Below are 119,577 nucleotides of genomic sequence, written 5' to 3'. Positions count from 1 at the left end.
TGTTCAGACAGGTTAGCCACGGAAAACAGTGGGTCCCAGTATGCTGAATACACATTGTGTCAAATTAACAGACAGAAAGAGACCCGAAAGGCAGAGAGAGAGAGAAAATTTCCAGTTCTATTAAAAACAGATAACTTTGTTTTCCCCTTGCTGGTCGGGTCACGTGTAGCGTGACATGAACCCAAGATCCCGGTTGAGGCCGTCCTCATGGGTGCGGAACTTGGCTATCAATTTCTGCTCGACGATTTTGCGTTGTCGTGTGTCTCGAAGGCAGCCTTGGAGAACGCTTACCCGAAAATCGGTGGCTGAATGTCCTTGACTGCTGAAGTGTTCACCGACTGGGAGGAAACCCTCCTGTCTGGCGATTGTTGCGCGGTGTCCGTTCATCCGTTGTCGCAGTGTCTGCATGGTCTCGCCAATGTACCATGCTCTGGGGCATCCTTTCCTGCAATGTATGAGGTAGACAACGTTGGCCGAGTCACAGGAGTATGAACCATGTACCTGGTGGGTGGTGTCCTGTCGTGTGATGGTGGTATCTGTGGTGTCGTGGACGCTGTTCTCCTGAAAGCTGGGTAATTTGCTGCGAACGATGGTCTGTTTGAGGTTGGGTGGCTGTTTGAAGGCGAGTAGTGGAGGCGTGGGGATGGCCTTAGCGAGGTGTTCGTCGTCATCGATGACATGTTGAAGGCTGCGGAGAACATGGCGTAGTTTCTCCGCTCCGGGGAAGTACTGGACGACGAAGGGTACTCTGTTGGTTGCGTCCCGTGTTTGTCTTCTGAGGAGGTCTATGCGATTCTTCAGTGTGGCCCGTCGGAACTGTCGATCAACAAGTCGAGCGTCATATCCCGTTCTTACGAATTTGACACAATGTGTATTCAGCATACTGGGACCCACTGTTTTCCGTGGCTAACCTGTCTGAACACCAACCTTTGATTGGTGTGATGGTGTCCCATCCTAATATAAGATATGCGATTTGAGAACCTCTCATTCACTACTCACCTGACGAAGGACGAAAGCTCCGAAAGCTTGTGATTTTAAAATAAAATTGTTGGACTATAACCTGGTGTTGTAAGATTCCTTACATTTGTCCACCCCAGTCCATCACCGGCATCTCCACATCATCTGTGTGTGTGGAGCCGGCAGATGTAGGAGGGGTTCTAAATGAATTTTTTGCATCTGTTTTCACTATGGAGAAGGACGATGTAGACATAGAAATACGGCAGGGGGACTGTGATATACTCGAACATATTAACATCGAGCGGGAGGAGGTATTGGCGGTTTTAGCAGGCCTAAAAATGGATAAATCCCCAGGCCCGGACGAAATGTATCCCAGGCTACTGTGTGAGGCAAAGGAGGAGATTGCGGGGGCTCTAACACATATATTCAGAACCTCTCTGGCCACAGGGGATGTGCCAGAGGACTGGAGAACCGCTAATGTAATACCATTATTCAAGAAGGGGAGTAGGGAAAAACCGGGGAACGACAGGCCAGTGAGCCTAACATCAGTGGTAGGAAAATTATTGGAAAAAATTCTGAAGGACAAAATTAGTCTCCACTTGGAGAAGCAAGGATTAATCAGGGATAGTCAACATGGCTTTGTCAAGGGAAGATCATGTCTGACTAATTTGATTGAATTTTTTGAGGGGGTGACTCGGCGTGTGGATGAGGGTAACGCAGTGGATGTGGTATACATGGATTTCAGTAAGGCCTTCGATAAAGTCCCCCACAGGAGACTGGTCAAGAAGGTACGAGCCCATGGAATCCAGGGTGCCTTGGCACTTTGGATACAAAACTGGCTTAGTGGCAGAATGTAAGGAATCTTACAACACCAGGTTATAGTCCAACAAATTTATTTTAAAATCACAAGCTTTCGGAGATTATCTCCTTCGTCAGATGATTGAATGAAAAGGTTCTCAAATCGCATATCTTATACGATGTTGGGACAGCATCACACCAATCAAAAGGTGTCGTTGTTATTCAAACAGGCCAGTCACGGAGAACAGCACGTCCCAGTACACTCGATATACATTGTGTCTTTTACACAGGCAGGCAGAAAGAAACTCAAAATGGCAGAAAGAGAGAGAGAGAGAATTTTAAAAAACATATAAAAAAAAAAGGGGGAAAAAATTTATATGTTTGTTGGACTATAACCTGGTGTTGTAAGATTCCTTACATTTGTCCACCCCAGTCCATCACCGGCATCTCCACATTAGTGGCAGAAGGCAGAGGGTGATGGTCGAAGGTTGTTTTTGTGACTGGAAGCCTGTGGCCAGTGGGGTACCACAGGGATCGGTGCTGGGTCCCTTGCTGTTCGTGGTCTACATTAATGACTTGGATATGAATGTAAAAGGTATGATCAGTAAGTTCGCTGATGATACAAAGATTGGTAGGGTGGTAAATAGTGAGGAGGATAGCCTCAGTCTGCAGGATGATATAGATGGGTTGGTCAGATGGGCGGAACAGTGGCAAATGGAATTTAACCCAGAAAAGTGCGAGGTGATGCACTTTGGAGGGACTAACAAGGCAAGGGAATACACAATGAATGGGAGGACCCTAGGCAAGACAGAGGGTCAGAGGGATCTTGGTGTGCAAGTTCACAGATCCCTGAAGGCGGCGGAACAGGTAGATAAGGTGGTAAAGAAGGCATATGGGATACTTGCCTTTATTAGCCGAGGCATAGAATATAAGAGCAAGGAGGTTATGATGGAGCTGTATAAAACACTGGTTAGGCCACAGCTGGAGTACTGTGTGCAGTTCTGGTCGCCACACTACAGGAAGGATGTGATCGCTTTGGAGAGGGTGCAGAGGAGATTCACCAGGATGTTACCAGGGCTGGAGCGCTTCAGCTATGAAGAGAGACTGGGAAGATTGGGTTTGTTTTCCTTGGAGCAGAGGAGGCTGAGGGGGGACATGATTGAGGTGTACAAAATTATGAGGGGCACAGATAGGATGAATACTAAGGAGCTTTTTCCCTTCGTTGAGGGTTCTATAACAAGGGGACATAGATTCAAGGTAAAAGGCGGGAGGTTTAGAGGGGATTTGAGAAAGAACTTTTTCACCCAGAGGGTGGTTGGAGTCTGGAACTCACTGCCTGAAAGGGTTGTGGAGGCAGGAACCCTCACAACATTCAAGAAGCATTTGGATGAGCACTTGAAATGCCATAGCATACAAGGCTACGGACCAAATGCTGGAATATGGGATTAGAGTAGACAGGGCTGATGGCCGCGCGGACACGATGGGCCGAAGGGCCTCTATCCGTGCTGTATGACTCTCTCTATGACTCTATGACTCTCTATCTTTAAAAAGCCTGTGTTAATCTTACTGTCTCCTTAAAAAGCCTGTGCGAATATTACTGTCTGTTTAAAAGGCCCGTGTGAATCTTACTGTCTCTTTAAAAAGACCATGTGAATATTACTGTCTCTTTAAAAAAACAGTTTAAATGTTAATGTCTCTTTAAAAAGCCCGTGTCAATATTACAGTCTCTTTAAAAAGCCCGTGTGAATATTACAGTCTCTTAAAAAAGCCCGTGTCAATATTACAGTCTCTTTAAAAAGCCCATGTGAATATCACTGTCTCTTTAAAAAGCCTGTGTGAATATTACTGTCTCTATAAAAAGCCCATGTGAATATCACTGTCTCTTTAAAAAGCCCGTGTGAATATTACTGTCTCTTTAAAAAGCCTGTGTGAATATTACTGTCTCTTTAAAAAGCCCCTGTGAATATTACTGTCTCTTTAAAAAGCCTGTGTGAATATTACTGTCTCTTTAAGAAGCCCCTGTGAATATTACAGTCTCTTTAAAAAGACCGTGTGAATATTACAGTCTCTTAAAAAAGCCCGTGTCAATATTACAGTCTCTTTAAAAAGCCCATGTGAATATCACTGTCTCTTTAAAAAGCCTGTGTGAATATTACTGTCTCTATAAAAAGCCCATGTGAATATCACTGTCTCTTTAAAAAGCCCGTGTGAATATTACTGTCTCTTTAAAAAGCCTGTGTGAATATTACTGTCTCTTTAAAAAGCCCCTGTGAATATTACTGTCTCTTTAAAAAGCCTGTGTGAATATTACTGTCTCTTTAAGAAGCCCCTGTGAATATTACTGTCTCTTTAAAAAGCCCCTGTGAATATTACTGTCTCTTTAAAAAGCCTGTGTGAATATTACTGTCTCTTTAAAAAACCTGTTAAAATGTTAATGTCTCTTTAAAAAGCCCGTGTGAATATTACTGTCTCCTTAAAAAGCCCATGTGAATATTACTGTCTCCTTAAAAAGCCCGTGTGAATGTTACTGTCTCTTTAAAAAGCCCATGTGAATATTACTGTCTCTTTCAAAAGCCCATTTAAATGTCACTGTCTCTTTAAAAAGCCCGTTTGAATATTACTGTCTCTTTAAAAAGCCCATGTGACTATTACTGTCGCCTTAAAAAGCCTGTGTGAATGTCACTGTCTCTTCAAAAAGCCTGTGCGAATGTTACTGTCTCTTCAAAAAGCCTGTTTAAATGTCAATGTCTCTTTAAAAAGCCCGTGTGACTATTACAGTCTCTTTAAAAAGCCCGTGTTAAAGTTACTGTCTCTTTAAAAAGCCTGTTTAAATGTTAATGTCTCTTTAAAAAGCCCGTGTGAATATTATTGTCTCTTTAAAAAGCCCGTGTGAATGTCACTGTCTCTTTGAAAAGCCCATTTAAATGTCACTGTCTCTTTCAAAAGCCTGTGTGAATATTACTGTCTCTTTCAAAAGCCTGTGTGAATATTACTGTCTCTTTAAAAAGCCCGTGTGAATATTACTGTCTCCTTAAAAAGCCCGTGTGAATATTACTGTCTCTTTCAAAAGCCTGTGTGAATATTACTGTCTCTTTAAAAAGCCCCTGTGAATATTACTGTCTCTTTAAGAAGCCCCTGTGAATATTACTGTCTCTTTAAAAAGCCCCTGTGAATATTACTGTCTCTTTAAGAAGCCCCTGTGAATATTACTGTCTCTTTAAAAAGCCCATGTGAATATTACTGTCTCTTTAAAAAGCCTGTGTGAATATTACTGTCTCTTTAAAAAACCTGTTTAAATGTTAATGAATCTTTAAAAAGCTCGTGTGACTGTTACTGTATCTTTAAAAAGCCCGTGTGACTGTTACTGTCTCTTTAAAAAGCCTGTGTGAATGTTACTGTCTCTTTCAAAAGCCTGTGTGAATGTTACTGTCTCTTTAAAAAGCCCGTGTGACTGTTACTGTCTCGTTAAAAAGCCCATGTGACTGTTACTGTCTCTTTAAAAAGCCCATGTGAATGTTACTGTCTCTTTAAAAAGCCTGTGTGAATGTTACTGTCTCTTTAAAAAGCCTGTGTGAATGTTACTGTCTGTTTAAAAAGCCCGTGTGAATGTCACTGTCTGTTTAAAAAGCATATGTGACTATTACTGTCACTTTAAAAAGCCCATTTAAATGTCACTGTCTCTTTAAAAAGCCTGTGTGAATGTTACTGTCTCTTTAAAAAGTCCGTGTGAATATTACTGTCTCTTTAAAAAGCAAGGAATCTTACAACACCAGGTTATAGTCCAACAATTTTATTTTAAAATCACAAGCTTTCGGAGCTTTCGTCCTTCGTCAGGTGAGTAGTGAATGAGAGGTTCTCAAATCGCATATCTTATATTAGGCTGGGACACCATCACACCAATCAAAGGTGTCGTTGGTGTTCAGACAGGTTAGCCACGGAAAACAGTGGGTCCCAGTATGCTGAATACACATTGTGTCAAATTAACAGACAGAAAGAGACCCGAAAGGCAGAGAGAGAGAGAAAATTTCCAGTTCTATTAAAAACAGATAACTTTGTTTTCCCCTTGCTGGTCGGGTCACGTGTAGCGTGACATGAACCCAAGATCCCGGTTGAGGCCATCCTCATGGGTGCGGAACTTGGCTATCAATTTCTGCTCGACGATTTTGCGTTGTCGTGTGTCTCGAAGGCAGCCTTGGAGAACGCTTACCCGAAAATCGGTGGCTGAATGTCCTTGACTGCTGAAGTGTTCGCCAACTGGGAGGGAACCCTCCTGTCTGGCGATTGTTGCGCGGTGTCCGTTCATCCGTTGTCGCAGTGTCTGCATGGTCTCGCCAATGTACCATGCTCTGGGGCATCCTTTCCTGCAATGTATGAGGTAGACAACGTTGGCCGAGTCACAGGAGTATGAACCATGTACCTGGTGGGTGGTGTCCTGTCGTGTGATGGTGGTATCTGTGGTGTCGTGGACGCTGTTCTCCTGAAAGCTGGGTAATTTGCTGCGAACGATGGTCTGTTTGAGGTTGGGTGGCTGTTTGAAGGCGAGTAGTGGAGGCATGGGGATGGCCTTAGCGAGGTGTTCGTCGTCATCGATGACATGTTGAAGGCTGCGGAGAACATGGCGTAGTTTCTCCGCTCCGGGGAAGTACTGGACGACGAAGGGTACTCTGTTGGTTGCGTCCCGTGTTTGTCTTCTGAGGAGGTCTATGCGATTCTTCAGTGTGGCCCGTCGGAACTGTCGATCAACAAGTCGAGCGTCATATCCCGTTCTTACGAATTTGACACAATGTGTATTCAGCATACTGGGACCCACTGTTTTCCGTGGCTAACCTGTCTGAACACCAACGACACCTTTGATTGGTGTGATGGTGTCCCAGCCTAATATAAGATATGCGATTTGAGAACCTCTCATTCACTATTCACCTGACGAAGGACGAAAGCTCCGAAAGCTTGTGATTTTAAAATAAAATTGTTGGACTATAACCTGGTGTTGTAAGATTCCTTACATTTGTCCACCCCAGTCCATCACCGGCATCTCCACATCATCTGTGTGTGTGGAGCCGGCAGATGTAGGAGGGGTTCTAAATGAATTTTTTGCATCTGTTTTCACTATGGAGAAGGACGATGTCGACATAGAAATACGGCAGGGGGACTGTGATATACTCAAACATATTAACATCGAGCGGGAGGAGGTATTGGCGGTTTTAGCAGGCCTAAAAATGGATAAATCCCCAGGCCCGGACGAAATGTATCCCAGGCTACTGTGTGAGGCAAAGGAGGAGATTGCGGGGGCTCTGACACATATATTCAGAACCTCTCTGGCCACAGGGGATGTGCCAGAGGACTGGAGAACCGCTAATGTAATACCATTATTCAAGAAGGGGAGTAGGGAAAAACCGGGGAACGACAGGCCAGTGAGCCTAACATCAGTGGTAGGAAAATTATTGGAAAAAATTCTGAAGGACAAAATTAGTCTCCACTTGGAGAAGCAAGGATTAATCAGGGATAGTCAACATGGCTTTGTCAAGGGAAGATCATGTCTGACTAATTTGATTGAATTTTTTGAGGGGGTGACTCGGCGTGTGGATGAGGGTAACGCAGTGGATGTGGTATACATGGATTTCAGTAAGGCCTTCGATAAAGTCCCCCACAGGAGACTGGTCAAGAAGGTACGAGCCCATGGAATCCAGGGTGCCTTGGCACTTTGGATACAAAACTGGCTTAGTGGCAGAATGTAAGGAATCTTACAACACCAGGTTATAGTCCAACAAATTTATTTTAAAATCACAAGCTTTCGGAGATTATCTCCTTCGTCAGATGATTGAATGAAAAGGTTCTCAAATCGCATATCTTATACGATGTTGGGACAGCATCACACCAATCAAAAGGTGTCGTTGTTATTCAAACAGGCCAGTCACGGAGAACAGCACGTCCCAGTACACTCGATATACATTGTGTCTTTTACACAGGCAGGCAGAAAGAAACTCAAAATGGCAGAAAGAGAGAGAGAGAGAATTTTAAAAAACATATAAAAAAAAAAGGGGGAAAAAATTTATATGTTTGTTGGACTATAACCTGGTGTTGTAAGATTCCTTACATTTGTCCACCCCAGTCCATCACCGGCATCTCCACATTAGTGGCAGAAGGCAGAGGGTGATGGTCGAAGGTTGTTTTTGTGACTGGAAGCCTGTGGCCAGTGGGGTACCACAGGGATCGGTGCTGGGTCCCTTGCTGTTCGTGGTCTACATTAATGACTTGGATATGAATGTAAAAGGTATGATCAGTAAGTTCGCTGATGATACAAAGATTGGTAGGGTGGTAAATAGTGAGGAGGATAGCCTCAGTCTGCAGGATGATATAGATGGGTTGGTCAGATGGGCGGAACAGTGGCAAATGGAATTTAACCCAGAAAAGTGCGAGGTGATGCACTTTGGAGGGACTAACAAGGCAAGGGAATACACAATGAATGGGAGGACCCTAGGCAAGACAGAGGGTCAGAGGGATCTTGGTGTGCAAGTTCACAGATCCCTGAAGGCGGCGGAACAGGTAGATAAGGTGGTAAAGAAGGCATATGGGATACTTGCCTTTATTAGCCGAGGCATAGAATATAAGAGCAAGGAGGTTATGATGGAGCTGTATAAAACACTGGTTAGGCTGAGGGGGGACATGATTGAGGTGTACAAAATTATGAGGGGCACAGATAGGATGAATACTAAGGAGCTTTTTCCCTTCGTTGAGGGTTCTATAACAAGGGGACATAGATTCAAGGTAAAAGGCGGGAGGTTTAGAGGGGATTTGAGAAAGAACTTTTTCACCCAGAGGGTGGTTGGAGTCTGGAACTCACTGCCTGAAAGGGTTGTGGAGGCAGGAACCCTCACAACATTCAAGAAGCATTTGGATGAGCACTTGAAATGCCATAGCATACAAGGCTACGGACCAAATGCTGGAATATGGGATTAGAGTAGACAGGGCTGATGGCCGGCGCGGACACGATGGGCCGAAGGGCCTCTATCCGTGCTGTATGACTCTCTCTATGACTCTATGACTCTCTATCTTTAAAAAGCCTGTGTTAATCTTACTGTCTCCTTAAAAAGCCTGTGCGAATATTACTGTCTGTTTAAAAGGCCCGTGTGAATCTTACTGTCTCTTTAAAAAGACCATGTGAATATTACTGTCTCTTTAAAAAAACAGTTTAAATGTTAATGTCTCTTTAAAAAGCCCGTGTCAATATTACAGTCTCTTTAAAAAGCCCGTGTGAATATTACAGTCTCTTAAAAAAGCCCGTGTCAATATTACAGTCTCTTTAAAAAGCCCATGTGAATATCACTGTCTCTTTAAAAAGCCTGTGTGAATATTACTGTCTCTTTAAAAAGCCATGATGTGGAGATGCCGGTGATGGACTGCGGTGGACAAATGTAAGGACTTGCACAACACCATGTTATAGTCCAACAGTTTTATTTTAAATCACAAGCTTTCGGAGCTTTCTTCCTTCGTTAGGTGATTGAAGGGTTCTAAAAACGCATAGCATATATCGTCAGAGAACAATGCCTGGTGATTACAGATAATCTTTCCAACTGCCCCCTATCACATCTCGGCTGGGAGACGATCACAGCAATCAAACGTGTCGTTGGTGTTAAGACAGGTTCGCCACGGAAAACATTACATCCCAGTATACTGAATACACAATGGGTCAGATTACAAAGACAGAGAGAGAAAGAGACCCGAAAGGCAGAGAGAGAGAGAGAATGTCCAGTTGTATTAAAAACAGATAACTTTTTTTCGATGGTGGGGTTACATGTAGCGTGACATGAACCCAAGATCCCGGTTGAGGCCGTCCTCATGGGTGCGGAACTTGGCTATCAATTTCTGCTCGACGATTTTGCATTGTCGTGTGTCTCGAAGGCCGCCTTGGAGAATGCTTCCCGAAGATCGGTGGCTGAATGTCCTTGACTGCTGAAGTGTTCGCCAACTGGGAGGGAACCCTCCTGTCTGGCGATTTGTTGTGCGATGTCCGTTCATCCGTTGTCGCAGTGTCTGCATGGTCTCGCCAATGTACCATGCTCCGGGGCATCCTTTCCTGCAACGTATGAGGTAGACAATGTTGGCCGAATCACAGGAGTATGAACCATATACCTGGTGGGTGGTGTCCTGTCGTGAGATGGTGGTATCTGTGTCGATGATCTGGCATGTCTTGCAGAGTTTGTCGTGGCAGGGTTGTGTGGTGTCGTGGACGCTATTCTCCTGAAAGCTGGGTAATTTGCTGCGAACGATGGTCTGTTTGAGGTTAGGTGGCTGTTTGAAGGAGAGTAGTGGAGGCGTGGGGATGGCCTTAGCGAGGTGTTCGTCGTCATCGATGACATGTTGAAGGCTGCGAAGAACATGGCGTAGTTTCTCCGCTCCGGGGAAGTACTGGACGACGGGTAAGCGTTCTCCAAGGCGGCCTTCGAGACACACGACAGCCGGGATGTTGTCGGGGCCCATAGCCTTTGCTGTATCCAGTGCACTCAGCCATTTCTTGATATCACGTGGAGTGAATCGAATTGGCTGAAGACTGGCTTCTGTAATGGTGGGGATATTGGGAGGAGGCCGAGATGGATCATCCACTCGGCACTTCTGGCTGAAGATGGTTGCAAACGCTTCAGCCTTGTCTTTTGCACTCGTGCTGGACTCTGCCATCATTGAGGATGGGAATGTTTATAGAGCCTCCTCCTCCCGTTGTTAATTGTCCACCACCATTCACAACTGGATGTGGCAGGACTGCAGAGCTTTGATCTGATCTGTTGGTTGTGGAATCGCTTAGCTCTGTCTATAGCATGTTGCTTCCGCTGTTTAGCATGCACGTAGTCCTGTGTTATAGCTTCACCAGGTTGGCACCTCATTTTTCGGTACGCCTGGTACACTCATTGAACCAGGGTTGATCCCCTGGCTTGTTGGTAATGGTAGAGTGAGGAATATGCCGGGCCATGAGGTTATAGATTGTGCTGGAATACAAATCTGCTGCTGCTGATGGCCCACAGCGCCTCATGAATGCCCAGTTTTGAGCTGCTAGATCTGTTCTGAATCTATCCCATTTGGCACGGTGGTAGTGCCACACAATACGTTGGATGTTGTCCTCAGTGCGAAGATGGGACGTCGTCTCCACGAGGATTGTGCGGTGGTCACTCCCACCAATACTGTCATGGACAGATGCATTTGCGACAGGTAGATCGGTGAGGACGAGGTCAAGTCAGTTTTTCCCTTGTGTTGGTTCGCTCACCACCTGCCGCAGGCCCAGTCTTGCAGCTATGTCCTTCAGGACTTGGCCAGCTCGGTCAGTTGTGGTGCTACCGAGCCACTCTTGGTGATGGACATTGAAGTCCCCCACCCAGAGTACATTCTGTGCCCTTGCTACCCTCAGTGCTTCCTCCAAGTGGTGCTCAACATGGAGGAGGACTGATTCATCAGCTGAGGGAGGGCGGTAGGTGGTAATCAGCAGGAGGTTTCCTTGCCCATGTTTGACCTGATGCCATTAGATTTCATGAGGTCCGGAGTCCATGTTGAAGACTCCAAGGGCCACTCCCTCCTGACTGTATATCAAGGTACCGCCACCTCTCGGGGGTCTGTCCTGTCGATGGGACAGGACATACCCAGGGAATGGTGATGGAAGAGTCTGGGACATTGACTGAAAGGTATGATTCTGAGAGTATGTCTATGTCAGGCTGTTGCTGGACTAGTCTGTGGGACAGCTCTCCCAATTTTGGCACAAGACCCCAGATGTTAGTGAGGAGGGCTTTGCATGGTGGACTGCAAAGTCCTGCTAAAGGGATCAAGGGATATGGGGAAAAAGCGGGAACAGGGTACTGAGTTAGACGATCAGCCATGATCATTTTGAATGGCGGAACAGGCCCGAAGGGCCGAATGGCCTACTCTTGCTCCTATTTTCTATGTTTCTATGTTTATGTTTACTATCTCATTAAAAAGCATGCGTGAATGTTATTGTCTCTTTAAAAAGCCAGTGTGAATGTTACTGTCTCTTTAAAAAGCCCACGTCAATGTTACTGTCGCTTTAAAAAGCCAGTGTGAATGTTTTGATGCTGTGGCTCCGCCCCCTTTTTTAAGACTAAGAATGTTACAAAGATTTTGTTTAACTGTGAAGGCTGACTTTTCCTTCAGTTATATTCGGTGTTTTTACAGTCATTTGAAAGATTTACCGTAATTTACTTGGTATTTGCTGTTTAATTGTGATCAGAGAACGATGTTTTGTTATCTGAGACTAATTTAGTTCAAGACATCGTGGTTGTCCTGGAATGTGATCGCTGTTAGCAAATATATATCAATAAAGTCTGTTCCGTGTTCTCCACTATCGAGGGTCTCGTACTTACTCGAAGTGTGTTGTGGTGAACCTGAGAAGGAAGGAGGTCAACAAGGATGTCCTCATGGATGCCCAGTTTTGGGGTGTTCGCTCTGTCCTTAGTCTGTCCCATTTAGCACAGTGGTGATCCAAACTACACAATCGAGGATGTCCTCATGGATGCCCAGTTTTGGGGTGTTCGCTCTGTCCTTAGTCTGTCCCATTTAGCACAGTGGTGATCCAAACTACACAATCGAGGATGTCCTCATGGATGCCCAGTTTTGGGGTGTTCGCTCTGTCCTTAGTCTGTCCCATTTAGCACAGTGGTGGTCCAAACTACACAATCGAGGATGTCCTCATGGATGCCCAGTTTTGGGGTGTTCGCTCTGTCCTTAGTCTGTCCCATTTAGCACAGTGGTGGTCCAAACTACACAATCGAGGATGTCCTCATGGATGTCTCTTCACAAGGACTGGGAGTGGTCATTTTTTTGCCAATGGACAGGTTGGTGAGGATGAGATTAAGTCGGTTACTTGCTCGTTGGTTCCCTCACCACCTGACGCAGGCCCAATCTGGCAGCTGTGTCTTTTGGAGGTGGGCCAGCTCAGTTAGTGTTGGGATTACCGAGACACACTTTGGGGACACTGAAGTTCTCCACCCAGAGTCCATTCTGTGCCCTCGTTTCCCTCAGTGTTTCCTTCAAGTGATGTTCAACATGGAGGAATATTGATTGATCGGTTGAGGGGGACGGGGTTAATAGGTTGCGATCAGCAGGAGGTTCACTTCACATTGTTTGACCTGAAACTGTGAGACTACTTGGGGTCCGGAGTCGATGTCGAGGACCCCCAGAGACTCCCCCACCCAACTCTATCCCACTGTATCCCCATCTCTGGTGGGTCTGTCCTGCTGGAGGGATAGGACAAAATCATGATGGGTTTGGATAAAGTAATTAATGAGAGACTGTTCCCATTGGCGGAAGGGTCGAGAAGCAGAGGACACAGATTTAAGGTGATTGACAAAAGAACCAATGGCGACGTGAGGAAAAACATTTTTACTCAGCGAGTGGTCATGATCTGGAATGCATCACCTGAAAGGGCGGTGGAAGCAGATTCAAGTGTGGCTTTCAAAAAGGAATTGGATCAATATTTGAAGGGAAAAAATTTGCAGGGCTACAGGGAAAGAGCGGGGGAATGGGACTAACTGGATTGCTCTTACAAAGAGCTGGCACAGGCTCGATGGGCCGAATGGCCGCCTCCTGTGCTGTAACGATTCTGTGATTCTGTGACATATCCGGGGATGGTGATGAGGAGTGTCCAATCTCTTTGTATTCCATGGTCTCCATCGCTACGTACCATGGAACGTCAGGGGCCACTCAAATCACTGTTCCCAGTAATTTACATACGATGACAAAAAAGATGCATTTTGGTCTGAAAGCTTCTTTTGTTTTGGCTTCTGTCGAGGAAGACAAGAGTTTAAAAACCAGCTTCACTCAGGACAAGTCATGGCCCAGTTTAACTCGATGTATTGTTGCGACAATCTTTTGATTGGTTCACCAGATAGTTACTTGTGGGAGGAACCTGCCCCCTGAATTTTAAAAACAAATCTGCTGTTTGATTTGTTCAGATATGTGTTCGGCAGGTCTATCAATTCAGGGAGACAGTTATTTAAATCCTGCTTGATTCCGGAAATCGTTTCAAAGGAATTTATCAACTTGCACTTTTCAAATCAAGACGTCGATCTGGAACTTTCAAAGAAGCTTCTGGAAACTTTCAAGTGACTCCGTCTGAAACTTCCAAAGAATGTTGACCAGTCAGATCGTTCCATCATTGATCAGATGATAACAAGGACCTGTTAAAATTTAGCTTGGCATGAAAGCTGTGAACCATTGGTTTATTGTCTGTTACAAGAAGGAATGAACTAAGGGTTATTACTGTAAGAGTTATGTTAATGGTATTGTTCACTTGTGTGGCTATTTGTTTAATAAATTTGTTGGGCAGTTAAGATTTAGTGTAGCATTATATATTGGCACCTTTCAGAGACGAGGAGGATCATGTTAAACACAGGATTGAAGCAGTGACTGAAGTAATGTGAAGAGTTTCCGTTTATTAATCACGAGCATGCTCCGGAACTTGCCCTAAATGTCGGGACAAGTGAAAACATTGTTGAGGATGTGGGGCCCACGGGCTCACCCACGGGAACAGTCTGAAACAAACAAGGAAAAGGGTCTCCAATAAAAGAGCCCAGAAACCTAACCCAGCCATCTCAAGTTGCTGTTCTGATGAAGAATTATCCTCCAGTGAGGCAACTGCACTGAGAACAGCCCTCTGCAAACCTCCAGGCCCACAACAGGCAAATTGGACAAAGCAGCAAATAAGGAATCGGCTTGGGCTTTGTGGGTTGGATTATACAGGGCTCGGGGCTGCAGTTTAGAGACGCCCGCTCAATTGGAAAAGAGAATCTTGTAATAAACTCTGTTAACTATTAATGGCAGGACTTTGCACAGGAGCTTTTTAAATGCAGAAATCAGTGTTTAACATCAAATCAATTTCTGACGGTGTTGATTTAATTTGGTTTGAACAATGAGTGTCAATGACCTGATTAGAGGAACTGTCTTGGTGGGGTTACTGAACCTGACACAATCTGTGATGGAGCCAAATAAATACGGATAACATTCAGTGAGGCAAAAATGTGTTAGTGTGAATCTGTGTGAGTATTAATCCAGTTCTCTTGTGCTTTCCGGTTCAGTAACTCCTCAAAGGCAGTTCTGTCTCCAACAACCTGCTTCCAGACTCACTATTTAAGCAAGCTGGTTGTATTAAAAGTACTGGTGAGATTTCCTCCCATTTTAAGGCTCTTTTACCTTCAGTTTGGTTCCAGATTTCGGGAGGGTGCCCTCGGTGTGCCCCTCTGCTGAGTTTCCCTACTCGAGTGGAGCTGGTTTCCATGTCGGCCTCCTCCCAAACACAAACCCACTGTGGCCCACGTTCACCACTGGTCTGCAAGATCTGAAGCATGGTGCTCGCACCATTGGTTAACACGCTGACATGTGCTGAGCTGATACGGTGTCTCAGTATCTCTGTATCGGGAGGTGAGGACACTGACAGAGCTCAGCACGTCTACTGGGACAATCAGGCAGCTTCGAGAACCAGCGGCAAATCAGGAGACCCGGTCAAAACTCAGTCTGTACCGGTGTCGAGATTTGCCCGCACCAGTTAGGTTTACTCTTGGGAGTTGCTGTTGACTGAGCACAAGCCACGAGTTGGGAGTTGACGACATTGCTATAATGGAAAAGCAGGTCTTGTCCCACAATCTGGATCATCAGTTGCTGCAGGTTTGACCCTGCTGATTTATTGGTGACAGATGTCCATTACCCTCGCCGTTACCTGACAGTATAAAGGCCGACTTATACCAGGAAACCGATGTAACGGAGCAGGGGAGGAGGGTGTAGAATTGGAGCAGGAGTCCATTATACCGAGTCCCAACCCTTTTACACCAGTCAAACATTCTGGTTCAAGTGGGTGTGGGCACAGAAGATGCCCGCTGACATCTGGGCAATGGATTACTGGACCATGTAAATGGGGACACCCATCATAAGATGGATTTCATTTCCACCTTTGTCCCTGACATCCAGTATTTCTGAATCCCTTGTGGGGTGGGTTTAAATGCCATTCTCCGTAAAGCAGCTGATCACAGGTCTGGAAACTGGTCGATTGGAAATCAGGCCAGTTTTACAGAGAAAGAGGGAAAGAAAGAGTTTGTATTTATGGAGCTCCTTTTACCACCTCAGGATGTCCCAAAGCTTTTCACAGCCCATGAGGTGCTTTTGAAGTGTGGTCACTGTTGATAATGTGGGGAAACGCGGCAGCCAATTTGCACACAGCAAGATCCCACAAGAGTGATGAGGGATAAATGTTGGCTGTGTTTAGGGGCACCGTTAGTGACCATAGTGTTTCCACCGAGTGGCACTGGTAATGGCACTGGGACATTCCTGTAATGGCACCGAGAGGATATGGGAGGACACTCTCAACCAAGTTCTCTGGAATGTGTAATTTGATCCAGGCATTGTCAGGCAGGCGACAGAGTTCAGACAAGGTGCAGTGCGAACACAACTGATTTCAGAGAACAGACCGTGTTAACACAACCGAGTTCAGGGATCGCACAGCGCTGACACTCCCGAGCTCAGAGAACGCACAGCGCTGACACTCCCGAGTTCAGAGAACGCACAGCGCTGACACTCCCGAGTTCAGAGAACGCACAGCGCTGACACTCCCGAGCTCAGAGAACGCACAGCGCTGACACTCCCGAGTTCAGGGATCGCACAGCACTGACACTCCCGAGCTCAGAGAACGCACAGCGCTGACACTCCCGAGCTCAGAGAACGCACAGCGCTGACACTCCCGAGCTCAGAGAACGCACAGCGCTGACACTCCCGAGTTCAGAGAACGCACAGCGCTGACACTCCCGAGCTCAGAGAATGCACAGCGCTGACACGCTCGAGTTCAGAGAACGCACAGCGCTGACACTCCCGAGTTCAGAGAACGCACAGCGCTGACACTCCCGAGTTCAGAGAACGCACAGCACTGACACTCCCGAGTTCAGAGAACACACAGCGCTGACACGCTCGAGTTCAGAGAACGAACAGCGCTGACACTCCCGAGTTCAGAGAACGCACAGCGCTGACACTCCCGAGTTCAGGGATCGCACAGCGCTGACACTCCCGAGTTCAGAGCATGCACAGCGCTGACACTCCCGAGCTCAGAGAACGCACAGCGCTGACACTCCCGAGTTCAGGGATCGCACAGCGCTGACACTCCCGAGTTCAGAGCATGCACAGCGCTGACACTCCCGAGCTCAGAGAACGCACAGCGCTGACACTCCCGAGCTCAGAGAACGCACAGCGCTGACACTCCCGAGCTCAGAGAACGCACAGCGCTGACACTCCCGAGTTCAGAGAACGCACAGCGCTGACACTCCCGAGCTCAGAGAATGCACAGCGCTGACACGCTCGAGTTCAGAGAACGCACAGCGCTGACACTCCCGAGTTCAGAGAACGCACAGCGCTGACACTCCCGAGTTCAGAGAACGCACAGCACTGACACTCCCGAGTTCAGAGAACACACAGCGCTGACACGCTCGAGTTCAGAGAACACACAGCGCTGACACTCCCGAGTTCAGAGAACGCACAGCACTGACACTCCCGAGTTCAGAGAACGCACAGCGCTGACACTCCCAAGCTCAGAGAACGCACAGCGCTGACACGCTCGAGTTCAGAGAACGCACAGCGCTGACACTCCCGAGTTCAGAGAACGCACAGCGCTGACACTCCCGAGCTCAGAGAACGCACAGCGCTGACACGCTCGAGTTCAGAGAACGCACAGCGCTGACACTCCCGAGTTCAGAGAACGCACAGCGCTGACACTCCCAAGCTCAGAGAACGCACAGCGCTGACACTCCCAAGCTCAGAGAACGCACAGCACTGACACGCTCGAGTTCAGAGAACACACAGCGCTGACACTCCCGAGTTCAGAGCACGCACAGCGCTGACACTCCCGAGCTCAGAGAACGCACAGCGCTGACACTCCCGAGTTCAGAGAACGCACAGCGCTGACACTCCCGAGTTCAGAGAACGCACAGCGCTGACACTCCCGAGTTCAGAGAACGCACAGCGCTGACACTCCCGAGTTCAGAGAACGAACAGCGCTGACACTCCCGAGTTCAGAGAACGCACAACGCTGACACTCCCGAGTTCCGATTGGAAGGGGTGAGGCCGTGGAGGGATTTCAACATGAGGATGAGAATTTTAAATTCAAGGTGTTGCTGGACTGGGAGCCAATGTAGGTCAGTGAGCACAGGGGCGATGGGTGAACAAGACTTGCTGCGAGTTAGGATACGGGCAGCAGAGTTTTGGGTGAGCTCAAGTATATTGAGGGTTGAAGATGGGAGGCCAGCCAGGAGAGCATTGGAATAGTCAAGTCTCGAGGTAACAAAGGCATGGATGAGGGTTTCAGGAGCAGCAGATGAGCTGAGGCAGGGGCGGAGACGGGAGATGTTACGGAGGTGGAAGTAGGCGGTCTCAGTGATGGACCGGATTGAAGGGATTCGCAAAATTTCATATGTCCCCCCGCCCCCCCCCCCCGAAGATTTATTGGAGTTATTTAAGAAACCCTGGTGTGACTGTGTTTTAAAAAATCTAGGGTCTTTCAAAATGGCTGCGGTCAGACACATGGCCAAAGGCCGGCAGATTTGAAATTGGATTCTCTGACAGCTTGGCAGGCTCCGTGTTTCAGACAGGGCTCTTTGAACGATGCAGTTGCATTCACGCCCTGAGGCAAGCCATCAACGTTGCCGGCCGGCACATCAAAATTCAAGCAGGAGTGATCCCAGGACTAAGGTGACCCATTAAGGAACATTCGGAACAATGGAAAGCAGTTATGGAACAGATCAGTACAGGTACCAGTCATTAATGTAAATGGGCCAAGATCGGGACCCCTTTTGTCTTACGTTTTCAGCCCAAATCGGACAATGGAGCAAACTGATGAGGCGCGAAATTAACCCATTATAACTGGGTATAACTGGGGGCATCCCAGAACCTCTCTCTTCGCCTCGGCCCGACGTCCTGCTTGCCTGCTAGCAACCAAGAAGGAAGGCCGTCCAGTAAACATCGCAACCACATGTCGGCGGCAGCAGCAGGACACAGGGGCCAGGCCTTTTCATCTATTTCACGGTGAGCATTATTTTTTTCTGGCTGTCTCAAGACAACCTAGCTAGGTGTAAGGGTGGGAGTTAAAGGGGTATTGCTAAAATTGTGATTTTAGAATTTTCCCTCGATGTGTCCGTTTCTTCCACCCCGTTAAGTGTAAGACTGTATTGCATCCAGAGCGATTCCTTTTATCTTCTGTATAATACTGTTTACCTTGTAGTTTTATTTTTCTTATTAATAAACATTGGTTTTCCTTGCACCAATCCACTGGTCTGTTCGTCTGTCCTTATTACCACTCGATAAGTCCTGAGCTCAGAATCAGGAAGGGGAAAGCGATTCGAAACCGCACAGCGGGCAGGGCAGCTCAGGAAAACATAACTGGCTGACCGACAAAAGCCCCAGAAACAAAACCCCTTACAGGATATGTGGTCAGAAGCTCATCTCAGGGTCAATAGGAGGCCAAGGTTGTGAACAGTCTGGTTCAGCCTCAGACAGTGGCCAGGGAGAGGGATGGAGTCGGTGACTGGGGAATGGAGTTTGTGGCAGGGACCGAAGACAATGGCTTCAGTCTTCCCAATATTTCGTTGGAGGAAATTTTTGATGTAAGTTCAGGGCGAGGGCACGGGGAACCAAAGGGGAAGTTTGGCTTGGTGGGCCGGGGGGAGGGAGGGAAGCAGCAGAGGCAGCTGAACGGATGGTCTCAGTCTTAGTGATGAAGAAGTCCATGAGCTCCTCGCACTTGTTGTTGGAGTTGAGGGTAGAGGAGGCGGAGAGAGGGGTTTAAGAAGACGGTTTGTCGTGGAGAAGAGAAGCCGGTAGTTATCTTTGCATTCCAGGATGATCCTGGAAATTGAGCAGTTTTGGCAGAGGAGAGCAGGACCCGATAGTGCTTTATGTGGTCCAGCCAGATCTGGCGATGAATGGCTAAACCAGTTGTCCACCATAAACGTCCCTTGGACTTAAGGGAGTAGAGATGAGGGACGTCCCAAGAGGAACAACCAGGCAGGGTGAGAGAGAGTAATGGTTTTAATGGGGACAATGGCATCAAAGGGGAGGTGAAGATGTGATTCAGCAGATCAATAGCTGCAGAAATGTGGTGGTGAATGGAGGGCCAAAGGATAGACAGTTGGGAATTAGAAAGTGCCGTTGTGACTTGGGGGAGAGTTTTTTCCATGGGTGGGCACGGAAGGAAGTAGGATTGGGAGGGGAAAAGGGGATGTGGCAGGAGAGGGATACAAGGAAGTGATCAGAAATGGCATTATCCATGATTGAGATGGTGGGAGTAGGGAGGCCACGTGAGATGGTAAGGTCGATGGGGTGGCCGTGAATATGGGTCAGGGAGTTTATATGGAGGGAGAGATCAAGGGAGGATAGGAGGGCAGTGAACTCAGAGTGGAGAGGGCACGATGAGTTGAGATGGAGGTTGAAATCACAGAGTACAGAGGCTGAGGGAGGAAAGCAGTGAAGACATTTCTGTGCCTGCAATTCAGGATAGCAAGTGGGTGGCCATCCGAGAGGGTGAGTAGAGGCAGGCAGTGCAGGAATCTTCTGGGTGTGTGCCACTCTCAAACCGGTATTCAGCATTGAATACCAGAGAGGGTGACGACACCTCGAGGAGTGCAGTCCTGAGCATGGCACCATGGGGCAAAGGACTGCACAGGGGGGCACAGTGAAGTGTAGAAATGCAGTGGTCATAGAGAATTCGATAGTCAGGGGGACAGACAGGTGTTTCTGTGACCACCGACCTGAGTTCTGCATGGTGTGTCACCTCCCTGGTGTCAGGGTAAAGGACATCACAGAGAGGGTGCAGAACATTCTGCGGGGGGGGGGGTCTAAGATAGGTTTAGAGTGCAGGGCCCTGATTTTAGAATGGAGGGGGGATGGCAGCCGGGGGTGAATGGGTGCGTGGGTAACCCGACTAATAAAATATCTCCGTTTCCCACCGATCACAAGTGAATTGGTGCCACTTAATGAGGCGCCCGGGTTTGCCGTCCGAGAGCTGCGCAGCGGGCGGACTGCGCACCCACATCACAGGCTGTCAGCTGGAGGAGCTCTATTTAAAGGGACATTCCTCCAATGGGTTTTGCTGCAGGAAAGACCAGAAAACACACAATATGGAGCAGCACAGGGGCGAGGCTGCTCCGAGATTCAGCGATGTCTCACTGCAGCAGCTACTGGACGGGGTGAGGAGGAGGAGGGAAGTCTTTTACCCCCCAGAGGGGAGGAAGTGCCCTGTCTCTGCCACCAAGAAGGCCTGGCTCGAGGAAGCGCTTCAATGACCTAACTGGGTCAGCGAAAGTGAGTACACTCACTGATTCTCCTACACTCCGTCTTCCACATCACCGCCCCCACCCCCAACTCATTCTGCACTGTCAACACTACTCCATCACATCACTCCTCACTCCCACTTAAAGCTCATCCTCAACTTACCTTCACTTCCTCAGCACTTCCTCACCTCCCCATTAGTCCCCCCACCACTACCACTCACCCCAATCCTCATCCAATGTGATGTCTCTGTCTGATACTCACCCTCTGATGCACCTCTTTCACGGTCAGCCTCACCCAAAGCAATGCATTCATTGGCTGACCACTTCACCCTCACTCACTCACACGTCTGTACTTTCTCCCCTCGTCGGAGAAGAGCTCAAAATACACGGGAGAGGGTGAGGACTGGAGGGGGGGCCACAACTAATAGTGGTCCTCACAGAGGTGGAGGAGGAGGCCCTGCAGATCAGACGCACCCTCGAGTGCCTGTCCATCGGGGACGGTGAGACTGGCCCCCCACAAACATCTGGTGACACAACTTTAACATTCATCACACACAACATGAATTGATGTTAACAATGATTGGCATGTTGAACACCTCAGTGTGCTCATCGCAATATGACACATCTGTGATGATGCTTAATATTGCCTTCTGTTCTCTCACAGGCCCTTCAGAGACCGCAGTGATGGCAGAGGGCGATTCCTCAGAGGAGCTCCCGGCCTCTGAGGGTGCACCGTCACATCTTAGTGAGCCATCCACCAGCACAGATACTCACACCTCGATGGTCCCAGTCTTCAGTTAGTTGGGTTGGCACCTGGTGAGTCACCAAACACAAGTGAGCACGAGCAGACACTGGTGGCAGAGGCAGCTGTGGAGAGTCCGTGTCGGTGGGAGCACTCCTCTCCAGGCTCTGCTCAGCTGGACGCAGATGCTGAGCCCTGGGGGCCATCTTTTAAAAGGAAAATGATCGAGGGATGGCAGCACATTTCCGAGAAACTAGAACAGGTGTCATGAGCACTCTCCACAATAGTGCAGAGGATGGAGGAGTCCAACTCCTGCATTAGTGGAATGGTGGCACAGGTACAGGAGGGAATCTCTGAGACAGTGTCGCAGGTAAGTGTGGGAATGTCTGCGATGGACAGAAGGCGAGCCTCTGTTGAGCTTCAAGCACGGCTCACAAATGAGTCCATTCAGGCCCTGACAACGGTCATTCGGACTCAGGGTGAACAACATTCTGCCGCCTGTCAATGCACTGGGTTCAATTAAATAATAAACTGTTCCACATCGAAAACATTTCAGGAGCAGTATTTCCATTTTCTGTTTAAAACAGCCACTATCTCCCCCCTGTCACCCCCAGAATGTAGTATTTTCGGTGTTTCAGATATTGCCTACAGCTCAAAAGAATGGAAGGAATTGGTACAGTACCTATTTGCTGCAAGAGTTGCCTCTGAGAGTCTCTTGTGAAAGTTTTCCCACCTCACTCTCTGAGCTCTCGTCATATTCTCTGTGTCTTTCTCTCTTTTCTCTTTCTCTGTATCCACTCCCTGTCTCCAACGTCTTCCTCTGTCAATGTCTTCTCTCCCTCTCCAAGACTTCTATCCTCTCCCACTCTGCTGGTTCGGTCTATTCTAATCACAATGAGGAAAATTAATTTAGAGTTTTTTCGCTCAGGATCATCGGTTGAGACTGCCTTACCTAGAATCATAGAATGGTACAGCACAGAATGAGGCCATTCGGCCCCTCATGTCTGTGCTGGCTCTTTGAAAGAGCTCCCCAATTAGTCCCACTGCAATGCTCTTTCCTCAGAGTCCTGCAAATCTCTCCTTTACAAGTTTATATCCAATCCCCTTCCCTTGGGCCGGTGTCAGGAGCGGTGGGGCAGCGATGGGATTGTTTGCCTTCTACCAATGATGTTAAGTAGTTGTAAACATTTACAGCAACTGGAGTGAGGCCCAGTAAACATTGGTAACTGGTTCCCACCTTCCAGACTACCTATGAGCAATGCCATGGGAGATCTACCAATGATAAGTAGTTGTCCACATTTACAGAACAGGGAGTGAGCACCAAACTCAAGGACTGGGAGCAGCCGGTCAGTGAGGGACAACAGGGAGGGAGGGACCTGAGAGTGGGGCTCAGTCACCAGCAGTAACCAGGCTCCAGGCCCCAGACTACCGAATGAGCAACGCCATGGAAGATCCTTTAGTGACATTACATTGAACTATTCCACCCGACTGTGCATCAATATTACTGGGTCTGTTAAACTGTCCATATTACTCGTTGTGACTTTCACAAATAATGATACAAGATAAACACGTTGAGACAAACCTTTCAATGACCACAACCTTCTGTCTAATTGATGATGTTTCCATGTGTTCTCTTCACAAAGTAAACCTGTTCAGATCCTCTACCCGACCCCATTCACTCCGAGATAGATCAGCCAGTTCGTCACAGTCAGTGCAGCTCCCTTTCCTTCACTTGAACTGGTTGTCCAGCCTCCTGCCTCAAATTGACCCAGTTTACAAACCTCTTGTGATGTCTGATCTCACTGTGATGCTCAGTGTGAGGGTGAGGCTCGCTCTGTGACCTCACGGTGTGACCCGTCCAGTTAAAGGGGCCTCACCTTTGATGAAATGGTGTTTGGCAAAAACCCTTGGTCTTCATTTAGGTTACAATGACTTGATGGGATTGTTTGCCTTCTCCCAGTGATGTTGAGTAGCTGTATACATTTACAGCAACAGGAGGAGGCCATTCAGCCCCACGAGGCTATTCCGCCATTCAATTGGATGATGGTTGATCTGTATCATAATTCCACTTACTCACCAATAACCTGCTCACCGATGCTCAGTTTTAGTTCCGCCAGGACCACTCGGCTCCAGACCTCATCACAGCCTTGGTCCAAACATGGACAAAAGAGCTGAATTCCAGAGGTGAGGTGAGAGTGACTGCCCTTGTCATTAAGGTAGCATTTGACCGAGTGTGGCACCAAGGAGCCCTAGTAAAATTGAAGTCAATGGGAATCGGGGGAAAAGTCTCCAGTGGCTGGAGTCATACCTAGCACAAAGGAAGATGGTAGTGGTTGTTGGAGGCCAATCATCTCAGTCCCAGGGCATTGCTGCAGGAGTTCCTCAGGGCAGTGTCCTAGGCCCAACCATCTTCAGCTGCTTCATCAATGACCTTCCCTCCATCATAATGTCAGAAATGGGGATGTTCGCTGATGATTGCACAGTGTTCAGTTCCATTCGCAACCCCTCAGATAGTGAAGCAGTCTGTGCTCGCATGCAGCAAGACCTGGATAACATCCAGGCTTGGGCTGATAAGTGGCAAGGAACATTCACGCCAGACAAGTGCCAGGCAATGACCATCTCCAACAAGAGAGAATCTAACCACCACCCCTTGACATTCAACGGGCATTACCATCACCGAATCCCCCACCATCAACATCCTGGGGGTCACCATTCACCAGAAACTTAACTGGACCAGCCATATAAATACTGTGACTACAAGAGCAGGTCAGAGGCTGGGTATTCTGCGGCGAGTGACTCACCTCCTGACTCCCCAAAGCCTTTCCACCATCGACAAGGTACAAGTCAGGAGTGTGATGGAATACTCTCCACTTGCCTGCACGAGTGCAGCTCCAACAACACTCAAGAAGCTCGACACCATCCAGGACAAAGCAGCCCGCTTGATTGGCACCCCATCCACCACCCTAAACATTCACACCCTTCACCACCGGCGCACTGTGGCTGCAGTGTGTACCATCCACAGGATGCACTGCAGCAACTCGCCAAGGCTTCTTCCACAGCACCTCCCAAACCCACGACCTTTACCACCTAGAAGGACAAGGGCAGCAGGCACATGGGAACAACACCACCTGCACGTTCCCCTCCAAGTCACACACCATCCCAACTTGGAAATATATGTAAGGAATCTTACAACACCAGGTTATAGTCCAACAGTTTTATTTGAAAATCACAAGCTTTCGGAGGCTTTCTCCTTCGTCAGCTGAAGTGTGAGATTCCTTGAAAGTTACTGCATTTATAGTCAGAGAACAATGCCTGGTGATTACAGATAATCTGTCCAACTGCCCGTTGTCAAGGCAATCAAAGTGTTCAGACAGAGAGACATTACGTACAGGACCGAGTATACAAACGGCCAGAACAAAAGACAGAGAGAGAGAGAGAGAAACATCCGAAAGGAAGAGATAGAGAGAGAATGACCCGTTGTATTAAAAACAGATAACTTTTTTTCGCTGGTGGGGTTACGTGTAGCGTGACATGAACCCAAGATCCCGGTTGAGGCCGTCCTCATGGGTGCGGAACTTGGCTATCAATTTCTGCTCGACGATTTTGCGTTGTCGTGTGTCTCGAAGGCCGCTTTGGAGAACGCTTACTCGAAGATCGGTGCTGAATGTCCTTGACTGCTGAAGTGTTCCCCGACTGGGAGGAACGGGCACTGCAAGATCACGGGGAGGGGGGCGGGGGGGGCTGTAACCGTATCTCTGAGGCTGAATTTGACAAATCTACAGCATTGACTATTTGACATAATCTGAGCTGCAAGGTTGGTTTAGTGAGGGCGCATTTCATTCACCGAGAACGGGTGAGGGTGACATCATTGGAAGTGATGTCACTGGCCGATCAAATACTGGAAATCCCCAGACTGTCACTAATCAGTCCGTCAAACTAAACACTGTGGGAGAGAGCTGGGGAGAGTGATGGGGCATCGTGTGTGGGCCATGGATTGGCTCGCTGACGTTCATGGTCAAGAGCGACATCGAGGTCTAATTGGGGGGAGGAGAGTGAGATCGAGGTCTAATGGGGGGAGGAGAGTGAGATCGAGGTCTAATGGGGGGAGGAGGAGAGTGAGATCCAGGTCTAATGGGGGGGGAGGAGGAGAGTGAGATTGAGGTCTAATGGGGGTAGGAGGAGAGTGAGATCGAGGTCTAATGGGGGGAGGAGAGTGAGATTGAGGTCTAATGGGGGGAGGAGAGTGAGATTGAGGTCTAATGGGGGGAGGAGGAGAGTGAGATCGAGGTCTAATGGGGGGAGGAGGAGAGTGAGATCGAGGTCTAATGGGGGGGGAGGAGAGTGAGATCGAGGTCTAATGGGGGGAGGAGGAGAGTGAGATCGAGGTCTAATGGGGGGAGGAGGAGAGTGAGATCGAGGTCTAATGGGGGGAGGAGGAGAGTGAGATCGAGGTCTAATGGAGGAGGAGGAGAGTGAGATCGAGGTCTAATGGGGGGAGGAGAGTGAGATCCAGGTCTAATGGGGGGAGGAGGAGAGTGAGATCGAGGTCTAATGGGGGGAGGAGGAGAGTTAGATTGAGATCTAAAGGGGGGAGGAGGAGAGTGAGATCGAGGTCTAATGGGGGGAGGAGGAGAGTGAGATCGAGGTCTAATGGGGGGAGGAGGAGAGTTAGATTGAGATCTAAAGGGGGGAGGAGGAGAGTGAGATCCTGGTCTAATGGGGGGAGGAGGAGAGTGAGATCGAGGTCTAATGGGGGGAGGAGAGTGAGATTGAGGTCTAATGGGGGGAGGAGGAGAGTGAGATCGAGGTCTAATGGGGGGAGGAGGAGAGTGAGATCGAGGTCTAATGGGGGGGGAGGAGAGTGAGATCGAGGTCTAATGGGGGGAGGAGGAGAGTGAGATCGAGGTCTAATGGGGGGAGGAGGAGAGTGAGATCGAGGTCTAATGGGGGGAGGAGGAGAGTGAGATCGAGGTCTAATGGAGGAGGAGGAGAGTGAGATCGAGGTCTAATGGGGGGAGGAGGAGAGTGAGATCGAGGTCTAATGGGGGGAGGAGGAGAGTGAGATCGAGGTCTAATGGGGGGAGGAGGAGAGTTAGATTGAGATCTAAAGGGGGGAGGAGGAGAGTGAGATCCTGGTCTAATGGGGGGAGGAGGAGAGTGAGATCGAGGTCTAATGGGGGGAGGAGGAGAGTGAGATCGAGGTCCAATGGGGAGGTTCCCTCCCTGCCCCCTGTTTCTGCTCCTCCCCCGCTGATTCTGCTCCCCTCCCCCCTCATGACGACCTGCATCGGCTGCATTTTTGGTGCTCGTCCTCCAGTCCGCGCTTTTACTGAACGGCAGCGAGGGCAGTCGGTGACATACAATGAGCACGGTCGGCCAGATTGACGTCCCGCACATGGGCGTCATTGGAAGAGGAAACACTCAATCCCTGGCGATAGTCACAGTGTTGTTCTTTGGCGAGTCATGAGGTGAATAGTACAGATACATTTAAGGGGAAGTAGATAAGCAAACCAGGGAGAAAGGAATAGAAGGATATGCTGATCGGGTTCGATGATGTAGGGAGGGAGGAGGCTCGTGTGGAGCATAAACACCGGCATAGACCAGTTGGGCCGAATGGCCTGTTTCTGTGCTGTGGACTCGATGAGCGCTAAATTGGGCCGTGTCGCACCCGTTGTTTCGGTGCTACGTGGCTTTCCGAATGTCCAAGATGGTTTCCGGGATGTGCACGCACGCTTCTAGCATGACGTGCGCCGGACGCCATCTTGGTAAAGGGTTTCGCACCTGCGCAAATAACGAGTGCCGGCATCGTGTAAAGTGGGGAGAATATGCGTTCGATCAGTGTGCAACGCTGAATTCGAGGGACAGACACCATTTTGGCATTTAACGCTCCACTCAACGCACCGTCTTAACCACGACCAGCTGAACACGTCTTGGACGGCCTGGAGGACCCCCCACCAGCGCTATTTAAAGGGACCGTGCAGGATTTACAGGTTAGTGGCTGGATTATTGCTTCTGGCTGCTGATGCATTTGTAACTGTTTTTGGAGGTCTCCTATATTTGAATACTGGGATGAGGGGACACAGTCTAACATTTAGAGCCAGGATGTGCAGGAGTGAAGTTAAGAAACTCTTCTCCACACAAAGGGTGGGAGAGGTTTGGAACACTCTTCTGTAAATGGCAGTTGATGCTCACTCAATTGTGAATTTTAAATCTGAGATTGATAGATTTCTGTGAACCAAGGGTATTATGGGATGTGGGGCTAAGGTGGGTATATGGAGTTAGGTCACAGGTCAACCGTGATCTCATTGAATGGTGGAACAGGCTCGAGGGACGAAATGCCACGGCCACTTGCTGCCTCCTGTAATGCTCCACCGTTTCCTGCAAGGAAGCGAGAAGTGTGTCTGGGTGATGTGCTGTCGTGGTTGAATAGCTACCAGTGTGTGTGTCCCATGAGTTGTGGGTGTGCGGCTTGCAACAGTGGTGATGTGTGAGGGTGAGAGGAAGCATCTGATTGTAAGAGTTGAGTACTGATGGAAAGAGTTTGTTGGTATGTGGGTGATGGGGGTGTAGTGGGTGGAGCAGTTGGTCGGAGATGCCAAGGACAATTGACCTCACTCATCTTGACCACTCATGGCAAAGCATTGAACTTCTTCCTGCACTGCATCCATGTTCATGGTGCTGTGAGCCTGGCATTGACTTCGTCCCCCGCTGCCTCCCACTGCCTTTTGAGCATATGTCTGGAGGGCCTCTTGTCCTATCGCTACTCCCACCCGCGGATAAAGAATGCCCCTCCTTTATAATAGACTCCAGCATTTTCCCTACGACTGATGTTAGGCTAACCGGTCTGTCGGTCCCTGTTTTCTCTCTCCCTTTTTTAAAATAGTGGGATTACATTTGCCATCCTCCAATCTGCAGGAACTGTTCCATAATCTATAGAATTTTGGAAGATGACAATTAATGCATCCACTATTTCCATGGCTACCTCTTTTATTACTCTGGGATGCAGATTATCAGGCCCTGGGGATTTATCGGCTTTCAGTCCCATTAATTTCTCCAGCACTTTTTTTTTTTACGAATACTAATTTCCTTTAATTCCTAATTAATAAATGCAAGCACAGCCCAGTTGGGCCGAATGGCCTGTTTCTGTGCTGTGGACTCGATGTAATTCTATATAATCACTGCACCACACTTCACTGAACATCCTTCTCCTCATCCTCACACACACAGCACTGTCACAAACTTCACTTACCCACAACTCACACACACTCAGCTATTCCACCATGACAGCCATATTCTCCAAATACCTTCATTTCTGGCAGGAGAATTAGGCCCATTAGTCTAACGTCTGTTGTGGGGAAGTTACTAGAATCTGTTATTAGGGACAGAGTGACTGTAGGGTTTTTAATTTACTCTCTTTACTCTTTAGGGTAATCAGAGGTAAGATCAAACAAGGCTTTAAACTTTTCGAACCAATTGGTTTTATTAACATTAAAATACCAGTTTTACAGATAGAGATTGATACAAGCTTAATTAGAAGCACAACTCGAAACTCAGAATGGCCAATTCTTCTGCTTCGGGAGACTGAGAGGTTAATTCTCCATCACCATCCTGTGCTGTGATCTTCTGGTCTGTCTCTGGTCTCTCTCGTGGACTGTCTCCTTCCATCTCACTAAAATGGCTGGTTTTAGACCCTTCTTGCTGCTCAAAACACACTGTTGTTCCTTTTCCCACTCTCTCTCTTTCCCGTGGTTTAAAACAAGTTGATACGACAGCATCTGATGTTTACAACAGCTTCTCACAGACTTTCAAGGCCTCACCGCTGTCTTATCTTTAACCGTCCAGACAGTCTGCTGAATAAGACTTTTCCAATGTGACCAATCTTCCCAGCATGCTGCCTTGAACAGTCAGTTTAACAGTTCCTTTGTTGAATTAATACTTTTAACCAAACTCAGCTCCTTCAGCAGGTAATTCATAACTGGGATTGAAAAGTCCAAAATCCTTCAGTCTCCCCTCAAGTGAATGTGAGCGATCGAACAACTGACTTTAAATCATTCAATGAATCTGAATTGCACTCACCACAGATAAGGTTAAGAATTGTTGTTACAAGAAGTTTAATCACCGTGACATCGACACAAAAGTTCTTTCAAATACAACAAATGAAAGAAAAGTGTTCCAATCATAACAAGCTGTATAATAACAAAAAGTATAGACATGATTTTCACCCAAGGGTGCTGTCCCACATTATAGACGAGCTCCCACCATTCATGATTCCCAAGGGGAGAGGTCCCCTTTTCAATCTCAGCATTACGTTGTTTCATGTGCACTGTCAGTCTATCAATATTAGGGGTTTTAAACTACAGAAGTAATCTAAGTCTCAATCTTCAACAGCCCCTCCCTCCCCCTCCTTTGTGGGATCCTGGGGGCCATTATCACCCACGATCACCTGAGACACTGACTGTAGACCCCAATTGGTGGGGCAATTTTCCTGTTCATACCTCACACACTCAGTCACTTCCTCGTGTCTAATGAAGTTAAACATCCCATAATATTACCATTTCATGTTGGTCAGGAGCACTGGAGGAACCTTACTGTCCAATAAACTAAAAATCATTACCCCATAAACCATAGATTAAAATTTCCCAGTCTGGTCCAATCTATCAATACATTGACTTAGTTTAGGACAGATGTGTTACCCCCCTGGGCAGTCCCAGAAGCTCTCAGCAATGCCCAGGAGACCCCGGGGGTGGAATTAGTCTCTGGTGTTAGTGCAACACGGGCGATAGTGAATGGACAGCCCATTTTACAACCCGCACGATTTTCCTTTCCACTGAAGTCAGTGTAACTCGGGCTGTCGATTCACCATCGCTGTTTTGAGCTACGGCCAAAGAACAATTTCAACCCCAGCCTCAGATTTTCAGATGTAAGGAATCTTACAACACCAGGTTATAGTCCAACAGTTTTATTTGAAAATCACAAGCTTTCGGAGGCTTTCTCCTTCGTCAGGTGAGTTCGTCACATTCACCTGAGGAAGGGGAAAGCCCCCGAAAGCTTGTGGGATTAAAAATAAAATTGTTGGACTATAACTTGGTGTTGTAAAATTGTTTACAATTGTCAACCCCAGTCCATCACCGGCATCTCCACATCGAGATTAATACAGTCACACCTGTCACTACTATCATTCAGGACTGAGATTAATAGTCACACCTGCCACTACTATCATTCACTACTGAGATTAACAGTCACACCTGACATTTCTATGATTCATTACTGAGATTAATACCACTACAATTATGGAACTAAAGTAGTAAAATTATACAACTGAAGTAGACAATCAATTGTAACACCACGAATTACAAGCAAACTCACCAAAAGTTACTATTTTTAGCGTTAGTGACAGACCCGCACAAAGAAAAGCACAAAGACCCCACGGATCCTTAAAAACAGCAAAGCTTCTGAGCTCCTGACATCATCAGAGGGGGCGGACCCGGGAGTGACATCATCCGAGGGCTGACCCGGGACTGACATCATCAGAGGGCTGACCCGGGACTGACATCATCAGAGGGCTGACCCGGGAGTGACATCATCAGAGGGCTGACCCGGGAGTGACATCATCAGAGGGCTGACCCGGGAGTGACATCATCAGAGGGCTGACCCGGGAGTGACATCATCAGAGGGCTGACCCGGGAGTGACATCATCAGAGGGCTGACCCGGGAGTGACATCATCAGAGGGCTGACCCGGGAGTGACATCATCAGAGGGCTGACCCGGGAGTGACATCATCAGAGGGCTGACCCGGGAGTGACATCATCAGAGGGCTGACCCGGGAGTGACATCATCAGAGGGCTGACCCGGGAGTGACATCATCAGAGGGCTGACCCGGGAGTGACATCATCAGAGGGCTGACCCGGGAGTGACATCATCAGAGGGCTGACCCGGGAGTGACATCATCAGAGGGCTGACCCGGGAGTGACATCATCAGAGGGCTGACCCGGGAGTGACATCATCAGAGGGCTGACCCGGGAGTGACATCATCAGAGGGCTGACCCGGGAGTGACATCATCAGAGGGCTGACCCGGGAGTGACATCATCAGAGGGCTGACCCGGGAGTGACATCATCAGTGGGGCAGACCTGGAAGTGATACAATCATATCCAGCAACCCAGAAGTGACATCTTTCGAGTGGCAGACCCGGGAGTGATGTCAACAGAATCTCAGATTAATTTAACAGTTTTAGGGATTTGTTCCCACAATAAAATGCTGGAAACACGGGTTCAGTGAATGTGGTTTGAAATGTGTGTAAATGTCTCAGTGAGTCAGTGACCCGGTGAAATGACAGAGTCCCGGCCTCGTAGTCTAACTGAACTCGGATCCTGCTGATTGACCAGTTCAATGGGAGGACAGTGAACTGGGAATTGTGATAGGCTCTGAAAGAATCATCATCATAAAAATCCAAACACCAGGATTTCCTGCTGAGCCTAAGATTAGACTCGTCCCCCTCCCTCGCCACACTCCCACACACAATCCCGATTCCCCAGTCCTTCCCATAAGTCTCCACATCCCAGGAATGGGATCCTGAGGAGAAACTCTGGGAGCAGAGGACTTGAGGACGGTCTTTAAACCTCTCTGGGTGAGGTGGGTGGGGCTGTTCCCATTCAGTCCATGTTACTGATCTCAGATCATCAGACAGAACCAAGTTCCAGTTTACTGTCTTTGGATCCAGGCTCATCGGTGACCTTTGCCCTAGAGAGGAGAGAAGAGATTGGTCAGACAGGGTTATTCCACTCAGATCAATGATTGACAGCTGCAGGGTGGGAGTGTCAGTATTTCCCAGACAGTGTCAGCCCCATATTACCTCTTAGACTGGATTCATCCCATGTTAAATCAATGGCCTTCAATCAGAATCCCTGTTAAATAGCAGTGTGTGGGTCCCAGTGCTGTACACTCAGTGCAAACACTGCAGCGGAGACACACAGCAGCAGTCAGTTTAATCACACAAGCCCCTGTCACTGTGCTCACGTTCTCCCAGACACAATGGAGGGGATTCACCGGCACACAACACATCCCACAGACTCACAGTTCCAGCCCCACAATCTCAGCACCGGCTGTACTGGGAACACACAGCTCACAGGAGGCAGGATTCAGTGGGGAATTGAGGGGAATCTGATCTCCCTTCTGTCCATTAAACTGTTGCTCCCTGTTCACTCTGAATTCACCAACACTCCCTCCGGACCCGGGTCTGAGACTCGGACCAATTCCGAGCTGTGAGGAGGGAACAGGAGCAGGAACTCGACCCTCGAATCCCTCACACTGAACCCGGACTGAAGAAACAGCACAGAAAAATAAAGGGTTAAATCAACAAATAAAGGGTTAAATAGAAATTAATGATCCCCGTTTAAGATTATAAACACACCTTGGAATATTCCCGCTCTCCCCCCTGATCCCAGTCCCCTGCTCGATGACGATCCCTGGGACAGGGGCTGCCCCTGTTGAGCTGATTCTGCCTCCTCCCCAGAGCACAGATACTGACAGCCCTGTGAGGGACGGTGTCCCTTTAAGAGACACACTGATTGGCTGTGTGTAACTCTGCTGTTAGCGAAGGGTTAATCAAATGGGACTGTTATTGATTCCTCTTTATATTAATGTAACTGTGTTCAGTAACTTTTCAATTGGAACTGATCTGACCAGCAGTTTGATTCTCCCTTTGATATGGACAGACCCTGTAACAAGACCTTAGGAGGCGTGTCGGTGCGAGTGGAACGGCATCTTGTAAACTCTTCGTCTTTGCACTTCACAGGGACATGAGAGAGGTGGGAATGGTGGTTCGTTGTCTGTAATGTTGAAGCTGGTTGTATTGATACATAAACAGCTGTCTGTAAAGGCCCCCCTGGAAGGAGACCCCTGTCGAAAGGAACACGGCCCAGTGTGAGGAACAGCAACACGTGCACTGGAGGGTTAGAATGTCTTTGATGGTTCTGTAACTGACCTCATCCTAAGGATTTGATTGACAGATCAATCAGGATGTGGAAATCATTGACAGGGGACATGAAAGGAACAAGAGGTAATACTAAAACATAACAGGATTGGGAAAAACGATAAACAGTCGGAGTGGGAAGAGAGAGCTCAGAATCTGATGGGGCCTGACCAGCCAACCATTTCACTGTTAACGTGTGGATTCTCTGGGTTAAAAACTCCTGAGTGCTGTTGTTGTGTGTGTTTAATTATTGTCAATAATAGTTATCATTTGCTTAATAAACCTGTGACTATCCACCCGTATCATAGAATCGTTACAGCACAGGAGGAGGCCAATCGGCCCATCGAGCCTGTGCTGGCTCTTTGTCAGGACAATCCAGTTAGTCCCATTCCCCGGTCTCTCTCTGTAGCCCTGCAAATTTCTTCTCTTCAAATATTGATCAAATTCCTTTTTGAAGGCCACGATTGAATCTGCCTCCACCACCCCCTGGCAGTGTATTCCAGATCCCAACCTCTCGCTGCGTTAAAAAGATTTTCCTCACGTCGCCATTGGTTCTTTTGCCAATCGCCTTAAATCTGTGTCCTCTGGTTCTCGACCCTTCCACCAATGGGAACAGTGTCTCTTTATTTACTTTATCTAAACCCGTCATGATTTGAAACACTTCTATCCAATCTCCTCTTGTCCACGTGACTATTAAGTCACTGACCAGAGCGGAGCGGACCCCGAGGTGAGAGACCCGAGAGCGGGGATAAAAGGAGGGGCGACCTGAGACCCGAGAACAGAGCGGCGGCAGACCTGAGAGGGACCAGAGCCAGGACCATAGCGCCATGGGTGACTCGGCTGTACAGGGGGAGGGGGAGGGGGAGGGGGAGGGGGAGAAGGTCAGGAGAGCAACAGTGATAGGGGATTCTATAGTTATGGGAACAGGCAGGCATTTCTGCAGCCACGGACGCGAGTCCAGGATGGTATGTTGCCTCCATGGCACCATGGTCAAGGATGTCACTGAGCGTCTGCAGAGCATTCTGGAGGGGGAGGGTGAACTTCCAGAAGTCGTAGTCCATATCAGTATCGACGACATAGGTAGAAAGAGGGATGAGGTCCTGCAGGCAGATTTTAAGGAGTTAGGAAAGAGATTAAGAAGCAGGACATCAAAGGTAGTAATCTCCGGATTACTCCCAGTGTCATGCGCCAGTGAGTATAGAAATAGGAAAATAGAGCAGATGAATGTGTGGCTGGAGAGATGGTGCAGGAGGGAGGGCTTCAGATACCTGGGTTACTGGGACTCGTGCTGGGGGAGGTGGGACCTGAACAGGCCGGAGGGGTTGAACCTCAATGGAGCTGGGACCAATGTCCTCGCGGGGTGGTTTGCTTATGCTGTGGGGGAGGGTTTAAACTAATTTGGCAGGGGGATGGGCACCAGGATGTAGTATTGGAAAAGAGAAACAAGGGGCACAAAGGATCGGGAGAGACAGACAGCAATAGAGCAAGAAATAGTACAGTATTAGGTGGGATCAGACAAGGAGAGAGTCGAAGAAAGTCTAAGACTGGTTTACAGTGTATGTGTGTAAACACACGAAGTGTGGTAAACAAGGTCAGTGAACTGCAGGCACAAATAGTCACACGGGAATATGATGTCATGGCGATAACGGAGACCTGGCTCAAAAAAGGGCAGGATTGGATACTAAATATTCCTGGATACAAGGTTTTCAGGAAAGAGAGGGAAGGAAAGGAAGGAGGGGGGAGGCAATATTGATTAAGGTGAATAATGCAATGCTGGAGAGAGGATGTCCTGGAGGGGGCAAGGACAGAATCTATTTGGTTAGTTAAGAAACAATAGAGGTGCCATTACACTACTGGGAGTATTCTATAGGCCACCAACTAGTGGGAACGATACAGAGGAGCAAATTTGCAGGGAAATTACAGAGAGGTGCAAAAGCTTTAGAGTAGTGATAATGGGGGACTTCAACTATCCTAATATAGTCTGGGTTAATAATAATTTAAGGGGCAAAGAGGGGGAGGAATTTTTGAAATGTGTTCAGGAGAACTTTCTTGATCAGTACGTATCCAGCTCAATGAGAAAGGAGGCATTGCTGGAGTTGGTTCTAGGGAATGAGGCGGGCCAAGTGGAGCAAGTGTCAGTGGGGGAGCATTTAGGGAACAGCAATCATAATATCATAAGGTTTAGAATAGCTATGGAAAAGGGCACGCACCACTCGAAAGTAAAAATACTCAATTGGAGGAGGGCCAATTTCAGTGGGATGAGAACAGATCTGGCCCAGGTAAATTGGAATCAAAGATTGGCAGGCAAAACTGTAATTGAACAGTGGGCAGCTTTTAAGGAGGAGATGGTTCGGGTACAGTCTAGGTACATTCCCACGAGGGAGAAAGGTAGGGCAACTAAAGCCAGAGCACCCTGGATGACAAAAGAGATAGAGAGTAAGTTCAAACGGAAAAAAGGGACGTATGGCAGATGTCAAGTGAGAACCAGGCAGAATATGGAAAGTTCAGAGGGCAAGTGAAAAAGGAAATAAGAGGGGCAAAGACAGAGTATGAGAATAGACTGGCCAACATAAAAAGGAATCCAAAAGTCTTCTACAGGCATGTAAACAGTAAACAGGTAGTAAGAGGAGGGATGGGGCCGGTTAGAGACCATAAAGGAGACCTACTCATGGAGTCATAAAACTGAACGGACCACCCGGCATTAGACCACGAGGCACCGGACACGACAAAGGAAAACCAAGCCCAGTTGACCTTGCAAAGTCCTCCTCACTAACATCTGGGGACTTGTGCCAAAATTGGGAGAGCTGTCCCACGGACTAGTCAAGCAACAACCTGACAAAGCCATACACTCAGAATAATCCTTTCAGCCAACGTCCCAGACTCTTCCATCACCATCCCTGGGTATGTCCTGTCCCACCGGCAGGACAGACCGACCAGAGGTGGCGGTACAGTGATATACAGCAAGCAGGGAGTGGCCCTGGGAGCCCTCAACATTGACTCTGGACCCCATGAAATCTCATGGCATCAGGTCAAACATGGGCAAGGAAACCTCCTGCTGATTACCACTTACCGCTCTCCCTCAGCTGATGAATCAGTCCTCCTCCATGTTGAGCACCATTTGGAGGCAGCACCGAGGGTAGCAAGGGCACAGAATGTATTCTGGGTGGGGGACTTCAATGTCCATCACCAAGAATGCCTCGGTAGCACCACTACTGACCGAACTGGCCGAGTCCTGAAGGACATAGCTGCTAGACTGGGCCTGCGGCAGGCGGTGAGCGAACCAACATGAGGGAAAAACCTACTTGACCTCGTCCTCACCAATCTACCTGTCCATGACAGTGTTGGTAGGAGTGACCACCGCACAGTCCTTGTGGAGATGAAGTCCCGTCTTCACACTGAGGACACCAAGCATCGTGTTATGTGCACTACCACCGTGCTAAATGGGATAGATTCAGAACAGAACTAGCAGCTCAAAACTGGGCATCCACGAGGCGCTGTGGGCCATCAGCAGCAGCAGAATTGTATTCCAGCACAATCTGTAACCTCATGGCCCGGCATATTCTTCACTCTACTATTACAACAAGCCAGGGAATCAACCCTGTTTCAATGAGGAGTGTAGAAGAGCTTGCCAGGAGCAGCACCGGGCATACCGAAAAATGAGGTGCCAACCTGGTGAAGCTACAACACAGGATGACATGCATGCTAAACAGTGGAAGCAACATGCTATAGACAGAGCTAAGCGATTCCACAACCAATAGATCAGATCAAAGCTCTGCAGTCCTGCCACATCGAGTCGTGAACGGTGATGGAAAATTAAACAACTAATGGGAGGAAGAGGCTCTCTGAACATCCCCATCCTCAATGATGGCTGAGTCTAGCACGTGAGTGCAAAAGACAAGACTGAAGCGTTTGCAACCATCTTCAGCCAGAAGTGCAGAGTGGATGATCCATCTTGGCCTCCTCCCGATATCCCCACCATCACAGAAGCCAGTCTTCAGCCAATTCGATTCATTCCACGTGATATCAAGAAACGGCTGAGTGCACTGGATACAGCAAAGGCGATGGGCCCTGACAACATCCTGGCTGTAGTGCTGAAAACTTGTGCTCCAGAACTAGCCGCGCCTCTAGCCAAACTGTTCCAGCACAGCTACAACACTGGCATCTACCCGACAATGTGGAAAATTGCCCAGGTATGTCCGATCCACAAAAAGGAGGACAAATCCAATCCGGCCAATTACCGGCCCATCAGTCTACTCTCAATCATCAGCAAAGTGATGGAAGATGTCGTCGACAGTGCTATCAAGCAGCACTTACTCACCAATAACCTGCTCACCGATGCTCAGTTTCGGTTCCGCCAGGACCACTCGGCACCAGACCTCATTACAGCCTTGATCCAAAAATGAATAAAAGAGCTCAATTCCAGAGGTGAGGTGAGAGTGACTGCCCTTGACATCAAGGCAGCATTTGACTGAGTATGGCACCAAGGAGCCCAAGTAAAATTGAAGTCAATGGGAATCAGGGGGAAAACTCTCCAGTCGCTGGAGTCATACCGAGCACAAAGGAAGATGGTAGTGGTTGTTGGAGGCCAATCATCTCAGCCCCAGGACACTGCTGCAGGAGTTCCTCAGGGCAGTGTCCTCGGCCCAAACATCTTCAGCTGCTTCATCAATGACCTTCCCTCCATCATAAGGTCAGAAATGGGGATGTTCGCTGGTGCTTGCAAAGTGTTCAGTTCCATTCGCAACCCCTCAGATAATGAAACAGTCCGTGCCTGCATGCAGCAAGACCTGGACAACGTCCAGGCTTGGGCTCCTAAGTGGCAAGTAACATTCGCACCAGACAAGTGCCAGGCAATTACCATCTCCAAAAAGAGAGAGTCGAACCACATCCCCTTGACATTCAACGGCATTACCATCACCGAATCCCCCACCATCAACATCCTGGGGGTCACCATTCACCAGAAACTTAACTGGACCAGCCACATAAATACTATGGCTACAAGAACAGGTCAGAGGCTGGGTATTCGGTGGAGAATGATTCACCTCCTGACTCCCCAAACTCTTTCCACCATCTACAAGGCACAAGTCAGGAGTGTGATGGAATACTCTCCACTTGCCTGCACGAGTGCAGCTCCAACAACACTCAAGAAGCTCGACACCATCCAGGACAAAGCAGCCCGCTTGATTGGCACCCCATCCACCACCCTAAACATTTACTCCCTTCACCACCGGCGCACTGTGGCTGCAGTGTGTACCATCCACAGGATGCACTGCAGCAACTCGCCAAGGCTTCTTGGACAGCACCTCCCAAACCCGCGACCTCTACCACTAGAAGGACAAGGGCAGCAGGCACATGGGAACAACACCACCTGCACGTTCCCCTCCAAGTCACACACCATCCCGACTTGGAAATATATCACCGTTCCTTCATCGTCACTGGGTCAAAATCCTGGAACTCCCTTCCTAACAGCACTGTGGGAGAACCTTCACCACACGGACTGCAGCGGTTCAAGAAGGTGGCTCACCACCACCTTCTCAAGGGCAATTAGGGATGGGCAATAAATGCCGGCCTCGCCAGCAATGCCCACATCCCATGAACGAAGAGAAAAAATGAGGGCATGGCCAAGGTACTGAATGAGTACATTGCATCGATCTTTACCAAGGAAGAAGATGCTGCCAGAGTCTCCGTAAAGGAAGATAAAGTTGAGACACTGGATGGGCTAAAAATTGATAAAGAAGAGGTACTTGAAAAGCTCGCTGACTTAAAGTAGATAAGTCACCCACTCTGAATGGGATGCATCCTTGGATGCTGAGGGAAGTAAGGGTGGAAATTGTGGAGGTACTGGCCATAATCTTCCAAACATCCATAGATACAGGGGTGGTGCCAGAGGTCTGGAGAATTGCAAATGTTACACCCTTGTTCAAAAAGGAGTGTAAGGATAAACCCAGCAACTATAGGCCAGCCAGTTTAATCTCAATGATGCGGAAACTTTTAGAAACTATAATCCAGGACAGAATTAATAATCAGTTGGATGAGTGTGGATTGATTAGGGAAAGCCAGCACGGATCTGTGAAAGGCAAATCGTGTTTAAGTAACCTGATAGAGTTTTTTGATAAGGTAACAGAGAGGGTAGATGAGGGCAATGCAGCTGATGTGGTGTATATGGACTTTCAAAAGGCATTTGATAAAGTGCCACATGGTAGGCTTATCATCAAGATTGCGGCCCGTGGAATAAAAGGGGCAGTGGCAACATGGATACAGAATTGGCTAAGTGACAGGAAACAAAGAGCAGTGGTGAACGGTTGTTTTTCGGACTGGAGGGAGGTGTACAGTGGTGTTCCCCAGGGGTCGGTGCTGGGACCACTGCTTTTTTTGATATATATTAATGACTTGGGTGTACAGGGCACAATTTCAAAATTTTCAGTTGACACAAAACTTGAAGGGTCGTGAACAGTGAGGAGGATAGTGATAGACTTCAAGAGGATATAGACAGGCTGGCAGCATGGGCGGACATATGGCAGATGAAATTTAATGCAGAAAAATGTAAAGTGATACATTTCAGTACGAAGAACGAGGAGAGGCAATATAAACTAGAGGGCACAACTCATAAAGGGTACAGGAACGAGAGATCTGGTGGTATATGTGCACAATTCGTTGAAATTTGCAGAGCAGGTTGAGAACACGGTTAATAAAGCATACGGGATCCTTGGCTTTATAAATGGAGGCATAGAGTACAAAAGTATGGAAGTCATGATGAACCTTTATTAAACACTGGTTCGGCCACAACTGGAGTATTGTGTCCAGCTCTGGGCACTGCACTTCAGGAAAGACGTGAAGACCTTAGCGAGGGTGCAGAAGAGATTTACTCGAATGATTCCAGGGATGAGGGACTTCAGTTACGTGGATAGACTGGAAAAGCTGTGGTTGTTCTCCTTGGAACAGAGAAGAGTTGTGAGGAGATTTGATCGAGGTTTTCAAAATCATGAAGGGTCGAGACGGAGTAGATATGGAGAAACTGGTCCCATTGGGGGAAGGGTCAAGAACCAGAGGACATAGATTTAAGGTGATTGGCCAAAGAACCAAAGGTGACATGAGGAAAAACATTTTCACACAAGTGGTTAGGATCTGGAATGCACTGCCCGAGGGGGTGGTGGAGGCAGATTCAACCATGGCCTTCAAAAGGGAACTGGATAAGTACTTGAAAGCAAAAAATTTGCAGGGTTACGGGGAAAGGGCGGGGGAGTGGGACTAGCTGGATTGCTCTTGCATAGAGCAGGCACTGACTCGATGCGTCGAATGGCCTCCTTCCGTGCTGGAACCTTTCGAGGATTCTATGAGAACCGACTGGTAATTTTGTCCCGGATTATCGTTTCTAAAAGATTCCCCACCATCGACGTTAAACTGACTGGCCTGGAGTTTCCGGATGTTTCCTTACACCCTTGTTCAAAAATTTGCAGTTGAATTTGCAATTCTCCAGTCCTCTGGCACCACCCCCTGATCTAATGAGGATTGGAAGATTCGGGCCAGTACCTCCGCAATTTCCACCCTTATTTACCTCAGCAACCTCGGATGCATCCCATCCGGACCGTGTGACTTATCTACTTTAAGTATAGCCAACCTTTCTAGTACCTCCCCTTTATCAAATTTCACCCCATCCATTATCTCAACTACCTCCCCTTTTATTGTGACTTTGGCAGCATCTTCTTCCTTGGTAAAGACAGATGCAAAGTATTAATTTAGTACCTCGGCCATGCCCTCTGCCTCCATGCGTAGGTCTCCTTTTACGTCCTTAATTGGCCCCACCCCTCCCCTTACCCCCCGTTTACTGTTTATATGCCCACAGAAGACTTTTGGATTCCCTTTTCTCTTAGCTGCCAGTCTATTCTCATACTCTCTCTTTGCCCCTCTTATTTCCTTTTTCACTTCCGCTCTGTATTTTCTATTTTCAGACTGGTTCTCACTTGTATTATCAACCTGACATCTGTCACACACCCGCTTTTTCTGATTCATCTTACTCTCTATCTCTTTCGTCATCCAGGGAGCTCTGGCTTTAGTTACCCTACCTTTCCCCCTCATGGGAATGTACCCAGACTGTACCCAAACTATCTCCTCTTTAAAGGCCGCCCATTGATCAATTACAGTTTTGCCTGCAAATCTTTGATTCCAATTTATCCGGGCCAGATCCGTTGTCAATCCACTGTAATACTGTCGACCCCATTATATTGAGCAGGAACTTATCAGTAAGAACATCGTTCCTCTAACCCGCCCCTCCCTGACCCATGGGGGGGGTGGTGAAGCTCTGGCCCATTACAGTGAGGAATGTTTAAAGCAGGTGTTACTGGGGACTGAGGATTAATCTCAGGCTCCTAATCCACACACACAGGGACCTGATATTAAAGTTCGGGGATATTCCCAACTGTCTGAACACAACTAACCCGACCTGCTCTCAGTCCCTTATATTGGAGAAAAGCTGCACATTCTTACCAATGATTCCCAGTATGTCTGAGTGATACTTTCCCGATCCATTCAGCCTCTTCTGGATAAGTTGAGATATATTGGACAGGTTCAGGGTGAGCGCTGGAACATCTGGGTCTGTGACTCTCTGAGTCTCAGTCACTCTGGAATGAAAGAGGAGAGAATGTTTTCATCAGTGGGGACATTTCAGATCCGAAACCCAGAGGGGAACGAGTGATCAGTGCAACAACCTGCACCCCTTCTAATGCTCGTACTGAGACCCCGCAGCAACCCATCCTGAAAATGGCAGAATCCCGGGATTTGCAGTCTCCCTGCATTCACACTGATCTCCACACGTGCAGTGGGATCCTGGTTTGCTGCCACTTCAGCTCAGTTTGTGATTTTCAAAGCCATCTGTGTTCAGTCCAGTTTCTCTGTACTGGAGCCCACATCTTTCCATTATTAATAATTATTATTATCCTGAGAGTCTCCAGTCTGTGCTCCCCCCTCTCTGCAGGATCACACTCTCTACAATCATGTGAAGTGAGGAGAGGAGAAGGAACAGCCTCCCAGGGACCTGGGATCAGTGGGATTCCCTCACAGAGGGTCCAGTCACACTGACATTACTGGGAAATCTCAGCACTCACTCATTTCTCTGTTAGTGGATGGAATGAGCCAATCACAACACATTTTACTGTCACTGACACTGGGACGTGCCCCTCTCCTCACTTCTCCATGGGCTGGTTGATAGTGAGAATCCCTACGTGGTCAGTTTTCGGTAAAATATTAAAATGTCTACGTGGCAAAGAAGCAGAACGCAAAATGGTTAGAAAGGGTTAATTAGTTAGTAACTGAGATTGGTACAGGTGGCCTGGCCTCCTGCTGGGCCATATGTTTGCGTAGTCAGCAGGTTTGCATGGTCTTATCAATGTAGAGTCTTTGATGTGATTCAAGGACTGGTCTGAATGTCTCCATGTTTATGGCAGATCAATATAGGTAACGAGCTTAGCCAAAGTTGAAAGACATTCCAGGTTGGGAGATAAGGAACAGAAGGGACAGGGAAGAACATTCCAAGTTGGAAGGTGAGGAAGTATCCCCTTTGATGTCTAACAGCAACATGATCAGCACATGGACGATTTATGATTGGCCGGAAATAATGTAACCTCGCATGGCAACCTATGCCCGGCTTATGATTGGTGTTGACCCTCGTTAAGTATGTTCCAACCCTATTGATTTGTATAAAAAAGTGTGGATTTCTGTATGTTTTTGTTCTTGCTCTGCCAGCATAGAGGGACGCTATCAGGAGTCCAAATCAATGCTGCAGACTAAGAACCCTGCTATTAAAGTTGTGTTGAACTTTAAAATGTATTCGACTTCAGTTATTACTGAACCAGACTGAGGGGAAAGAATCCGGATCGTCAACAGGACAAGCCAATCACACAGCACTTACTGACCCAATGGAATAAAGCTGTCACTGACACACATGGAGCCTTTCGGAAGCCTCGGTTAGATACAGGTCACTGCAGGTTTCTCTCTCTCTCACTTCCTGTCTGACAGGTTCCTGAGAAGCTCGACACACCGATGGAACAGCACAGGTCACTCCCATTTCCCACAGGCTGCCTGAGCCAATAACCCCTCAAGCCACAGTTAAACATCACTCAATATTCCCACCATTTGAAAGCACCTTATCTGGGAAGGTTTCCAAGCGGTGATTCTACTTTCACTCTTCTCCCAGATACAGGGGAAGGTTCCCTATCAGCAGCAGGTACTGTATGACTGAGAGGAACTTACCTGGAAAGGAGCTGCTTCGAGTTCTGTGAATAAAGAGAGGAGATCAAATCAGTCAACGAACAAATCAACACCCAATGGAACCAAAGAGTGAATTTGGGATTGAGAGTAAAGAGTTCAGTGTATAACAGTAGGTGGGGCCAGTAACAGGAATGGGCAATAATCCCACATTTCACTGCACTCCATCCTGGGGCAGCGCCAACACTCCCAGGGCAGGGCTGAGGGGGCAGCGCCAACACTCCCAGGGCAGGGCCGAGGGGGCAGCGCCAACACTCCCAGGGCAGGGCCGAGGGGGCAGCGCCAACACTCCCAGGGCAGGGCCGAGGGGGCAGCGCCAACACTCCCAGGGCAGGGCCGAGGGGGCAGCGCCAACACTCCCAGGGCAGGGCCGAGGGGGCAGCGCCAACACTCCCAGGGCAGGGCCGAGGGGGCAGCGCCAACACTCCCAGGGCAGGGCCGAGGGGGCAGCGCCAACACTCCCAGGGCAGGGCCGAGGGGGGCAGCGCCAACACTCCCAGGGCAGGGCCGAGGGGGCAGCGCCAACACTCCCAGGGCAGGGCCGAGGGGGCAGCGCCAACACTCCCAGGGCAGGGCCGAGGGGGCAGCGCCAACACTCCCAGGGCAGGGCCGAGGGGGCAGCGCCAACACTCCCAGGGCAGGGCCGAGGGGGCAGCGCCAACACTCCCAGGGCAGGGCCGAGGGGGCAGCGCCAACACTCCCAGGGCAGGGCCGAGGGGGCAGCGCCAACACTCCCAGGGCAGGGCCGAGGGGGCAGCGCCAACACTCCCAGGGCAGGGCCGAGGGGGCAGCGCCAACACTCCCAGGGCAGGGCCGAGGGGGCAGCGCCAACACTCCCAGGGCAGGGCCGAGGGGGCAGCGCCAACACTCCCAGGGCAGGGCCGAGGGGGCAGCGCCAACACTCCCAGGGCAGGGCCGAGGGGGCAGCGCCAACACTCCCAGGGCAGGGCCGAGGGGGCAGCGCCAACACTCACAGGGCAGGGCCGAGGGGGCAGCGCCAACACTCCCAGGGCAGGGCCGAGGGGGCAGCGCCAACACTCCCAGGGCAGGGCCGAGGGGGCAGCGCCAACACTCCCAGGGCAGGGCCGAGGGGGCAGCGCCAATGCTGGACCCACCAACAATCTTCAAACAATTCAGCCCTCTCACCAGCCTCACAGAAACGCCCCATTCCCCAGACATGGCCCTGTTTATATTGAAGATGTACCTGAATAAAGGAGAGAGGGTCCCTCTGTACCAGACTCTGGGTTTCTCTATCCATTAATTGAATCTGTTCCATCCCATTTAATGCTTCAGAACAGCTTCTAATCTGAGAGAGAGCTCGGAGCCCCTCCTCATCGATCAGTTTCAGCGCGTATTCTTCATCTTCTTCCAGCTGTCTCCTCCATTCAGAGAAGCTCTTCGATAGCTTTCCTTTCAGCTCATTGATTCGTGTCTGAAACCCAAACCAACTCTCATTACAAACGGCCCTTCCACACAGCTCTTACCCTGAGCACACGGCACTTTCCAGGGACGGGACAGTTTGTTTCAATCACTACTCGATCACCCGTTAAAGATAGACAAGCAGTTGTGGGGAGGGTCTACTGGGAGAGAAAACAGAGTTTAACGAGTGTTGTCTTGAGCGTTGAGTTTAAAAGAAAGATCACCGTATTTATACTGTGTATGGCATTGCCACCTGGTTCATCCACACCTGGAGTGATGGGTCCAGTTTTGGTGCCCACACCTGGTGAAGGACATCGAGACTCTGGAGAGGATGGTGGCCAGAATGACACGTAGTCTGATGGATTTTAGTTCTCAGGATCGGCTCCAAGAGGGAGGGCGATTTAGATTTTTAAAATGATCGAGGGATTATTGGACTCACTCGTTGGGTGAGGTACTTGAGATGGATCGGGATGGTGGGACTAGAGGGCCTGTGTATAAAATCCATAGGCACAGAGTTAGGTTAGACCCCAGAATCCTCGATCTCTGGAACAAACTCCCTGAACATGTCGGGGGTATGGAGTCACTCCCACCCTTTAAAAGGGAGCTGGGGAGGAATTTCCCAGAGTTTGTCCTGAATTGTCTGCAGGTGTTTTTTCTCTCTTCTGTTTGCCTTTCCCAGGTGAGTACATGGTTCGGGGTGGATCAGTGGTGTGTGTGATTGAACCCTGTCTGCATGGGGCAGGCTCGCTGGGACGAATGGTCTTTTCTTCCTCTTCCTTTCTCTGTTCATCTGATACAGGCTTCAGGGCAAGTCTCCAACTTCCAGCCTCTGACTGTGTCCGTTTCAGTAAATCCAGTGCCCAAGTGATGTAATAATATTCCCTGGGAGGTGCAGGGAGAGTTAAGCAGCTCCCCCTCACATCAAACACACGGGGAACTCAGTGTAATCAGTGACTCGGCCCCAACACAACCAGTCTGGTTTGGAAGGCCTGTTTCTGATGTGCTCATTGACTCAGCGGGGAGAGAAACCCTTTCTAAATCCAGTCCCACTTTACCCACCTTTATTTCAGCTTCTGATCTCTCCAAGTCTCGCTGTTTGCTGGAACCATTCTGCTGGACTTGAAGCTTCTCGATTTCTCTCTCCAATTCTTCCTGTAAAGGCAATTAGGAAGTCTTTAAAATAACAGGGCTTTGGTGAGACTACACCTGGAGTACCGTGTACAGTTTTGGTCTCCTTACCTAACGAAGGATATACTTGCCTTAGAGGCAGTTTCACGAAGATTCACTGGATTGATTCCTGGGATGAGAGGGTTGTCCTATGAGGAGAGATTGAGTACAATGGGCCTATACTCTCTGGAGTTTAGAAGATTGATAGGTGATCTCATTGAAACATGGAAGATTCTGAGAGGGCTTGACAGGGTCGATGCTGAGAGGTTGTTTCCCCTGTCTAGAATTTGGTGGCATAGTCTCAGGATAAGAGGTCGGCCAATTAGGACTGAGATGAGGAGAAATTTCTTCACTCAGAGGGTTGGAATTCTCTACCCCAGAGGGCTGTGGATGCTCAGTCGTTGAGTATGTTCGAGACTGAGATCTATAGATTTTTAGACTCTAAGGGAATGAAGGGGTATGGGGATCTGGCGGGAAAGTGGAGTTGAGGTTGAAGATCAGCCATGATCTTTTGTATGGCGGAGCAGGCTCGAGGGGCCGTATGCTCCTTTTCCTTATGTTCTTATATCAACAACCTGCATTTATATCGCGCTTTTAACGTAGTAAAACCTCCCAAGGCTCTTCACAGGAGAGTCATCACACAAAAATTGACACCGAGCCAAAGAAGGAGACTTTAGCACAGGTGACAAAATGCTTGGTTAAAGAGGTAGGTTTTAAGGAGAGTCTTAGAGGAGGAGAGGGAGAGGTGGAGAGACGGAGAGGTTTGGGGAGGGAAATCCAGAGCTTAAGGCCGAGACTGCTGAAGGCACGGCCGCCAATGGTGGGGCAAAGGAATTTGGGCATGCACAAGAGGCCAGAATTGGAGGAACGCAGAGTTCTCGGAAGGTTGTAGAACTGGAGTAGGTTACAGAGATAGGAAGGGTGAGGCCATGGAGGGATTTGAACGCAAGGATGAGAATTTTATAATCGAGGCGTTGCCGGACTGGGAGCCAATACAGGTCAGCGAGCACATGGGTGATGGGTGAACGGGACTTGGTACAAGTTGGGATATGGGCAGCAGAGTTTTGGATGAGCTCATATTTAAGAAGGGAGGTCGGCCAGGAAAGCATTGGAATAGTCAAGTCTGGAGATAACAAAAGCATGGATGAGGGTTTCTGTAGCTGATGGGCTGAGGCAGGGGTGGACACAGTCGATATTCCGGAGGTGGAAGTAGGTGGTCTTAGTGATGGAGAGGATATGGGGTCGGAAGCTCAGCTCAGGGTCAAATAGGACGCTGAGATTGCGATAAGTCTGGTTTAGCCTGAGACAGTGGCAGGGAGGGGGATGGAATAGGTGGCTAGGGAACGGAGTTTGTGGCCGGGGGCAGGGAGTGTCTCAGACAATGGCTTCAGTCTTCCCAATTAATTGGAGGAAATTTCGACTCATCCAGGACTTGATGTTGGACCATCAGTGTGAGAAATCAGAGGCAGTGGATGGGTCGAGTGAGGTCGTGCTGAGGTAGAGCTGGGTGTCATCAGTCTCAGTGTGGAACCTCACAATGTGTTTTCAGATGATGTCGCCGTGGGGCAGCATGCAGATGAGAAATAGGAGGAGGCCAAGGATAGATCCATGGGGGACTCCAGAGGTATCGGGGGGTGGGGAGAGAAGCCATTGTCGGAGATTCTTTGGCTACGACTGGATAGATCGGAATGGAACCGGGCGAGGGCAGTCCCACTCAGCTGGACAAAAGGACAGGCGTTGGAGGACGATGGTGTGGTCAACCATGTCAAAGGCTGCAGACAGGTGGAGAAGGATGAGGAGGGATAGTTCACCACGGCCACAGTCACAAAGGATCTCATTTGTGACTTTTTAGTCGGGCCGTTTCAGTACAGTGGCAGAGGTGGAATCCTGATTGGAGAGGTTCAAACGTGGAGTTGCGGGAAAGACTGCCACAGATTTGGGAGGTGACAACACGTACAAGGACTTGAGAGGAAAGGGAGATTGGAGATGAGGTGGCAGCCTGCAAGGACAGAGGGGTCTAGGGTGAGTTTTTTGAGGAGGGAGGTGATGACAGCAGATGTGAAAGAGAGTGGGACAGTACCTGAAGAGAGGGAACTATTTACAATATCAGCTAGCATAGGGGCCAGGAAGGACATAAGAACATAAGAAATAGGAGCAGGAGTAGGCCATACGGCCCCTCGAGCCTGCTCCGCCATTCAATAAGATCATGGCTGATCTTCGACCTCAACTCCACTTGCCCGCCCTATCCCCATATCCCTTGATTCCCTTCGTGTCCAAAAATCTATCGATCTCAGTCTTGAATATACTCAATGACTGAGCATCCATAGCTCTCTGGGATCGAGAATTCCAAAGATTCACAACACTCAGTGAAGAAATGTTTCCTCATCTCGGTCCGAAATGGCCGACTAGGACTCCGAGTTCTAGTCTCTCCAGCCAGGGGAAACAGTCTCTCAGCATCTACCCTGTCAAGCCCTCTAAGAACGTGATATGTTTCAATGCGATCATCTTTCATTCTACTCAATACCAGAGAGAATACAGGCCCATTCTACTCAATCTCTCCTCAGAGGACAACCCTCTCATCCCAGGAACCAATCTAGTGAAACTTCTTTGCACCCCCTCAAAAGCAAGTATATCCTTCCTTAGATCAGGAGATTGAAACTGGACACAGTACTCCAGGTGTGGTCTCACCAGAGCCTTATATCATTGCAGCAAGACCTCCTTACTCTTATACTCCAACCCCCTTGCAATAAAGGCTAACACACCATTTGGGGAAGTTGGGTGGTCAGTAATTTACCGGGAATAGGGTCGAGAGAGCAGGAGGTGGGTCTCATGAACAAGGTGAGCATGGAGAGGGCATGAGGAGAGATAGGAGATAAATTAGAGCGCGATGTGAGTTCAGGGCTAGGGCGGGGGGAACCTTGGGGGAAGTTTGGTTTGGTGGGCTAGGGGAAGGGAGGGAAGAGGCGGAGGCAGCTGAACGGATCACATAGAATGGACAGCACAGGAACAGGCCATTCGGCCCAACAGGTGTACGCCAGTGTTTATGCTCCACACGAGCCTCCTCCCATTTTACTTCATCTAACACCATCAACTTATCCTTCTATTCCTTTCTCCCTCATGTGTTTATCAGCCTCCCTGTAAATGGTATCTATGATATTCGCCTCAACTACTCCTTGTGGTAACACGCTCCACATTCGAACTACTCTCTGGTAAAGAAGTTTCTCCTGAATTCCCTCTTGGATTTATTCGTGACAGTCTTATATTTATGGCCCCTTGTTGACCAAAGGACCAAGGATGGTCTCTCGAGAGGTGGATCAGGAATTCTAATATTTTAATCAGGTTGCCAGCCTCAGATTTTAGCTGCCATCTGGATTTAATGGCTGTGGGACGGGATTTCCAGGGCTCGGGAAACCTGCCAGTTGAAGGGAAGCGGGAGCTGCCGGATCCAGCAGGTAAGTGCTTTTCCAGCACTGCTTGTGGGCCAGGAGGAGCAGGAGCGAGCTCTCCCGCGGACCTTCAAGCAAACCTGCCGCCATCTCTCCCCCACCCCCACGATCGGGCTACACACTTCACTATCTGCCTCCCTCCCAACAATTGGCCAAACCCCCGCCGATCTCAAAGCCCCTGGTGGTCTCTGTCCCCCCGCCATTTCATCCCCCGTAATCTCACACTCCCGGGTGTGATCTCACAATCCCCCGCTGAGTAAACCAATTCCATTGAGGTACTCCCTCCCCTCAAATAATGGACTCAGTGTCTGGGCCCCGAGCAGAAATATTCCCTTCTGTGGCTCTCAGTAAAGAGGCGCTCCCTACCCTGTATAAACTGAGTAACCACACACACTGGCTTCTTTTCACACTGACTCACCATGTGCTGCCAGACTGGGCCTGCGGCAGGTGGTGAGCGGACCAACATGAGGGAAAGACCTACTTGACCTCGTTCTCACCAATCTACCTGTCGCAGGTGCATCTGTCCATGACAGTATTGGTAGGAGTGACCACCGCACAGTCCTCGTGAAGACAAAGTCCCGTCTTCGCACTGAGGACACCATCCAACATGTTGTGTGGCACTATCACCGTGCTAAATGGGATAGATTCAGAACAGATCGAGCAGCTCAAAACTGGGCATCCATGAGGTGCTGTGGGCCATCAGCAGCAGCAGAATTGTATTCCAGCACAATCTGTAACCTCATGGCCCGGCAAATTCCTCACTCTACCATTACCAACAAGCCAGGGGATCAACCCTGGTTCATTGAGGAGTGCAGAAGAGCATGTCAGGAGCACCACCAGGCGTACCTAAAAATGAGATGCCGACCTGGTGAAGCTACAACTCAGGACTACATGCATGCTAAACAGCAGAAGCAACATGCTATAGACAGAGCTAAGCAATTCCACAACCAATGGATCAGATCAAAGCTCTGCAGTCCGACCACATCCAGTCTGAATGGTGGTGGAAAATTAAACAACTAATGGGAGGGGGAGGCTCTGTAAACATCCCCATCCTCAATGATGGCAGAGTCCAGCATGTGAGTGCAAAAGAATAGGCTGAGGCATTGCAACCATCTTCAGCCACAAGTGCCGAGTGGATGATCCATCTCAGCCTCCTCCCGATATCCCCACCATCACAAAAGCCAGTCTTCAGCCAATTCGATTCACTCCACGTGATATCAAGAAACGGCTGAGTGCACTGGATACAACAAAGGCTTTGGGCCCCGACAACATCCCGGCTGTAGTGCGAAAGGCGTGCGCTCCAGAACTAGCCGCGCCTCTAGCCAAACTGTTCCAGTACAGCTACAACACTGGCATCTACCCGACAATGTGGAAAATTGCCCAGGTATGTCCTGTCCACAAAAAGAAGGACAAATCCAATCCGGCCAATTACCGCCCCATCAGTCTACTCTCTATCATCAGCAAAGTGATGGAAGGTGTCGTCGACGACGCTATCAAGCGGCACTTACTCACCAATAACCTGCTCACCGATGCTCGGTTTGGGTTCCGCCAGGACAACTCAGCTCCAGACCTCGTTACAGCCTTGGTCCAAACCTGGACAAAAGAGCTGAATTCCAGAGGTGAGGTGAGAGTGACTGCCCTTGACATCAAGGCAGCATTTGATCGAGTGTGGCACCAAGGTGCCCGAGTAAAATTGAAGTCAATGGGAATCAGGAGGAAAACTCTCCAGTGGCTGGAGTCATACCTAGCACAAAGGAAGATGGTAGTGGTTGTTGGAGGCCAATCATCTCAGCCCCAGGACATTGCTGCAGGAGTTCCTCAGGGCAGTGTCCTAGGCCCACCATCTTAGCTGCTTCATCAATGACCTTCCCTCCATCATAAGGTCAGAAATGGGGATGTTTGCTGATGATTGCACAGTGTTCAGTTCCATTCGCAACCCCTCAAAATAATGAAACAGTCCGTGCCTGCATGCAGCAAGACCTGCACAACATCCAGGCTTGGGCTGATAACTCGCAAGTAACATTCGCACCAGACAAGTGCCAGGCAATGACCACCTCCACTTTACATTCAATGGCATTACCATCATCAAATCCCCCACCATCAACATCCTGGGGGTCATCATTGAACAGAAATTTAACTGGACCAGCCATATAAATACTGTGGCTACAAGAGCAGGTCAGAGGCTGGGTAGTCTGCAGCGATTGACTCACCTCCTGACTCCCAAAGCCTTTCCATCATCGACAAGACACAAGTCAGGGGTGTGATGAAATACTCTCCACTTGCCTGGATGAGTGCAGCTCCAACAACACTCAAAAAGCTCGACACCATCCAGGACAATGCAGCCCGCTTGATTGGCACCCCATACACCCTTCACCACCGGCGCACCATGGCTGCAGTGTGTACCATCCACAGAATGCACTGCAGCAACTCACCAAGGCTTCTTCGACAACACCTCCCAAACCCCTAATCTCTATCACCTGGAAGGACAAGAGCAGCAGGCACATGGGAACACCACCACCTGCACGTTCCCCTCCAAGTCTCACACCATCCTGACTTGGAAATATATCGCTGTTCCTTCATCATCGTTGCATCTAAATCCTGGAACTCCCTAACTTACAGCACTGTGTGAGAACCTTCACCACACAGACTGCAACGGTTCAAGAAGGCGGCTCACCACCACCTTCCCAAGGGCAATTAGGGATGGGCAATAAATGCTGGCCTCGCCAGTGACGCCCACATCCCATGAACAAATAAAAAACAAATTTTCACACGGACTCAGCTCCTCCATTTCCAGGAATCAGCCGAGGGGAAAGGGAGACAGACTCAGTCACACCAGCATTTCTCAAACACCAATTCCCTCTTGTTGTGAGAAACAGTTTCTCCCCCCACCGGTGATGGTCCTCTCCCTGCTGGTCAGATGGCAGAATACCCCAGCGTCACACAGGGCTAAAACATGCTCTGCTCCACAGCCCTATGCCATGGAGGGCCAGTTCTCACAGGTGCCCACACAGTGAATTACTGAGCTCTACAGTGCCCTCACCAGGAGGGGCTGAGTGTGGGTGAGGGGCAGTTACCCTGGGCCACTCTCACACCCTCCCAGAGCCCACCCTGTTCTCTCAGACAGACTAAGAGAAATGAGAGGGAGCAAATCTGACTGACAAACAGCTGTAAACCCAGACCCGGGCAGCAAGAAAACACTGGGCTAAATCAGCACTGTCTGCAATCAGTTCTAATTAATGTTGGTCATTCACAGGAAAATTCTCCCTCACTGTATTTAATATCGGGATTTGTGTCACTCACCTTAATTGCAGCTTGTGCCTGATCCAGGCTCAGCAGTGTGTGGGATTTATGTTTCCCTATTATTACACAAGAAACACACACACACTCTGCATCATCTTCACAGTAGTATTCAAGGATCTTCTTATGGTCAACGCACTGCCTGTCTTTAAGGTCAGCTACAGGCTCGATGAGGGTGTGTCCACTGAAGGCCTTGTTCAGCAGATGTGGTTTTAAATGATGGGAGCAAAGAGATATTTCACATTTCAGACACGTCTTCACAGCTGGGGATGGATTCTCGACACAGTAATCGCAGACGACACGGGCTGAATCAGCAGCAGGCTGTGACCGCTTGTATTTTTCCACAATATTACACAGCGTGAAGTTTCTCTCCAGACTGGGCCTGGGGTTGAATTTCCGGTGACACTGAGGACACTCAAACCCTTCTGGGCCTGGTGACTGGGCCCAAACTCCCTCAATACATTTCAAACAGAAACTGTGCTGACAGGACAACACCACCGGGTCCTGGTACACCTGGAGACACACAGCACAGGTTAATTCATCCTCGAAAGCTCCGGGCTCCATTCCTCCAGCTCCTGAAGCAGCTTTCACACAGAACAAGAGAGAGCGAGGAACCAGAGCAGGAAGTGAAATTCTTATAAACACTCGGTGCCGGGAGTGACGGGGCAGCAAACTGGGCCCAGTGAACACAAACCGAAAATAATCAGCTCAGAACAGACCCAGAATGGGACAAGAAACAAATTAAACCGGAGATAAAGAGGAAAAAATCCGGGATCGTCTCTAAACCCCGCCGTTCCCACACGGACTGTCCGGGCCGGGCCCGGGATCGTCTCTAAACCCCGCCGTTCCCACACGGACTGTCCGGGCCGGGCCCGGGATCGTCTCTAAACCCCGCCGTTCCCACACGGACTGTCCGGGCCGGGCCCGGGATCGTCTCTAAACCCCGCCGTTCCCACACGGACTGTCCGGGCCGGGCCCGGGATCGTCTCTAAACCCCGCCGTTCCCACACGGACTGTCCGGGCCGGGCCCGGGATCGTCTCTAAACCCCGCCGTTCCCACACGGACTGTCCGGGCCGGGCCCGGGATCGTCTCTAAACCCCGCCGTTCCCACACGGACTGTCCGGGCCGGGCCCGGGATCGTCTCTAAACCCCGCCGTTCCCACACGGACTGTCCGGGCCGGGCCCGCCCGCCATTTCCTCCTCTCGAGGGCGACAGTTGCTCTTTGAATCTCGGGAACCGCCTCTCTGACTGACGCGCATGCGCGGGGCTCCTCCCGGCCGGCCGCGCCTGCGCACCGCGCTGCCCTTCAGTGAGCGCGGCCCCGGGTTGTGTTTTTATTGAAAGCCCCGAGCCCCGCAGCGCTGAAGATCATTGATCCCCAACCTCTCTCTGGACAGGCTGGAAACGGCGGATCAGCACCGCTCCCCCACCCCCGGGGGCACTGGGCCCGGGCCGGAGCAGAGCGAGGGAGGGACGGGCAATGTGGAGCCTGGAGAGGCGGCTCCACCCCCCGGGGGAACCTGGGGCTCTTCCAGCACCAACAGGCCCGGACACTGCGGCCTCTCCACACAGAGCCGCAAACTACAGCGGCGCTGCTCGGACTCGGCCTTTGGGCTGAGCGGGGAGTCATCTCCCTGTGAGCGGGCTGATGAGAGCAGGAGCTGCGGGACTGTGGAATTGGACAGCAGCTTTCGGCACAATAATCTCCACTGGAAATGGTGGGGAGTGGGTTAGAGCCCAGAACAGGGAGGGAATGGAGAGAGAGAGAGTGTAGGGGGAGGGAATGGAGAGAGAGAGAGTGTAGGGGGAGGGAATGGAGAGAGAGAGAGTGTAGGGGGAGGGAATGGAGAGAGAGAGAGTGCAGGGGGAGGGAATGGAGAGAGAGAGAGTGTAGGGGGAGGGAATGGAGAGAGAGAGAGTGTAGGGGGAGGGAATGGAGAGAGAGAGAGTGTAGGGGGAGGGAATGGAGAGAGAGAGAGTGCAGGGGGAGGGAATGGAGAGAGAGAGAGTGTAGGGGGAGGGAATGGAGAGAGAGAGAGTGTAGGGGGAGGGAATGGAGAGAGAGAGAGTGTAGGGGGAGGGAATGGAGAGAGAGAGAGTGTAGGGGGAGGGAATGGAGAGAGAGAGAGTGTAGGGGGAGGGAATGGAGAGAGAGAGAGTGTAGGGGGAGGGAATGGAGAGAGAGAGAGTGTAGGGGGAGGGAATGGAGAGAGAGAGTGTAGGGGGAGGGAATGGAGAGAGAGAGAGAGTGTAGGGGGAGGGAATGGAGAGAGAGAGAGTGTAGGGGGAGGGAATGGAGAGAGAGAGAGTGTAGGGAGAGGGAATGGAGAGAGAGAGAGAGTAGGGGGAGGGAATGGAGAGAGAGAGAGAGTGTAGGGGGAGGGAATGGAGAGAGAGAGTGTGTAGGGGGAGGGAATGGAGAGAGAGAGAGTGTAGGGGGAGGGAATGGAGAGAGAGAGAGAGTGTAGGGGGAGGGAATGGAGAGAGAGAGAGAGAGTGTAGGGGGAGGGAATGGAGAGAGAGAGAGAGTGTAGGGGGAGGGAATGGAGAGAGAGAGAGAGTGTAGGGGGAGGGAATGGAGAGAGAGAGAGAGTGTAGGGGGAGGGAATGGAGAGAGAGAGTGTAGGGGGAGGGAATGGAGAGAGAGAGAGTGTAGGGGGAGGGAATAGAGAGAGAGAGAGAGAGAGTGTAGGGGGAGGGAATGGAGAGAGAGAGAGAGAGTGTAGGGGGAGGGAATGGAGAGAGAGAGAGAGTGTAGGGGGAGGGAATGGAGAGAGAGAGAGAGTGTAGGGGGAGGGAATGGAGAGAGAGAGTGTGTAGGGGGAGGGAATGGAGAGAGAGAGAGTGTGTAGGGGGAGGGAATGGAGAGAGAGAGTGTGTAGGGGGAGGGAATGGAGAGAGAGAGAGTGTAGGGGGAGGGAATGGAGAGAGAGAGTGTAGGGGGAGGGAATGGAGAGAGAGAGAGAGTGTAGGGGGAGGGAATGGAGAGAGAGAGAGAGTGTAGGGGGAGGGAATGGAGAGAGAGAGAGTGTGTAGGGGGAGGGAATGGAGAGAGAGAGTGTGTAGGGGGAGGGAATGGAGAGAGAGAGAGTGTAGGGGGAGGGAATGGAGAGAGAGAGTGTAGGGGGAGGGAATGGAGAGAGAGAGAGAGTGTAGGGGGAGGGAATGGAGAGAGAGAGAGAGTGTAGGGGGAGGGAATGGAGAGAGAGAGAGAGTGTAGGGGGAGGGAATGGAGAGAGAGAGTGTAGGGGGAGGGAATGGAGAGAGAGAGAGTGTAGGGGAGGAAATGGAGAGAGAGAGAGTGTAGGGGAGGAAATGGAGAGAGAGAGAGAGAGTGTAGGGGGAGGGAATGGAGAGAGAGAGAGTGTCGGGGGAGGGAATGGAGAGAGAGTGTCGGGGGAGGGAATGGAGAGAGAGAGAGAGTGTCGGGGAGGGAATGGAGAGAGAGAGTGTAGGGGGAGGGAATGGAGAGAGAGAGTGTGTAGGGGGAGGGAATGGAGAGAGAGAGAGTGTAGGGGGAGGGAATGGAGAGAGAGAGAGTGTAGGGGGAGGGAATGGAGAGAGAGAGTGTAGGGGGAGGGAATGGAGAGAGAGAGAGAGTGTCGGGGGAGGGAATGGAGAGAGAGAGAGAGTGTAGGGGGAGGGAATGGAGAGAGAGAGAGAGTGTAGGGGGAGGGAATGGAGAGAGAGAGAGAGAGTGTAGGGGGAGGGAATGGAGAGAGAGAGAGAGAGTGTAGGGGGAGGGAATGGAGAGAGAGAGAGAGAGTGTAGGGGGAGGGAATGGAGAGAGAGAGAGAGAGTGTAGGGGGAGGGAATGGAGAGAGAGAGAGTGTAGGGGGAGGGAATGGAGAGAGAGTGTAGGGGGAGGGAATGGAGAGAGAGAGTGTAGGGGGAGGGAATGGAGAGAGAGAGAGAGTGCAGGGGGAGGGAATGGAGAGAGAGAGAGAGTGTAGGGGGAGGGAATGGAGAGAGAGAGTAGGGGGAGGGAATGGAGAGAGAGAGTAGGGGGAGGGAATGGAGAGAGAGAGTAGGGGGAGGGAATGGAGAGAGAGAGTGTAGGGGGAGGGAATGGAGAGAGAGAGATTGTGTCGGGGGAGGGAATGGAGAGAGAGAGAGAGAGAGTGTAGGGGGAGGGAATGGAGAGAGAGAGTGTAGGGGGAGGGAATGGAGAGAGAGAGTGTAGGGGGAGGGAATGGAGAGAGAGAGTGTAGGGGGAGGGAATGGAGAGAGAGAGTGTAGGGGGAGGGAATGGAGAGAGAGAGAGTGTCGGGGGAGGGAATGGAGAGAGGGAGAGAGTGTCGGGGGAGGGAATGGAGAGAGGGAGAGAGTGTCGGGGGAGGGAATGGAGAGAGGGAGAGAGTGTCGGGGGAGGGAATGGAGAGAGGGAGAGAGTGTAGGGGGAGGGAATGCGGAGAGAGAGAGAGAGTGCAGGGAGAGGGAATGGAGAGAGAGTGTAGGGGGAGGGAATGGAGAGAGAGAGAGACAGTGTCGGGGGAGGGAATGGAGAGAGAGAGAGTGTAGGGGAGGGAATGAAGAGAGAGAGAGTGTGGGGGAGGGAATGGAGAGAGAGTGTAGGGGGAGGGAATGGAGAGAGAGAGACAGTGTCGGGGGAGGGAATGGAGAGAGAGAGAGTGTAGGGTGAGGGAATCGAGAGAGAGAGTGGAGGGGGAGGGAATGGAGAGAGAGAGTGTCGGGGGAGGGAATGGAGAGGGAGGGAATGGAGAGAGTGTGGGAGGAGGGAATGGAGAGAGAGAGAGAGAGAGAGTGTCGGGGTAGGGAATGGAGAGAGAGAGAGTGTAGGGGGAGGGAATGGAGAGAGAGAGTGTAGGGGGAGGGAATGGAGAGAGAGAGAGTGTAGGGGAGGAAATGGAGAGAGTGTAGGGGGAGGGAATGGAGAGAGAGAGAGTGTAGGGGGAGGGAATGGAGAGAGAGAGAGAGAGTGTCGGGGGAGGGAATGGAGAGAGAGAGAGTGTCGGGGGAGGGAATGGAGAGAGAGAGAGAGAGAGTGTCGGGGAGGGAATGGAGAGAGAGAGTGTCGGGGGAGGGAATGGAGAGAGAGAGAGTGTCGGGGAGGGAATGGAGAGAGAGAGAGAGAGAGTGTAGGGGGAGGGAATGGAGAGAGAGAGAGTGTAGGGAGAGGGAATGGAGAGAGAGAGTGTAGGGGGAGGGAATGAAGAGAGAGAGTGTAGGGGGAGGGAATGGAGAGAGAGAGAGTGGAGGGGGCGGTTATGGAGAGAGTGTCGGGGGAGGGAATGGAGAGAGAGAGAGTGTCGGGGGAGTGAATGGAGAGAGAGAGAGTGCATGGGGAGGGAATGGAGAGAGAGAGTGCATGGGGAGGGAATGGAGAGAGAGAGAGGGTGTAGGGGGAGGAAATGAAGACAGAGAGAGTGTAGGGGAGGGAATGAAGAGAGAGAGAGTGTAGGGGAGGGAATGGAGAGAGAGAGTGTAGGGGGACGGAATGGAGAGAGGGAGAGAGTGTCGGGGGAGGGAATGGAGAGGGAGGGAATGGAGAGAGTGTAGGAGGAGGGAATGGAGAGAGAGAGAGTGTAGGGGGAGGGAATGGAGAGAGAGAGAGTGCATGGGGAGGGAATGGAGAGAGAGAGTGCATGGGGAGGGAATGGAGAGAGAGAGAGGGTGTAGGGGGAGGAAATGAAGACAGAGAGAGTGTAGGGGAGGGAATGAAGAGAGAGAGAGTGTAGGGGAGGGAATGGAGAGAGAGAGTGTAGGGGGACGGAATGGAGAGAGGGAGAGAGTGTCGGGGGAGGGAATGGAGAGGGAGGGAATGGAGAGAGTGTAGGAGGAGGGAATGGAGAGAGAGAGAGTGTAGGGGGAGGGAATGGAGAGAGAGAGTGTAGGGGGAGGGAATGGAGAGAGAGAGTGTAGGGGAGGAAATGGAGAGAGAGAGAGTGTAGGGGGAGGGAATGGAGAGAGAGAGAGTGTAGGGGGAGGGAATGGAGAGAGAGAGAGAGTGTAGGGGGAGGGAATGGAGAGAGAGAGAGTGTCGGGGGAGGGAATGGAGAGAGAGAGTGTAGGGGGAGGGAATGGTGAGAGAGAGAGAGTGTCGGGGAGGAAATGGAGAGAGAGAGTGTGTCGGGGGAGGGAATGGAGAGAGAGAGTGTGTCGGGGGAGGGAATGGAGAGAGAGAGTGTAGGGGGAGGGAATGGAGAGAGAGAGTGTAGGGGGAGGTAATGGAGAGAGTGTAGGGGGAGGGAATGGAGAGAGAGAGAGTGTAGGGGGAGGGAATGGAGAGAGAGAGCGCAGGGGAAGGGAATGGAGAGAGTGTAGGGGGAGGGAATGGAGAGAGAGTGTAGGGGGAGGGAATGGAGAGAGAGAGAGTGTAGGGGGAGAGAATGGAGAGAGAGTGCAGGGGGAGGGAATGGAGAGAGAGAGTGTAGGGGAGGGAATGGAGAGAGAGAGATTGTAGGGGGAGGGAATGGAGAGAGAGAGAGAGTGTAGGGGGAGGGAATGGAGAGAGAGTGTAGGGGGAGGGAATGGAGAGAGAGAGTAGGGGGAGGGAATGGAGAGAGAGAGTGTAGGGGGAGGGAATGGAGAGAGAGAGATTGTGTCGGGGGAGGGAATGGAGAGAGAGAGAGAGTGTAGGGGGAGGGAATGGAGAGAGAGAGTGTAGGGGGAGGGAATGGAGAGAGAGAGAGTGTCAGGGGAGGGAATGGAGAGAGGGAGAGAGTGTCGGGGGAGGGAATGGAGAGAGGGAGAGAGTGTCGGGGGAGGGAATGGAGAGAGGGAGAGAGTGTCGGGGGAGGGAATGGGGAGAGAGAGAGAGTGCAGGGAGAGGGAATGGAGAGGGAGGGAATGGAGAGAGAGAGAGTGTAGGAGGAGGGAATGGAAAGAGAGAGAGAGTGTCGGGGTAGGGAATGGAGAGAGAGTGTCGGGGGAGCGAATGGAGAGAGAGAGTGTAGGGGGAGGGAATGGAGAGAGAGTGCAGGGGGCGGTTATGGAGAGAGAGAGTGTCGGGGGTGGGAATGGAGAGAGAGTGTCGGGGGAGTGAATGGAGAGAGAGAGAGTGCATGGGGAGGGAATGGAGAGAGAGAGTGCATGGGGAGGGAATGGAGAGAGAGAGAGGGTGTAGGGGGAGGGAATGAAGACAGAGAGAGTGTAGGGGAGGGAATGGAGAGAGAGTGAGAGTGTCGGGGAGGGAATGGAGAGAGAGAGAGTGTCGGGGGAGGGAATGGAGAGAGAGAGTGTAGGGGGAGGGAATGGAGAGAGGGAGAGAGTTTCGGGGGAGGGAATGGAGAGGGAGGGAATGGAGAGAGTGTAGGAGGAGGGAATGGAGAGAGAGAGAGAGAGAGAGTGTCGGGGTAGGGAATGGAGAGAGAGAGAGTGTAGGGGGAGGGAATGGAGAGAGAGAGAGTGTAGGGGGAGGGAATGGAGAGAGAGAGAGTGTAGGGGAGGAAATGGAGAGAGAGAGAGTGTAGGGGAGGAAATGGAGAGAGAGAGAGAGAGTGTAGGGGGAGGGAATGGAGAGAGAGAGAGTGTCGGGGGAGGGAATGGAGAGAGAGAGAGAGTGTCGGGGGAGGGAATGGAGAGAGAGAGAGAGTGTCGGGGAGGGAATGGAGAGAGAGAGTGTCGGGGGAGGGAATGGAGAGAGAGAGAGAGTGTAGGGGGAGGGAATGGAGAGAGAGAGAGTGTCGGGGAGGGAAGGGAGAGAGAGAGAGAGAGTGTAGGGGGAGGGAACGGAGAGAGAGAGAGAGTGTGGGGAGAGGGAATGGAGAGAGAGAGTGTAGGGGGAGGGAATGGAGAGAGAGAGTGTGTAGGGGGAGGGAATGGAGAGAGAGAGAGTGGAGGGGGCGGTTCTGGAGAGAGAGAGTGTCGGGGGAGGGAATGGAGAGAGTGTCGGTGGAGGGAATGGAGAGAGAGAGTTAGTGGGAGGGAATGGAGAGAGGGAGAGTGTGTCGGGGGAGGGAATGGAGAGAGGGAGAGAGTATCGGGGGAGGGAATGGAGAGAGGGAGAGAGTGTCGGGGGAGGGAATGGGGACAGAGCGAGAGTGTAGGAAGAGGGAATGGAGAGGGAGGGAATGGAGAGAGAGATAGAGAGTGTAGGAGGAGGGAATGGAGAGAGAGAGTGCAGGGAGAGGGAATGGAGAGAGAGTGTCGGGGGAGGGAATGGAGAGTGAGAGAGTGTCGGGGGAGGGAATGGAGAGAGAGAGTGTCGGGCGAGGGAATGAAGAGAGAGAGAGTGCAGGGGGAGGGAAGGAAGAGAGAGAGAGTGTCGGGGGAGGGAACGGAGAGAGAGAGAGAGTGTCGGGGGAGGGAATGGAGAGAGAGAGAGAGTGTCGGGGGAGGGAATGGAGAGAGAGAGAGTGTGGGGTGAGGGAATGGAGAGAGAGAGAGTGTGGGGTGAGGGAATGGAGAGAGAGAGAGTGTAGGGGGAGGGAACGGAGAGAGAGAGAGTGTCGGGGGAGGGAACGGAGCGAGAGAGAGTGTCGGGGGAGGGAACGGAGCGAGAGAGAGTGTCGGGGGAGGGAAGGAAAAGAGAGAGTGTAGGGGGAGGGAAGGAAGAGAGAGAGTGTAGGGGGCGGGAACGGAGAGAGAGAGAGAGTGTAGGGGGAGGGAACGGAGAGAGAGAGAGTGTCGGGGGAGGGAACGGAGCGAGAGAGAGTGTCGGGGGAGGGAACGGAGCGAGAGAGAGTGTCGGGGGAGGGAACGGAGAGAGAGAGTGTCGGGGGAGGGAACGGAGAGAGAAAGAGAGTGTCGGGGGAGGGAACGGAGAGAGAGAGAGTGCAGGGGGAGGGAATGGAGAGAGAGAGAGTGTCGGGGGAGGGAATGGAGAGAGAGAGAGAGAGTGTCGGGGGAGGGAACGGATGGAGAGAGAGAGCGAGAGAGTGTCGGGGGAGGGAACGGAGAGAGAGAGAGTGCAGGGGGAGGGAATGGAGAGAGAGAGAGTGTCGGGGGAGGGAATGGAGAGAGAGAGAGAGCGTGTAGGGAGAGGGAATGGAGAGAGAGAGAGTGTCGGGGGAGGGAATGGAGAGAGAGAGAGTGTAGGGGGAGGGAATGGAGAGAGAGAGTGTAGGGGGCGGGAATGGAGAGAGAGAGTGTCGGGGGCGGGAATGGAGAGAGAGAGTGTCGGGGGAGGGAATGGAGAGAGAGAGAGTGTCGGGGGAGCGAATGGAGAGAGAGACAGTGTCGGGGGAGTGAATGGAGAGAGAGAGAGTGTAGGGGGAGGGAATGAAGAGAGAGAGAGTGTAGGGGAGGGAATGGAGAGAGAGAGAGAGAGTGTCGGGGGAGGGAATGGAGAGAGAGAGAGAGTGTTGGGGGAGGGAATGGAGAGAGAGAGAGTGTTGGGGGAGGGAATGGAGAGAGAGAGAGTGTGTAGGGGGAGGGAATGAAGAGAGAGAGAGAGTGTCGGGGGAGGGAATGGAGAGAGAGAGTGTAGGGGGAGGGAATGGAGAGAGAGAGTGTAGGGGGAGGTAATGGAGAGAGTGTAGGGGGAGGGAATGGAGAGAGAGAGAGTGTAGGGGGAGGGAATGGAGAGAGAGAGCGCAGGGGAAGGGAATGGAGAGAGTGTAGGGGGAGGGAATGGAGAGAGAGTGTAGGGGGAGGGAATGGAGAGAGAGAGAGTGTAGGGGGAGAGAATGGAGAGAGAGTGCAGGGGGAGGGAATGGAGAGAGAGAGTGTAGGGGAGGGAATGGAGAGAGAGAGATTGTAGGGGGAGGGAATGGAGAGAGAGAGAGAGTGTAGGGGGAGGGAATGGAGAGAGAGTGTAGGGGGAGGGAATGGAGAGAGAGAGTAGGGGGAGGGAATGGAGAGAGAGAGTGTAGGGGGAGGGAATGGAGAGAGAGAGATTGTGTCGGGGGAGGGAATGGAGAGAGAGAGAGAGTGTAGGGGGAGGGAATGGAGAGAGAGAGTGTCAGGGGAGGGAATGGAGAGAGAGAGAGTGTCAGGGGAGGGAATGGAGAGAGGGAGAGAGTGTCGGGGGAGGGAATGGAGAGAGGGAGAGAGTGTCGGGGGAGGGAATGGAGAGAGGGAGAGAGTGTCGGGGGAGGGAATGGGGAGAGAGAGAGAGTGCAGGGAGAGGGAATGGAGAGGGAGGGAATGGAGAGAGAGAGAGTGTAGGAGGAGGGAATGGAAAGAGAGAGAGAGTGTCGGGGTAGGGAATGGAGAGAGAGTGTCGGGGGAGCGAATGGAGAGAGAGAGTGTAGGGGGAGGGAATGGAGAGAGAGTGCAGGGGGCGGTTATGGAGAGAGAGAGTGTCGGGGGTGGGAATGGAGAGAGAGTGTCGGGGGAGTGAATGGAGAGAGAGAGAGTGCATGGGGAGGGAATGGAGAGAGAGAGTGCATGGGGAGGGAATGGAGAGAGAGAGAGGGTATAGGGGGAGGGAATGAAGACAGAGAGAGTGTAGGGGAGGGAATGGAGAGAGAGTGAGAGTGTCGGGGAGGGAATGGAGAGAGAGAGAGTGTCGGGGGAGGGAATGGAGAGAGAGAGTGTAGGGGGAGGGAATGGAGAGAGGGAGAGAGTGTCGGGGGAGGGAATGGAGAGGGAGGGAATGGAGAGAGTGTAGGAGGAGGGAATGGAGAGAGAGAGAGAGAGAGAGTGTCGGGGTAGGGAATGGAGAGAGAGTGTAGGGGGAGGGAATGGAGAGAGAGAGAGTGTAGGGGGAGGGAATGGAGAGAGAGAGAGTGTAGGGGAGGAAATGGAGAGAGAGAGAGTGTAGGGGAGGAAATGGAGAGAGAGAGAGAGAGTGTAGGGGGAGGGAATGGAGAGAGAGAGAGTGTCGGGGGAGGGAATGGAGAGAGAGAGTGTCGGGGGAGGGAATGGAGAGAGAGAGAGAGTGTCGGGGAGGGAATGGAGAGAGAGAGTGTCGGGGGAGGGAATGGAGAGAGAGAGAGAGTGTAGGGGGAGGGAATGGAGAGAGAGAGAGAGTGTCGGGGAGGGAAGGGAGAGAGAGAGAGAGTGTAGGGGGAGGGAACGGAGAGAGAGAGAGAGTGTGGGGAGAGGGAATGGAGAGAGAGAGTGTAGGGGGAGGGAATGGAGAGAGAGAGTGTGTAGGGGGAGGGAATGGAGAGAGAGAGAGTGGAGGGGGCGGTTCTGGAGAGAGAGAGTGTCGGGGGAGGGAATGGAGAGAGTGTCGGTGGAGGGAATGGAGAGAGAGAGTTAGTGGGAGGGAATGGAGAGAGGGAGAGTGTGTCGGGGGAGGGAATGGAGAGAGGGAGAGAGTATCGGGGGAGGGAATGGAGAGAGGGAGAGAGTGTCGGGGGAGGGAATGGGGACAGAGCGAGAGTGTAGGAAGAGGGAATGGAGAGGGAGGGAATGGAGAGAGAGATAGAGAGTGTAGGAGGAGGGAATGGAGAGAGAGAGTGCAGGGGGAGGGAATGGAGAGAGAGAGTGTCGGGGGAGGGAATGGAGAGTGAGAGAGTGTCGGGGGAGGGAATGGAGAGAGAGAGTGTCGGGCGAGGGAATGAAGAGAGAGAGAGTGTAGGGGGAGGGAAGGAAGAGAGAGAGAGTGTCGGGGGAGGGAACGGAGAGAGAGAGAGAGTGTCGGGGGAGGGAATGGAGAGAGAGAGAGAGTGTCGGGGGAGGGAATGGAGAGAGAGAGAGTGTGGGGTGAGGGAATGGAGAGAGAGAGAGTGTGGGGTGAGGGAATGGAGAGAGAGAGAGTGTAGGGGGAGGGAACGGAGAGAGAGAGAGTGTCGGGGGAGGGAACGGAGCGAGAGAGAGTGTCGGGGGAGGGAACGGAGCGAGAGAGAGTGTCGGGGGAGGGAAGGAAAAGAGAGAGTGTAGGGGGAGGGAAGGAAGAGAGAGAGTGTAGGGGGAGGGAATGGAGAGAGAGTGAGAGTGTAGGGGGCGGGAACGGAGAGAGAGAGAGAGTGTAGGGGGAGGGAACGGAGAGAGAGAGAGTGTCGGGGGAGGGAACGGAGCGAGAGAGAGTGTCGGGGGAGGGAACGGAGCGAGAGAGAGTGTCGGGGGAGGGAACGGAACGAGAGAGAGTGTCGGGGGAGGGAACGGAGAGAGAGAGTGTCGGGGGAGGGAACGGAGAGAGAAAGAGAGTGTCGGGGGAGGGAACGGAGAGAGAGAGAGTGCAGGGGGAGGGAATGGAGAGAGAGAGAGTGTCGGGGGAGGGAATGGAGAGAGAGAGAGAGAGTGTCGGGGGAGGGAACGGATGGAGAGAGAGAGCGAGAGAGTGTCGGGGGAGGGAACGGAGAGAGAGAGAGTGCAGGGGGAGGGAATGGAGAGAGAGAGAGTGTCGGGGGAGGGAATGGAGAGAGAGAGAGAGCGTGTAGGGAGAGGGAATGGAGAGAGAGAGAGTGTCGGGGGAGGGAATGGAGAGAGAGAGAGTGTAGGGGGAGGGAATGGAGAGAGAGAGTGTAGGGGGCGGGAATGGAGAGAGAGAGTGTCGGGGGCGGGAATGGAGAGAGAGAGTGTCGGGGGAGGGAATGGAGAGAGAGAGAGTGTCGGGGGAGCGAATGGAGAGAGAGACAGTGTCGGGGGAGTGAATGGAGAGAGAGAGAGTGTAGGGGGAGGGAATGAAGAGAGAGAGAGTGTAGGGGAGGGAATGGAGAGAGAGAGAGAGAGTGTCGGGGGAGGGAATGGAGAGAGAGAGAGAGTGTTGGGGGAGGGAATGGAGAGAGAGAGAGTGTTGGGGGAGGGAATGGAGAGAGAGAGAGTGTGTAGGGGGAGGGAATGAAGAGAGAGAGAGAGTGTAGGGGGAGGGAATGGAGAGAGAGAGAGAGTGTAGGGGGAGGGAATGAAGAGAGAGAGAGAGTGTAGGGGGAGGGAATGGAGAGAGAGAGAGAGTGTAGGGGGAAGGAATGGAGAGAGGGAGTGTAGGGGGAGGGAATGGAGAGAGGGAGAGAGAGAGTGTAGGAGGAGGGAATGGAGAGAGAGAGAGAGAGAGTGTAGGGGGAGGGAATGGAGAGAGAGAGAGTGTAGGAGGAGGGAATGGAGAGAGAGAGAGAGTGTGTCGGGGGAGGGAATGGAGAGAGAGAGAGAGTGTGTCGGGGGAGGGAATGGAGAGAGAGAGTGTAGGGGGAGGGAATGGAGAGAGAGAGTGTCGGGGGAGGGAATGGAGAGAGAGAGTGTAGGGGGAGGGAATGGAGAGAGAGAGAGTGTAGGGGGAGGGAATAGAGAGAGAGAGTGTCGGGGGAGGGAATGGAGAGAGAGAGGGTGTCAGGGGAGGGAAGGGAGAGAGAGAGTGTCGGGGGAGGGAATGGAGATAGAGAGAGTGTAGGGGGAGGGAATGAAGAGAGAGAGAGTGTAGGGGGATGGAAGGAAGAGAGAGTGCAGGGGGAGGGAATGGAGAGAGAGTGAGAGTGTATGTGGAGGGAACGGAGAGAGAGAGAGAGTGTAGGGGGAGGGAACGGAGAGAGAGAGAGAGAGTGTCGGGGGAGGGAACGGAGAGAGAGAGAGTGTCGGGGGATGGAACGGAGAGAGAGAGAGTGTCGGGGGAGGGAACGGAGAGAGAGAGAGAGTGTCGGGGGAGGGAACGGAGTGAGAGCGAGTGTCGGAGGAGGGAACAGAGAGAGAGATAGAGTGTCGGGGGAGGGAACGGAGAGAGACAGTGTGTCGGGGGAGGGAACGGAGAGAGTGTCGGGGGAGGAGAGAGAGAGAGAGACAGAGTGTCGGGAGAGGGAACGGAGAGAGAGTGTGTGTCGGGGGAGGGAACGGAGAGAGAGAGTGTGTCGGGGGAGGGAACGGAGAGAGAGAGTGTGTCGGGGGAGGGAACGGAGAGAGAGAGTGTGTCGGGGGAGGGAACGGAGAGAGTGTGGCGTGGGAGGGAATGGAGAGAGTGAGTGTCGGGGGAGGGAACGGAGAGAGAGAGTGTGTCGGGGGAGGGAACGGAGAGAGAGAGAGTGTGTCGGGGGAGGGAACGGAGAGAGAGAGTGTGTCGGACAGAACGGAGAGAGAATGTCGGGGGAGGGAACGGAGAGAGAGAGTGTCGGGGGAGGGAACAATTTGCAGGGCTATGGGGAAAAAGCAGGGGAATGGGACTAACTGGATTGCTCATACAAAGAGCAGGCACGGGCTCGATGGGACGAATGGCCTGTTTCTGTGCTGTTACCATTCTGTGATTCTATGAGCTCAAACTCCGAGCCCCAGCAAGTCCCACAACTCTCTAGTCACAGAATGGAACATGGTACCAACTGAGCTCTGCACAGGTCAGTCAGCATCTGAGGATCAATGGTTTGGGTGGGATCCTGAGTCAGTTCTGCTGTGTATTGTCAGCAATTTGTTTTATTCAAAGTACAGAGGCCATTTTGTCAACATTTCTTAAATTTAAAACTGAGAAACAGTGTACACACACACATAAGGAATTTAAGGTGAAATATTAGTGAGCATTCCTGACACATTGTGTCCAGGACTATCTGGAAAAAATATACAGCTGGATACCCAGACAAGAATAATCTCCACCGTGTGGAACAAGAGGAGAGGGAGGCATTTCAATGTGTTTGCTTGGGCAGGTGAGTGGTTTCACTGCATCAAATAATCACCCTGTTTAAGAGTCTCCAAACCAATCTCAGAAATCCATAAGACCATGAGAGATAGGAGATGGAGTCGGCCATTCAGCCCCTCGAGCCTACTCCGCCATTTAATGAGATCATGGCTGATCTGATTTTTACCTCAACTCCACTTTCCCGCCCTTTCCCCATATCCTTTGACTCCCTTGCTAATCAAAAGTTTGTCTAACTCAGCCTTGAATGTATTCAATGACTCAGCCTCCACAGCTTTATGGGGTAAAGAGTTTCAAAGATTCACGACCCTCTGAGAGAAGAAATCCCTGGTGCAAGGGTCAAGGATGTCTCGGAGCGGCTGCAGGACATTCTGGAGGGGGAGGGTGAACAGCCAGTTGTCGTGGTGCATATAGGCACCAACGATATAGGTAAAAAACAGGATGAGGTCCTACAAGCTGAATTTAGGGAGTTAGGAGTTAAACTAAAGAGTAGGACCTCAAAGGTAGTAATCTCAGGATTGCTACCAGTGCCACGGGTTAGTCAGAGTAGGAATGACAGGATAGCTAAGATGAATACGTGGCTTGAGAGATGGTGCAAGCTGGAGGGATTCAAATTCCTGGGCCATTGGAACCGGTTCTGGGGGAGGTGGGACCAGTACAAATTGGACAGTCTGCATCTGGGCAGGACTGGAACCAATGTCCTAGGGGGAGTGTTTGCCAGTGCTGTTGGGGAGGGTTTAAACGAATGTGGCAGGGGGATGGGAACCGATGCAGGAAGTCAGTGGGAAATAAAGTGGTGACAGAAACAAAAGGCAGTAAGGGAGAGTGTACAGAACATGACCGGACAGATGGTCTGAGAAAGCAGGGCAAAGACCAAGGGAAGTCTAGATTAAACTGCATTTATTTCAATGCAAGAAGTCTGATGGGCAAGGCAGATGAACTCAGGGCATGGATGGGTACATGGGACTGGGATGTTATAGCTATTACTGAAACATGGCTAAGGGAGGGGCAGGACTGGCAGCTCAATGTTCCAGGGTACAGATGCTATAGGAAAGATAGAGCAGGAGGTAAGAGAGGAGGGGGAGTTGCGTTCTTGATTAGGGAGAACATCACGGCAGTAGTGAGAGGGGATATATCCGAGGGTTCGCCCACTGAGTCCATATGGGTAGAACTGAAAAATAAGAAGGGAGAGATCACTTTGATAGGATTGTACTACAGACCCCCAAATAGTCAACGGGAAATTGAGGAGCAAATATGTAAGGAGATTACAGACAGCTGCAAGAAAAATAGGGTGGTAATAGTAGGGGACTTTAACTTTCCCAACATTGACTGGGACAGCCATAGCATTAGGGGCTTGGATGGAGAGAAATTTGTTGAGTGTATTCAGGAGGAATTTCTCATTCAGTATGTGGATGGCCCGACTAGAGAGGGGGCAAAACTTGACCTCCTCTTGGGAAATAAGGAAGGGCAGGTGACAGAAGTGTTAGTGAGGGATCACTTTGGGACCAGTGATCATAATTCCATTAGTTTTAAGATAGCTATGGAGAAGGATAGGTCTGGCCCAAAAGTTAAAATTCTAAATTGGGGAAAGGCCAATTTTGATGGTATTAGACAGGAACTTTCAGAAGTTGATTGGGAGAGTCTGTTGGCAGGCAAAGGGACGTCTGGTAAGTGGGAGGCTTTCAAAAGTGTGTTAACCAGGGTTCAGGGTAAGCACATTCCTTATAAAGTGAAGGGCAAGGCTGGTAGAAGTAGGGAACCTTGGATGACTCGGGAGATTGAGGCACTAGTCAAAAATAAGAAGGAGGCATATGACATGCATAGGCAGCTGGGATCAAGTGGATCCCTTGAAGAGTATAGAGATTGCCGGAGTAGAGTTAAGAGAGAAATCAGGAGGGCAAAAAGGGGATATGAGATTGCTTTGGCAGATCAGGCAAAGGTGAATCCAAAGAGCTTCTACAAATACATAAAGGGCAAAAGGGTAACTAGGGAGAGAGTAGGGCCTCTTAAGGATCAACAAGGTCATCTATGTGCGGAACCACAAGAGATGGGTGAGATCCTGAATGAATATTTCACATCGGTATTTACGGTTGAGAAAGGCATGGATGTTAGGGAACTTGGGGAAATAAATAGTGATGTCTTGAGGAGTGTACATATTACAGAGAGGGAGGTGCTGGAAGTCTTAACGCGCATCAAGGTAGATAAATCTCCGGGACCTGATGAAATGTATCCCAGGACGTTATGGGAGGTTAGGGAGGAAATTGCGGGTCCCCTAGCAGAGATATTTGAATCATCCACCGCTACAGGTGAGGTGCCTGAAGATTGGAGGGTAGCAAATGTTGTGCCTTTGTTTAAGAAGGGCGGCAGGGAAAAGCCTGGGAACTACAGACCAGTGAGCCTGACATCTGTAGTGGGTAAGTTGTTAGAGGGTATTCTGAGGGACAGGATCTACAGGCATTTGGAGAGGCAGGGACTAATTAGGAACAGTCAGCATGGTTTTGTGAGAGGAAAATCATGTCTCACGAATTTGATTGAGTTTTTTGAAGGGGTAACCAAGAAGATAGATGAGGGCTGTGCAGTCGACGTGGTCTACATGGACTTCAGCAAAGCATTTGACAAGGTACCGCATGGTAGGTTGTTACATAAGGTTAAATCTCATGGGATCCAAGGTGAGGTAGCCAATTGGATACAAAATTGGCTTGACGACAGAAGACAGAGGGTGGTTGTCGAGGGTTGTTTTTCAAACTGGATGCCTATGTCCAGCGGTGTGCCTCAGGGATCGGTGCTGGGTCCGCTGTTATTTGTTATTTATATTAATGATTTGGATGAGAATTTAGGAGGCATGGTTAGTAAGTTTGCAGATGACACCAAGATTGGTGGCATTGTGGACAGTGAAGAAGGTTATCTAGGATTGCAACGGGATCTTGATAAATTGGGCCAGTGGGCCGATGAATGGCAGATGGAGTTTAATTTAGATAAATGTGAGGTGATGCATTTTGGTAGATCGAATCGGGCCAGGACCTACTCCGTTAATGGTAGGGTGTTGGGGAGAGTTATAGAACAAAGAGATCTAGGAGTACAGATTCATAGCTCCTTGAAAGTGGAGTCACAGGTGGATAGGGTGGTGAAGAAGGCATTCAGCATGCTTGGTTTCATTGGTCAGAACATTGAATGCAGGAGTTGGGATGTCTTGTTGAAGTTGTACAGGGCATTGGTGAGGCCACACTTGGAGTACTGTGTACAGTTCTGGTCACCCTATTATAGAAAGGATATTATTAAACTAGAAAGAGTGCAGAAAAGATTTACTAGGATGCTACCGGGACTTGATGGTTTGACTTACAGGGAGAGGTTAGACAGACTGGGACTTTATTCCCTGGAGAGTAGGAGGTTAAGGGGTGATCTTATAGAAGTCTATAAAATAATGAGGGGCATAGATAAGGTCGATAGTCAAAATCTTTTCCCAAAGGTAGGGGAGTCTATAACGAGGGGGCACAGATTTAAGGTGAGAGGGGAGAGATACAAAAGGATCCAGAGGGGCAATTTTTTCACTCAAAGGGTGGTGAGTGTCTGGAACGAGCTGCCAGAGGCAGTAGTAGAGGCGGGTACAATTTTGTCTTTTAAAAAGCATTTGGACAGTTACATGGGGAAGATGGGTATCGAGGGATATGGGCCAAGTGCAGGCAATTGGGACTAGCTTAGTGGTATAAACTGGGCGACATGGACATGTTGGGCCGAAGGGCCTGTTTCCATGTTGCAACTTCTATGATTCTATGATTCTATGATTTCCATCTTAAACAGGCAACCCCTTATTCTAAGACTATGCCCCCTCGTTTTAGATTCCTCCATGAGGGGTAACATCCTCTCAGCATCGACCCTATCGAGTCCCCTCAGAATCTTGTATGTTTCAATAAGATCTCCTCTCATTCTTCTAAACTACAATGTGAGTATAGACCCAACTTGTTCAATCTTTCCTCAAAAGACAACCCTGCCATACCCGGAATCAACCGAGTGAACCTTCTCTGAACTGCCTCCAATGCAAGTATGTCCTTCCTTAAATAAGGGCACCAGAACTGTACGCAGCACTCCAGGTGTGGTCTCACCAGCACCCTGTACAGTTGGAGCATGACTTCCCTGCTTTTATACTCCATCCCCTTAGAAATAAAGGCCAATATTCCGTTTGCCTTCCGGATTACCTCTGCACCTGTATGTTGACTTTTTGTGTTTCATGTACGAGAACACCCAGATCCCTCTGTACTGCAGCATTTTGTAGTATTTCTCCATTCAAATAATATTTTGCTTTTTTATTTTTCCTCCCAAAGTGGATGACTTCACATTTTCCCACATTATATTCCATCTGCCAATTTTTTGCCCATTCGCTTAACCTCAATATCCCTTTGCAGACACTTTGTGTCCTCATCACAACTTGCTTTTCGATTCAAGTGGGCTTTTTCAAGAGACAGTAATATTCACACGGGCTTTTTGAAGAGACAGTAATATTCACAGGGGCTTTTTAAAGAGACAGTAATATTCACAGGGGCTTTTTATAGAGACAGTAATATTCACACAGGCTTTTTAAAGAGACAGTAATATTCACACGGGCTTTTTAAAGAGACAGTAATGTTCACACGGGCTTTTTAAAGAGACAGTAATATTCACACAGGCTTTTTAAAGAGACAGTAATATTCACACAGGCTTTTTAAAGAGACAGTAATATTCACACAGGCTTTTTAAAGAGACAGTAATATTCACACGGGCTTTTTAAAGAGACAGTAATATTCACACAGGCTTTTTAAAGAGACAGTAATATTCACACAGGCTTTTTAAAGAGACAGTAATATTCACAGGGGCTTTTTAAAGAGACAGTAATATTCACACAGGCTTTTTAAAGAGACAAATGTAAGGAATCTTACAACACCAGGTTATAGTCCAACAGTTTTATTTGAAAATCACAAGCTTTCGGAGGCTTTCTCCTTCACTCACCTGACGAAGGAGAAAGCCTCCGAAAGCTTGTGATTTTCAAATAAAAATGTTGCACTCTCCCCTGGTGTTGTCAGATTCCTTACATTTGTCCACCCCAGTCCATCACCGGCATCTCCACATCATTTTTAAAGAGACAGTAATATTCACACGGGCTTTTTAAAGAGACAGTAATATTCACACAGGCTTTTTAAAGAGACAGTAATATGCCCACTGGCTTTTTAAAGAGACAGTAATATTCACACAGACACTGTGCTCACGTTCTCCCAGCCCCAATGGAGGGGATTCACCGGCACACAACACATCCCACAGACTCACAGTTCCAGCCCCACAATCTCAGCACCGGCTGTACTGGGAACACACAGCTCACAGGAGGGAGGATTCAGTGGGGAATTGAGGGGAATCTGATCTCCCTTCTGGACATTAAACTGTTGCTCCCTGTTCACTCTGAATTCACCAACACTCCCTCCGGACCCGGGTCTGAGACTCGGACCAATTCCGAGCTGTGAGGAGGGCACAGGAGCAGGAACTCGACCCTCGAATCCCTCGCACTGAACCCGGACTGAAGAAACAGCACCGGGAAATAAAGGGTCAAATCATCAAATAAAGGGTCAAATCATCAAATAAAGGGTCAAATCATCAAATAAAGGGTCAAATCAACAAATAAAGGGTCAAATCAAAAGATAAAGGGTTAAATCAACAAATAAAGGGTCAAATCATCAAATAAAGGGTCAAATCAAAAGATAAAGGGTTAAATCAACAAATAAAGGGTCAAATCATCAAATAAAGGGTTAAATAATCAAATAAAGGGTCAAATCAACAAAAAAAGGGTCAAATCATCAAATAAAGGGTCAAATCATCAAATAAAGGGTCAAATCAACAAATAAAGGGTTAAATCATCAAATAAAGGGTCAAATCATCAAATAAAGGGTCAAATCAACAAATAAAGGGTTAAATCAACAAATAAAGGGTTAAATCATCAAATAAAGGGTCAAATCATCAAATAAAGGGTCAAATCAACAAATAAAGGATCAAATCATCAAATAAAGGGTTAAATCATCAAATAAAGGGTCAAATAGAAATTCCTGATCCCGGTTTAAGATTATAAACAAACCTGGGAATCTTCCCGCTCTCCCCCTGATCACAGTCCGCTGCTCGATGGCGGCGCGGGGGGAGCGGGAGCGCGCGGGGGCGCGCGGGGGGAGCGGGGCGGGGGGTGAGCGGGAGCGCGCGGGGGCGGGGCGGGGGGTGAGCGGGAGGGGGCGGGGGGGGTGAGCGGGAGCGCGCGGGGGCGGGGTGAGCGGGAGCGCGCGGGGGCGGGGCGGGGGGTGAGCGGGAGCGCGCGGGGGCGGGGTGAGCGGGAGCGCGCGGGGCGGGGGGTGAGCGGGAGCGCGCGGGGGCGGGGTGAGCGGGAGTGCGCGGGGCGGGGAGCGGGAGCGCGCGGGGGCGGGGCGAGCGGGAGCGCGCGGGGCGGGGAGCGGGAGCGCGCGGGGCGGGGGGTGAGCGGGAGCGCGCGGGGGCGGGCCCGCGCTGCGAGTTGTGAGCTGAGAGTCAATGCCGTTGATTGTGAGTAAATTGTAATCGGCTTCTGATCAGATCCCCCGACATGGAGCGCGGTCAATCCCCCGCTCACTGGGGCAGTGACCCGAATAGACCGCGAATGGCCCAGATTTGATCCCGGGCTTCTGATCAGTTCCCTTGAGGTTTTGGGCTTTTGGTGTGAGGAGGGGAGGGGAGGGGAGCGGGAGAAATGATCCCGGGCCTTGCTCCTGATCACTCTCATTATCCAGGGACTCCTGCCGGAAACCAGGCCTGTCTGGATGTTCCCCGAGGCCGGCAATGATGCCTCGCCCCCCTCCCCCAGACATCCTGCTCAAGTCTCCTGTCTCCACTCCCCGTCGAGGCTCATCCATCAGCGCTCATTTGGATGAGGTGGGGTCGGACTGCCGGGGCCTCGGGAACCAAACCCCAGCCTCTGTCCACCTTGTCTTCAGGGAGAAAGGATTAGGAGAGAAATCCCATTCTCTTTCCTCACATAACAAACCCCAATCCTGGCCCAGTATTATAGTCCAGGGACTGTCATTACACACAGGACTCATGCAGCAAACCAAAGGCACTTTCACCAACACCACCTTTTATTAAACAACCGTCTCACAGGATTTAGAACCACATTTTGTACAAAGGATCATAAATAAAACAGCACAAACTGAATCTGTTGAAGTGTTTCCCTCAGTAATGAATGTGGGTGTGAGCCGGGGCTCAGTGTGAGCACTCTCGCCTCGGGAGTCACAATGTGATGGTTCAAGTCCCACTCCAGGGACTGGAGCACTAAATCTAGGCTGACACTCCAGTGCAGGACTGAATACTATTTATCCCTCAATCAACACCAGCAAAACACATTATCTGCTCATTATCACATTGCTGTTTGTGGGATCTTGCTGTGCACAAATTGGCTGCTGTGTTTCCAGCTCACAACATTGACTGCACTTCAAAACATTCCACGGGTTAGATTATGAGGAGAGATTACATAAACTAGGCTTGAATTCCCTGGAATATTGAAGGTTAAGGGGTGATTTGATTTAGGATTTTGAAAGGAATTGATCGGGTGGATAGAGAGAAACTTTTTCCGCTGGTGGGGGATTCGAGGACAAGGGGACATAACCTTAAAATCAGAGCCAGGCCATTCAGGAGAGAAGTTCGGAAACACTTCTTCACACAAAGGGTGGGAGAAGTGTGGAACTCTCTCCCACTAAAAGCAGGAGATACTCGCTCAATTAATAATGAAGGATATGTTGCCAAGGTGGGGAAATGGAGTTAGGATACAGATCAGCCATGATCTGATTGAATGGCGGAACAGGCTCGAGGGGCTGAATGGCCTACTCCTGTTCCTATGAGAGACAGAGCACGAGTGAGAGAGAGAAATAAAAAACAGGCTCGGGCTGAGCTGTGATGCTCTCCACGGTCAAATATCCTGCCAGTACTCGATGTCCAAGTTTACATATGAATGCTGGCCACGTGAGGGTGAGTTACTGGAGGCAAACACTGCCTGTTGGGCTGGAACTGGACTTTGGGTTATTGCCTCCTGAGGAGGAAGAGGGTGGAAATTAATCATAAAAATTGGGGGGGGGAGAGAGAGAGGAAAGATTATAATAAACACGTGGACTTCATTATGAGAAGATGGAGTTTATGATCTCTCTTTGCCCCTCTGATGAACCCTTTAACTTTTTCTGTATATTTTTCTATTCCTCCCAGAAATCTCCTTCACCTTCCTCTCTGCAGGATTTGTAAAGGTTATTTTTTCCTCTTTATATCAGTTTTAATTTGTTTCTTCAACCATTTTGGGTCTGGTCTGAGCTGATTAGTTTTCGGTTTGTGTTTACTGAGCCCAGTTTGCTGTATTCTGGATCCAGATTGTAAAATTGTAATCTTGTGTTTCTGATTTTGTTTCTGAACTGCTGCTGCAGGCCTGAAAGGGTTAATCTTCAGACAGAGTCAATCAGGAAATGAAATTAACACCGTCACTCCCTACACTGAGTGTTTATAAGAATTTCACTTCCTGCTCTGGTTCCTCGCTCTCTCTTGTTCTGTGTGAAAGCTGCTTCAGGTGCTGTAGGAATGGAGTCCGGAGCTTTAGAGGATGAATTAACCTGTGCTGTGTGTCTCCAGGTGTACCAGGACCCGGTGGTTTTGTCCTGTCAGCACAGTTTCTGTTTGAAATGTATTGAGGGAGTTTGGGCCCAGACACCAGGCCCAGAAGGGTTTGAGTGTCCTCAGTGTCGCCGGAAATTCAACCCCAGGCCCAGTCTGGAGAGAAACTTCACGCTGTGTAATATTGTGGAAAAATACACCCGGTCACAGCCTCCTTCTGATTCAGCCCGTGTTGTGTGTGAGTCCTGCATCGAGAATCCATCCCCAGCTGTCAAGACGTGTCTGAAATGTGAAGCTTCCTTTTGCTCCCTTCATTTAAAACCACATTTACTGAAAGAGGCCTACAAAGATCACACCCTAATCGAACCTGTGGCTGATCTTACAGACAGGCAGTGCGTTGACCATAAGAAGGTTCTTGAATTCTACTGTAAAGATGATGCAGACTGTGTGTGTGTTTCCTGTACAATAATAGGGAAACATAAATCCCACACACTGCTGAGCCTGGATCAGGCACAAGCTGCAATTAAGGTGAGTGACACAATTCCTGATATTAAATATAGTGAGGGGGAGTTTTCCTGTAGAGCTCAGTAATTCACTGTGTGGGCACCTGTGAGAACTGGCACTCCATGGCACAGGGCTGTAGAGCAGAGCATGTTGTCGCCCTGTGTAACACTGGGGTATTCTGCCATCTGACCAGCAGGGAGAGGACCATCACCAGTGGGGGGAGTGAGGGACACCCACGGGGGGAGACTCAGGGGCTGGGGGGAGAAACTGTTTCTCACAACAAGAAGGAATTGGTGTTTGAGAAATGCTGGTGTGACTGAGTCTGTCTCCCTTTCCCCTCGGCTGATTCCTGGAAATGGAGGAGCTGAGTCCGTGTGAAAATGCAGCACACGGTGCGTCAGTGTGAAAAGAAGCCGGTGTGTGTGTGGTTCCTCAGTTTATACAGGGCAGGGAGCGCCTCTTTACTGAGAGTCACAGAAGGGAATATTTCTGCTCAGGGCCCAGACACTGAGAATCCCCCAAACCACTTTCTATCCACACCCAGTGGCGTCACTCCTGGAACGGAATCATTTCCCTTTTACATTCCAGTTTGAATCCCTTTTAAACACTTTCCAATCACCTTTACAGGAAGAATTGGAGAGCGAAATCGAGAGTCTTCGGGGAGTCCAGCAGAATGGTTCCAGCAAACAGCGAGACTTGGAGAGATCAGAAGCTGAAATAAAGGTGGGTAAAGTGGGACTGGATTTAGAAAGGGTTTCTCTCCCCGCTGAGTCAATGAGCACATCAGAAACAGGCCTTCCAAACCAGGCTGGTTGTGTTGGGGCCGAGTCACTGATTACACTGAGTTCCCCATGTGTTTGATGTGAGGGGGAGCTGCTTAACTCTCCCTGCACCTCCCAGGGAATATTATTACATCACTTGGGCACTGGATTTCCTGAAACGGACACAGTCAGAGGCTGGGAGTTGGAGACTTGCCCTGAAGCCTGTATCAGATGAACATAGAAAGGAAGAGGAAGAAAAGACCATCAGCCCCAGCGAGCCTGCCCCATGCAGACAGGGTTCAATCACACACACCACTGATCCACCCCGAACCATGGACTCACCTGGGAAAGGCAAACAGAAGAGAGAAAAAACACCTGCAGACAATTCAGGACAAACTCTGGGAAATTCCTCCCCAGTTCCCTTTTAAAGGGTGGGAGTAACTCCATACCCCCCACATGTTCAGGGGGTCTGTTCCAGAGATCGAGGACTCTGGGGTCTAACCTAACTCTGTGCCTATGGATTTTATACACAGGCCCTCTAGTCCTACCATCCCGATCCATCTCAAGTACCTCACCCAACGAGTGAGTCCAATAATCCCTCGATCATTTTAAAAACCTCAATCATGTCCCTCTCGGCCTGTCTTTCTCTAAATCGCCCTCCCTCTTGGAGCCGATTCTCAGAACAAAATCCGTCAGACTATGTGTCATTCTGGCCACCGTCCTCTCCAGAGTCTCAATCTCCTTCACCAGGTGTGGGCACCAAAACTAGACCCATCACTCCAGGTGTGGATGGACCAGGTGGCAGTGCCACACACAGTCTAAATACAGTGCTCTTTCTATTAAACTCAAGGCTCAAGGCAACACTCGTTAAACTCTGTTTTCTCTCCCAGTAGACCCCCCCCACTGCTTGTCTATCTTTAACGGGTGATCGAGTAGTGATCGAAACAAACTGTCCCGTCCCTGGAAAGTGCCGTGTGCTCAGGGTAAGAGCTGTGTGGAAGGGCCGTTTGTAATGAGAGTTGGTTTGGGTTTCAGACACGAATCAATGAGCTGAAAGGAAAGCTATCGAAGAGCTTCTCTGAATGGAGGAGACAGCTGGAAGAAGATGAAGAATACGCACTGAAACTGATCGATGAGGAGGGGCTCCGAGCTCTCTCTCAGATTAGAAGCTGTTCTGAAGCATTAAACAAGAGGATGGAACAGATTACATTAATAGATGGAGAAACCCAGAGTCTGGTACAGAAGGACCATCTCTCCTTTATTCAGGTACATCTTCAATATAAACAGGGCCATGTCTGGGGAATGGGGCGTTTCTGTGAGGCTGGTGAGAGGGCTGAATTGTTTGAAGATTGTTGGTGGGGCCCAGCATTGGCGCTGCCCCCTCAGCCCTGCCCTGGGAGTGTTGGCGCTGCCCCCTCGGCCCTGCCCTGGGAGTGTTGGCGCTGCCCCCTCGGCCCTGCCCTGGGAGTGTTGGCGCTGCCCCCTCGGCCCTGCCCTGGGAGTGTTGGCGCTGCCCCCTCGGCCCTGCCCTGGGAGTGTTGGCGCTGCCCCCTCGGCCCTGCCCTGGGAGTGTTGGCGCTGCCCCCTCGGCCCTGCCCTGGGAGTGTTGGCGCTGCCCCCTCGGCCCTGCCCTGGGAGTGTTGGCGCTGCCCCCTCGGCCCTGCCCTGGGAGTGTTGGCGCTGCCCCCTCGGCCCTGCCCTGGGAGTGTTGGCGCTGCCCCCTCGGCCCTGCCCTGGGAGTGTTGGCGCTGCCCCCTCGGCCCTGCCCTGGGAGTGTTGGCGCTGCCCCCTCGGCCCTGCCCTGGGAGTGTTGGCGCTGCCCCCTCGGCCCTGCCCTGGGAGTGTTGGCGCTGCCCCCTCGGCCCTGCCCTGGGAGTGTTGGCGCTGCCCCCTCGGCCCTGCCCTGGGAGTGTTGGCGCTGCCCCCTCGGCCCTGCCCTGGGAGTGTTGGCGCTGCCCCCTCGGCCCTGCCCTGGGAGTGTTGGCGCTGCCCCCTCGGCCCTGCCCTGGGAGTGTTGGCGCTGCCCCCTCGGCCCTGCCCTGGGAGTGTTGGCGCTGCCCCCTCGGCCCTGCCCTGGGAGTGTTGGCGCTGCCCCCTCGGCCCTGCCCTGGGAGTGTTGGCGCTGCCCCCTCGGCCCTGCCCTGGGAGTGTTGGCGCTGCCCCCTCGGCCCTGCCCTGGGAGTGTTGGCGCTGCCCCCTCGGCCCTGCCCTGGGAGTGTTGGCGCTGCCCCAGGATGGAGTGCAGTGAAATGTGGGATTATTGCCCATTCCTGTGACTGGCCCCACCTACTGTTATACACTGAACTCTTTACTCTCAATCCCAAATTCACTCTTTGGTTCCATTGGGTGTTGATTTGTTTGTTGACTGATTTGATCTCCTCTCTTTATTCACAGAACTCGAAGCAGCTCCTTTCCAGGTAAGTTCCTCTCAGTCATACAGTACCTGCTGCTGATAGGGAACCTTCCCCTGTATCTGGGAGAAGAGTGAAAGTAGAATCACCGCTTGGAAACCTTCCCAGATAAGATGCTTTCAAATGGTGGGAATAATTCTCAATTTGCTTTATTAACGTTGTTAGATCATGCACATATAGCTTATACGTCTGGTTAGATATAGGCATGCAGTTTACAGCAGGTTATACAGTTTTATACCCAAACTAGGATTTAAACGCACACTTACTAGGTTTCTCTGACACTCCCTGAGTGGTCACAGAATAGAAAGGATATTATATTACCCGTAAAGGAGAGCTGACGCTGGCCAGGCGTTCCGTTCTTTCTTTCTTGACGTTGTCTCCACGTCCCTGACGTTGGGTCTTTTCCACTTCCGCGATGGTCAGTCTCCGGAGTCTCGCACACTGGCACCAAGCCTGCAATTCTCCAGTCTTATTTCCAAGTCTGTCTTTTCGAATGATGCTGTCTTCTCCTGTTGGCTTAGATTTGCTCGAGTGGTCGGTGTCATCCCCTGATTGGCTCTGTTCCAAGGGGTTAGGTAGCATCACCTCATTACTCCTTTTCTAAATAAGGACTGGTGTCTCATCACAGCCCCTTTGTCTCTTAGAAGCGTAGCTAATTCAAACCGGTTCCGGCCAGCTCAGACCAGTGACTGAACTCCAGGTTACTTCAGTTCAAAAGTTACTTTTGCCTGAGTGTTCGCAATTCGGAATAAACTCAGTAGTTTTTTTGCAGCCCCGGCCAACAATTCTCATCCTTGTTTTAAATCCCTCCATGGCCTCGCCCCTCCCTGTCTCTATAACCTCCTCCAGCCCTCCAACCCCCCGAGAATCATAGAATCATAGAATGATAGAAATTTACAGCACAGAAGGAGGCCATTTGGCCCATCATGTCCGTGCTTGCCAAAAAAGAGCAATTCAGCCTAATCCCACTTTCCATCTCTTGCTCCGTAGCCCTGCAGGTTACGGCACTTCAAGTGCTTGTCCAAGTACTTTTTAAATGCAATGAGGGTTTCTGCCTCTCCCACCCTTTCAGGCAGTGAGTTCCAGACCCCCACCACACTCTGGGTAAAAAAACTTCTCCTCAACTCCCCTCTAATCCTTCTACCAATTACTTAAATTCTATGCCCTCTGATTATTGACCTCTCTGTGAAGGGAAATCGGTCCTTCCTATCTGCTCTATCCAGGCCCCTCATAATTTTATACACCTCAATTGAATCACCTCTCAGCCTCCTCTGTTCCAAAGAAAACAACCCCAGCCTATCCAATCTTTCCTCATCGCTAAAATTCTCCAGTCCTGGCAACATCCTCGTAAATCTCCTCTGTACCCTGTCCAGTGCAATCACATCCTTCCTGTAACGTGGTGACCAGAACTGTACACTGTACTCTAGTTGTGGCCTCACTAGTGTTTTATGCAGTTCTAGCATAACCTCCCTGCTCTTATATTCTGTGCCTCAGTTAATAAAGGAAAGTTTCCCCTTTGCCTTCTTAACCACCTTATCTCCCTGTCCTGCAACCTTCAGTGATCTGTGGACATGCACTCCAAGGTCCCTCTGTTCCTCTACACTTCTCAGTATCCTACCATTTATTGTCTATTCCCTTGCCTTGTTTGCCCTCCCCAAATGCATTACCTCACACTTCTCCGGATTGAATTCCATTTCTCACTTTTCTGCCCACCTGACCAGTCCACTGACCAGAGAACGCTGCGTTCCTCCAATTCTGGCCTTTTGTTCATCCCCGATTTCCTTCACCCGAACATTGGTGGCCGTGCCTTCAGTTCCCTCGGCCCTAAGGTCTGGAATTCCCTCCCTAAATCTCTCCGCCTCTCTCCCTCTCTCTCCTTCCTAAAGATGCTCCTTCAAATCTACCTCTTTGACCAAGCTTTTGGTCACCTGTCCTAATATCTCCTTATGTGGCTCAGTGTGAAGCATCTTGGGACATTTCACTACTTTAAAGGCGCTATATAAATGCAAGTTGTTGTTATTGAGTGACCTGGGCTGTTCCATCGGTGTGTCGAGCTTCTCAGGAACCTGTTAGACAGGAAGTGAGAGAGAGAGAAACCTGCAGTGACCTGTATCTAACCGAGGCTTCCGAAAGGCTCCATGTGTGTCAGTGACAGCTTTATTCCATTGGGTCAGTAAGTGCTGTGTGATTGGCTTGTTCCATCAACCAGCCCATGGAGAAATGAGGAGAGGGGCAGGTCCCAGTGTCAGAGTGACAGTAAAATGTGTTGTGATTGGCTCATTCTATCCACTAACAGAGAAATGAGTCAGTGCTGAGATTTCCCAGTAATGTCACTGTGATTGGACCCTCGGGCCACGATTTTATCTCCGAGGTCCGGGTGGGTTGGGGGCGGGACCGGCTCCTCGGAGACCAGGGAAACCTCCTGCAGACATGGCTCATGATCCCTGTGAGAAACCCCATCAGCGAGGCACAGAGTCAGTACAACGACAGTCACATCACCACCAGGTCTGTCATTGAACATGCGATGTGATGGGCTTCAGGTGCCTGGGTCGATCTGGGGGAGAGCTTCAATACGCACCAGCGAGAGTGGGTAGAATTATAGTCGTCTGTTGTGTCCTGCACAACATCGCGCAACAGAGAGGATTACCAGTGGATGAGGCCCCAGCCATCAACATTGAGGAGGAGGAGCAGGAGGACGAGGATGAGGACGAGGAGGGTGGTTGCTCGTGAGGCCAAGGAGTCACTGATATTTGACCGATTCTCATGAGGACATCTGCAAAGTGAGGATAGTCCAGTCCTCAGACCACCTGGAACGAGCACCACCAACACCAGCACCCCCAGCCCACACAAAACAGTCCAACAACCACACATACACCCACTGTAAACACACCCACTGGGTGGCATCAAGTCTCACCGTTCATGATGAAGCACATGAAAGGGCCCGATCACAAAAGGGACTCAAGAATGGGCAAGATGTGGCAGTAGTGGTGAGAATGATAACATTTAATGTGAATTTAACAAAAACCAAATATAAATGATAAACCTGACAGTCTGTCAGACACTCTTGTGCAAACCCCCGGTGATCACAAAACCTTCACCTTCCTCTTCCTCCTACTTCTACGTGGTGCATCCCCTGTGGCTGTAACAGAGGTAGTGGCAGGTTGCTCAGATTCATACCCTGACTGTTAAGATGCTCTCGGCCGACGCTCTCTGGGTTTTGGAGCCCATGAGGGCCCCTCCAAAGACTGCTCCACCTGCACCTGTGCAGGGGCAGACTCGGCAACCTGGAGAGGAGGCAGCATTGTGGGTACTGGTTGAGAGGGGGTCAAAGGGTGAGACATGGGAACGCTTTGAGTGGTGTCCCCACTTCCATGTCCCCTTTTGCCAACATCCCTCTCCTGGGTCAGGGCCACATCACTCCTACCACCCTGCTGACAACAGTTTGGAGGACATGTGTGATGCCTGGTAAGGCCACTTCTAAAGTTTCTGTCTGCCTGTTTAAGGTGGCAGACATGTTGGCATCCAGAGTCCGCACGCCCATTGTCAGGGCCTGAATGGACTCATTTGTGAGCCATGCTTGAAGCTCAATGGAGGCTCGCCTTCTCTCCATCGCAGACATTCCCGCACTTACCTGTGACAGTATCTCAGATATTCCCGCACGTACCTGTGACACTATCTCAGATATTCCCACACGGACCTGTGACACTATCGCAGATATTCCCGCACGTACCTGTGACACTATCTCAGATATTCCCGCACGTACCTGTGACACTATCTCAGATATTCCCGCACGTCCCTGTGACACTATCTCAGATATTCCCGCACTTACCTGTGACACTATCTCAGATATTCCCGCACGTCCCTGTGACACTATCTCAGATATTCACGCACGTACCTGTGACACTATCTCAGATATTCCCGCACGTACCTGTGACACTATCTCAGATATTCCCGCACTTACCTGTGACACTATCTCAGATATTCCCGCACGTACCTGTGACAGTATCTCAGAGATTCCCTCCTGTACCTGTGACAGTATCTCAGAGATTCCCTCCTGTACCTGGTCCACCATTCCACTAATGCAGGAGTTGGACTCCTCCATCCTCTCCGCTATTGTGGAGAGTGTGCGTGGCACCTGTTCCAGTACCTCGTAAATGTGCTGCTGTCCCTCGATCATTCTCTTTTTAAAGGATGGTCCCCGGAGTTCAGCATCTGCGTCCAGCTGAGCAGAGCCTGGAGAGGAGTGCTCCCACCGACACGGACTCTCCACAGCTGCCTCTGCCACCAGTGCCTGCTCGTGCTCACTTGTGTGTGGTGACTCACTCGGTACCAACCCAACGAACTCACTACTAGGACCCATCGAGGTGTGAGTATCTGTGCTGGTGGAGGGCTCACTAAGATGTGACGGTGCACCCTCAGAGGCCGGGAGCTCCTCTGAGGAATCGCCCTCTGCCATCACTTCGGTCGTTGAAGGGCCTGTGAGAGAACAGAAGGCAATATTAAGCATCATCACAGATGTGTCATGTTGCGATGAGCAGACTGAGGTGTTCAACATGCCAATCGTTGTTAACATCAATTCATGTTGTGTGTGATGAATGTTAAAGTTGTGTCACCAGATGTTTGTGGGGGGCCAGTCTCGCCGTCCCCGATGGACAGGCACTCGAGGGTGCGTCTGATCTGCAGGGCCTCCTCCTCCACCTCTGTGAGGACCACTATGAGTTGTGGCCCCCCCTCCAGTCCTCACCCTCTCCCGTGTATTTTGAGCTCTTCTCCGACGAGGGGAGAAAGTACAGACGTGTGAGTGAGTGAGGGTGAAGTGGTCAGCCAATGAATGCATTGCTTTGGGTGAGGCTGACCGTGAAAGAGGTGCATCAGAGGTTGAGTATCAGACAGAGACATCACATTGGATGAGGATTGGGGTGAGTGGTAGTGGTGGGGGGACTAATGGGGAGGTGAGGAAGTGCTGAGGAAGTGAAGGTAAGTTGAGGATGAGCTTTAAGTGGGTGTGAGGAGTGATGTGATGGCAGTGCAGAGTGAGAGGGGGTGAGGGTGGGGGAGTGATGTGCACCACGGATTGCAGGAGAATCAGGAAGTGTGCTCACTTTTGCTGACCTGGTTAGGTCATTGAAACGCTTCCTGAACTGCACCCAAGTGCGGGAGATGTTGCTCCTGCTGGTCACCTCCTCAGCCACCTCGAGCCAGGCCTTCTTGGTGGCAGAGGCAGGCCACTTCCTCCTGTCCGCCGGGTAAAATATTTCCCTCCTCCTCCTCTCCCTGGCCAGCAGCACCTCAAGTGAGGAGTCACTAAATCGTGGAGCTGCCTTGTCCCTCTGCTGCTCCATTCTGCCTGGTTGTTCCTTTGTGCAGCAAAAGTCATTGCATCAATGGCCCTTTAAATACGGACACTCCCACTGACAGCAGGTCATGTGGGTGCGCAGTCCGCCCGCTGCGCAGCTTTCAGACGGCAAACCCGCCACCAACGTTAAGGGCCATCAATTAAGTCGCGATCGTGTGGGGAAAGGTGGGGATTAATTTTTCGGGTTTCCCGCGGGCCCCTTGACCCCCGGCTGGCATCCCACAGGCAGATTAAAATCATGGCCTCAGTGAGGGAATCCCTCCGATCCCAGGTCCCTGGGAGGCTGTTCCTTCTCCTCTCCTCACTTCACATGATTGTAGAGAGTGTGATCCTGCAGAGAGGGGGGAGCACAGACTGGAGACCCTCGGGATAATAATAATTATTAATAATGGAAAGATGAGGGCTCCAGTACAGAGAAACTGGACTGAACACAGACGGCTTTGAAAATCACAAACTGAGCTGAAGTGGCAGCAAACCAGGATCCCACTGCACGTGTGGAGATCAGTGTGAATGCAGGGAGACTGCAAATCCCGGGATTCTGCCATTTTCAGGATGGGTTGCTGCGGGGTCTCAGTACGAGCATTAGAAGGGGTGCAGGTTGTTGCACTGATCACTCGTTCCCCTTTGGGTTTCTGATCTGAAATGTCCCCACTGATAAAAACATTCTCTCCTCTTTCATTCCAGAGTGACTGAGACTCAGAGAGTCATAGACCCAGATGTTCCAGCGCTCACCCTGAACCTGTCCAATATATCTCAACTTATCCAGAAGAGGCTGAATGGATCGGAAAAGTATCACTCAGACATATTGGGAATCATTGGTAAGAACGTGCAGCTTTTCTCCAATATAAGGGACTGAGAGCAGGTCGGGTGAGTTGTGTTCAGACAGCTGGGAATATCCAAAATAATTCAGGAACTAACAAAGACACAGACACACACGCCCTGTCACAGAGACTCACACAGACGCACACGCCCTGTCACAGAGACTCACACAGACACACACGCCCTGTCACAGAGACTCACACAGACGCACACGCCCTGTCACAGAGACTCACACAGACACACACGCCCTGTCACAGAGACTCACACAGACACACACGCCCTGTCACAGAGACTCACACAGACACACACGCCCCGTCACAGAGAGTCACACAGACACACACGCCCTGTCACAGAGACTCACACAGACACACACGCCCTGTCACAGAGACTCACACAGACACGCACGCCCCGTCACAGAGAGTCACACAGACACACACGCCCTGTCACAGAGACTCACACAGACACACACGCCCTGTCACAGAGACTCACACAGACACACACGCCCCGTCACAGAGAGTCACACAGACACACACGCCCTGTCACAGAGACTCACACAGACACACACGCCCTGTCACAGAGACTCACACAGACACACACGCCCTGTCACAGAGACTCACACAGACACACACGCCCCGTCACAGAGACTCACACAGACACACACGCCCCGTCACAGAGACTCACACAGACACACACGCCCCGTCACAGAGACTCACACAGACACACACGCCCCGTCACAGAGACTCCCACAGACACACACGCCCCGTCACAGAGACTCACACAGACACACACGCCCTGTCACAGAGACTCCCACAGACACACACGCCCTGTCACAGAGACTCCCACAGACACACACGCCCTGTCACAGAGACTCACACAGACACACACGCCCTGTCACAGAGACTCACACAGACACACACGCCCTGTCACAGAGACTCACACAGACACACACGCCCTGTCACAGAGACTCACACAGACACACACGCCCTGTCACAGAGACTCCCACAGACACACACGCCCTGTCACAGAGACTCCCACAGACACACACGCCCCGTCACAGAGACTCACACAGACACACACGCCCCGTCACAGACTCCCACAGACACACACACAGACACAGAAAGTTATCAACACAATCAATAAATACACAAACATGGACAGATACTGGGATCACGGGAAGAGCGGGAATATCGCAAGGTCTGTTTATAATCTTACACAAGGATCACGGGGGCAGTGATTCATTTCTGTTTAACTCTTTGTTTTTCTCTGGTGTTTCTTCAGTCAGGGTTTAGCTCAGAGGATTCGAGGGTCGAGTTCCTGCACCTCTTTCCTCTCCACAACTCGGAATTGGTCCGAGTCTCAGATTCAGGGCTGGAGGGGGGTCCTGGGGAACTCACAGTGAACAGGGACTAACCGAAGGGACATAAGATTCATCCGAATTCTCAGGTGAATCCGCGGTACTGTTTGTAAACTGATGGAGGCTTTAATCAAGCTGTGGGCAGGATGGGACAGTAACAGGAAGGAGAGAGCCCAGGGCACACTCCTGTATTCAGGATGGAACAGTAACAGGAGGGAGAGAGCCCAGGGCACACTCCTGTATTCAGGATGGAACAGTAACAGGAGGGAGAGAGCCCAGGGCACACTCCTGTATTCAGGATGGAACATTAACAGGAGGGAGAGAGCCCAGGGCACACTCCTGTATTCAGGATGGGACAGTAACAGGAGGGAGAGAGCCCAGGGCACACTCCTGTATTCAGGATGGAACATTAACAGGAGGGAGAGAGCCCAGGGCACACTCCTGTATTCAGGATGGGACAGTAACAGGAGGGAGAGAGCCCAGGGCACACTCCTGTATTCAGGATGGGACAGTAACAGGAGGGAGAGAGCCCAGGGCACACTCCTGTATTCAGGATGGGACAGTAACAGGAGGGAGAGAGCCCAGGGCACACTCCTGTATTCAGGATGGAACAGTAACAGGAAGGAGAGAGCCCAGGGCACACTCCTGTATTCAGGATGGAACAGTAACAGGAGGGAGAGAGCCCAGGGCACACTCCTGTATTCAGGATGGAACAGTAACAGGAGGGAGAGAGCCCAGGGCACACTCCTGTATTCAGGATGGAACATTAACAGGAGGGAGAGAGCCCAGGGCACACTCCTGTATTCAGGATGGGACAGTAACAGGAGGGAGAGAGCCCAGGGCACACTCCTGTATTCAGGATGGAACATTAACAGGAGGGAGAGAGCCCAGGGCACACTCCTGTATTCAGGATGGGACAGTAACAGGAGGGAGAGAGCCCAGGGCACACTCCTGTATTCAGGATGGGACAGTAACAGGAGGGAGAGAGCCCAGGGCACACTCCTGTATTCAGGATGGGACAGTAACAGGAGGGAGAGAGCCCAGGGCACACTCCTGTATTCAGGATGGAACAGTAACAGGAGGGAGAGAGCCCAGGGCACACTCCTGTATTCAGGATGGGACAGTAACAGGAGGGAGAGAGCCCAGTGCACACTCCTGTATTCAGGATGGAACAGTAACAGGAGGGAGAGAGCCCAGGGCACACTCCTGTATTCAGGATGGAACAGTAACAGGAGGGAGAGAGCCCACGGCACACTCCTGTGTTCAGGATGGAACAGTAACAGGAGGGAGAGAGCCCAGGGCACACTCCTGTATTCAGGATGGAACAGTAACAGGAGGGAGAGAGCCCAGGGCACACTCCTGTATTCAGGATGGAACAGTAACAGGAGGGAGAGAGCCCAGGGCACACTCCTGTATTCAGGATGGGACAGTAACAGGAGGGAGAGAGCCCAGGGCACACTCCTGTGAGCTGTGTGTTCCCAGTACAGCCGGTGCTGAGATTGTGGGGCTGGAACTGTGAGTCTGTGGGATGTGTTGTGTGCCGGTGAATCCCCTCCATTGTGTCTGGGAGAACGTGAGCACAGTGCCAGGGGCTTGTGTGATTAAACTGACTGCTACTGTGTGTCTCCACTGCAGTGTTTGCACTGAGTGTGCAGCACTGGGACCCACACACTGCTATTTAACAGGGATTCTGATTGAAGGTCATTGATTTAACATGGGATGAATCCAGTCTAAGAGGTAATATGGGGCTGACACTGTCTGGGAAATACTGACTCTCCCACCCTGCAGCTGTCAATCATTGATCTGAGTGGAATAACCCTGTCTGACCAATCTCTTCTCTCCTCTCTAGGGCAAAGGTCACCGATGAGCCTGGATCCAAAGACAGTAAACTGGAACTTGGTTCTGTCTGATGATCTGAGATCAGTAACATGGACTGAATGGAAACAGCCCTACCCACCTCACCCAGAGAGGTTTAAAGACCATCCCCAAGTCCTCTGCTCCCAGAGTTTCTCCTCAGGATCCCATTCCTGGGATACAGAGACTGATGGGAAGGACTGGGGAATAGGGATTGTGTGTGGGAGTGTAGAGAGGGAGGGGGACAAGTCTGATCTTGGGGACAACAGTAAATCCTGGTGTTTATATTTTTATGATAATTATTTTCTCAGAGCCGCTCACAATTCCCAGTTCACTGACCTCCCACTGACCCCGTCTAACATCAGGATCCGAGTTCAGTTGGACTACGAGGCCGGGACTCTGTCATTTCACCGGGTCACTGACTCACTGAGACATTTACACACATTTCAAACCACATTCACTGAACCCGTGTTTCCAGCATTTTATTGTAGGAATAAATCCCTAAAACTGTTAAATTAATCTGAGAATTGGATGACATCACTTCCTGTTTCTGGATCTTGAGGTGACATCACTCCTGGGTCTTCCCCCCTTCTGATGATGTCAATTCCAGGTCTGCCCCCCCCTCCCATTCTGATGATGTCACTTCCAGGTCTGCCCACCTTCTTATGATGTCACTTCCCGGTCTGCCCCGTTCTGATGATGTCACTTCCAGGTCTGCCCCCCTCTGATGATGTCACTTCCAGGTCTGCCCCCCTTCTGATGATGTCACTTCCAGGTCTGCCCCGCTTCTGATGATGTCACTTCCAGGTCTGCCCCCCTTCCGATGATATCACTTCCAGGTCTGCTCCCCCCTTCTGATGATGTCATTTCCAGGTGTGACACTCTTGTGTTCCAATTGATTGTTTTCTTCAGTTGTATAATTTTACTTTAGTTCCATAATTGTAGTGGGATTAATCTCAGTAATGAATCGTAGTAACGGCAGGTGTGACTGTATTAATCTCAGTAATGAATCGTAGTAACGGCAGGTGTGACTGTATTAATCTCAGTAATGAATCGTAGTAACGGCAGGTGTGACTGTATTAATCTCAGTAATGAATCGTAGTAACGGCCGGTGTGACTGTATTAATCTCAGTAATGAATCGTAGTAACGGCAGGTGTGACTGTATTAATCTCAGTAATGAATCGTAGTAACGGCAGGTGTGACTGTATTAATCTCAGTAATGAATCGTAGTAACGGCAGGTGTGACTGTATTAATCTCAGTAATGAATCGTAGTAACGGCAGGTGTGACTGTATTAATCTCAGTAATGAATCGCAGTAACGGCCGGTGTGACTGTATTAATCTCAGTAATGAATCGTAGTAATGGCCGGTGTGACTGTATTAATCTCAGTAATGAATCGTAGTAACGGCAGGTGTGACTGTATTAATCTCAGTAATGAATCGTAGTAACGGCAGGTGTGACTGTATTAATCTCAGTAATGAATCGCAGTAACGGCAGGTGTGACTGTATTAATCTCAGTAATGAATCGCAGTAACGGCAGGTGTGACTGTATTAATCTCAGTAATGAATCGTAGTAATGGCCGGTGTGACTGTATTAATCTCAGTAATGAATCGTAGTAACGGCAGGTGTGACTGTATTAATCTCAGTAATGAATCGCAGTAACGGCAGGTGTGACTGTATTAATCTCAGTAATGAATCGTAGTAACGGCAGGTGTGACTGCATTAATCTCAGTAATGAATCGTAGTAACGGCCGGTGTGACTGTATTAATCTCAGTAATGAATCGTAGTAACGGCAGGTGTGACTGTATTAATCTCAGTAATGAATCGTAGTAACGGCCGGTGTGACTGTATTAATCTCAGTAATGAATCGTAGTAACGGCAGGTGTGACTGTATTAATCTCAGTAATGAATCGTAGTAACGGCAGGTGTGACTGTATTAATCTCAGTAATGGATCGTAGTAACGGCAGGTGTGACTGTATTAATCTCAGTAATGAATCGTAGTAACGGCCGGTGTGACTGTATTAATCTCAGTAATGAATCGTAGTAACGGCCGGTGTGACTGTATTAATCTCAGTAATGAATCGTAGTAACGGCAGGTGTGACTGTATTAATCTCAGTAATGAATCGTAGTAACGGCCGGTGTGACTGTATTAAACTCAGTAATGAATCGTAGTAACGGCAGGTGTGACTGTATTAATCTCAGTAATGAATCGTAGTAACGGCAGGTGTGACTGTATTAATCTCAGTAATGAATCGTAGTAACGGCCGGTGTGACTGTATTAATCTCAGTAATGAATCGCAGTAACGGCCGGTGTGACTGTATTAATCTCAGTAATGAATCGTAGTAACGGCAGGTGTGACTGTATTAATCTCTGTAATGAATCGTAGTAACGGCCGGTGTGACTGTATTAATCTCAGTAGTGAATCGTAGTAACGGCCGGTGTGACTGTATTAATCTCAGTAATGAATCGTAGTAACGGCCGGTGTGACTGTATTAATCTCAGTAATGAATCGTAGTAACGGCCGGTGTGACTGTATTAATCTCAGTAATGAATCGTAGTAACGGCCGGTGTGACTGTATTAATCTCAGTAATGAATCGTAGTAACGGCAGGTGTGACTGTATTAATCTCAGTAATGAATCGTAGTAACGGCAGGTGTGACTGTATTAATCTCAGTAATGAATCGTAGTAACGGCAGGTGTGACTGTATTAATCTCAGTAATGAATCGTAGTAACGGCAGGTGTGACTGTATTAATCTCAGTAATGAATCGTAGTAACGGCAGGTGTGACTGTATTAATCTCAGTAATGAATCGTAGTAACGGCAGGTGTGACTGTATTAATCTCAGTAATGAATCGCAGTAACGGCCGGTGTGACTGTATTAATCTCAGTAATGAATCGTAGTAATGGCCGGTGTGACTGTATTAATCTCAGTAATGAATCGTAGTAACGGCAGGTGTGACTGTATTAATCTCAGTAATGAATCGTAGTAACGGCAGGTGTGACTGTATTAATCTCAGTAATGAATCGCAGTAACGGCAGGTGTGACTGTATTAATCTCAGTAATGAATCGCAGTAACGGCAGGTGTGACTGTATTAATCTCAGTAATGAATCGTAGTAATGGCCGGTGTGACTGTATTAATCTCAGTAATGAATCGTAGTAACGGCAGGTGTGACTGTATTAATCTCAGTAATGAATCGCAGTAACGGCAGGTGTGACTGTATTAATCTCAGTAATGAATCGTAGTAACGGCAGGTGTGACTGCATTAATCTCAGTAATGAATCGTAGTAACGGCCGGTGTGACTGTATTAATCTCAGTAATGAATCGTAGTAACGGCAGGTGTGACTGTATTAATCTCAGTAATGAATCGTAGTAACGGCCGGTGTGACTGTATTAATCTCAGTAATGAATCGTAGTAACGGCAGGTGTGACTGTATTAATCTCAGTAATGAATCGTAGTAACGGCAGGTGTGACTGTATTAATCTCAGTAATGGATCGTAGTAACGGCAGGTGTGACTGTATTAATCTCAGTAATGAATCGTAGTAACGGCCGGTGTGACTGTATTAATCTCAGTAATGAATCGTAGTAACGGCCGGTGTGACTGTATTAATCTCAGTAATGAATCGTAGTAACGGCAGGTGTGACTGTATTAATCTCAGTAATGAATCGTAGTAACGGCCGGTGTGACTGTATTAAACTCAGTAATGAATCGTAGTAACGGCAGGTGTGACTGTATTAATCTCAGTAATGAATCGTAGTAACGGCAGGTGTGACTGTATTAATCTCAGTAATGAATCGTAGTAACGGCCGGTGTGACTGTATTAATCTCAGTAATGAATCGCAGTAACGGCCGGTGTGACTGTATTAATCTCAGTAATGAATCGTAGTAACGGCAGGTGTGACTGTATTAATCTCTGTAATGAATCGTAGTAACGGCCGGTGTGACTGTATTAATCTCAGTAGTGAATCGTAGTAACGGCCGGTGTGACTGTATTAATCTCAGTAATGAATCGTAGTAACGGCCGGTGTGACTGTATTAATCTCAGTAATGAATCGTAGTAACGGCCGGTGTGACTGTATTAATCTCAGTAATGAATCGTAGTAACGGCCGGTGTGACTGTATTAATCTCAGTAATGAATCGTAGTAACGGCCGGTGTGACTGTATTAATCTCAGTAATGAATCGTAGTAACGGCCGGTGTGACTGTATTAATCTCAGTAGTGAATCGTAGTAACGGCCGGTGTGACTGTATTAATCTCAGTAATGAATCGTAGTAACGGCCGGTGTGACTGTATTAATCTCAGTAATGAATCGTAGTAACGGCCGGTGTGACTGTATTAATCTCAGTAATGAATCGTAGTAACGGCCGGTGTGACTGTATTAATCTCAGTAATGAATCGTAGTAACGGCAGGTGTGACTGTATTAATCTCAGTAATGAATCGTAGTAACGGCAGGTGTGACTGTATTAATCTCAGTAATGAATCGTAGTAACGGCCGGTGTGACTGTATTAATCTCATTAATGAATCGTAGTAACGGCCGGTGTGACTGTATTAATCTCAGTAATGAATCGTAGTAACGGCAGGTGTGACTGTATTAATCTCAGTAATGAATCGTAGTAACGGCAGGTGTGACTGTATTAATCTCAGTAATGAATTGTAGTAACGGCAGGTGTGACTGTATTAATCTAAGTAATGAATCGTAGTAACGGCCGGTGTGACTGTATTAATCTCAGTAATGAATCGTAGTAACGGCAGGTGTGACTGTATTAATCTCAGTAATGAATCGTAGTAACGGCCGGTGTGACTGTATTAATCTCAGTAATGAATCGTAGTAACGGCCGGTGTGACTGTATTAATCTCAGTAATGAATCGTAGTAACGCCGGTGTGACTGTATTAATCTCAGTAATGAATCGTAGTAACGGCAGGTGTGACTGTATTAATCTCAGTAATGAATCGTAGTAACGGCCGGTGTGACTGTATTAATCTCAGTAATGAATCGTAGTAACGGCCGGTGTGACTGTATTAATCTCAGTAATGAATCGTAGTAACGGCAGGTGTGACTGTATTAATCTCAGTAATGAATCGTAGTAACGGCCGGTGTGACTGTATTAATCTCAGTAATGAATCGTAGTAACGGCAGGTGTGACTGTATTAATCTCAGTAATGAATCGTAGTAACGGCAGGTGTGACTGTATTAATCTCAGTAATGAATCGTAGTAACGGCAGGTGTGACTGTATTAATCTCAGTAATGAATCGTAGTAACGGCCGGTGTGACTGTATTAATCTCAGTAATGAATCGTAGTAACGGCAGGTGTGACTGTATTAATCTCAGTAATGGATCGCAGTAACGGCCCGTGTGACTGTATTAATCTCAGTAATGAATCGTAGTAACGGCAGGTGTGACTGTATTAATCTCAGTAATGAATCGTAGTAACGGCAGGTGTGACTGTATTAATCTCAGTAATGAATCGTAGTAACGGCAGGTGTGACTGTATTAATCTCAGTGGTGAATCGTAGTAACGATCGGTGTGACTGTATTAATCTCAGTAATGAATCGTAGTAACGGCGGGTGTGACTGTATTAATCTCAGTAATGAATCGTAGTAACGGCCGGTGTGACTGTATTAATCTCAGTAATGAATCGTAGTAACGGCAGGTGTGACTGTATTAATCTCAGTAATGAATCGTAGTAACGGCCGGTGTGACTGTATTAATTTCAGTAATGAATCGTAGTAACGGCCGGTGTGACTGTATTAATCTCAGTAATGAATCGTAGTAACGGCCGGTGTGACTGTATTAATCTCAGTAATGAATCGTAGTAACGGCCGGTGTGACTGTATTAATCTCAGTAATGAATCGTAGTAACGGCCGGTGTGACTGTATTAATCTCAGTAATGGATCGTAGTAACGGCAGGTGTGACTGTATTAATCTCAGTAATGAATTGTAGTAACGGCCGGTGTGACTGTATTAATCTCAGTAATGAATCGTAGTAACGGCAGGTGTGACTGTATTAATCTCAGTAATGGATCGCAGTAACGGCCGGTGTGACTGTATTAATCTCAGTAATGAATCGTAGTAACGGCCGGTGTGACTGTATTAATCTCAGTAATGAATCGTAGTAACGGCCGGTGTGACTGTATTAATCTCAGTAATGAATCGTAGTAACGGCAGGTGTGACTGTATTAATCTCAGTAATGAATCGTAGTAACGGCAGGTGTGACTGTATTAATCTCAGTAATGAATTGTAGTAACGGCAGGTGTGACTGTATTAATCTAAGTAATGAATCGTAGTAACGGCCGGTGTGACTGTATTAATCTCAGTAATGAATCGTAGTAACGGCAGGTGTGACTGTATTAATCTCAGTAATGAATCGTAGTAACGGCCGGTGTGACTGTATTAATCTCAGTAATGAATCGTAGTAACGGCCGGTGTGACTGTATTAATCTCAGTAATGAATCGTAGTAACGGCCGGTGTGACTGTATTAATCTCAGTAATGAATCGTAGTAACGGCAGGTGTGACTGTATTAATCTCAGTAATGAATCGTAGTAACGGCCGGTGTGACTGTATTAATCTCAGGAATGAATCGTAGTAACGGCCGGTGTGACTGTATTAATCTCAGTAATGAATCGTAGTAACGGCAGGTGTGACTGTATTAATCTCAGTAATGAATCGTAGTAACGGCCGGTGTGACTGTATTAATCTCAGTAATGAATCGTAGTAACGGCAGGTGTGACTGTATTAATCTCAGTAATGAATCGTAGTAACGGCAGGTGTGACTGTATTAATCTCAGTAATGAATCGTAGTAACGGCAGGTGTGACTGTATTAATCTCAGTAATGAATCGTAGTAACGGCCGGTGTGACTGTATTAATCTCAGTAATGAATCGTAGTAACGGCAGGTGTGACTGTATTAATCTCAGTAATGGATCGCAGTAACGGCCCGTGTGACTGTATTAATCTCAGTAATGAATCGTAGTAACGGCAGGTGTGACTGTATTAATCTCAGTAATGAATCGTAGTAACGGCAGGTGTGACTGTATTAATCTCAGTAATGAATCGTAGTAACGGCAGGTGTGACTGTGTTAATCTCAGTGGTGAATCGTAGTAACGGTCGGTGTGACTGTATTAATCTCAGTAATGAATCGTAGTAACGGCGGGTGTGACTGTATTAATCTCAGTAATGAATCGTAGTAACGGCCGGTGTGACTGTATTAATCTCAGTAATGAATCGTAGTAACGGCCGGTGTGACTGTATTAATCTCAGTAATGAATCGTAGTAACGGCAGGTGTGACTGTATTAATCTCAGTAATGAATCGTAGTAACGGCCGGTGTGACTGTATTAATTTCAGTAATGAATCGTAGTAACGGCCGGTGTGACTGTATTAATCTCAGTAATGAATCGTAGTAACGGCCGGTGTGACTGTATTAATCTCAGTAATGAATCGTAGTAACGGCCGGTGTGACTGTATTAATCTCAGTAATGAATCGTAGTAACGGCCGGTGTGACTGTATTAATCTCAGTAATGGATCGTAGTAACGGCAGGTGTGACTGTATTAATCTCAGTAATGAATTGTAGTAACGGCCGGTGTGACTGTATTAATCTCAGTAATGAATCGTAGTAACGGCAGGTGTGACTGTATTAATCTCAGTAATGGATCGCAGTAACGGCCGGTGTGACTGTATTAATCTCAGTAATGAATCGTAGTAACGGCCGGTGTGACTGTATTAATCTCAGTAATGAATCGTAGTAACGGCCGGTGTGACTGTATTAATCTCAGTAATGAATCGTAGTAACGGCCGGTGTGACTGGATTAATCTCAGTAATGAATCGTAGTAACGGCCGGTGTGACTGTATTAATCTCAGTAATGAATCGGAGTAACGGCAGGTGTGACTGTATTAATCTCAGTAATGAATCGTAGTAACGGCCGGTGTGACTGTATTAATCTCAGTAATGAATCGTAGTAACGGCAGGTGTGACTGTATTAATCTCAGTAATGAATCGTAGTAACGGCAGGTGTGACTGTATTAATCTCAGTAATGAATCGTAGTAACGGCAGGTGTGACTGTATTAATCTCAGTCATGAATCGTAGTAACGGCCGGTGTGACTGTATTAATCTCAGTAATGAATCGTAGTAACGGCAGGTGTGACTGTATTAATCTCAGTAATGAATCGTAGTAACGGCAGGTGTGACTGTATTAATCTCAGTAATGAATCGTAGTAACGGCAGGTGTGACTGTATTAATCTCAGTAATGAATCGTAGTAACGGCCGGTGTGGCTGTATTAATCTCAGTAATGAATCGTAGTAACGGCCGGTGTGACTGTATTAATCTCAGTAATGAATCGTAGTAACGGCAGGTGTGACTGTATTAATCTCAGTAATGAATCGTAGTAACGGCAGGTGTGACTGTATTAATCTCAGTAATGAATCGTAGTAACGGCAGGTGTGACTGTATTAATCTAAGTAATGAATCGTAGTAACGGCCGGTGTGACTGTCTTAATCTCAGTAATGAATCGTAGTAACGGCAGGTGTGACTGTATTAATCTCAGTAATGAATCGTAGTAACGGCAGGTGTGACTGTATTAATCTCAGTCATGAATCGTAGTAACGGCCGGTGTGACTGTATTAATCTCAGTAATGAATCGTAGTAACGGCAGGTGTGACTGTATTAATCTCAGTAATGAATCGTAGTAACGGCAGGTGTGACTGTATTAATCTCAGTAATGAATCGTAGTAACGGCAGGTGTGACTGTATTAATCTCAGTAATGAATCGTAGTAACGGCCGGTGTGACTGTATTAATCTCAGTAATGAATCGTAGTAACGGCCGGTGTGACTGTATTAATCTCAGTAATGAATCGTAGTAACGGCAGGTGTGACTGTATTAATCTCAGTAATGAATCGTAGTAACGGCAGGTGTGACTGTATTAATCTCAGTAATGAATCGTAGTAACGGCAGGTGTGACTGTATTAATCTAAGTAATGAATCGTAGTAACGGCCGGTGTGACTGTCTTAATCTCAGTAATGAATCGTAGTAACGGCAGGTGTGACTGTATTAATCTCAGTAATGAATCGTAGTAACGGCCGGTGTGACTGTATTAATCTCAGTAATGAATCGTAGTAACGGCCGGTGTGACTGTATTAATCTCAGTAATGAATCGTAGTAACGGCCGGTGTGACTGTATTAATCTCAGTAATGAATCGTAGTAACGGCAGGTGTGACTGTATTAATCTCAGTAATGAATCGTAGTAACGGCCGGTGTGACTGTATTAATCTCAGTAATGAATCGTAGTAACGGCCGGTGTGACTGTATTAATCTCAGTAATGAATCGTATTAACGGCCGGTGTGACTGTATTAATCTCAGTAATGAATCGTAGTAACGGCAGGTGTGACTGTATTAATCTCAGTAATGAATCGTAGTAACGGCCGGTGTGACTGTATTAATCTCAGTGATGAATCGTAGTAACGGCAGGTGTGACTGTATTAATCTCAGTAATGAATTGTAGTAACGGCCGGTGTGACTGTATTAATCTCAGTAATGAATCGTAGTAACGGCAGGTGTGACTGTATTAATCTCAGTAATGAATCGTAGTAACGGCAGGTGTGACTGTATTAATCTCAGTAATGAATCGTAGTAACGGCAGGTGTGACTGTATTAATCTAAGTAATGAATCGTAGTAACTGCGGGTGTGACTGTATTAATCTCAGTAATGAATCGTAGTAACGGCCGGTGTGACTGTATTAATCTCAGTAATGAATCGTAGTAACGGCCGGTGTGACTGTATTAATCTCAGTAATGAATCGTAGTAACGGCCGGTGTGACTGTATTAATCTCAGTAATGAATCGTAGTAACGGTCGGTGTGACTGTATTAATCTCAGTAATGAATCGTAGTAACGGCAGGTGTGACTGTATTAATCTCAGTAATGAATCGTAGTAACGGCCGGTGTGACTGTATTAATCTCAGTAATGAATCGTAGTAACGGCCGGTGTGACTGTATTAATCTCAGTAATGAATCGTAGTAACGGCAGGTGTGACTGTATTAATCTCAGTAATGAATCGTAGTAACGGCAGGTGTGACTGTATTAATCTCAGTAATGAATCGTAGTAACGGTCGGTGTGACTGTATTAATCTCAGTAATGAATCGTAGTAACGGCAGGTGTGACTGTATTAATCTCAGTAATGAATCGTAGTAACGGCCGGTGTGACTGTATTAATCTCAGTAATGAATCGTAGTAACGGCCGGTGTGACTGTATTAATCTCAGTAATGAATCGTAGTAACGGCCGGTGTGACTGTATTAATCTCAGTAATGAATCGTAGTAACGGCAGGTGTGACTTTATTAATCTCAGTAATGAATCGTAGTAACGGCAGGTGTGACTGTATTAATCTCAGTAATGAATCGTAGTAACGGCCGGTGTGACTGTATTAATCTCAGTAATGAATCGTAGTAACGGCAGGTGTGACTGTATTAATCTCAGTAATGAATCGTAGTAACGGCAGGTGTGACTGTATTAATCTCAGTGGTGAATTGTAGTAACGGCCGGTGTGACTGTATTAATCTCAGTAATGAATCGTAGTAACGGCCGGTGTGACTGTATTAATCTCAGTGATGAATCGTAGTAACGGCAGGTGTGACTGTATTAATCTCAGTAATGAATCGTAGTAACGGCAGGTGTGACTGTATTAATCTCAGTGGTGAATCGTAGTAACGGCCGGTGTGACTGTATTAATCTCAGTAATGAATCGTAGTAACGGCCGGTGTGACTGTATTAATCTCAGTAATGAATCGTAGTAACGGCCGGTGTGACTGTATTAATCTCAGTAATGAATCGTAGTAACGGCCGGTGTGACTGTATTAATCTCAGTAATGAATCGTAGTAACGGCCGGTGTGACTGTATTAATCTCAGTAATGAATCGTAGTAACGGCAGGTGTGACTGTATTAATCTCAGTAATAAATCGTAGTAACGGCAGGTGTGACTGTATTAATCTAAGTAATGAATCGTAGTAACGGCCGGTGTGACTGTCTTAATCTCAGTAATGAATCGTAGTAACGGCAGGTGTGACTGTATTAATCTCAGTAATGAATCGTAGTAACGGCCGGTGTGACTGTATTAATCTCAGTAATGAATCGTAGTAACGGCAGGTGTGACTGTATTAATCTCAGTAATGAATCGTAGTAACGGCCGGTGTGACTGTATTAATCTCAGTAATGAATCGTAGTAACGGCCGGTGTGACTGTATTAATCTCAGTAATGAATCGTAGTAACGGCCGGTGTGACTGTATTAATCTCAGTAATGAATCGTAGTAACGGCAGGTGTGACTGTATTAATCTCAGTAATGAATCGTAGTAACGGCCGGTGTGACTGTATTAATCTCAGTAATGAATCGTAGTAACGGCAGGTGTGACTGTATTAATCTCAGTAATGAATTGTAGTAACGGCCGGTGTGACTGTATTAATCTCAGTAATGAATCGTAGTAACGGCAGGTGTGACTGTATTAATCTCAGTAATGAATCGTAGTAACGGCAGGTGTGACTGTATTAATCTCAGTAATGAATCGTAGTAACGGCAGGTGTGACTGTATTAATCTAAGTAATGAATCGTAGTAACGGCCGGTGTGACTGTATTAATCTCAGTAATGAATCGTAGTAACTGCGGGTGTGACTGTATTAATCTCAGTAATGAATCGTAGTAACGGCAGGTGTGACTGTATTAATCTCAGTAATGAATCGTAGTAACGGCAGGTGTGACTGTATTAATCTCAGTAATGAATCGTAGTAACGGCAGGTGTGACTGTATTAATCTCAGTAATGAATCGTAGTAACGGCAGGTGTGACTGTATTAATCTCAGTCATGAATCGTCGTAACGGCCGGTGTGACTGTATTAATCTCAGTAATGAATCGTAGTAACGGCAGGTGTGACTGTATTAATCTCAGTAATGAATCGTAGTAACGGCCGGTGTGACTGTATTAATCTCAGTAATGAATCGTAGTAACGGCTGGTGTGACTGTATTAATCTCAGTAATGAATCGTACTAACGGCCGGTGTGACTGTATTAATCTCAGTAATGAATCGTAGTAACGGCCGGTGTGACTGTATTAATCTCAGTAATGAATCGTAGTAACGGCCGGTGTGACTGTATTAATCTCAGTAATGAATCGTAGTAACGGCCGGTGTGACTGTATTAATCTCAGTAATGAATCGTAGTAACGGCCGGTGTGACTGTATTAATCTCAGTAATGAATCGTAGTAACGGCCGGTGTAACTGTATTAATCTCAGTAATGAATCGTAGTAACGGCCGGTGTGACTGTATTAATCTCAGTAATGACTCGTAGTAACGGCCGGTGTGACTGTATTAATCTCAGTAATGAATCGTAGTAACGGCCGGTGTGACTGTATTAATCTCAGTAATGAATCGTAGTCACGGCCGGTATGACTACGATTCATTACTGAGATTAATACAGTCACACCTGCCGTTACTACGATTCATTACTGAGATTAATAGTCACACCTGCCGTTACTACGATTCATTACTGAGATTAATACAGTCACACCTGCCGTTACTACGATTCATTACTGAGATTAATACAGTCACACCGGCCGTTACTACGATTCATTACTGAGATTAATACAGTAACGGCCGGTGTGACTGTATTAATCTCAGTAATGAATCGTAGTAACGGCCGGTGTGACTGTATTAATCTCAGTAATGAATCGTAGTAACGGCCGGTGTGACTGTATTAATCTCAGTAATGAATCGTAGTAACGGCCGGTGTGACTACGATTCATTACTGAGATTAATACAGTCACACCTGCCGTTACTACGATTCATAACTGAGATTAATACAGTCACACCTGCCGTTACTACGATTCATTACTGAGATTAATACAGTCACACCGGCCGTTACTACGATTCATTACTGAGATTAATACAGTAACGGCCGGTGTGACTGTATTAATCTCAGTAATGAATCGTAGTAACGGCAGGTGTGACTGTATTAATCTCAGTAATGAATCGTAGTAACGGCAGGTGTGACTGTATTAATCTCAGTGGAGAATCGTAGTAACGGCCGGTGTGACTGTATTAATCTCAGTAATGAATCGTAGTAACGGCGGGTGTGACTGTATTAATCTCAGTAATGAATCGCAGTAACGGCAGGTGTGACTGTATTAATCTCAGTAATGAATCGTAGTAACGGCAGGTGTGACTGTATTAATCTCAGTAATGAATCGTAGTAACGACAGGTGTGACTGTATTAATCTCAGTAATGAATCGTAGTAACGGCAGGTGTGACTGTATTAATCTCAGTAATGAATCGTAGTACCGGCCGGTGTGACTGTATTAATCTCAGTAATGGATCGTAGTAACGGCAGGTGTGACTGTATTAATCTCAGTAATGAATCGTAGTAACGGCAGGTGTGACTGTATTAATCTCAGTGGTGAATCGTAGTAACGGCCGGTGTGACTGTATTAATCTAAGTAATGAATCGTAGTAACGGCGGGTGTGACTGTATTAATCTCAGTAATGAATCGTAGTAACTGCGGGTGTGACTGTATTAATCTCAGTAATGAATCGTAGTAACGGCAGGTGTGACTGTATTAATCTCAGTAATGAATCGTAGTACCGGCCGGTGTGACTGTATTAATCTCAGTAATGAATCGTAGCAACGGCCGGTGTGACTGTATTAATCTCAGTAATGAATCGTAGTAACGGCCGGTGTGACCATATTAATCTCAGTAATGAATCGTAGTAACGGCAGGTGTGACTGTATTAATCTCAGTAATGAATCGTAGTAACGGCCGGTGTGACTGTATTAATCTCAGTAATGAATCGTAGTAACGGCGGGTGTGACTGTATTAATCTCAGTAATGAATCGTAGTAACGGCCGGTGTGACTGTATTAATCTCAGTAATGAATCGTAGTAACGGCCGGTGTGACTGTATTAATCTCAGTAATGGATCGTAGTAACGGCAGGTGTGACTGTATTAATCTCAGTCATGAATCGTAGTAACGGCCGGTGTGACTGTATTAATCTCAGTAATGGATCGTAGTAACGGCCGGTGTGACTGTATTAATCTCAGTAATGAATCGTAGTAACGGCAGGTGTGACTGTATTAATCTCAGTAGTGAATCGTAGTAACGGCCGGTGTGACTGTATTAATCTCAGTAATGGATCGTAGTAACGGCAGGTGTGACTGTATTAATCTCAGTAATGGATCGTAGTCACGGCCGGTGTGACTGTATTAATCTCAGTAATGAATCGTAGTAACGGCAGGTGTGACTGTATTAATCTCAGTAGTGAATGATAGTAGTGACAGGTGTGACTATTAATCTCAGTAGTGAATGATAGTACTGACAAGTGTGACTGTATTAATCTCAGTCGTGAATGATAGTAGTGACAGGTGTGACTGTATTAACCTTAGTTGTGAAATGATAGTGGTGGCAGGTGTGACTGTGTTAATCTCAGTAGTGAATGATAGTCGTGGCAGGTGTGACTGTATTAATCTCAGTAGTGAATGATAGTAGTGGCAGGTGTGACTATTCATCTCAGTCGTCAATGATAGTAGTGACAGGTGCGACTGTATTAATCAAGGGAGTGAATGATCGTAGTGACAGGAGTGACGGTATTAATCTCAGGAGTGAATGATCGTAGTGACAGGTGTGACTGTATTAATCTCAGTAGTGAATGATAGTAGTGACAGGTGTGACTGTATTAATCTCAGTCGTGAATGATAGTAGTGACAGGTGTGACTATTAACCTCAGTCGTAAATGATAGTAGTGACAGGTGTGACTGTATTAATCTCAGTAGTGAATGATAGTAGTGGCAGGTGTGACTGTATTAATCTCAGTCGTGAATGATAGTAGTGACAGGTGTGACTGTATTAATCTCAGTCGTCAATGATAGTAGTGACAGGTGCGACTGTATTGATCTCAGGAGTGAATGATAGTAGTGGCAGGTGTGACTGTATTAATCAAGGGAGTGAATGATCGTAGTGACAGGAGTGACGGTATTAATCTCAGGAGTGAATGATAGTAGTGACAGGTGTGACTGTATTAATCTCAGTAGTGAATGATAGCAGTGGCAGGTGTGACTGTATTAATCTCAGTAGTGAATGATAGTAGTGACAGGTGTGACTGTATTAATCTCAGTAGTGAATGATAGCAGTGGCAGGTGTGACTGTATTAATCTCAGGAGTGAATGACAGTAGTGACAGGTGTGACTGTATTAATCTCAGTAGTGAATGATAGTAGTGACAGGTGTGACTGTATTAATCTCAGTAGTGAATGATAGTAGTGACAGGTGTGACCGTATTAACCTCAGTGGTGAATGACAGTAGTGACAGGTGTGACGGTATTAACCTCAGCAGTGAATGAAAGTAGTGACAGGTGTGACTGTATTAATCTCAGTGGTGAATGACAGTAGTGACAGGTGTGACTGTATTAATCTCAGTAGTGACAGGTGTGACTGTATTAATCTCAGTAGTGAATGATAGTAGTGACAGGTGTGACTGTATTAATCTCAGTAGTGAATGATAGTAGTGACAGGTGTGACTGTATTAATCTCAGTAGTGAATGATAGTAGTGACAGGTGTGACTGTATTAATCTCAGTAGTGAATGATAGTAGTGACAGATCACGGTCCCTTTAAAGAGCTGCTCTGAAAATCTGAGGCTGGGGTTGAAATTGTTCTTTGGCCGTAGCTCAAAACAGCGATGGTGAATCGACAGCCCGAGTTACACTGACTTCAGTGGAAAGGAAAATCGTGCGGGGTGTAAAATGGGCTGTCCATTCACTATCGCCCGTGTTGCACTAACACCAGAGACTAATTCCACCCCCGGGGTCTCCTGGGCATCGCTGAGAGCTTCTGGGACTGCCCAGGGGGGTAACACATCTGTCCTAAACTAAGTCAATGTATTGATAGATTGGACCAGACTGGGAACTTTTAATCTATGGTTTATGGGGTAATGATTTTTAGTTTATTGGACAGTAAGGTTCCTCCAGGGCTCACGACCAACATGAAATGGTAATATTATGGGATGTTTAACTTCATTGGACACGAGGAAGTGACTGAGTGTGTGAGGTGTAAACAGGAAAATTGCCCCACCAATTGGGGTCTACAATCAGTGTCCCAGGTGACCATGGGTGATAATGGGACATTTTGTGATGACCAAAACCAGCGGGTCGGGAAAAAGATGTGTGAGTGACCGGTGAGAAACAAAGATCACCTGGGAACAACCCCCAAAGGACATCAATCAGGGATCAGTGCACAATCCAGTGAAAGTCAGGGAAGGGCAGTTAAGAATAGTTCATTGACAGCTTTCTCTTGGAGATGGTTGTGTCCTTGCTTATACTGAACAGTGAGAAGAATATTTTATAACCTGGCCACTACCCGAGACATCGGGACCGTGCAGGGGGAGAGAAGCAAAGACCTCCAGACACCCCCCGATCTGTTGATAAGACAGACTGAAAGTGCAGGAATGGTTTGTATTTGATGTCACGTTTGGGATGATTTTGGGAAACCGCTGTGTGTAAATGTGATATGTTGCGTGTGAGGCAACTCGTATGTGGAATGCATGATGAAGATGCACTGAAGAACGGGTCTCAGACACGCTCAGTCACGTTGACAACATCACTACATGAAATGGTTAATGTGCTCAGGAGAGTGAGGACATATCCTGGGTCACTACTGATCTGAACTTTTTTTAATCAAGGCACTGACACAAACTCCATAATCCGACCAGTTAATGAAACAATCAGGATCGAGTTAAACACACTGGTACCTGTCAGAGGGATTGACACTAAAGTAAAGAGGGACAGAGAATTTGGATTTCCAGAATTCAGGGTTGGGTTTCTTTGAGTTCACAATGAAATTGGGACAACTGAGGGCCGGGGAGAAATAATACTTAGCCTGAATTATCCACAAGATGGATAATGGGAAAGAGGGGAGCTGGAGGATCTTTGAAGTCCAAGATTTCTTGATAATATGGGAGTATTTGGGGGAGCCGAGTTTCTGTAGTTTTCTGTACAATGTATTATGATTTTCTTTGTCTCTATCATGATGTGTAATATTAACCAAATGAAACTTCGATTAGAAGAGCAAATGGCTGGAGATCGGTCTGTGATGCTAACAAGATGAGGACCTTGGATAAGGCCCCCAGGATCCCACAAAGGAGGGGGAGGGAGGGGCTGTTGAAGATTGAGACTGAGAAGTAAGAAGGGAAACCACTTTCTTAGATTACTTCTGTAGTTTAAAACCCCTAATATTGATAGACTGACAGTGCACATGAAACAACATAATGCTGAGATTGAAAAGGGGACCTCTCCCCTTGGGAATCATGAATGGTGGGAGGTCGTCTATAATGTGGGACAGCACCCTTGGGTGAAAATCATGTCTATACTTTTTGTTATTATACAGCTTGTTATGATTGGAACACTTTTCTTTCATTTGTTGTATTTGAAAGAACTTTTGTGTCGATGTCACGGTGATTAAACTTCTTGTAACAACAATTCTTAACCTTATCTGTGGTGAGTGCAATTCAGATTCATTGAATGATTTAAAGTCAGTTGTTCGATCGCTCACACTCACTGAAGGATTTTGGACTTTTCAATCCCAGTTATTAATTCCCTGCTAAAGGAGCTGAGTTTGGTTAAAAGTATTAATTCAACAAAGGAACTGTTAAACTGACTGTTCAAGGCAGCATGCTGGGAAGGTTGGTCACATTGGAAAAGTCTTATTCAGCAGACTGTCTAGACGGTTAAAGATAAGACAGCTGTGAGGCCTTGAAAGTCTGTGAGAAGCTGTTGTGAACATCAGATGCTGTCGTATCAACTTGTTTAAACCATGGGAAAGAGAGAGTGGGAAAAGGAACAACAATGTGTTTTGAGCAGCAAGAAGGGTCTAAAACCAGCCATTTTAGTGAGATTGAAGGAGACAGTCCACGAGAGAGACCAGAGACAGACCAGAAGATCACAGCACAGGATGGTGATGGAGAATTCACCTCTCAGTCTCCCGAAGCAGAAGAATTGGCCATTCTGAGTTTCGAGTTGTGCTTCTAATTAAGCTTGTATCAATCTCTATCTGTAAAACTGGTATTTTAATATTCATAAAACCAATTGGTTCAAAAAGTTTAAAGCCTTGTTTGATCTTACCTCTGATTACCCTAAAGAGTAAATTAAAAACCCTACAGTCACTCTGTCCCTAATAACAGATTCTAGTAACTTCCCCACAACAGACGTTAGACTAATGGGCCTAATTCTCCTGCAAGAAAGAGGGAAGTGTGTTAGTGAGAGTCTTGTGAGGTGTTTGGAGAATGTGGCTGTCATGGTGGAATAGCTGAGTGTGTGTGAGTTGTGGGTAAGTGAAGTTTGTGACAGTGCTGAGTGTGTGAGGATGGGGAGAAGGATGTTTAGTGAAGTGTGGTGCAGTGACGATATAGAATTACATCGAGCCCACAGCACAGAAACAGGCCATTCGGCCCAACTGGTCTATGCCGGCATTTATGCTCCACACGAGTCTCACCCCTCCTCCCCCACCCCTCTTCATCTCACCACCACTCCCCCACTCCTCTTCATCTCACCCTATCAGCTTACCTTTATATTCCTTTCTCCCTCATGTGCTTATCTAGTTTCCCTTTAAATGTATCTGTGCTATTCACCTCAACTACTCCTTGTGGTCGCACGTTCCACATTCTAACCACTCTCTGGGTAAAGAACTTTCTCCTGAATTCCCCATCGGATGTATTAGTGACTATCTTATGTTTATGGTCCCTTTTTTTGGACACTCCCACAGGTGGAAACATTTTCTCTCCGTCTGTTTATCAAAACCTTTCATAATCTTAAAGATCTCTATCAGGTCCCTCTGCTCCTCTATCCCATTTAGACTCATTATCCATGTGTGTCGCCTCCTTATTCTTCCAAATTCTACCAAAATGTACCACCTCACACATATCTATATTTAAATTCATATGCCAATAAATGCCCATTCTGCAAGTTTATTAATGTCTTCCGGTATTTTGTCACAGTTCTCCTCAGTATTAACTGTACCTCCAATTTGGTGTCATCCGCAGATTTTGAAATTGTACTTCCGATTCCCGAGTCCAAATCGTTGGAGTAAATTGAGAACAACAGTGGTCCCCTTACTCCACATGTTCTGACCTTAGTCATGATTCCACAATGTGGTACCTTGTCGAAGGCCTTTTGAAAATCCAAATATATTACAGCTACTACATTACCCTTGTCTACCCTTTCTGTTACTGTTTCAAAGAATTCAGTAAGGTTGGTCAAGGATTACTTTCCCTTCTGAAATCTGTGCTGACTAATCTTTATTATATTTTCATTTTCTCAATGTTTTTCTATTACATCTTTGAGTAAAGATTCCATGATCTTTCCCACCACCAACGTTAAGCAAACTGGTCGATCGTTCCCTGGACTTGTCCTGTCTGCCTTTTTAAATATAGGAATCACATTAACTGTCCTCCAGTCCTCTGGAACTATTCCCTTTTCTAATGAATGTTTATATATATGTAATATGCCTCTGCGATCTCTTCCCTAACTTCTTTTAATATGTGTGGATGCAATCCATCCAGACCAGGGGTTTTATCCTCTCTAAGTTTGATTAGTTTATCAATTGTCTCCCCCATTTCGATCTTAAATGTCTTTATATTTTCTTCGATCTCTTCCTCGAATATCATGCCCACCTTGATCGTCTCCCTGGTAAATTCCGAGGCAAAGTAACGATTCAATATTTCTGCCATTTTGCTGTCATTACCTGTGAGTTTATCGTGTGTATCTCTTAGTGGCCCAATCCCTATCCTGATTATTCTTTTGCTGTTTATGTGTCTGTAGAATAGTTTACTATTTCTTTTTATAGTCCTTGATCATTTAATCTCAGTTTCTTTTTGCTTTTCGAATTGTTTTTTTGACTTGTTTCTGAACCTCTTTGTATTCCCTTTTGTCATCCTCTCCTTCATTGTCCATGTACTTCGAGTAATCCTTTTTCTTCAGTTTCAATTTTACCCTTCTCTCTTTATTCATCCATGGTGTTTCATTATTGGACAGTTTGTCCTTGTTTTTTAGAGGAATATATTTCTCCTGAAATCTATCACCATTTTCAATATTTCCCACTGCTCTTCTATCTCTCTGTCTGTCAACACTTTTTTTCCAGTTTACCTTCCCTAGTTCCATTCTCATCCCCTCAAAATAAGCTTTTTTTCCCAATCTATTACTTTGGTCTTTGTCTTGTGTCTTTCTTAATCATTATTTTAAATCTTATTATGTTATGATCGCTATTGCCTAGATGTTCCTCTACGCTTACTTCTCTTATCTGTTCTGGTTCATTTCCCATTACTGGATCCAGCAGTGATTCCTCTCTTGTTGGTCGTCTCACATACTGGGTAAGAAAGGAGTCCTGTACACACTGTAAAAACTCCATTCCCCTTTCCCCTTTCCCCACCTCTTCTTGCCCGTTTATTTGGGGGGAGGTGAAATCTCCCATGATTATTATTCAATGTTTTTTACTCATTTCATAGATTTGTCGACAGATTTCATCCTCCACTTCCCTTCCACTATTAGGTGGTTTGTAGAATATCCCCATTAACGTGATCGATCCCTTCTTATCCTTTGTCTCAATCCATATGGATTCAGTTTCTGTCTTTTACATGAGTTATGACCCTTTTTTCTATTGCCATTATGTTGTCTCCAATTAATGCAACTACCCCACACCCCTCCCTCCCGATACTTTTTAAACACATTATATCCTGCAATATTTAACTGCTATTCCTGCTCTTTATGTGGCCATGTTTCAGTTATTCGTTCTCCACCTGGCTCCTCGCTACAAATTATTGCCTCCAGTTCCCCTATTTTGTTTCGGATGCTGTGCACATTGCTGTTCTGGCAATTTAATTTGTTTTTAATAATTGTTCCCCTCACTTTATTTTTAACAGTCATTTTGTGCTCATGTTCTATAACTGTATCTGTTCCCTGACTGTTTGTTATCCTTTCCTTACCTTGGTCTGACCTTTACTCTCATCTCCTATTTCGTTTATCTTCAGACTTATGTTATTATCACCAGATCCCTCCCCCCAGTCTTACTAATTTAAAATCCTATCCACAGACCTAGTTATCCTTTCCGCCAGGACTCTGGTCCCATTGGGGTTCAGGTGGAGCCCGTCCCAGAGGTACAGCTCCTTCCTGTCCCAGTACTGGTGTCAGTGTCCCATGAAATGGAACCCCTCCTTCCCACACCAGTCTTTCAGCCACCCATTCACCTTCCTGACCTGTCTATCCCTGGGCCAATTAGCCCATGGCTCAGGTAGTAATCCTGAGATTACCGCCCGTGAGCTCCTGATTTTTAATTTAGTTTTTAACTTCTGATATTCGCTTGGCAGGACCTCCTCCCTTTTTTTCCCTATGTCATTGGTCCCAACATGGACCATGACAACTGGATCTTCCCACTCCCTTTCCACGTTCCTCCCCAGTTGCTCCGAGATATCCTTTACTCTTGCACCAGTTCAGCAACGCACCCTCCTGGACTCTCGGTTACGACTGCAGAGGACGCTATCTATCCCCCTAATTATGGAATCCCCTGTGACTAGAACCTTTCTATTCTGCTCCTCCCCCCCTTGGACTGCCTCCTGCTCCACGGTGCCATGTTCAGCATTCTGGCTGTCCACCCCACAGCCCGTGTCCTTATCCTCACAGGTAGAAAGTACATTGTACCTGTTGGACAGGACCAGTGTCTGCAGGATCTCCTTCTCTACCTCCCGTCGGTTCCCCTTACCCTGCTGACTAACCGTTACACTCTCCCCTTCCTGTACCTGTGCTTTCCTCTGAGGTGGAGATGCCGGTGATGGACTGGGGTGGACAAATGTAAGGAATCTTACAACACCAGGTTATAGTCCAACAGTTTTATTTGAAAATCACAAGTTTCGGAGGCTTTCTCCTTCCTCTGAGGTGTGACTACTCTGGAGAAAACTATCCAGAAACTCCTCCCCCTCCCTTATGTGTTGGAGTGTCTCTAACTCGGACTCCAGCTCAAGGACTCTGAGCTGGAATGTCTGAAGGCAGAGACATTTTTTTTATTCGTTCATAGAATGTGGGCATCGCTGGCAAGGCCAACATTTATTGCCCATCTCTAATTATCCTTGAGAAGCTGGTGGTGAGCCGCCTTCTTGAACTGCTGCAGTCCGTGTGGTGAAGTTTCTACCACAGTGCTGTTAGGTAGGGAGTTCCAGGATTTTGACCCAGCGACGATGAAGGAATGGCGATATATTTCCAAGTCGGGATGGTGTGTGACTTGGAGGGGAACGTGCAGGTGGTGTTGTTCCCATGTGCCTGCTGCTCTTGTCCTTCCAGGTGGTAGAGTTCGTGGGTTTGGGAGGTGCTGTCGAAGAAGCCTTGGCGAGTTGCTGCAGTGCATCCTGTGGATGGTACACACTGCAGCCACAGTGCGCCGATGGTGAAGGGAGTGAATGTTTAGGGTGGTGGATGGGGTGCCAATCAAGCGGGCTGCTTTGTCCTGGATGGTGTCGAGCTTCTTGAGTGTTGTTGGAGCTGCACTCATCCAGGCAAGTGGAGAGTATTCCATCACACTCCTGACTTGTGCCTTGTAGATGGTGGAAAGGCTTTGGGGAGTCACGAGGTGAGTCATTTGATGCAGAATACCCAGCCTCTGACCTGCTCTTGTAGCCACAGTATTTATATGGCTGGTACAGTTAAGTTTCTGGTCAATGTTGACCCCCAGGATGTTGATGGTGGGGGATTCGGCGATGGTAATGCCATTGAATGTCAAGGGGATGTGGTTAGACTCTCTCTTGTTGGAGATGGTCATTGCCTGGCACTTGTCTGGCGCGAATGTTACTTGCCACTTATCAGCCCAAGCCTGGATGTGGTCCAGGTCTTGCTGCATGCAGGCACGGACAGCTTCATATTCTGAGTGGATGCGAATGGAACTGAACACTGTGCAATCATCAGCGAACATCCTCATTTCTGACCTTATGATGGAGGGAAGGTCATTGATGAAGCAGCTGAAGATGGTTGGGCCTAGGACACTGCCCTGAGGAACTCCTGCAGCAATGTCCTGGGGCTGAGATGATTGGCCTCCAACAACCACCAACATCTTCCTTTGTGCTCGGTATAACTCCAGCCACTGGAGAGTTTTCCCCGATTCCCATTTCCTGCAGATGTGGCAATCCAGGATCGTCCACCAACTCCCACATATCACAGTCCCGCCACATTGCCTGCCCTGTCGTTTTTAGTTTTTATTTATTTGTATGAATTTAGTTCCAGATATAATTCAATTACTTGAGATCAAGATTACATTTGGTAGATAGATTTAGCTTGATTTCAGATTAATTAGCAGCTAATTAGCCTTGTTTTTTGTTTATTGACTTGTTTATTTTATTTTTCCTTAACGCCTATTTATTAGAGTCATAGAGAGTCATAGAGTCATACAGCACGGATAGAGGCCCTTCGGCCCATCGTGTCCGCGCCGGCCATCAAGCCCAGTCTAATCTAATCCCATATTCCAGCATTTGGTCCGTAACCTTGTATGCTATGGCATTTCAAGTGCTCATCCAAATGCTTCTTGAATGTTGTGAGGGTTCCTGCCTCCACAACCCTTTCAGGCAGTGAGTTCCAGACTCCAACCACCCTCTGGGTGAAAAAGTTCTTTCTCAAATCCCCTCTAAACCTCCCGCCTTTTACCTTGAATCTATGCCCCCTTGTTATAGAACCCTCAACGAAGGGAAAAAGCTCCTTACTGTCCATCCTATCTGTGCCCCTCATAATTTTGTACACCTCAATCATGTCCCCCCTCAGCCTCCTCTGCTCCAAGGAAAACAAACCCAATCTTCCCAGTCTCTCTTCATAGCTGAAGCGCTCCAGCCCATGTAACATCCTGGTGAATCTCCTCTGCACCCTCTCCAAAGTGATCACATCCTTCCTGTAGTGTGGCGACCAGAACTGCACACAGTACTCCAGCTGTGGCCTAACCAGTGTTTTATACAGCTCCATCATAACCTCCTTGCTCTTATATTCTATGCCTCGGCTAATAAAGGCAAGTATCCCATATGCCTTCTTTACCACCTTATCTACCTGTTCTGCCGCCTTCAGGGATCTGTGAACTTGCACACCAAGATCCCTCTGACCCTCTGTCTTGCCTCGGGTCCTCCCATTCATTGTGTATTCCCTTGCCTTGTTAGTCCCTCCAAAGTGCATCACCTCGCACTTTTCCGGGTTAAATTCCATTTGCCACTGTTCCGCTCATCTGACCAACCCATCTATATCGTTCTGCAGACTGAGGCTATCCTCCTCGCTATTTACCACCCTACCAATCTTTGTATCATCAGCGAACTTACTGATCATACCTTTTACATTCATATCCAAGTCATTAATGTAGACCACAAACAGCAAGGGACCCAGCACCGATCCCTGTGGTACCCCACTGGCCACAGGCTTCCAGTCACAAAAACAACCTTCGACCATCACCCTCTGCCTTCTGCCACTAAGCCAGTTTTGTATCCAAAGTGCCAATGCACCCTGGATTCCATGGGCTCGTACCTTCTTGACCAGTCTCCTGTGGGGGACTTTATCGAAGGCCTTACTGAAATCCATGTATACCACATCCACTGCGTTACCCTCATCCACATGCCTAGTCACCCCCTCAAAAAATTCAATCAAATTAGTCAGACATGATCTTCCCTTGACAAAGCCATGTTGACTATCCCTGATTAATCCTTGCTTCTCCAAGTGGAGACTAATTTTGTCCTTCAGAATTTTTTCCAATAATTTTCCTACCACTGATGTTAGGCTCACTGGCCTGTGGTTCCCCGGTTTTTCCCTACTCCCCTTCTTGAATAATGGTACTACATTAGCAGTTCTCCAGTCCTCTGGCACATCCCCTGTGGCCAGAGAGGTTCTGAATATATGTGTTAGAGCCCCCGCAATCTCCTCCTTTGCCTCACACAGTAGCCTGGGATACATTTCGTCCGGGCCTGGGGATTTATCCATTTTTAGGCCTGCTAAAACCGCCAATACCTCCTCCCGCTCGATGTTAATATGTTCGAGTATGTCACAGTCCCCCTGCCGTATTTCTATGTCTACATCGTCCTTCTCCATAGTGAAAACAGATGCAAAAAATTCATTTAGAACCCCTCCTACATCTGCCGGCTCCACACACAGATTGCCATTTTTGTCCCTAATGGGCCCTATTTTTTCCCTAGTCATCCTCTTACCCTTAATATACTTATAAAACATCTTAGGATTTTCCTTTATTTTGCTCGCCAGTGTTATTTCATGGCCCCTCCTTATTATACATGAATACCAGATTTTAATATAAATTAGGAGCCCTTTAATGTTAGTATCCTCTATTTAGTTAATTTGAATTTTATCCCCTTAGATCTGATTAATTAATGAAACACTGAGCTTAATTATACAATAAATTAAACACTGAGCTGAATTATTCCTCGGGCTCTGCCGCTTTTCCGTGTTTTATCGGCAACTTTCCAAGTCACTGCACCAATTCCATCCCCCACCCACACAATTTAACATCGACAGAAACAAATGGCGGGCGGGCCCGGCCCGGACCGTCCGTGTGGGAACGGCGGGGTTTAGAGACGATCCCGGGCCCGGCCCGGACGGTCCGTGTGGGAACGGCGGGGTTTAGAGACGATCCCGGGCCCGGCCCGGACCGTCCGTGTGGGAACGGCGGGGTTTAGAGACGATCCCGGGCCCGGCCCGGACGGTCCGTGTGGGAACGGCGGGGTTTAGAGACGATCCCGGGCCCGGCCCGGACGGTCCGTGTGGGAACGGCGGGGTTTAGAGACGATCCCGGGCCCGGCCCGGACGGTCCGTGTGGGAACGGCGGGGTTTAGAGACGATCCCGGGCCCGGCCCGGACGGTCCGTGTGGGAACGGCGGGGTTTAGAGACGATCCCGGGCCCGGCCCGGACGGTCCGTGTGGGAACGGCGGGGTTTAGAGACGATCCCGGGCCCGGCCCGGACGGTCCGTGTGGGAACGGCGGGGTTTAGAGACGATCCCGGGCCCGGCCCGGACGGTCCGTGTGGGAACGGCGGGGTTTAGAGACGATCCCGGGCCCGGCCCGGACAGTCCGTGTGGGAACGGCGGGGTTTAGAGACGATCCCGGGCCCGGCCCGGACAGTCCGTGTGGGAACGGCGGGGTTTAGAGACGATCCCGGGCCCGGCCCGGACAGTCCGTGTGGGAACGGCGGGGTTTAGAGACGATCCCGGGCCCGGCCCGGACAGTCCGTGTGGGAACGGCGGGGTTTAGAGACGATCCCGGGCCCGGCAGGTCTGCCGCCAGTTCCAGGTGTTGCCGTTTTCACTCAGTGCCGGTGAGCGATTGGGCTTCAGCTTCCCGGCTCCAACATGTGGGACTGGCTGAGCTCGGGGGGGAAATGAGCCCATCAGACAAGATGGGAGTCGCCACCTTCACCTTGTCGCTGCTGATGGAGATCCGCACAGCCTGTCCGCACCTCCCGCACACAGTCACGGCTCTTCTCCATTCTCAGGGCAGAGAAACTCAGGGCGGACTCACCTCCTCGGCCTTTAAATACAAAACACCGGCATTTCAAAATCTAATCCGAGAAAAGCCGTGTCCACAACTGGCAACAACTGGAGAAACCTCAAACACACAGAAACGCTGCAAATTCACAGCAAGACTTGCATCGATACGGTGCCTGTCTGTGTGTCTCAAAGTGCTTCACCTACAATCAATTACTGTGGAAGCAATGACTTGTCACAAACAGCCACCACCTTGTGCACAGCAAGATCCCATAACCAGCATTCAGATCAATGACCAATCATTTACTGGTGTTGGTAGAGGGAGGGATGTTATTCGGGACACAAAACGTTCCTGCTCTTCAAATAATGCCCTGGGATCTTTACCATCCACCTGAACAGGCCGGCAGGGCCGCAGTTTAAAGCATCATCCGAGGGAAGGCACCTCCACCCAGTGCAGCGCTCCCTCCGCACTGCCCTAAAGCAGCAGCATGGATCATGATTTTAAAATGATTGGCAAAAGAACCAAAGGTGACATGAGGAAAGCACTTTTTACGCAGTGACTAGTTATGATCTGGACTGCGCTGCCTGAAAGGGTGGAAGCAGATTCAAAAAGGAATTGGATAAATCGGGAAGGGAAAACATTTAAAGGGAAACAATTTGCAGGGATACGGGGAAAGAGCGGGGGAATGGGACTCACTGGATTGCTCCTTCAAAGAGCAGGCACGGGCTCGATGGGACGAATGGCCTGCTTCTGTGCTGTTACCATTCTGTGATTCAATGAGCTCAAACTCTGAGCCCCAGCAAGTCCCACAACTCTCTCGTCACGGAATGGAACATGGTACCAACTGAGCTCCGCACAGGTCAGTCAGCATCTGAGGATCAATGGTTTGGGTGGGATCCTGAGTCAGTTCTGCTGTGTTTTGTCAGCAATTTATTTTATTCAAAGTACAGAGGCCATTTTGTCAACATTTCTTAAATTTAAAACTGAGAAACAGTGTACACACACACATAAGGAATTTAAGGTGAAATATTAGTGAGCATTCCTGACACATTGTGTCAAGGACTATCTGGAAAAATATACAGCTGGATACCCAGACAAGAATAATCTCCACCGTGTGGAACAAGAGGAGAGGGAGGCATTTCAATGTGTTTACTTGGGCAGGTGAGTATTTGATGCAGTGAAACCAATCACCATGTTTAAGAGTCTCCAAACCAAACTGAGAAATCCACACTGATAGTTTCAGTTTGCCTGATATGGAGAGCACACACTCTACCTGTAAGGACACCCCCCATTTACTCAAGTCCAGAGAGCTGGACGAAGGCTGGCAGGACCAAGGATTAAAGATCCCCAAGTGTGTGCAGGGATACTGCTGGAAGTCAACCAGTTAATGGGGCAACTCCCCAGCAGAGCAGTGGTACAAATACTGCTGCTTGTCCAGCTCGGACCAGCCTTACCATTAGAGCACGGATTTATAGGACTATCAGGAACCAAGTGGGGAGAATGTCAGCACCGAGTGATAGGTCTACCACTCAATGTCCCATTAACAACCAGGCTGGCTGGACAATTATCAGGACCCCACAGAACTGCCCAGCTCAGATAAGAAATTATCGATTTAACCACCAATTGCTGACTTGGTTGCAAACTTCCAACACCAGGTAAGTCAAGTTGAAGCTAACTCGAGCCCAAATAGAATTTACTTGTCTGCCCCGCCCGAGAGGATACTCACTAGCTGGTCAGTTTAATGAACGGCAGCGAGGAGGTCCAGCATGGAATGTATGTGCAGGTAGTGACATGCAATGTGCAGGCACGTCAGTGAAAGAGGAAGTTCTCAATATTCACAGTGGACAAATTCAGGGCAACTTTCCAACTCACTGCACAAAGTCCAGCCCCACCCCCACCATTTAACATCGACACAAACAAATTCAGGGCAACTTTCCGACTCACTGCACAATGTCCAGCCCCACCCCCACCATTTAACATCGACACAAACAAATTAAGGGCAACTTTCCAACTCACTGCACAAAGTCCAGCCCCACCCCCACCATTTAACATCGACACAAACAAATTCAGGGCAACTTTCCGACTCACTGCACAAAGTCCAGCCCCACCCCCACCATTTAACATCGACACAAACAAATTCAGGGCAACTTTCCGACTCACTGCACAAAGTCCAGCCCCACCCCCACCATTTAACATCGACACAAACAAATTCAGGGCAACTTTCCAACTCACTGCACAAAGTCCAGCCCCACCCCCACCATTTAACATCGACACAAACAAATTAAGGGCAACTTTCCAACTCACTGCACAATGTCCAGCCCCACCCCCACCATTTAACATCGACACAAACAAATTTATTCAAAGTACAGATGCGATTCTGTCAACATTTCTTTGATCTAACAACTGAGAAACAGTGTATAGACACTCACACACACAAGGAATTTAAGGTGAAATATCAGTGAGCATTCCTGGTTCCTTTCAGAGACTGAGCAATCAGTACAAATCACATTGTGTCAGGGACTAACCTAGAAAATCGATATCTCAATACCCAGACTAGAATGATCTCCAGCGTGTGGAACAAGAGAGGGAGGCATTTCAATATATTGATTTCTGCAGGTGAGTATTTGATGCAGTGAAACCAATCACCATGTTTAAGAGTCTCCAAACCAAACTGAGAAATCCACACTGATAGTGACGATCCGGATTCTTTCCCCTCAGTCTGGTTCAGTAAAAACTGAAGTCGAATACATTTTAAAGTTCAGCACAACTTTAATAGCAGGGTTCTTAGTCTGCAGCATTGATTTGGACTCCTGATAGAGTCCCTCTATGCTGGCAGAGCAAGAACAAGAAACATACAGAAATCCACACGTTTTTATACAAATCAATAGGGTTGGAACATACTTAACGAGGGTCAACACCAATCACAAGCCGGGCACAGGTTGCCATGCGAGGTTACATTATTTCCGGCCAATCATAAATCGTCCATGTGCTGATCATGCTGCTGTTAGACATCAAAGGGGATACTTCCTCACCTTCCAACTTGGAATGTTCTTCCCTGTCCCTTCTGTTCCTTATCTCCCAACCTGGAATGTCTTTCAACTTTGGCTAAGCTCGTTACCTATATTGATCTGCCATAAACATGGAGACATTCAGACCAGTCCTTGAATCACATCAAAGACTCTACATTGATAAGACCATGCAAACCTGCTGACTACGCAAACATATGGCCCAGCAGGAGGCCAGGCCACCTGTACCAATCTCAGTTACTAACTAATTAACCCTTTCTAACCATTTTACATTCTGCTTCTTTGCCACATAGGCATCGTAATATTTTACCGAAAACTGACCACGTAGGGATTCTCATTCCCCCCTTTTATCATTTCATGATAACCAATTATTACGGTGCTCACTGGTTCTGCAGGTTCTGCAGCGCAGCAACATTTAAGTAAGCAATAAACTATAAGAATTATAACAATGAATATGACTAGCCCTTGAACTGGATAATTCCCAATGGAACACAGACATGTTTCATCAATACGCCTTTGTATCTTATCTGTTCTCAGGAACAGACTCCTTCTAAACAT

The 119,577-nt window shown here is 48.9% G+C and overlaps 2 protein-coding genes across 2 annotated transcripts; one reads left to right on the top strand and one right to left on the bottom strand.

The window, feature by feature from the left end:
• Window positions 1-29,243: 29,243 nt before the first annotated feature.
• On the bottom strand, window positions 29,244-54,616 carry LOC137311122 (E3 ubiquitin/ISG15 ligase TRIM25-like). Its single transcript, XM_067978491.1, has 6 exons — window positions 53,352-54,616; window positions 46,498-46,590; window positions 45,224-45,451; window positions 44,005-44,027; window positions 42,244-42,377; window positions 29,244-32,528 (listed from the first exon to the last, which is right to left on the bottom strand). The coding sequence occupies exons 1-6, from the start codon at window positions 53,910-53,912 to the stop codon at window positions 32,005-32,007; spliced, it is 1,563 nt and encodes a 520-aa protein (XP_067834592.1). The 5' UTR covers window positions 53,913-54,616; the 3' UTR covers window positions 29,244-32,004.
• A 21,730-nt stretch (window positions 54,617-76,346) lies between these two features.
• Window positions 76,347-89,988, top strand: LOC137311126 (E3 ubiquitin/ISG15 ligase TRIM25-like). Its single transcript, XM_067978494.1, has 6 exons — window positions 76,347-76,911; window positions 77,515-77,606; window positions 78,680-78,910; window positions 80,039-80,061; window positions 86,096-86,229; window positions 89,434-89,988. Exons 1-6 carry the CDS (start codon window positions 76,347-76,349, stop codon window positions 89,955-89,957), a joined length of 1,569 nt encoding a protein of 522 aa, XP_067834595.1. The 3' UTR covers window positions 89,958-89,988.
• Window positions 89,989-119,577: the final 29,589 nt, after the last annotated feature.

This window comes from Heptranchias perlo, unplaced genomic scaffold (assembly GCF_035084215.1).
Source record: "Heptranchias perlo isolate sHepPer1 unplaced genomic scaffold, sHepPer1.hap1 HAP1_SCAFFOLD_301, whole genome shotgun sequence".
NCBI classification, from domain to species: Eukaryota; Metazoa; Chordata; class Chondrichthyes; order Hexanchiformes; family Hexanchidae; genus Heptranchias; species Heptranchias perlo.
This window is presented reverse-complemented; position numbering and strand designations above follow the sequence as displayed.

Bases quoted from the DNA above. Each gene is read 5' to 3' on its own strand.
- LOC137311122 (XM_067978491.1), bottom strand. From the start codon at position 53,912: ATGGAGCCCGGAGCTTTCGAGGATGAATTAACCTGTGCTGTGTGTCTC. The intron at 45,452-46,497 runs GTGGGTAAAGTG...TTTGGGTTTCAG, and splicing joins GATCAGAAGCTGAAATAAAG to ACACGAATCAATGAGCTGAA. The intron at 32,529-42,243 runs GTAAGAATGTGC...TCTCCTCTCTAG, and splicing joins AGACATACTGGGAATCATTG to GGCAAAGGTCACCGATGAGC.
- LOC137311126 (XM_067978494.1), top strand. From the start codon at position 76,347: ATGGAGTCCGGAGCTTTAGAGGATGAATTAACCTGTGCTGTGTGTCTC. The intron at 76,912-77,514 runs GTGACACAATTC...CTTTACAGGAAG, and splicing joins ACAAGCTGCAATTAAGGTGA to AATTGGAGAGCGAAATCGAG. The intron at 78,911-80,038 runs GTACATCTTCAA...CTTTATTCACAG, and splicing joins ACCATCTCTCCTTTATTCAG to AACTCGAAGCAGCTCCTTTC.